Source organism: Schistocerca piceifrons, chromosome X, assembly GCF_021461385.2.
Source record: "Schistocerca piceifrons isolate TAMUIC-IGC-003096 chromosome X, iqSchPice1.1, whole genome shotgun sequence".
Classification (NCBI taxonomy): Eukaryota; Metazoa; Arthropoda; class Insecta; order Orthoptera; family Acrididae; genus Schistocerca; species Schistocerca piceifrons.
This window is the reverse complement of record NC_060149.1, coordinates 140341033-140485211: the sequence shown is the minus strand read 5'-3', so window position 1 is coordinate 140485211 and position 144179 is coordinate 140341033. Positions and strand designations below refer to the sequence as shown.

The following is a 144179-nucleotide window of genomic DNA, read 5'->3' as shown; positions in this document are numbered from 1 at the left end:
AGAGCACTATGTATTCTACAAGTGATGTTTCGCGCCGGAGAAATATTTACTCAGAATGTAACACCGAGGGTGCCAAGCATCTATTATCTGGAATCTTCAACGGAACATAATTCGTAATCGGACCTTTCTTTTGCCCTCATGATTTGATATTAACCTAAAGATGGAGTGCACTACACGTACTGGAAGTAGCATATTGCTACGTTCGATATTTATAGACTTTTTGGCCCCGAATTTTTGTACGGAAGACGCTAAACGCGTATGTTTTGCAACATTCAACTGCCCACGTCTCGTAATTGGTCCATTAACGTGGGTTCATGTCTCATTATCATACTTAAAAAGGAGTGTACTATACACACTTCAAGTGGCATATAGCGACAGTCAAAATTTATTTAATAATTAACTCTCTTACGTAGGAACAATGAAGCTTACGAGGATTTTCTGCCATATTCTTCTGCTCTTATCTCGTAATCAGCCCTTATATTTAGCTTATTTATTGTTCTTGAACTAAAGATTGAGTATACTATGCACACTGCGAAAGTCGATATTTATTTAGTTATAGAATTTCGAACTTAGAACACAGCGTGCCAAGCGCTTATTTTCCACCATATTGAACTGCGTGTATGTCGTAATCGAAAATTAAAAAAAAAAAGAAAAAAGTTCAAATGGTTCTGAGCACTATGGGACATAACATCTGAGATCATCAGTCCCCTACAATTTAGAACTACTTAAAACTAAGGACATCACACACGCCGGCCTTGGTGGCCGAGCGGTTCTAGGCGCTACACTCTGGAACCGCGCGACCGCTACGGTCGCAGGTTCGAATCCTGCCTCGGGCATGGATGTGTGTGATGTCCTTAGGTTAGTTAGGTTTAAGTAGTTCTAAGTTCTAGGGGACTGATGATCTCAGAAGTGAAGTCCCATAGTGCTCAGAGCCATTTGAACCATTTGAACACCACACACATCCATGCCCGAGGCGATTCGAACCTGCGAAAATTTCATTTGGCTTCTTGTTTTGTTATGAAACGAAAGAAGGTGTGTGCTATGCGTATCGAAAATCGCATATTGCGACGGCCCGTATCTATCGAGTGTTGGGCCTCCCACTTTAGCACCGCGGATGGGAAGCACGTATTTTCTGCCATATACAGTTGTCCGTATCTCGTAATGGGACTGTTCACTTTTCTCGATGTTTTGGCATTAAACTAAAGAAGGGGTGTACTACGTAAACTGCATGTGACAAACTCCGAATGATTTATTTAGTTATTGAACTCCGTAGTTAGCATCGAAGGTGTATTTTCTGCCACATTCAATTGCCCTTATCTCGAAAACATACCTTTCACTTGGCATCATGTTTTGTTATTAAACTAAAGGAGAAGCGCGGCTTTGTGCCATATTCAACTGTCCATCTCTTGTAATCGGACAACTAACACGGCGCAAAGCGCGTTTTTCTTGCCACATTACCGAGCGAGGTGGCGCAGTGGTTAGCACACTGGACTCGCATTCGGGAGGACGACGGTTCAATCCCGTCTCCGGCCATCCTGATTTAGGTTTTCCGTGATTTCCCTAAATCACTTCAGGCAAATGCCGAGATGGTTCCTTTGAAAGGGCACGGCCGATTTCCTTCCCCATCCTTCCCTTACCCGAGCTTGCGCTCCGTTTCTAATGACCTCGTTGTCGACGGGACGTTAAACACTAATCTCCTCCTCCTCCTCTTGCCACATTCAGTTGCCAACGTCTGGTAATCCAGCGATACATTTGGCTTAAGGTTTGGTATCAAACTAAAGACGGACTATATTGTGTAAGATGCAAGTGGCATATTGTGAATGCTGATTTTATTTGTTGAGTTCCGACGGTAGCACACAGCGTACAAAAAGAGAATTTTGTGCCATATTCAACTGCTCGTATCTCGTAATCGGTCCTTTCATTTGCCTACATGTTTTTATATTAAACTAAAAAAGCAGTGCACTATGCACACTACTAGTGGTGCTTTGCGCCGGCCAATATGCAATGAATTTTTGGCCTCCGAATGTAGCAACGAGGCCTGCCAAGCGTGTATTTTCTGCCAGTTGCAACAGTTTCATAATCGGACATTTATTTTGACTTCATTCTCTGTTATTAAGCTAGAGAATGAGTATGTTGTGCATACTCCAAATTACAAATTTTGACGGCCAATATTTACTCAGTGATTGGCCACTGCCCATATCTCCTAAAAGGATCTTTCATATGGCTTCATGTTTAATTATTAAACTGAAGATGGGTTTTACTACGCATATTCCAATTGACATTTTGATATTCATTTAATTTTTAAGTTGGGAAATTCTTACCGTGGGTGCAAAGTGCGTACTTTGTGCGACTCTCAACTGCCCATACCTTGTAATTGGACCGCTAATCCAGCTTCTTGTCATGTTATTAAAATGAAGAAAGAGGATACCATAAGTGACATATTGCAGAGGTGTGTATCATGTATTTTGAAAGTGGCATTTTTCCACGGTGAATATTTATTTAGATATTGACTTCTAAATTTAGCACCGATGTCTACAAGCACTTACTTTAAACCACATTGAACTGCTCATATCTAGTAATCCGATCTTCCATCAGCCTTCACGTTTTGTTATTAAAATAAATACAAGTGGCATATTGCTAATGCCGATATTTGCTGGCTTATTAACCTCCGAAGGTAGCACACGGTGTACCTAGAGCGTATTTCCAGTCATATTCAACTGGTCATATCTCGTAATCGGATCCTTCGTTTGCCTTCATGTTATTTTATGAAACTAAAAAAGGAGAGCACTGTGCTTTCTGCAAGTGGTGTTTCGCGCCGAGAAATATTTACACAAAATGTTACACCGAGGGTGCCAAGCATGTATTATCTGGCATCTTCAGCCGAACATAACTCGTAATCGGACCTTTCTTTTGCCCTCATGATCTGTTATTAACCCAAATAACAGATGCGCTGGACGTACTGCAAGTAGCAAATTGCTACGCTATATATATATATATATATATATATATATAGACTTTTTGGCACCGAATTTAGTACCGAAGATGCCAGGCGCGTAGATGTGCAACATTTAACTGCTTACGTGTCGTAACTGGTCCGTTTATGTGGTTTCATGTCTCGTTATTATGCTAAACAACGAGTATACTATGCACGCTTCAAGTGGCATATATCGACAGTAGTAGTTTATTTGATTATTGACTCTCGAATGTAGGAACGATGAAGCAAGCCAGGATTTTCTGCCATATTTCACTGCTCTTATATCGTAATCCCCATTATATTTAGCTTCATTTTTGTTCTTAAACTAAAGAATAAGTGTTCTGTGCACACTGAGAGAGTCGATGTTTACGTAGTTATAGATCTTTGAAGGTAGAACAGTGTGCCAAGCGCGTATTTTCCACCATATTGAACTGCGCGTATGTCGTAATCGAAACTTTCATTTAGCTTTTTGTTTTGTTATTAAACGAAAGAAGGTGTGTGCTATGCGTACCGAAAATGGCATATTGCAACGGCCCGTAACTATCGAGTGTTGGGCCTCCCACTTCATCACCCTGGATGGGAAGCACGTATTTTCTGCCATATACAACTGTCTGTATCTTGCAATAGGACCGTTCACTTTCCTTGATGTTTTGGTATTAAACTAAAGAAGGGGCGTACTACGCAAACTGCATGTGAAAAACTCCGAATGATGGTATTTACTTAGTTATTGAACTCCTAAATTAGCATCGAAGGTGGGAAGTGCGTATTTTCTGTCACATTCAACTGCCCATATCTCGTAAACATACCTTTCACTTGACATCACGTTTTGTTATTAAACTCAAGGAGAAGTGTACCTTGCATACAGATAATGGCATATTGCGACGGCCAATATTCATTTGGGACTGGATTCCGAATTTAGGCCTGAGGGTGCCAAGCACGCATATTCTGATGTTTTCAACTGCCCATATCTACTAACTGGATCTTTCATATAGCTTCATATTTTGTTAGTAATCTGAAGGAGTCATATATTCATATTGCAAGTAACATTTTGCGATAGCTGATTATCATTTTAATTTTCAACTTCCGATATTCCTACTGGGGGTACAAAGCGCGGCATTTGTGCCATATTCAAATGCCCATCTCATGTAATCGGACGGCTAATCCGGATTCATGTCATGTTATAAAACTAAATAAGTAGGATACTACGGACACAGCAAGTGGCATATTGCAAGCGCGAATATTTACTGAGATACAGATGTGTGAAGTTAGCTACCGACGGCGCAAAGAGCGTTTTTCCTGCCACATTCAGCGGTCCACGTCTCGTAGTCCGATGTTACATTTGACTTAATGTTTGGTATCAAACTAAAGACGGACTGTATTGTGCAAGATGCAGGTGGCATATTGTGAGTGCGGATTTTTATTTGTTGACTTCCTAAGGCAGCACACACCGTACAGAGAGCGAATTTTCTGCCATATTCTACTGCTCGTATCTCGTAATCGGTCCTTTCATTTGCCTACATGTTTTGTTATTAAACTGAAAAAGGAGTGCACTACGCATACTGCTAGTGATGCTTTGCGCCGGCCAATATGCATTGAATTATTGACCTCCGAATATAGCACCGAAGCTTCCCAGCATGTATTTTCTGCCATATTCAACTGTCCATATTTCGTAATCGTTTATTTATTTTGACTTCACTTTCTGTTATTAAGCTGGAGAAGGAGTGTACGGTTCATATTCCAAATTTCAAATTTGGACGACCAATATTTATTCAGTGACTGTTCTCTGCATGTGGGACCTATGGTGCCAAGCTCGAATTTTCTGCCATATAGAACTGCCCATATCTCCTAAAAGGATGTTTCGTATGGCTTCATGTTTAATTATTAAATGATGGAGTGTACTTTACATAAGAAGCATGATACTATGGATACTATAAGTGCCATATTGCGAACACCAATATTTACTGACATACTGAACTTTGCAATCAGCAAGCGACGGCACGAAGCACGTACTTTCTACCACAATCATCTGTCCACATTTAGTAAACCTCCGTTTGATATCCGTTATGATTTATTATTAATCTAAAGATTGAGTATAATCCGCAAGATGCTAGTGGGATATTGAGAATGCCGATATTTATTTAGTTACTAACTTTCGAAAGTAGCTCCCAGTGTGCCAAGAGTCTATTTCCAGCCTTACGCAACTGCCCATATCGCGTAATCGGCTGCTTGTTTTGCTATTAAACTAATGATGGAGCGCACTATTTACACTGCATGTTGCATATTTCGATATCGGATATTTATTTAAGTTTTTACTTCAGAAGCCAGTACCGAGGTTGCCACCGCGTATTTTTTGCCGTATTCAATTGTCGTTATCTTCTAATTTTACCGTTAATATTGCTTCATTTTTCGTTACTGAACGAAAAACGGATTATATTATGGAAGTGGCATATCGCGATGACCGATATTTATTTTCTTATGGACCTTAGAATTTAGATGCGTAAGAAGGAGCGTAGTATCCATGCTATAAGTAATATATAGCAAAGGCGGCAATATGTTCAGTTAATGACACCAAAATGTAGCACCGAGGCTGCCAACCACTTATCTTCTACCATACTAGACTGCTCATACTTCGTACTCGGACCTATCATTCGGCTTTATGTTTTGTTAGATCAGGAAAGAAGGACCGTACTATGCATACTGCAGGAGAAATTTTGCGGCGACCGAAATTTATTTAATTACTGACAGTCGAAATTAACACCGAGGGTACCATGAGCGTACTTTTTTCTATATCTAACTGTCCGTATCTCGTAAGTGGACCTTAAATTTGCATTCATGTTTGCGTATTCAACTAAAGAAGATTTTTACCATGTATTCTGCATGTGGTATATTTCGATAACCAATATTTATTTAGTTTCTGAACTCGGAAGTGAGCACCGAGATTTTCTGCCATTTTCTTCCATATCCAACGGCCCGTATCTCGCAATCGGACCTTTCTTTTGATTCCATGTTTTGTTGTTAAACTAAAGAACGAGTGTACTACGCATACTGCAAGGGCATATGGCAATACACAATATTTTTCATTTGTTTTATTTTACATTTTTTTGTATTTTATTTTAGCTCGTAGGGTGCTAAGGGCGTATTTTAGTATTTTATACCATATTCAGCTGCCTATATCTCGTAATATTCCTTTTCACTCAGATACATGTTTGATTACTAAATTAACGGAGGAGTGTACCATGTATCTGGAAAGTGCTAAAGTGGGAGGCCTAACACTCGATAGATACGGGCCGTCGCAATATGCCATTTTCGGTACGCATAGTACCCACCTTCTTTCGTTTAATAACAAACCTAGAAGCGAAATTAAATCTCCGATTACGACATACGTGCAGCTCTATATGGTTGAAAATACGCGCTTGGCACACTGTGTTCTACCTACGAAGATCTATAACTAAATAAATATCTACTTTCGTAGTGTGCATAGTACACTCATTTTTAGTTTAAGAACAAAAGTGAAGCTAAATATAAAGGAGGATTACGAGATAAAAGCAGTAGAACATGGCAGAAAACTCTCGCTGGCTTCATCGTTCCTACATTCGAGAGTCAATAATCAAATAAATTTCTACTGTCGCTATATGCCACTTGAAGCGTGCACAGTACACTCTTTGTTAAGCATTATAACGAAACATGGAGCCTTATTAACAGACCAATTACGAGACGAGGGCAGTTGAATGTTGCAAAATATACGCTCTTTGCATCTTCGGTACTAAATTCTAGGCCAAAAAGTCTATAAACATCGAGCGTAGCAATACGCTACTTCCAGTACGTGGAGTGCACACGTTCTTTAGGTTAATAACAGATCATGAGGGCAAAAGAAAGGTCCGATTACGAATTATGTTTGCCTGAAGAAGACACCTAATACATGCTTGGCACCCTTGGTGTTACATTCTGAATACATATTTGTCGGCGCGAAAACCACTTGCAGAATATATAGTGCTCTCCTTTTTTAGTTTCATAAAACAACATGAAAGCAAATGAAGGATCCGATTACGAGATATGACAAGTTGAATATGGCTGGAAATACGCTCTTGGTACACAGTGTTCTACCTTCGGAGGTCAATAAGCCAGCAAATATCGGCATTAGCAATATACCACTTGTATTTAGTTTAATAACAAAACGTGAAGGCTAATGGAAGGTCGGATTTCTAGATATGAGCAGTTGAATGTGTCTGAAAATAAGTGCTTGTACACATCGATGCTAAATTTAGACGTCAATATCTAAATAAATACTCACCGTGGAAAAATTGCACTTTCAAGATGCATGGTACACTCCTCCATTAATTTAATAATAAACCGTGTATCTGAGTGAAAAGGAATATTACAACATATAGGCAGCTGAATATGGCATAAAATACGCCCTTAGCACGCTACGAGCTAAAATGGAATGCAAAAAATAAATAATTATAATAAATTATAAATATTGTTTTTTCGCCATATGCCCTTGCAGTATGCATAGTACACTCGTCCTTTAGTTTAATAACAAAATATGAAATCAAGGAAAGGACCGATTGCGAGATACGGGCGGTTGGATGTGGAAGAAAATACGTGTATATCAATGTCGGTGCTCACTTCGAAGTTCAAAAACTAAATAATTATCGGTTATCGAAATATACCACATGCAGCATGGATGGTAAAAAACTTCTTCAGTTGAATACGCAAACATGAAGGCAGATTTAAGGTCCACTTACGAGGTACGGACAGTTAGATGTAGCAAAACATACGCTCTTGGCACCCTCGTTACTAATTTCGACTGACAGTAGTTAAATAAATTTCGGACGCCGGGAAAAGTTACTTGCAATACGCATAGTACAGTCCTTCTTTACTGTAATAACAAAACATAAAACCAAATAGAAGGTCCGAGTACGAAGAATGAGCAGTCCAATATGGTAGGAGATAAGTGGTTGGCAGTCTCGGTGCTATATTTTGGCATCAATAACTAAACATATTGCCGCGTTTGCTATATGGATACTACGCTCCTTATTACGCAGCTAAATTCTAAGGTCAATAAGAAAATAAATATCGGTCGTCGCGATATGCCACATGCAGTACGCACAGTACACTCCTTTTTTCGTTCAGTAACGAAAAATTAAGCAAGATTAACGGTACAGTTATAAGACGAGGACAACTGAATACTGCTAAAAATACGCGGTGGGCAGCCTCGGTATTGGCTTCGGAAGTAAAAAATAAATAAATATCCGCCGTCGGAATATGCAACATGCAGTGTAAATAGTGCGCTCCATCATTAGTTTAATAGCGAAACAAGGAGCCGATTACGAGATATGGGCAGTTGTGTAAGGCTGGAAATAGGCTCTTGGTACACTGGGAGCTACTTTCGAAAGTCAGTAACTAAATAAATATCTGCATTAACAATACGTCACTTGCATCTTGTGCATTATACTCCATCTCAAATCACCGAAGGTTTACGAAATGTGGACAGATGAATGTGTTAGAAAGTACGTGCTTCGTGCCCTCGCTTGCTAACTTCGGAGTTCAGTATGTCAGTAATTGTTGGCGTTCGCAATATGGCACTTATAGTATCCATAGTATCATCCTTCTTTAGTTTAGTAACTTCACAAGAGGCTGTATTAGCGGCCCAATTACAAGATATGGGCAGTTGAGAGTCGCACAAATTACGCTCTTTGCACCCTCGGTACGAATTTCGCAAGTTAAAAATTAAATGAACATCAGCCGTCACAAAATGTCAGTTGGAACATGCAAAGTACACTCCATCAATTTAATAATTAAACATGAAGGCATATGAAATATCCGTTTTAGGAGATATAGGCAGTTCTATATGGACGAAAATTCGAGCTTGGCATCATAGGTGACACATGCAGAGGCCAGTCAATGAATTGCTACGCTCGATGTTTATAGACTTTTTGGCCTAGAATTTAGTACCGAAGATGCCAAGTGCGTATATTTTGCAACATTCAACTGCCCTCGTCTCGTAATTGGTCCGTTAGTGTGCCTTCATGTCTTGTTATTATGCTTAACAAGGAGTTTACTGTGCACGCTACAAGTGGCATAAAGCGACAGTCGAAATTTATTTGATTATTGACTGTCGAACGTAGCAACGATGAAGCAAGCAAGGATTTTCTGCCATATTCTACTGCTCTTATCTCGTAATCCTCCCTTATATTCAGCATTTTCGTTCTTAAACTAAAGAAGGAGAGTGCTATGCACAGTGCGAAAGTCGACGTTTATGTAGTTACAGTTCATCGAAGGTAGAACATAGCGTGCCGAGCGCGTATTTTCCACGATATTGAACTAGAGAAGGAGAGTAGTACGCAAATTGCATGTGAAAATCTCCTAATGATGGTATTAATTTAGTTATTTAACTCCGAAGTTAGCATCGAAGGTGGGAAGTGCGTATTTTCTGTCACATTCAACTGCCCATATATCGTAAACATACCTTTCATTTGGCATCATGTTTTGTTATTAAACTAAAGGAGAAGTGTACTATGCATACAGTTAATTTCATATTGCGACGGCCAATATTCATATGGGACTGGATTCCGAATTTAGCCGCGAGGGTGCCAAGCACGCATATTCTGGTGTATTCAACTGCCATAACTCCTAACTGGATCTTTCATATAGCTTCATATTTGGTTAGAAAACTGGAGTGATGTACTATTCATATTGCAAGTAGCATTTTGCGAAAGCCGATTTTTAATTATTTTTTAACTTCCGAAATTGGTACTGGGGTTAGGAAGCACAGCTTTTGTGCCATATTCAACTGCCCGTCTCTTGTAATCGGACAACTAATACGGCGCAAAGCGCGATTTTCCTGCCACATTCAGCTGTCCACGTCTCGTAATCCGACGTTACATTTGGCTTAAGGTTTCGTATCAAACTAAAGACGGACTGTATTGTGCAAGATGCAAGTAGCATATTGTGAATTGCGATTTTTTTTAGTTGACTTCCGAGGGTAGCACACAGCGTACAAAGAGCGAATTTTCTGCCATATTCAACTGCTCGTACCTCGTAATCGGTCCCTTCATTTGCCTATATGTTTTGTTATTAAGCTAAAAAAAGCAGTGCACTATGCATGCTACTTGTAGTGTTTTTCGCCGGCCAATATTCATTGAATTATTGGCCTCCGACTGTAGCACCGAGGCTTCCAAGCATGTATTTTCTGCCATATTTAACTGTCCGTATTTCGTAATCGGACATGTACGTAGAATTCACTTTCTGTTATTAAGCTAGATAAGGAGTGTGCCGTGCATATTCTAAATTACAAATTTTCACGGCCAGTATTTATGAAGTGACGGGCGCATGTAGCACCTATGGTGCCAAGTAGGTATTTTCTGCCATATACAACTGCCCATGTCTCCTAAAAGGATCTTTCATATGGCTTCATGTTTAATTATTAAACTGAAGAAGGAGTGTACTATGCATATTCCAATTGACATTTTGCGACGGCTGAAATTTATTTAATTTTTAACTTCCGAAATTCGTACCGACGTTGGAAAGCGCGTACTTTGTACGACTCTCAACTGCCTATATATTGTAATTGGACCGCTAATCCAGCTTCTTGTCATGTTATTAACCTGAAGAAAGAGGGTAATGCGAACGCTAACACTTACTGACATACTGAACTCCGAAGTTAGCAAGCGAGGGCACGAAGCACGTACTTTCTACCACATTCATCTGTCCACATTTCGTAAACCTCCGTTTGATTGCGGTTATGATTTATTATTAATCTAAAGATGTAGTTTAATACGCAAGATGCAAGTGACATATTGTGAATGCCGATATTTATTTAGTTACTGACTTTCGAAAGTAGCACCCAGTGTGCCAAGAGCCTATTTTCAGCCTTATGCAACTGCCCATACTATTTTGCTATTAAACTTTAATATATGCTTGGAAAACCCGGTGCTACAGTCGGAGGCCAATAATTCAATGAATACTGGCCGGCGCAAAACACCACTAACCACTAGTAATATGCATAGTGCACTCCTTTTTTAGTTTAATAACAAAACTTGTAGGCAAATGAAGGGTCCGATTACGAGATACGAGCAGTTGAATATGGCAGAAAATTCGCTCACATAGTTATTGTTTTACTTAATTTCTTAGGACTCTGCACCATAAAAAGGTCGCTGGCTGATTTACATTTGGCTCTTTTTAGGTGATATGTTGTTGTGTATTCAGTGCAGCTTACATATCGAAATTGCTCTTAGAGTTGGAAGGAGAACCAGATCCCACTACATTACAGAAAAAATAGAAGTTAAAATATTTTAATTGAGCATGCTCCCTGATGGTACCATGTGCAAGTAGCCTGCCGTGAACAGTTCATGCTAATGGAGGCATGTTTCTCAGATTAGTGATTGCGATTTATTGTTGTACTTATTGCTAGAAGAAATTGGTGAAGAAGAAGACATTCCATACCAATAGTTACCTCATGGAAAAGCTGAAACACATCTCATATTTAGGACAAAGTTTGAGAAAGGTTTCCTTGCAACATTTATCATTTACTAAACGAATATGATTCATATTACATAACATGTTTGAGTGAACTTATAGGTCTGGGCGTAATTCAAAATATTTTTATAAATTAAATTTTATTTCACCATAGTGTCTCCATTTAAAACAATATCTGTGCTAATTCGAAATATCTTGGCATCAGCTGTGTTAGGTATAGATATACTACCTGACAATGTGCTGTCTGTACTAGCTAAAGGCATGGAAGTGTACCATCAAGAGACTCGTATATTTGTAATACTTCGGCAGTTATAGTCTTTATCAGCAGAAGAGATCATGATGTGAACTCTCATTATCATCATTGCTTACCGAGACGATTTGGAAGAAAGCCTAGATGACGAAATTGTGTAGTATGCTGAGATGCTCAAAGCAGATGTGGCTCCTGCTGTTGCAGCAAAAAGCACGAGACCGTGTAACTATAGTTTTATAAACTCCTAATGGAACATTCATTAGAATCGTGTTTCCCAAATGTAGACATAGTCTTACGCGTTTACTGGTCTTTGATGATCACCAACTACAGTGGACAATTTTTTTTTTTTATACATTAAAGGGCCTTAAAAATGACGTATAAGAGCGCCTAGATGACATCAACTTATTGCCAATAGAATGTGATGTACTTAGAGACATTTTCTTTAAAGAAACAATTTTATGTACTGTGACTATGGCTTCACTACTGTAACGTCAAATAAACATTTGAGTAATATTTTGGTCTCACTCCTTACGACAATTATGTCGGGATAAAGAAACTTAGAGACATTGGTTTCTCTAATGTTATCTCTAAATTTGACCAAATTAAACCGAAGTAGTTTTTTCTAAATTCGACAGAATTAAATCGAGAAATTTTATATTCAAAATTTTGAGTCCTAAAGCACACCGAGGGCTTGTTCTTAGCGTTAGCTATGGGTCCAGCACACGCACAGGCGCTGGGCAGTCAACTCGTGCCCAAGACGGGCCGGCTGAGAATTACGATGCAGTGTTGCGCAAGGGAGTGTGAAGGCAGTCACAGCGCCTTTCCCACGAAAATCACGCCGCTACAGCGACAGATGCAGCATCTGCAGCCCGAGATCGCAGTAGAGACGTCGATTATCACTGAAACAATCTGTTCTCGAACTGCCCCCCACGCCAATCTAACCTGACTGTTAAAATAGCTCAAAATAATCGATTTCTGAAATGACCGATTTCGGCTTTTTATTCGGATTATTTCTTGTAACAATCGTAGAAATCAAGCAAAGACTGAGCAATTCTGACTCTCTCAGTTCAAGATACACAGAATCAAAATATTAAATCAACCAGGCAAATAAAAGACACAATCAAATTACAATAAAGAAAAAAAAGTTAGTCTGCCCACCGTTCGCTACTTTCTCGAAAAGTGATAACTGGCTGGTTGAATACTATAAAAAATAACCAGTATTCTCATACTGATTCTAATAATTTTGATACTCTGTTCAAAAAGTATGTTGTAATCGGGGATCATGTCACTATTTGCGCATTACGAATAGTCAGCACTAAAGGATAAAAACTGAGTTGGAAGAATTTCTTTTCCATGTCGATTTGTCCGTTTTCAAGGGCTACAAGCAAAGGAAGGCATATTATGTACACGCAGGCAGCAGATCAGTCTCTTTCTCTTTTTATCGTATACTACAAATGAAGTGTTAAGTTTGTAATTTATAGTTGTTACCATAATTTACTTCCTCTTTTATTATTTCGTAGAAATGGCAAACAAATATTCAGTCTTCTAAAGCAAATGAAGTGTTGTACTTCATTGCTACATCACTTCGTAGAAATATTTCCAGGCATTCTGCAATACAACGGATGTCCGACAACGACAGCGAGAAACTGCCGTATAGACCAAGTGAGGGAAAGTCCTGCACACTACACGAACACGACACATGGCAACAGGGACAATATTGTCTTAGCAATGCTGTACCAGTTCTTATGCTATGTGTTTGTTGCTTGTTTTGTCGACATTGTTATTAAAATAGCATTGATCGCTTTTACAATGTTCCATAATAATGCAATATTTCAAATCAATGCAAATTTTACAGATAAAAATTTAAAAAAGAAAAATTTTTGCACTGCTACTATGGCTAACAGATATTTCATTAATTTAGTCGGTTATTAGGAAAAAAACAACACCTTTTATAACCAAGACCAAACAAATACCAAAATATACCGGTTATTCAAAACTAAAATATTGGTATTACTTTTAACCGGTTGGTTTTTCCCAACCCTAGAATGCAGGTGCTGTGTCCCATTACGTATCAGACTTGAATACTAGAAGATCCGATGTGATATAACGAAAGGAGCTGAAAACGAAATTAGCTACAACAATGGTGTTTTTTGTACATGTAAATACATAACTTTCTATATTTTTCTTACAGTTGCCTCCACTGGTCAGCCATTTATAAAAGGAACAAAGAAAATGAGAGGTTTTAGGTAATTTGGGACATATTAAACATCAGGTTGGGGAATAAAGGAGAAGGAAATCGGCAGTGCCCTTTCAAAAGAATCGTACCAGCAATCGCCTTAAGTCATTTAGGAAACCAAGGAAAACTTGAATCGTTGATTTGGGCTATCAAATGGTTCAAATAGCTCTGAGCACTATGGGACTCAACTGCTGAGGTCATTAGTCCCCTAGAACTTAGAACTAGTTAAACCTAACTAACCTAAGGACATCACAAACATCCATGCCCGAGGCAGGATTCGAACCTGCGACCGTAGCGGTCTTGCGGTTCCAGACTGCAGCGCCTTTAACCGCACGGCCACTTCGGCCGGCCGATTTGGGCTATCGTCCTTCGAATATGAGTCCAGTGTCTTATCACTGGGCTACCTCCATCTCTTGTTGTTCCTACTGTCCACGATGGTGAAGTCTTTTCAGAAGATTCGAGAGGAGGAAGATTTATAATAAACTTTTTTACTTATCTTTTCTCGCACAGTCGGCTCCAGTTCTTCATGTCTAGCGGTCTGATTCTTGAAGCTGAAATTCTCACATTTTAGGTTCTCATGGTTCAATTGAGCTAAATAATTTTGAAGAATGTCTCTGCAGAAGTTTTGCTTTCACGATAATTTATTGTATCACATTTTACTATATCACATTGTCTTTTGAATTTTCACATTAACAAAGCCGAAATTACATTGGTCGTCCAAAATACAAAAATATGTCCTATCACATCAGAGGCATACTTACTACTACTTCACTCAGCGGCAATAACTATATTCCAAAGCGTTTACAATTTTTATCGACAAATGAATTTCTATTAGTTTAGATTATTATTTTATAAATTAATCCAGAAATAAACATAATAAACAGTACTAGATTGCGCAATTAATAGTAGAAATTTTAAGTGTGCCAAATATTTTGTAATTTCAAATGATTCTAAAAAAAGAAACTTTTTAACCGTACATTCAGAGCTAGTACATATCGACTGTAACAACGAAAACAAAATAATCCCATTTCATAAATTTTAGCTTAAAATATAACATATTGTGTATAAAATTGTATGAATTTTTTCAGAAAAACAGCTGAGATAGTACTGATCTGTCCAAAATTCGAAAAATATTTCTATCATCGACTACTACTGTTAAGGAAAATTAATGCTAGAGGAGGATGTCCCTTTACACAGCGCCACACTATTTTTTACAGCCTCATTGTAGACGCCTGCTACCTGTCGTAATAACCAGGTGGTGACTTTGTTACATTTCTATTATCGACTACTACTGTTACGGAAAATTAATGCTAGAGGAGGATGTCCCTTTACACAGCGCCACACTATTTTTTACAGCCTCATTGTAGACGCCTGCTACCTGTCGTAATAACCAGGTGGTGACTTTGTTACAATTTTCATCGTCGTGAAAACACAAATTTTGTAATTGGAAGTTGATCGTCTGATGATTTTACTAGACGGTATATTACAGCGTCATCTGCAAACAGTCTAAGGGGGCTGCTCAGATTATCGCCTAGATCATTTATGTAAATCAGGAACAGCAGAGGGCCTATGACACTACCTTGCGGACGCCAGATATCATTCTGTTCTACTCGATGATTTACCGTCAACCACTACGAACTGTGACCTCTCTGAGAGGAAATCACGAATCCAGTCACACAACTGAGACGATACTCCATGTGTACGCAATTTGATTAATAGTCGCTTGTGGGGAACGGTATCAAAAGCCTTCTGGAAATCTAGGAATATGGAATCGATCTGAGATTCCTTGTCGACACCACTCATTACTTCATGAGAATAAGAGCACAAGAACGATATTTTCTGAATCCGTGATGGTTCCGTATCAATCAGTCAAACGGTATCGACTGTTTTTTGCCACTGGTGTACGACCGGAATCTCTTTGGGTTGTCTACCATATTTTGAGACAATGTTTCATTGTGGAAACTATTAAAAGCATCTCGCATTGACGTCCGCACTAAATTTCGAGCTTCCGTGAAACTTAGTCAGTCTTGGGGATTTTGCGTTCTTCGTTGTACACGACTTTAAGAACCGAAATGAATTTGGGTACCCTCCTACACGCAGGTCAACAACTAAAATAAATATTGGCAGTCGTAATATGACACTTGCAGTATGTATAGTACGATACTTCTTTAGTTTAACAACAAATCATAAAGCCAAATTAAAAGTTCGGTTAGGACAAACAGGCAGTCGTATATGGCAGAAAATTCGCGCTTGGCACCATAGGTGCTACTAGCGAAGGCCAATCACTGAATAAATATTGGCCGTCAAAATGTATAATTTGGAGTATGCACAGGACACTCCTTCTCTAGCTTAATAACAGAAATTGAAGTGAATAAATGTCCCGAACGAAATATGGACAGTTGAATACGGTAGTAAATACATGCTTGGAAGCCTCGGTGCTACAGTCGAAGGCCAAAAATTCAATGAATATTGGCCGGTGCAAAGCACCACTAGTAGTATGCATAGTTCACTCCTATTTGAGTTTAATAACGAAACATGAAGACAAATGAAGGGTCCGATTACGAGATACGAGCAGTTGAATATGGCAGAAAATTAGCCCTTTGTACGCTGTGTGCTACCTTCGGAAGTCAACAAATAAAAATCGGCATTCACAATATGCCACATATACAGGGCGTTTCAAAAAAAAAGAGCAGATTTCAAACATTTATTTCTCAAAAACTACAAATGATAGAAACACAATTCAAACGTTTCTTGTCAGAGAAAGGTTCAAAGTTTTTCAATGGTCCGCGCAGAAGTTCCATGCAAATCCGCAGTGGCGCTGGCGTTTGTTTGTAGGAAAATGGCGACGACACCACAGGAACGATCATTTTGTGTGCTGCAATTTGCAAAGTTAGAGTCCATTGTTGGTGTGCAACGTGCATTCCGCCGTCAATTCAACAAACAGCCGCCTCGTCATAAGCAAATTTATGAGTGGCATCACAGATTCGTAGAAGATGGTTGCATCTGCAAGCGAAAAAGCACGGGTCGTCCACGCACATCGGATGAAAATGTCGAGCGTGTCCGTGCAGCTTACGAAAGGAGCCCTAGAAAATCCACGACACGGGCAAGTCACGAACTAAACATGTCTAAAACAACGGTATGGCGCGTTCTGAGTAAGCGTCTGCACATGAAGCCGTACAAACTGCAGTTATTGCAAGCATTGCGTCCTGACGACCACAACAAAAGGTTCGAATTTTCAACTGCAATTCTACAGGACATGGAAGAGGACAATTTTGCCGAACGATTAATTTTTTCAGATGAATCAACGTTTCACATTTCTGGTAAAGTTAATCGGCATAACGTACGAATTTGGGCGAGTGAAACTCCGAGGGACGTTATTCAACATGAAAGAGACTCACCAAAGGTTAACGTCTTTTGTGCAATTTCGGTAAACAAAGTTTATGGACCTTTCTTTTTCATGGAGAAAACTATCACAGGAACCATTTACCTGGACATGTTAGAAAACTGGCTATTTCCTCAACTTCAGGAAGATTCAAATCACTTCATCTTCATGCAAGATGGCGCCCCACCACACTTCTCTGAACCTGTACGACGGTACCTAAATAACACCATTCCAGGACGGTGGATTGGAAGAGCAGGAGCACAAGATCAATGTCATCGTCTGTGGCCTCCCAGGTCACCAGACCTTACTCCCTGCGATTTTTATTTGTGGGGGTACATAAAGGACTGTGTTTATGTCCCACCTATGCCCGCTACTCTTCAAGAGGTACGACATCGAATTGTTGCGGCCGTGAATTCGGTAACTAAAGACCAGTTGCGTCGTGTGTGGCAAGAAATGAGATACCGGTTTGATATTTGTCGTGTAACAAATGGTGCTCATATTGAGGTACAGTTTTGATATTTGTTGTGTAACATTTGGTACTCATATTGAGTGAAGGACCGTTGGAATTGTGTTTCTATCATTTGTAGTTTTTGAGAAATAAATGTTTGAAATCTGCTCTTTCTTTTTGAAACGCCCTGTATCTTGCTCAGTACAGTCCGTCTTTAGTTTCATATCAAACCTTAAGCCAAATGTAACGACAGATTACGAGACATGGACAGCTGAATGTGGCCGGAAAAACGCGCTTTGCGCCGTCGGTAGCTAACATCAGACATCAGTATCTCAGTAAATATTCTCGTTTGCAATTTGCCACTTGCTGTATCCACAGAATACTCCTTATTTAGTTTTATAACATGACATGAAGTCGGATTAGCGGTCCGATTACATGAGATGCGCAGTTGAATATGGCACAAAAGACGCACTTTGTACCCTCAGTACCAATTTCAGAAGTTAAAAATTAGATAAAAATCGGCTGTCGCAAAATGTTACTTGCAATATGAATAGTAGATGACTCCTTCAGTTTACTAAACAAATATGAAGCTATATGAAAGATCCAGGTAGGAGATATGCGTGCTTGACACCCTCGGGGCTTAATTCGGAATCCAGTCCCAAATGAATATAGGCTGTCGCAATATGCCATTAACTGTATGCAAGGTACACTTCTACTTTCGTTTCATAACAAAACGTGATGCCAAGTGAAAGGTATGCTTACGATATATGGGCAGTTGAATGTGACAGAAATTACGCACTTCCCAACTTCGATGCTAACTTCGGAGTTCAATAACTAAATTAATATCATCATTCGCAGTTTGTCACATACACTTTGAGTAGTACGCTCCTTCTTCTGTTTAATACCAAAACATCAAGAAAAGTGAACGGTCCCATTACGAGATACGGACAGCTGTATATGGCAGAAAATACGTGCTTCTCACCCGTGGTGCTAAAATTGGAGGCCCAACACTCGATATATACAGGCCATCGCAATATGGCATTTTCGGTACGCATAGCACATACCTTCCTTCGTTTAATAACAAAACAAGAAGCCAAATGAAAGTTTCGATTACGACGTACGCGCAGTTCAATATGGTGGAAAATACGCGCGCGAAGATCTATAACTAAATACACATTGATTTTCGCAGTGTGCATAGTACACTCCTTCTTTAGTTGAAGAACGAAAATGAAGCTAAACATAAGGGAGTATTACGAGATAAGAACAGTAGAATACGGCAGAAAATCCTCGTTTGCTTCATCGTTGCTACGTTCGAGAGTCAATAATCAAATTAATTTCGACTGTCGCTATATGCCACAGTAAACTCCTTGTTAAGCATGATAACAAGACATGAAGGCACACTAACGGACCAATTACGAGACGAGGGCAGTTGAATGTTGCAAAATATACGCGCTTGGCATTTTCGGTAATAAATTCTGGGCGAAAAAGCCTATAAATATCGCGCGTAGCAATATGCTACTTCCAGTACCTGCAGTGCACTCGTTCTTTAGGGTAATAACAGATCATGAGGGAAAAAGAAAAGTCCGATTGCGAATTATGGTCGGCTGAAGATGCCAGATAATACATACTTGGCAACCTCGGTGTTACATTCTGACTACATATTGGTCGGCCGGAAACACCACTTGTAGAATACATAGTGCTCTTCTTATTTCGTTTCATAAAATAACATGAAGGCAAATGAAGGATCCTATTACGAGATATGACAAGTTGAATATGGCTGTAAATACGCTCTAGGTACACCGTGTGCTACATACAGAGGTCAATAAGCCAACAAATATTGGCATTAGCAATATGCCACATGCATTTAGTTTAATAACAAAACGTGAATGCTAATGGAAGGTCGGATATCTAGATATGAGCAGTTGAATGTGGCTGAAAGTAAGTGATTGTACACATCGATGCTAAATTTAGAAGTCAATATCAAAAGCAAGATTCACCTTGGAAAAATTCCACTTTCAAGATGCATGGTACACTCCTCCGTTTATTTAATAATAAACCATGTATCAGAGTGAAAAGGAATATTACAAGATATAGACAGCTGAATATGGCATAAAATACACTCTTAGCACCATACTAGCTAAATTCGAACGCAAAAAAATAAAAAATAAAATAAATTAAAATATTGGTTAACGCCATATGCCGTTGCTTTATGCATAGTACATTCATTCTTTAGTTTAGTAAAAAAACATGAAATCAAAAGAAAGGTCCACTTACGAGATACGGACAGTTACATATAGCAGAAAATACGCTCTTGGCACCCTCGATGCTAATTTCGACTGTCAGTAATTAAATAAATTTCGGACGCCGCGAAATGTAACTTGCAGTGCGCATAGTATGGTCCTTCTTTACTGTAATAACAAAACATGAAGCCAAATGAAAGGTCCGAGATCGCAGTATGAGCAGTTCAATATGGTAGGATATAAGTGGTAGGCAGTCTCGGTGCTACATTTTGGCATCAATAACTAAACATATTGCCGCGTTTGCTATATGGATACTACGCTCCTTATTACGCAGCTACATTCTAAGGTGAATATGAAAATAAATATCGGTCGTCGCGATATGCCACACGCAAAATGCACAGTACGCTCCTTTTTTCATTCGGCAACGAAAAGTGAAACAAGATTAACGGTAGAATTAAAAGCTGAGGGCGACTGAATAGGGCAGAAAATATGCGGTGGCCAACCTCGGTGCTGACTTCCGAAGTAAAAACTGAAATAAATATGCGCCATCGAAATATGCCACATGAAGTATACATAGTACGCTCCATCATTAGTGTAGTAGAAAAACAAGGAGCCGATTACGAGACATGGACAATTCCATAAGGCTGGAAATAGGCTCTTGGCACACTGGGCGATACTTTCGAAAATCAGTAACTAAATAAATATCTGCATAGACAATATCTCACTTGCATCTTGCGCATTACACTCCATCTTTAGATTAATAATAAATCATAACCGAAATCAAACGGATGTTTACGAAATATGGACAGATGAATGTGGTAGAAAGTACGTGCTTCGTGCCGTCGCTTGCTAACTGCGGAGTTCAGTATGTCAGCAAATGTTAACGTTCGCAAAATGCCACTTGTAGTATCCATTGTATCCTCTTTCTTTAGTTTAATAACATGACAAGAAGCTGGATTAGCGGTCCAATTACAAGATATGGGTAGTTGAAGTCATGCAAAGTACGTGCTTTACAGCCACGGTATTAATTTCAGAAGTTAAAAATTAAATGAGCATTAGCCGTTTCTAAATGTCAGTTGTAATATGCATAGTACACTCCTTCAGTTTAATAATTATACATGAAGCCATATGAAATATCCGTTTAGGTGATATGGGCAGTTGTATATGGCAGAAAACTCGTTCAATTCGTGCTGTGCACCATAGGTGCTACATGCGCCAGTCGCTGAATAAAGATTGGCCGTCAAAATTTGTAATTTGGAGTATGCACAGCACACCCCTTCTCTAGCTTAGCAACAGAAAGTGAAGTCATAATAAATGTCCGATTACGAAATATGGACAGTTGAATATGGCAGAAAATACATGCTTGGGAACTTCGGTGCTACAGTCGGAGGCCAATAATTCAATGAATATTGACCGGCACAAAACACCACAAGTAGCATGCATAGTGCACTGCTTTTTTAGTTTAATATCAAAACATGTAGGCAAATGAAAGGACCGATTACGAAATACGAGCAGTTGAATATGGCAGAAAAAACGCTCTTTTTACGCTGTGTGCTACCTTCGGAAGTCAACAAATAAATATCGACATTCGCAATATGCCACTTGCGTCTTGCACAATACATTCCGTCTTTAGTTTGATACCATACACTAAGCCAAATGTAACGTCGGATTACGAGACGTGGGAAGCTGAATTTGGCAGGAAAAACGCGATTTGCACCGTCGGTTGCTAACTTCGGAGATCAGTATCTCAGTAAATATTCACGTTTGCAATATGCCACTTGCTGTATCCATAGTATACTCCTTATTTAGTTTTACAACATGTCATGAAGTCGGATTAGCGGTCCGATTACATGAGATGGGCAGTTGAATATGGCACAAAAGGCGCACTTTGTAACGTCAATACCAATTTCAGAAGTTAAAAATTAAATAAAAATCGGCTATCGCAAAATGTTACTTGCAATATGAATAGTACTTGACTCCTTCAGTTTACTAACCAATTAGCCGACCGGAGTGGGCGTGCGGTTCTAGGCGCTACAGTCTGGAACCGAGCGACCGCTACGGTCGCAGGTTCGAATCCTGCCTCGGGCATGGATATGTGTGATGTCCTTAGGTTAGTTAGGTTTAATTAGTTCTAAGTTCTACTCGACTGATGACCTCAGATGTTAAGTCCCATAGTGCTCAAAGCCATTTTACTAACCAAATATGAAGCTATATGAAAGATCCAGGTGGGAGATATGTGCAGTTGAATACATCAGAATATGCGTGCTTGACACCCTCGGGGCTAAACTCGGAATCCAGTCCGAAATGAATATTGGCTGTCGCAATATGCCATTATCTGTATGCAAGGTACACTACTCCTTTAGTTTAATAACAAACCGTGATGCCAATGAAAGGTATGTTTACGATATATGGGCAGTTGAATGTGACAAAAAATACGCACTTCTCACCTTCGATGCTAACTTCGGAGTTCAATAACTAAATTAATATCATCATTCGGAGTTTGTCACATGCACTTTGCGTAGTACGCTCCTTCTTCTGTTTAATACCAAAACATCAAGAAAAGTGAACGGTCTCATTACGAGATACGGACAGCTGTATATGGCAGAAAATACGTGCTTCTCATCCGCGGTGCTAAAATGGGAGGCCCAACACTCATAGAAACAGGCCATCGTAATATGGCATTTTCGGTACGCATAGCACACAACTTCTTTCGTTTAATAACAAAACAAGAAGCCAAATGAAATTTTCGATTACGCCATACGCGCAGTTCAATATGGTGGAAAATACGCGCTCGGCACGATGTGTTCTACCTTCGAGGATCTATAACTAAATAAACATCGACTTTCGCACTGTGCATAGCAAACTCCTTCTTTAGTTGAAGAACGAAAAAGAAGCTAAATATAAGGGAGGATTACGAGATAAGTGCAGTAGAATATGGCAGAAAATCCTCGTTTGCTTCATCGTTGCTACGTTCGAGACTCAATAATCAAATTAATTTCGACTGTCGCTATATGCCACAGTAAACTCCTTGTTAAGCATGATAACAAGACATGAAGGCGCACTAACGGACCAATTACGAGACGAGGGAATTTGAATGTTGTAAAATATACGCGCTTGGCATCTTCGGTAATAAATGGCTCTGAGCACCGTGGGACTCAACTGCTGTGGTCATCAGTCCCCTAGAACTTAGAACTACTTAAACCTAACTAACCTAAGGACATTACAAACACCCATGCCCGAGGCAGGATTCGAACCTGCAACCGTAGCAGCAGCGCGGCTCCGGACTGGAGCGCCTAGAACCGCACGGCCACCGCGGCCGGCTCTTCGGTAATAAATTCGGGGCCAGAAAGTGTATATGTCGCGCGTAGCAATTTGCTACTTTCAGTACGCGTAGTGCACTCGTTCTTTAGGGTAATAACAGATCATGAGAGAAAAAGAAAGGTCCGCCTACGAATTATGTTCCGCTGAAGATGCCAGATAATACATACTTGGCACCCTCGGTGTTACATTCTGACTAAATATTGGTCGATGCGAAACACCACTTGTACAATACATAGTGCCCTCCTTTTTTAGTTTCATAAAATAATATGAAGGCAAATGAAGGATCAAATTACGAGATATGACCAGTTCACTATGCTTGGAAATACGCTCTAGGTACACCCGTGTGCTACATTCGGAGGTCAATAAGCCAGCAAATATCGACATTAGCAATAAGCCACATGCATTTAGTTTAATAACTAAACGTGAAGGCTAATGGAAGGTCGGATAACTAGATATGAGTAGTTGAATGTGGCTGAAAGTAAGTGATTGTACAAATTGATGCTAAATTTAGAAGTCAATATCTAAATCAAGATTCACCGTGGAAAAATTCCACCTTCAAGATGCATGGTACACTCCTCCGTTAATTTAATAGTAAACCATGTATCTGAGTGAAAAGGAATATTACAAGATATAGGCAGCTGAATATGGCATAAAATACGCCTTTACCACCCTAAGAGCTAAATTCTATTGCAAAAAAAATAAAAATAAAATAAAAAATAAAAATTAAAATAAAATAAATTAAAATATCATTTATCGCCATATGCCCTTGCAGTATGCATATTACATTCGTTCGTTAGTTTTGTAAGAAAACATGAAATCAAAAGAGGTCTACTTACGAGATACGGACAGTTGGATATAGCAGAAAATACGCTCTAGGCACCCTCGATGCTAATTTCGACTGTAAGTAATTAAACAAATTTCGGACGCAGTGAAATGTTACTTGCAGTATGCATAACACGGTCCTTCTTTACTGTAATACAAAACAAAGCCAAATGAAAGATCCGGTACGACGTATGAGTACTCCAATATGGTAGGAGAAAAGTGATTGGCAGTCTCGGAGCTACATTTTGTCATCAATAACTAAACAAATTGCCGCGTTTGCTATATGGATACTACGCTCCTTATTCGCGCCGTCGGTAGCTAACTTCACACATCAGTATCTTAGTAAATATTCTCGTATGCAATATGGCACTTTCTGTATCCATAGTATACTCCTTATTTAGTTTTATAACGTGAGATGAAGTCGGATTAGCGGTCCGATTACATGAGATGGGCAGTTGAATATGGCACAAAAGACGCACTTTGTACAATCAGTATCAATTTCGGAAGTTAAAAATTAAATAAAAATCGGCTGTCGCAAAATGTTACTTGCAATATGTATAGTACATGACTCCTTCAGGTTACTAATCAAATATGAAGCTATATGAAACATCCAGTTAGGAGATATGGGCAATAGAATAAATCAGAATATGCGTGCTTGGTACCCTCGGGGCTAAATTCGGAATCCAGTCCCAAATGAATATTGGCTGTCGCAATATGCCATTAACTGTATGCAAGGTACACTTCTCCTTTAGTTTAATAACAAAACGTGATGCCAAGTGAAAGGTATGTTTACGAGGTATGGGCAGTAGAATGTGACAGAAAGTACGCAGTTGCCACCTACGATGCTAGCTTCGGAGTTCAATAACTAAATAAATACGATCATTCGGAGTTTGTCACATGATGTTTGCGTAGTACGCTGCTTCTTCAGTTTTATACCAAAACATCAAGAAAAGTGAACGGTCTCATTACGAGATATACGGCAGAAAATGCGTGCTTCCCATCCGCGGTGCTAAAGTGGGAGGCCGAACACTCGATAAATACGCGCCGTCGCAGTATGCCATTTTCGGTACGCATAGCACACACCTTCTTTCGTTTAATAACAAAACAAGAAGCCAAATGAAAGTTTCTATTACGACATACGCGCAGTTCAATATGGTAGAAAATACGCGCTCGGCGCGCTGTGTCTACCTTTGAAGATCTATAACTAAATAAACATCGACTTTCGCACTGTGCATAGGACACTCCTCCTTTAGTTTAACGACGAAAATGAAACTAAATATAAGGGAGGAATACGAGATAAGAGCAGTAGAATATGGCAAATATGGCAGAAAATCCTCGATTGCTTCATCGTTCCTACATTAGAGAATCAATAGTCAAATAAGTTTCGACTGTCGCTATATGCCACTCTAATAGTGCACAGTAAACTCCTTGTTAAGCATGCTAATAAGACATGAAAGCACACAAACGGACCAATTACGAGACGAGGGCATTTGAATGTTGCAAAATAAACGAGCTTGGCATCTTCGGTACTAAATTCGGGGCCAAAAACTCTACATATACATCGCTCTTAGCAATTTGCTACTTCCAGTACGTGTAGTGCACTCGTTCTTTAGGTTAATGACAGATCATGATGGAAAAAGAAAGGTTCGATTACGAGTCATGTTCGGCTTAAAATGCCAGATAATACATACTTGGCACCCTAGGTGTTACATTCTGAGTAAATATTGGTCGGCGCGAAACACCACTTGTAGAATACATAGTGCTCTCCTTTTTTAGTTTCATAAAATAACATGAAGGCAAATGAAGGATCCGATTACGAGATATGACCAGTTGCATATGGTTGGAAATACGCTCTAGGTACACCGTGTGCTACATTCGGAGGTCAATAAGCCACCCAATATCGGCATTAGCAATATGCCACATGCATTTAGTTTAATAACAAAACGTGAAAGCTAATTGAAGGTCGGATAACTAGATATGAGTAGTTGAATGTGACTGAAAGTAAGTGCTTGTACATACCGATGCTAAATTTAGAAGTCAATCTCTAAATAAATATTCACCGTGGAAAAATATCACTTTCAAGATGCATGGTACACTCCGCCGTTAATTTAATAATAAACCATGTATCTGAGCGAGAAGGAATATTACAAGATATAGGCAGCTGAATACGGCATAAAATACGCCCTTAGCATCCTACGAGCTAAATTCGAATGCAAAAAAAAGAAAAAAGAATAAAATAAATTAAAATATTGTTTTTTCGCCATATGCCCTTGCAGTATGCATTGTATATTCGTTCTTTAGTTTAATAAAAAAGACATGAAATCAAAAGAAATGTCCGACTGCGAGATACGAGCGGTTGGATATGGAAGAAAATCCGTGTTGTATGTCAATCTCGGTGCTCACTTCGAAGTTCAGAAACTAAAAAAATATTGGTTATCGAAATATGCCACTCACAGCATGCAAGCATGGTAAAAATCTTCTTTAGTTGAATACGCAAACATGAAGGCAGATTTAAGGTCCACTTACGAGATACGGACAGTTAGATATAGCAGAAAATACGCTCTTGGCACCCTCGATGCTAATTTCGACTGTCAGTAATTAAATAAATTTCGGACGTCGCGAAATGTTACTTGCAGTATGCATAGTACGGTCCTTCTTTACTGTAATAACAAAACATAAAGCCAAATGAAAGATCCGAGTACGAAGTATGAGTACTCCAATATGGTAGGAGAAAAGTGGTTCGCAGTTTCGGTGCTACATTTTGGCATCAATAACTAAACATTTTGCCGCGTTTGCTATATGGATACTACGCTCCTTCCTACGCAGCTAAATTCTAATGTCAATAAGAAAATAAATATCGGTCGTCGCGATATGCCACATGCAATATGCACTGTACACTCCTTTTTTCGTTCAGTAACGAAAAATGAAGCAAGATTAACGGTACAATTAGAAGCTGAGGGCAACTGAATAGGGCAGAAAATATGCGGTGGCCAACCTCGGTGCTGACTTCGGAAGTAAAAACTGAAATAAATATCCGCCGTCGAAATATGCCGCATGAGGTATACATAGTACGCTCCATCATTAGTTTAATAGAGAAAACAAGGAGCAGATTACGAGATATGGACAGTTCCATAAGGCTGGAAATAGGTTCTTAGCACACTGGGAGCTACTTTCGAATATCAGTATCTGGATAAATATCGGCATTCTCAATATGTCGCTTGCATCTTGCGCATTACACTCCATCTTTAGATTAATAATATATCACAACCGAAATCACACGAAGGTTTACGAAATGTGGACAGATGAATGTGGTAGAAAGTACGTGCTTCGTGCCCTCGCTTGCTAACTTCGGAGTTCAGTATGTCAGTAAATGTTAGCGTTTGTAATATGCCACATGTAGTATCCATAGTATCCTCCTTCTTTAGTTTAATAACATGACAAGAAGCTGGATTAGCGTTCCAATTTAAAGATATGGGTAGTTGAGAGTCATACAAAGTACGTGCTTTACAGCCACGGTATTAATTTTGGAAGTTAAAAATTAAATGAGCATCAGCCGTCGCAAAATGTCAATTGGAATATGTAAAGTACACTCCTTCTTCAGTTTAATAATTGGACATGAAGCCATATGAAAGATCCTTTTAGGCGATATGGGCAGTTGAATATGGCAGAAAAATCGTGCAATTCGTGCTTGGCACCATAGGTGCTACATGCGCCAGTCACTGAATAAAGATTGGCCGTCAAAATTTGTAATTTGAAGTATGCACAGCACACTACTTCTCTAGCTTAATAACAGAAAGTGAAGTCAAAATAAAAGTCCGATTACGATATATGTACAGTTGAATATGGCAGAAAATACATGCTTGGAAACTTCGGTGCTACAGGCGGAGGCCAATAATTCAATGAATATTGACCGGCACAAAAAGCCTCAAGTAGCATGCATAGTGCACTGCTTTTTTAGTTTAATATCAAAACATGTAGGCAAATGAAGGGACCGATTACGAAATACGAGCACTTGAATATGGCAGAAAAAGCGCTCTTTGTAGGCTGTGTGCTACCTTTGGAAGTCAACAAATAAAAATCGGCATTCGCAATATGTCACTGGCATCTTGCACAATACAATCCGTCTTCAGTTTGATACCAAACCTTAAACCGAAAAAAACCGAAAAAAAACCGCGATTTGCACCGTCGGTTACTAACTTCGGAGATCAGTATCTCAGTAAATATTCTCGTTTGCAATATGCCACTTGCTGTATCCATAGTATCCTCAGTATTTAGTTTTATAACACGACAAGAAGCCGGATTAGCGGTCCGATTACATGAGATGGGCAGTTGAATATGGCACAAAAGACGCGCTTTGCATCCCCATTACAAATTTCGGAAGTTAAAAATGAAATAAAATTCGGCTGTCGCAAAATGTTACTTGCAATATGTATAGTACATGACTCCTTCAGTTTACTTATCAAAAATGAAGCTATATGAAAGATGCAGGTAGGAGATATGGGCAGTTGAATACACCAGAATATGCGTGATGCCATCCTAGGGGCTAAATTCGGAAAGCAGTCCCAAATGAATATTGGCCGTCGCAATATGCCATTAACTGTATGCATAGTGCACTTCCCCTTTAGTTTAATAACAAAACGTGATGCCACGTGAAAGGCATGTTTACGAGATATGTGCAGTTGAACGTGGCAGGAAATTGGCACTTCCCACCTCCGATGCTAAATTCGGGGTTCAATTACTAAATTAATATCATCATTCGGAGTTTGTCACATGCAGTTTTGTTAGTACGCTCCTTCTTCAGTTTAATACCAAAACATCAAGAAAAGTGAACGGTCCCATTACGAGATACGGATAGCTGTATATGGCAGAAAATACGTGCTTCCCATCCGCGGTGATAAACTGGGAGGCCCAACACTCGATTAATACGGGCTGTCGCAATACGTTATTTTCGGTACGCGTAGCGCACACATTCTTTCGTTTAATATCAAAACAAGAAGCCAAATGAAAATTTCGATTACGACATACCCGCAGTTCAATATGGTGGAAAATACGCGCTCGGCACGCTGTGTTCTACCTTCGAAGATCTGTAACTACGTAAAGGATCCGATTACGAGATAGGACCAGTTGCATATGGCTGGAAATACGCTCTAGGTACACCGTGTGCTACATTCGGAGGTCAATAAGCACCAAATATCGGCATTTGCAATATGTCACATGCATTTAGTTTAATAACAAAACGTGAATGCTAATGGAAGGTCGGAATATTAGATGTGAGCAGTTGAATGTGGCAGAAAGTAAGTGCTTGTAGACATCGGTGCTAAATTTAGAAGTCAATATCTAAATAAGCATTCAACGTGGAAAAATGCCACTGTCAAGATGCATGGCACACTCCTCCGTTAATTTAATAATAAACCATGTATCTGAATGAAAAGGAATATTACAAGATATGGGCAGCTGAGTATGGCATAAAATACTCCCTTAGCACCCTATAGGCTAAATTTAAAAAAAAAGGAAAGGATAAATGTTCGTTGCCATATGCCCTTGCAGAATGCATAGTACACTCGTTCTTTAGTTTAATAAAAAAACGTGAAATCAAGAGAAAGGTCCAATTGCGAGATACGGGCGGTTGGATGTGAAAGAAAATACGTGCATGTCAATCTCGGTGGTCACTTCGAAGTTCAAAAACTAAATAAATATCGGTTATCGAAATATGCCACATGCAGCACGCATGGTAAAAATCTTCTTTAGTTGTATACGCAAACATGAAGGCAAATTTAAGGTCCACTTACGAGATACGTACAGTTAGATATAGCAGAATATACGCTCTTGGCACTATCGATGCTAATTTAGACTGTCAGTAATTAAATAAATAAAAGATCCGAGTACGAAGTATGAGTACTCCAATATGGTAGAAGAAATGTGGTTGGCAGTCTCGGTGCTACATTTTGGCAACAATAACTAAACATATTGCCGCGTTTGCTATATGGATACTGCGCTCCTCCTTTCGCAGCTAAATTCTAAGGTCAATAAGAAAATGAATATCGGTCGACGCGGTATGTCACATGCAGTATGCATAGTACACTCCTTTATTCGTGCAGTAATGGAAAATGAAGCAAAGTTAACGCTACAATTAGAAGAAGTGGCCAATTGAATATGGCAGAAAGTACGTGGTGGGCAACCTCGGTGCTGACTTCGCAAGTAAAAAATTAAATATATATCCGCCGTCGAAATAGGCCACATGAAGTATACATAGTACGCTCCATCAATCGTTAGCTAATAACGAGGATCGTAACGGATACAGATATTAGTGAACTGAGGGTTATCGTAGCGACATTGAATATTGTAACCCTCAAATCCTCCAAAGTAACCGAATAATATACCTATTCAAAAAAAAAATAAAAATTCACTTGACGTCTTCCTGCGAGACAATCTCCACTCCTTCCAAATTAACAGTGCACTGGTAAGTGTAAACTAGATGTGGGTTGAATTGATAGAAATAGTATCGACAGAAACTGAGAGATTTATACCAAATAAATTAACAAACGACGGAGCTGATTCCCCTTGGTACATAAAACGGGTCAGAACACTGTTGGAGGAACAACGAAAAAAGCATGCCAAATTTAAACGAACGCAAAATCTCCAAGATTGGCGATCTTTTACAGAAGCACGAAATTTAGCGTGGATTTCAATGTAAGATACTTATTATAGCTTCCGCAACGAAACTTTTTCTCGAAATCTCGTAGAAAATCCAAAGAGAATCTGGTCGTATGTGAAGTAAGCTAGCGGCAAGACACAATCAATGCCTTCTCTGCGTGGCAGCATTTGTGATACTATCGCTGACAGCGCTGCCAGAGCACAGTTACTAAACACAGCCTTCAGAAATGCCTTCACAAAAGTAGACGAAGTAAATATTCCAGAATTCGAATGAAGAACAGCTGCTAACATGAGTAACGTAGAAGTAGATATTGTCTGACTAGTGAAGCAACTTAAATCACTTAATAGAAGCAAGTCTTCTGGTCCAGACTGTTTCCTTTCAAAGTATGCTGATGCAATAGATCCATACTTAACAATCATATACAACCATTCGCTCTACGAAAGACCCATACCCAAAGACTGAGAAGTTGCACAGGTCACACCAATATCCAAGAAAGGCAGTAGGATTAATTCAGTAAATCACAGGTCATATCATGAACATAGATATGCAGCATGATTTTGGAACATATATTACGTTCGAAGATTATGAATTACGTGGAAGAGAACGGTCTATTGACACACAGTCAACACGGATTTAGAAAACATCGTTCTTGTGAAACACAACTAGTTCTTTACACGCATGAAGTGCTGAGTGCAGTTGACAAGGGATTTCAAAGTGATTCCGTATTTAGGGATTTCTGGAAGGCTTTTGACAATGTACCACACAAGCGGCTTGTAGTGAAATTGGGTGCTTATGGAATGTCGTCTGAATTATATGACTGGATTCGTGATTTCCTGTCAGAGAGGTCACAGTTCGTAGTAAGTGACGGAAAGTTTTCGAGTAAACAGAAGTGATTTCTCTCGTTCCCCAAGGTAGTGTTATAGGCCCTTTGCTGTTTCTTATCTAACTAAACGATTTGGGAGACAATCTGAGCCGCCGTCGTAGGTTGTTTGCAGATGACGCTGTCACTTATCGACTAGTAAAGTCATCAGAAGACCAAAACAAATTGCAAAATGATTTAGAAAAGATATCTGTATGGTGCGAAAACTGGCGAATGATCCTAAATAACGAAAAGTGTGAGGTCGTCCACAGCCACACTACGCTTGTCCGTCCTCTTTTAGAATACTGCTGCGCCCGTATGCGATCCTTTCCAGCTAGGATTGACTTAGTACATCGAAAAAGTTCAAAGAAGGGCAGCGCGTTTTTTATTATTGAGAGCAGGGGAGAGAGTGTCGCTGAAATGATTCAGGAATTGGGATGGACATCATTAAAAGAAAGGCGTTTTTCGTTGCGGAGCAATCTTCTCACGAAATTCCAATCATCAGCTTTCTCCGCCGATTGCGAATATATTTTGTTGACGCCGACCTAGATAGGGAGAAACGATCACCATAATAAAATAAGGGAAATCAGAGCTTGTACGGAAAGATACAGGGGTTCTTTCTTTCCGCGCGCTGTACGATATTGGAATAATAGAGGTTTTTGAACGTGGCTCGATAAATGCTCTGCCAAACACTTAAATGTGATTTGCAGAGTATCCATGTAGATGTAGAAATGATAGGAATTATATACAGCAGTGAAGAAAACGCACAAATGCAAAACAAGTCGTTTTCAATTTTTTTAAAGGAAAAGGAGAACCTCTATCGCAAACCAACTAAGTGGTTGATAGCGTTTTGCTTCATTTACATGAAGTATTTTTTGCAGTTTAATGAGTTTTTATTGTTAACAGCAGGGAAATCGGAAAACTAATTTTTCTCGTGTGTAGCTGCTACCAGCCGCTTCATGGGAACTACTTGTTACTTTCCTATGTGGTCTTCTCTCTTATTATTGCTCGTTGTATATTTCTAACTATAATAGTACATCAGTCAACTGGTTACGTGCAGGTAAACCTAACAGGTAACATACATAATTAATAAAGTAAATAAAACGTATCTGCTCACCTTTGGCTTGAGACATTGTTCTTTACTCGGTTTCAATATGGCAGACTTCGCGCATGCCCACTAAATTTTTGGCGCATGGATTTCAGGCGCGTTTCCATTCTGAATGTCCTATAGTCTTTGACCTTGTTGCGATGGTGGCAGATGCCTCACCCAAACACTCATCGTTCTTGTATTCACTGACAGGTCTCCGTAGGCATTCTGCAAGCGCTTATGAATATCTGAAACTCAAAGACAGCTTTCTGCTTGAAATACACTTCCTTTAAGGCCCGTTTACATTGAGCTCAGAACATGTTTTTGTTCGGAACATTGTGTGCAACTTGTTCCCTCAACATGTTGGCAACATTGTTCGTTGTTCGCATTCCCGTTTACACCAGCGACTAACATTTCTACTTATTCGCATAGTCTGCTGCGGTGAACTGATAGGTTACTTTGTGTATTCACATCAAGAGATACGCTATGTCAAGTGAAGAGGAAGAGTTAATGACATTTGGTGCTGCATTAATAATACTTAACGAAATATACAGACGAAGAAAACGATTTAGTCGTCGTCGGTGGACCAAAACATACTAGAAGACGTGGCGGGAATGACATGCTTTGCCGGCCGGAGTGGCCGTGCGGTTCTGGGCGCTACAGTCTGGAACCGAGCGACCGCTACGGTCGCAGGTTCGAATCCTGCCTCGGGCATGGATGTGTGTGATGTCCTTAGGTTAGTAAGGTTTAATTAGTTCTAAGTTGTAGGCGACTGGTGACCTCAGAAGTTAAGTCGCATAGTGCTCAGAGCCATTTTGACATGCTTTGTGAGCTGAAAATGGAAGACAGTTCTGGCTTTCGCAACTTCAATAGGATGTCGCCGTCAGATTTTGGAATGTTGTTGAATATTATAGGACCAGTTGTTTCAAAGAAAGTTACAAATTTCAGAAAAGCAATCCCTGTGAACCAAAGACTTGCTGTTACTCTTCGTTTTCTGGCATCAGGAGACTCCTACCAAAGCCAGCCATATCTCAAATAGTTCCATATCATCCAGGAAACGTAGATATCAGTACCACATCCACATTTTCCTCTATTTTTCGTTTCTCTCGTCGGTACTGAGACAAGAGAGATTTAATTTTTTTGTCCACATCACTGCTGCTGGTGCCAAGCGCCGCAGCAACCTTTTGTATTGAATCATGTTTGATTTTAGTATTTTTGTAACCTGCGCAACGTACATTCCACAGGCACTCCTCTGCATCATAGAGCGACATCAGATGGAAAATTTTGTCTCGTGACCACTCCATTTCAAATAAAAATGAAGGGACATAAAATAAACGCACCACTACACTCCAGCAAAACAAACACCAAAACACTCACTCAGAGCAAATAGAGAGCCTGTATAGGGAGAGAGTGGCCAACCGGACGATACGGCGGCCATTTTTCTGCCAAACTACGGGCGAGACATTTGAATGGCCAGTAGTGGAGTAGTGGAGTACACACTCACCGAATCAAAAGCACAAGATAATATGGCGAAATCATTCGTTAAATGCCTTTCTTTACAGCTACTCATAGTAGCCTACTACGTACAGCAGAGGAAAATTTGATACAGTGGCTGTAAAAATTATTCGTTACTTGCATTTATCTCCTTTAAAGTTCGTTTACTAGACATAGTGCAATGAAAGTAGCGTAAATAAAAAAAATATAGTGTATAGCATTTGTTTTGTATCGGAAGTGCATAACGCTGAAGATTTAACGTACCTGTATTACGTCAGATGACTGAAAGTCGTAAGCAGTTGCTTACTTGTGACATGCAAAAAGTGTGAGACGTATTAATACTTCTTGTCACGTCTTCAAACTTTTTGCATGTCACAAGTAAACAACTGTTTACGACTTGAATACCTCTCGTAAATAACAAACGAAAAAGTTTACAAAAATCAGGTAATGTTAAAAGTAGGCTACTGTAATAACGACCAAACATAAAAAGAAAACTACCGTATCCCTTCTACCCCACAGTAAGTAGGCCTATTAAAAACTGTCTTCAAGAGTACCTACAATTATTTACTACGAATAATGTTTCAGCAACCACGACAACTGCGGAAAACGTGCTTACAACTTGCCTGAGTCAGCAGTCAGGCAATAACACTGAAACCAAAATAATGCCTAGTGTTCTGATTCGGAACGAAATGAAGTTTGACGGTATGAAATCGAATGAGCATGACACAACAGTTACAGGAACTTTCCGTTTCCAGCAAGGACTGTCAGATATTGGCTCCAGAAAAGCTTGTGATGCTACCAGTATGCACGAATTGTTAAACAAATAAGAGCTTAAAAATGCAGTAAATTGTAATAGGCCTACCTGTTTTGCGTGACTAAAAATATTTTAAAAAACTGACACCTTAAAATCAGAGTTCTCTGAGCAAAGTGAAGAACCAAACATTTTTATAGGCGTAACTAAATAAATATTTCGGATAATATATACCATTAAGAAAGGCTCCTGTTTGATTTATGTCAGCCCTGTTGACTGCGACTGCCCGGTGCTTTCGTCTTTCTTCATTGCGTGGAAATGCTAACATGCGAAATCCACCTTGGACTCTATTGGAACAACCAAATGCAGCACAACGTGGCATCGTTTACGAACGTCTGCAGAACGAATTACAGATGTCAAAAACAATACTGTACAATTACTAACGTGTTTACTTCAAACATGTAGGCCTACCGACTTCACCACAAAACGCTTCATTATTTCAACTCGATCGCAAACGCTAATTACGTACTAAAAACGATATACAACTAAATCTAACATGCATGCACAACGCATAAGTCTCTCAGTAATTCAAATACTTTTCAATCATTTCCAAAAGTCCTCTGAACTTCAATTCAACTCAAAAGCACGAGGAACATAGGAAGCGCGAGAGACGTTTGGCATAAAAATGGCACCAAAGCTAATCAACCAATCACGGGCAACTTCACCTATGGCCACTCTGTCTGTATACAGGCTCGCTAAGAGCAAACGAACACTAATACTGCTAGCGGAATTTAGTGGTAGCAGGCCACGAACAATGTTTCTTTGATCTCTACCGACACAGCCGTGGAACACTGATTTTGTGTTGACAACACGTTGCGAACATCGGTAGTCCATTACTAGCCACGAACAATGTTGCGAACAATGTTATGAACAATGTCGCGAACTCAGTGTAAACGCGCCTTTACACACGCCATTTTGAAGGCTTCGTGTAACGGCATCACCTATCGGAATTTCATGAAACTATAGGGGCTGAATTGGGAATATTCTAGAATGTCCCACAACAAATTCTATATTTTTTTCAACCGAAATTGGCCGAGAAAAAATGGGTTGCATTAATTATTGAACGCCCCGCGTACTTGATCGGTTATTACAACTAGCTCGGACAACGTTTGGAAATTCCCTTGTGACTTTTGCGGTGTAGCCAACTTACGACACATGATGTACGGTGTGTCTAAGGCTCACTTTCAGATATAAGTTGAATTCGTTATTACTCATTGCAGATTTGGACGCCACCGTCTTTCCGCTGGGCGGCAGGAAATACCATTCGTATCTAACTTGAAATATTTGTTGAAGCCCAAGCGCGTTGCCGGGGGCCCCTGATGCGCAGGGCCCGTGGCATTTGCCAACTCCTGTTAAGTGACCTATCCGGCACTGAAGGTGACCTCAGAGTCGAGTGCACGTCGGCGAGGGAGTCTGCAGGAGCTTCTCGACGGTTCTGCCAACGAGCGTTGATAGCGCCAGATTGAAGCATTATCCAATCGCCAGCTGGAGGGTGCAGACGGGAAGTGCAATTGGGTGTCGTTATTCAATTGAAGGGCAGCGGGGACGGAGTAGGTACATATGGAGCGCAGCGGCCGGCGCCGCCATTTCGCTGCGATCCGTGGGCCGAGCTGCAACCATGATGCTGCTGCTCCTGCTGCTGCAGCTCTCCGCTGTCCTCGCTCACAGTAAGTCCCGCGCTCTATTCGCAGCTTACTTTTTAGGATGAAATTTCTGAATGGCGCGCGTTGCTGCGTTAAGCGATATGACATTAGTGATTCGCCTGATACGCGTTACCTAAACACGAACCATCAACGGAAAAATTTTAAATGTATAATTCTTACTCTGTCTAGCTCACTTGTACATAATTTGTAATAGTTGTTCGTACCAGTTACCTTTGCAGAAGTTTGACACTACTGTCGTAGAAAGGTATCACCCCAAAAACCTTCAAAGGTACTGGCATCAATAATTATTTGTAAGCAAAACTGTGCAATGTAAGAAGGTAAGTAGTTACCTCATTATTACTCAGTTTTAGATTTGCTTTCAACTAAAACTTCGGTTCGGTCGTTTTGGTACAGTATATAAACGGCGTGGTAAATGATACGATTACCGTACTACTGGTGGCATTGGTAGGGAAAGAAACATAAATGAATATGTGAGAGAGACGCTGGGAGCCGACGACTTCTCTTTGCTTTCTGTTTCTTTGCAAATAATCGTTCAGTTTTAGTCTATTGTATATTTTATATCCTTACGAAATATAAATTGTATTTTATAAGTAATAAAAACTGGTTAATCGCATAACTTCTTAGCTTTTATGTAACCAAACCAATTACTTCTGATGCAAGTACAGTTTAAACGCACAAACATGAAAGCACCTATATTATTATTGTTGTTTTTTGTACTCAGTAGAACGTTCTTTATCGTGATCAAAGGCAAGTTTTCTGTTCTTGTTGACAAGTACGAAGATTGTTTACGAAAAACAGGAACACGTATTACATAAGCTCGACGAAATGTTGACGCCATGTCTGATATTTTTTATTTTGTTGTTGATTTTTTAATGCTGTCTTTTTTGAGAAACTTTTGTTTTCTAGCTCATTGTGATAAATTGTATTGTTCCCTATTTTTACTAGAATCTCCACCTGTTGCACGTTACAGATCAATAATTTTCGAATAAAATCCGAATGAAATGTTGACAATTTCAATTTTGCTATTAAATACTGTTTATTTTTAAGTAACAGACAGGAGGATAACTATGAAGAAGTGGGTTATGCGGCCCTTACTGTCTCCCCGCTCAGTTTCTAGATGGTCCACCACTTTTGCCTTCTAGAGGAACCTAGTAAGATACTGATCACATACACAAACAAAGTGATCGTAATCATGTAACGCCCAATAGGTATGTAACACACCTAACGTACAGGTTATACGGTTACAATCGTTACTGACGAATGGTACTAGAACTACTGTAGTGTACGCTTACTTGTGATAGTCTACGGTAATTTTACAACTCTCATAATTTTTATTTTAATTGTGGCAGTTTTGACGTAAAATGCGATATTTCTCCTTACGTGCAATAACCCTTCCTTCACAATAATTCATTGCTTACTTTTGATTACTTTAGCTACGGCTAAACTATCACAACTAACTTACACTCTAGGCGAATTTACAACACATGTTTCAGCTATTATACCTCTGCCAAACTTATTCATAAACATACTATCGTCTTTGACTATGACAGTCACTTATCTGACAATGGCGTTGTTCACTTGATGATGTTTCGGGAGTGCAGGTGGTCGTCATTTTTTACCACGCACGACATTTCATCTAGAGACTTGCCAAACATCTTCGTGTGACTGTCATGTCGATCTTTGACGGCTCACCTGAAGTTGCTTGGCAAATTCCCAGATAAAACTTCGTGTGTGACAAGAAACGATTACCAATTGCACTCGCGAACATCTCCTGGAAAATTCCAAGATTCACAATAAAGTTATTGATCGAAGTCTGGGAAAAAAACATAGGACTTTCGTGGCATGTGTTTTCATTTATAAATGTGAAATATGTTCGATTAAAATGAATTTACCTTGGTTTCTTTACCTGTTATGTGGAGAACTGAAGCAAGTGGCTGAACCATCTTATAACATATGAAAATAGACCTTTATATTACATGTGTCACATTCTTTGTATTCCGCTGAGCTGAGAGAGGTCCCTGACAAGCGAAAAGAAGTCATGGATGTACATTTAATTTAAATGTAATGCAATAAATAACTTTGAGAACGATTATCGTACTATAATGTTAATTTTAATTGTATTACAACCTGAAACACTAGGTTTTAAGAGATTCTGTGAAGATATTCTTCAGTGGAGTGGAAGTATTTCTGGGAAACTCTACGAACAGCCCGAGGTTACTTACACTTCAAAAGAGAATCATAAGAAACATGTGTTTAGTCCAAAAAAGAACACCGTGTCGCCCATTATTTAAAAAATTGGAAATACTAACTATTCCTTCTCTGTACATTAACTTTCATTTCAATCACAATTACAGTACTCGTCACAGACACAGTTTCAAACTTCCCTCTCATAATTTAAAACCTTACGCTCAAACACCATTGTACACGGTGTTAAAAATTTACACTAAATTAAATAACATAAATCTGTTAAATATCGAGTTTGACCCACTGAAGAGATTGTTATTTGATACACTAGTGGAAAAATGTTATTATCCAATTGAAGAATTCATTCAGGACAGTTTAGCAATTTGAAAAGAAAAGAAACAATAAAGATTATATATTGCATAATAAATCGTTAATATTTGTATAAGTTGTATTGCAAGCTGCAAAATGACAATAAGTGTTATATACGTTCTGGTTAAAAGTTCATGTCTAAAAATTCAGAAATGCCTGCTTAAATATGGTAATTATTATAACCTTATTTTTTAAAGTAATTTGACGTGCCCCTAGTACAAAAATCTTTGATTTGTAACTGTTTTATGAGACGAATAAACTTCATTCTACTTTCTACAACAGGTAGTTCACTACTTCGGTGTTGAACTCAACCGCATTTCTCGAAAGATATTTCATGCAATTTGTCAGGCAGTATCCAAACATCTGACTCCGTTCTATAAAAATGTCAAACCTTTGAAGACTTTTAAAAAACAGTTTTTGCTCCTGGTATTATATTCACGCTTTGTACTATGTTTTTAAGAAAGGAGAAATATTGATAACAACAAAAAATATTAATGATTATCATATTGCGAAACAGTCGTCAAAATACCAAGTTTACTGAAGAAGTCTCTGCAGTATGTTGCAGAACTAATATCAGTTACAATTTTTATAGTAGCCTTCTATACTCTGCTAATATTATTCTTCTAAGTTTAGTTTGGGTGTGGTGGTATATTATTTTCTCTTTGCTATTCAAATCATGGCTGCAAAAACGAGTTAGCTGCTGCTCCACAGCAGAATAATAAATACACTTCGATGGTCGGAAGATTCTGGGTAAGATTAATACCGTACGGTATTTACATTAACAGACTTTCATGTATTATCAACCAGCTGCTTGTGTGCTGCCTCTCGACTCTGTGGTAGTCATTTCAGAAACTAATGGACGAAGAAACTGGGTAGAGTTGCTGATCACAAGGGTAGATTTCCAAAATTCTGCTCAGTGTTTCATGGAGACACTACACTGTTGATGCTAATCCGAAGGGACGTTGATGTCGGCAACCGTGAAGGAGATAATTTAAGTTGGAGTACTATATGCAGACATCCTTTCTCAGCAAATTAAGCACGACACTTTAGTTTATGGTCAGCTAACACAGTACCCTTTCCAAAAACAGTTACACTTACAGACACCTGCCACGCAAGTCGTGAACTAGAAAGGCTTGTAGCGGACCAGAGTTGACGGAAGTAAAAATATGATATTGGCCTGCTCAGATGTATCTGCTCGCTTAGTAGAGTTGCCAATAACGAAAGGATCGCGGGTTCGTAACTTTCATTTTAAAAGTCTGTAAGTCCTTCGATTTTGTAGTGCCCTGTGGTTTCTCATGATGATCATATTGTATGATACAAATCATATTCATACATATCTTATGCCCGCCCGACTGCTAACGCTGGCTGCCTTGTACAGAAAATCCTTGGATACTTGAAGAATAATAGGTGAAGATTAAGTAAAGTACATAAAGTGTTGACCTGCAAAATATATGAAACTAGGAGAGATTAGGAACCACAATTCTTTGTTTGCTCGACTACGAAATCGATTACTTGTCTACTGTGTTTTTTGGTTCAACAAAAGTAAATGAGAAATTCGTCATGACGTTAATCATCTATTGGGCAGAATAAAAATAGCTAAATCACTACGAAAATTATCCTAAACCTATTAAATGCTGGCAACAATGTGAACTATGGATGTAATAGAGCCCAGTACGTTTTACTGACCTTCGAATGTTCAACAGAAACGAAAGGAAGATCGCATGTGTCCAAAGGCAGCGAAATAGGACCGTTAATAGTCTCAGTATATATAAATGTTTTATCTGGTAGGATATACAGAACAAGTATCGTGGTTGGATGATCATAATAAATGAAAAAAAAAAATGGCTCTGAGCACTATGGGACTTAACATCTGTGGTCATCAGTCCCCTAGAACTTAGAACTACTTAAACCTAACTAACCTAAGGACATCACACACATCCATGCCCGAGGCAGGATTCAAACCTGCGACCGTAGCGGACACGCGGTTCCAGACTGAAGGGCCTGGAACCGCACGGCCACACCGGCCGGCTAATAAATGAAGATTAGTTTTAAATGTCCCGTCGATGTGAAAATCATTAGAGACGGAGAACATAGTCGGAATATTTCGAGGATGGGGGAGAAATTCAGCCATGTCCTTTCCAAGGAACTACTGGCATTTGCCTGGAGCAATTTAGGAAAATCACAGAAAACCTAAATCTGGATGGCCAGACGCGGATTTGAATCGTTGTCCTTCCGAATGCGAGCCCAGCGTGCAACCCATTGCACCACCTCGCTCGGTGATGATCAGCCGGCCGAAGTGGCCGTGCGGTTAAAGGCGCTGCAGTCTGGAACCGCAAGACCGCTACGGTCGCAGGTTCGAATCCTGCCTCGGGCATGGATGTTTGTGATGTCCTTAGGTTAGTTAAGTTTAACTAGTTCTAAGTTCTAGGGGACTAATGACCTCAGCAGTTGAGTCCCATAGTGCTCAGAGCCATTTTTTTTTCGGTGATGATCATAAGGAAACGTAGAAAAGCTTGCATAAATTTCCACAATGTGTAATGAATGGCTGCTCTCCACAAATAGGGGTAAATGTATGAGTACCTTCTTTTGCTTCTTCTTCTTCTTTTTCTTGTGCCTTTGAAACACATTGGCGCAGGGTCTGCATGGCTGCTAACGGATTTGGCATTGTTAGTTTAAGGCGTGGCCGGATGACAGCTGTCTGCGAGTAGTGTTATTCGTGTGACAGTGAGCGAAAGTTTTCGAAATGTTAGCGAATGGTGTAACTGCGGCTGGTCTCGGGTACCAGCCGGGTATTCACGTAGTGGAATGTGGAAAACCGCCTAAAAACCACACCCAGGTTGGCCGGCACGCCGAACCTCGTCGTTAATCGGCCGGGCGGATCCGATCCGACGCTGGCGCTTTTACACGGATGGCTACTATGGCGGGTGGTTAAATGTAAGAGTACGTCCATAATAACCCAATAATGCCCGATTACTAGATTAGTGGTAAACATCTTGGACAAGTCACAGCGTTTAAATATACAGGGATTATACTAAGAAGCAATATCAAGTCGGAGAAACATGTAAAATATAAGTAGAGGAGATGAATAGAAGATTTTGATATCTGGAAGGGTTTTGGAAATGTGGTGTGCACTTATAGAGGAACTCGTATACGATCGTAAGTACGACTAATTCCAGAGAATTGTAGCTCTTACATTTTACGTGTGGCACAAGACATCGAAAGAATTGAGAGTCGTGCTGCAAGGATCGTAGCAGGTCGATATAGCACATATGAAAGTACTTGAATGGGAATCTCAGGAGGAAATGCGATGTTGCTCTGGTGAAACTTAGCTAAATTTAGAGGATCTTTATTAGATGAGGGCTGATCGACAATTTAATGTCATCATCGTAATTCTCACGCAAGGATCACCCTCTATGGACAGAGTTATGAAGCAATTAAGACAAAACGTTCTAAATGCTATATTTGTGTTACTTGAGGTTCACAATAAACCTATACCGATAAAAATACAGTAAATCTAGTTTATATGCTATATTTCGTAGCGTCACATATTTGTTACGTTAGGCATCTTACAGCCGGCAGGTAAATTATATTTTGGCGTGTGAATAATGACATATATACTTTTCTGACATATGGAAATATTTAACAATTTGAAACTTTTGACCCCCATAGCTTTTATTGTTTATGAAAGTACAGAGAACAGTTCGCTTTTACCTCTGTACACAAATAAACATTGCACGTCTGGAAGATAATTGATGGAATCCTTTGCAGTTTTGGCATCTTGCACCTACCTCTATTGGCAGACATAACTGGCCAATGTCCAATATTGTCCTGAAGAACAACCTTTTGCGGAACTGGGTTTGATGCATGCCCTACCCTATAGTATTTTGTATATTCAGTATCTACACTTCTCCCACTTACACCCTTGTTCATTTTGCACAGGGCATCAGCTACTTCGGCTTTGAACTGGCGAAGTGGCCTCTGCTTATTTTTAGGTATACCAAGAGAGTCACAGTCTCTCCTATGCAGTAGCCGTGGATTTACTGCCATCATATAAATTCTGTATAATACAATTAGTGAATCTAAAAGATCCACACCTCCCGTAAACTCATTGTAGGGAAGAATAATTGATGGACAGTCAAATTCAGGACTTTCTTTGGTCTTATTATCCCGTCGGTTCACATTACTTAGTGGTACTGCTAGAGGAAAGACTCATGCAACAGTCATCTCTCTCTCCGCCAGCCTCACGAGCGATAACACTTCTCTACTTTTCATAAAATACTGCAGGATATACTACCTAAAAAATACTATATTACCTAAGTTGACAAATTTGTAACGTTTAAAAATACGCTCATAAATTCTAGGAATAATGTCCCACAATAATTTTTTTACCTATTTATACCTCGAAATTACCTCCGTCACGTAATATTTATTTAAAGTTGATAACCTATGTTTTTCAAGATCAGTAATAACAAATATCAACACGTGAAATACACGCGTCCAAGTTACACATAACTCCCAAGATGCAACTGTTCAAGTAGTTGAAGAAATTCACACAGTGCAGCGTAACTTCTCATACTTTCAGTCTGAAGCATTACGAATCTGCCACGCACGGCGACTCCGGGAAAATGCTTCTCCCTATCCAAATTGAACAATCTATGATAAGCGTTACAAATTTGTCGAGCTCGTGCATAGAGGGATAATATAAGCAAGATTAAGGCACGTAAAAAGGAGGCGTTTAGACAGTCGGCTTTCCTTCGCTCAATACGGTAAGGCAATGGGACAGAAAATCGCCTTTTTACGAAGTAATTTCCATCATGCACTGTATAGTGAATTGCGGAATATAGAAGGTATTTCAAAGTCCTTGCATCAAACGTCCAGGGGTGATAGATCACATCACAGGGAACAACTTTTGCTGGAGACAAAATGTTTGCTGAAGGCTCTGTGAGAGGCGCCAGGGCTTAGGCGCTATGTGGCGTGCGTTTGCAATGCGTGTTGCCTATAATCAAGTCTTCTGCACCTCGTGAAAGGGCGTAGGCCGAGCAAAGTTAAAAGTTAAACACACAAAAGGATTACAGACATTGGCTGAAGCGTGCACTGGCTGAAATCGATGGACAAAGTTGAAAATTTGTTCAAATGGTTCAAATGGCTCTAAGCACTATGGGACTTAACATCTAAGGTCATCAGACCCCTAGACTTTGAGCTGCTTAAACCTAACCAACCCAAGGACATCATAAACATCCATGCCCGAGGCAGGATTCGAACCTGCGACCGTAGCAGCAGCGCGGTTCCGGACTGAAGCCCCTAGAACCACTCGGCCACAGTGGCCGGCTGAAAATTTGTGCTCGACCGGGTTTGGAACCCGGGTCTCCTACTTACTAGACAGATGCTCTTACCACTAAGCCATCTGGACACATGTGTCATCACAACTGCGCGGACCGCCCTAGCACGCTTCACGTCAGACCCAAATTTTCAATACATCCACACACAACTAATGTAGTGCCCCTTGCCCATTAACCTCATTACTCGCGACATTTCGCCGACTGCCGTAAGAGTTCGAGTCTGGCGTGCATCTCCAGTGAAGAGATCACTGGCCGTCCCACCTTAATATACATATATAAAATTAAAATTATGTACACATATAAAATTAATGTTACTGATTCTCTTCTAAAATATCGGTCTCTACTTGCTCTCATTCTTAAGGTTTTCTTGTTGAAAATCATTCTACCAATTTGTTGGGGTAGGTAATATGCAGATAAAGCACAGTTGGTATGCAGACACCGCTAGTTCGGTGACCTCTTGCAGTCCTAGGGCAGGTGACTTCAATAAAAATACACCTAGCGTCACCGTGAAGCGTCAGCAAACATTTTGTTACTAACAGAATAGTTCCTTATGAGGTGTTCTGTCACTCCTAGACGTTTGATTCAAAGGCTTTGAAACAACCTGTATACGTTGATCTGCACTCTCGTCTGATTAGCTGCTAAACAGACTTTTGCGTCCTGCGTTAGAAACGTTAATCACCGGTTTGCGTACTATGTTACGCTAACACAAAATATTAAATCCATTATTATTCTGTTTCTAAGAAAAGATCACCATCTTACCCTTGCCAAACACGAATTGTGTCTGATATTTACCCATCTTTCCAAACTTTAATAAGGCATTATTTGCTCAAAGGCTGGTGAATATCCACATTGGCATACTTCAATTGAAGACAGTATCCTCTTGCCATCCGACGATTTATGATTAAAGTAACTCTTCTAATTACATGGGAAACTAGATTTTGGTTCTGGTCGAGACATTTCAGCGTAAATCCCTCCTTATCAGTATCACTCCAAGCCCCCCCTCCCACCTGGAGGATATTATGAGCTGAAGGTATTGACTTAAATATCTGCAATCAATAAGGAAAGGTGAAACTTCCTGGCAGATTAAAACTGTGTGCAGGACCGAGACTCGAACTCGCAGGAGAGCTTCTGTGAAGTTTGGAAGGTAGGAGACGAGGTACTGGCGGAAATAAAGCTGTGAGAAGGGGGCATGAGTCGTGCTTGGGTAGCTTAGATGGTGCCGGCACGGTAACTCAGCGTGTTCGGTCAGAGAGCTGGTTGCTCTCTGCAATAAAAAAAAAAAAAAAACTGAGTGAAGAGATAAACAACGAACTTCGACGGATGTCATGTGACGTCCACTACGACAAAAAAAAAAAAATAAATAATAAATAAATAAAATAAAATAAAAAAAATAAAAAAAATTGGTAGATTGGTAGAGCACTTACCCGTGAAAGGGAAAGGTCTCGAGTTCGAGTTTCGGTCCGGCACACCGTTTTAATTTGTTGCCAGGAAGTTTCATATCAGCGCACACCCCGCTGCAGAGTGAAAATTTCGTTCTGAATAAGGAAAGGTCTTTATTTTGCCGTTAATACCCAGTAATTATTGTTACTGTTATGATGTCCAGTCCAAAGACTGGTTTGTTACGGCTCTTCATGGTCGACCGTTATGTACAAGTCTCATCATCTCTATGTAACTACTGAAATCTACGTCCATTTGAACCAGCTTGCTATATTCATCTCTAAGTCTCCCTCTCCAATTTTAACCCCCGCCCCCTCAAACCCCTCTCCCTTGTCAAATTAACCCCTACCCCCCTCAAACTTCTCTCCATTATCAGATTGACTGTTCTTTGGTGCATCAAACTGAGTCCTATCAAACTTTCCCTTCATTGGCCACTACCTGCAAAATGGTATTTGCCAAGTTTCTGCTGCATTCTTGCCCAAATAAGATTCTGCTCCTAATCTAATGTCCTCGATAACAACAAGCCTTTAAGTTATAAACTTCCTTCATCATTTTATTTAGCACACTTTCTTGGAAGGTTCCAGATGATTGGAAAAGAGCACAGGTAGTCCCAGTCTTCAAGAAGGGTCGTCGAGCAGATGCGGAAAACTATAGACCTATATCTCTGACGTAGATCTGTTGTAGAATTTTAGAACATGTTTTTTGCTCGCGTATCATGTCGTTTCTGGAAACCCAGAATCTACTCTGTAGGAATCAACTTGGATTCCTGAAACAGCGATCGTGTGAGGCCCAACTCGCTTTATTTGTTCATGAGACCCAGAAAATATTAGATACAGGCTCCCAGGTAGATGCTATTTTCCTTGACTTCCGGAAGGCGTTCGATACAGTTCTGCACTGTCGCCTGATAAACAAAGTAAGAGCCTACGGAATATCAGACCAGCTGTGTGGCTGGATTGAAGAGTTTTTAGCAAACAGAACACAGCATGTTGTTCTCAATGGAGAGACGTCTACTGACGTTAAAGTAACCTCTGACGTGCCACAGGGGAGTGTTATGGGACCATTGCTTTTCACAATATATATAAATGACCTAGTAGATAGTGTCGGAAGTTCCATACGGCTTTTCGCGGATGATGCTGAAGTATACAGAGAAGTTGCAGCATTAGAAAATTGTAGCGAAATGCAGGAATATCTGCAGCGGATAGGCACTTGGTGCAGGGAGTGGCAACTGACCCTTAACATAGACAAATGTAATGTATTGCGAATACATAGAAAGAAGGATCCTTTATTGTATGATAGCGGAACACACACTGGTAGAATTTGCTTCCGTAAAATATCTGTGAGTATGCGTGCGGAACGATTTGAGGTGGAATGATCATATAAAATTAATTGTTGGTAAGGCGGGTACCAGGTTGAGATTCATTGGGAGAGTCCTTAGAAAATGTAGTCCATAAACAAAGGAGGTGGATTACAAAACACTCGTTCGACCTATACTCGAGTATTGCTCATCAGTGTGCGATCCGTGTCAGATAGGGTTGACGGAGGAGATAGAGAAGATCCAAAGAAGAGCGGCGCGTTTCGCCACAGGGTTATTTGGTAAGCGTGATAGCGTTACGGAGATGTTTAGTAAACTCAAGTGGCAGACTCTGCAAGGCCGGCCGCAGTGGTCTAGCGGTTCTAGGCGCTCAGTCCGTAACCGCGCGACTGCTACGGTCGCAGGTTCGAATCATGCCTAGGGCATGCATGTGTGTGTTGTCTTTAGGTTAGTTAGGTTTAAGTAGTTCTAAGTTCTAGGGGACTGATGCCCACAGATGTTAAGTCCCATAGTGCTCAGAGCCATTTGAACCATTTTAGACTCTGCAAGAGAGGCGCTCTACATCGCGGTGTAGCTTGCTGTCCAGGTTTCGAGAGGGTGCGTTTCTGGATGAGGTATCGAATATATTGCTTCCCACTACTTACACCTCCCGAGGAGATAACGAATGTAAAATTAGAGAGATTCGAGAGCGCACGGAGGCTTTCCGGCAATCGTTCTTTCCGCGAACCATACGCGACTGGAACAGGAAAGGGAGGTAATGACAGTGGCACGTTAAGTGCCCTCCGCCACACACCGTTGGGTGGCTTGCGGGGTATAAATGTAGATGTAGGTGTAGAACTCTTAAACAAATTTCAGCGTGTTCATTCTCCCCTCGCGCAGCATTTTATGTTGATATGACAATTCGAATGAAAGTCTGAATGTTTTTCGATCTTTTCAGGCGGTTCTGAGCACTCTAACGTGGCCCTGACCGTATCATCGCTGAAGACACCGCTTGATGGGGAGGGTCCGAATGTAATTCAGCGCCAGCTGGAGATGGTCTGGGAGCCTATGCCGGACGCTGAATGGCTGGGACTCTTCACCGTCTCTCCGCCGCAGAAGGCCAGCGAAGGTATCACTCCACCACTACTAGCTCACACTGACACACAAACACACACACACACACACACACACACACACACACACACACACACACACACAGCGTCAGCAGCAACACGTGTCGGGAGTTACCTCGAGTTTCCCTTTTCGTTGTCATATCGTAATGAATGTTTCTAACAAGGGAACCTCCCCATCGCACCCCCCTCAGATTTAGTTATAAGTTGGCACAGTGGATAGGCCTTGAAAAACTGAACACAGATCAATCGAGAAAACAGGAAGAAGTTGTGTGGAACTATGAAAAAAATAAGCAAAATATACAAACTGAGTAGTCCATACAGGCAACATCAAGGTGAGTCTCCCTTCAGGAGCGCCGTGGTCCCGTGGCTAGCGTGAGCTGCTGCGGAATCCGAGGTGCTTGGTTCAAGTCTTCCCTCGAGTGAAAAGTTTACTTTCCTTATTTTCGCAAAGTTATGATCTGTCCGTTCGTTCATTGACGCCTCTGTTAACTGTAATAAGTTTAGTGTCTGGTTTTTGCGACCGCACCGCAAAACCGTGCTATTAGTAGACGAAAGAACGTGCCTCTCCAATGGGAACCGAAAACATTTGATCGCAAGGTCATAGGTCAACCGATTCCTCGACAGGAAAACACGTCTGATATAGTTTATACGACACTGGTGACGGCATGTGCGTCACATGACAGGAGCATATTGTCGACCCACTTAACTTGTACACTTGGCGAATGGGTAAAAAGATTCTTCTACCTTGCCCGATTTAGGTTTTCTTGTGGATGTGATACTCACTCCCAAAAAAGTGGTCGCATCGGACGGACGGGTGGACAGATAATAATTGTCTGAAAATAAAAAATTAGCCTTTTTCACTCGAGGGAAGACTTGGACCAAGGACCTTTCGTTCCCAGCTGCTCACGCTAAACACGAGAACACGGCGCTCCTGATCTCACACTCTCCTTGATGTTGCCTATCTTGCACATGGACTACTCAGTTTGTATATTTTGCTTATTTTTTTCATAGTTCCACACAACTTCTTCCTGTTTTCTCGATTGATCTGTGTCCAGTTTTTCAAGGCCTATCCACTGTGCCAACTTATAACTAAATCTGAGGGGGGTGCGATGGGGAGGTTCACTTGTAAGTACCTGTTCCTTGACATTATCCATACTCTCGTAGACGAACAGCGTGAGAAAATGATATTGCTTGCATATCACAAATCGCCAAATTTCCTCCTCTTGACATTACAGTATCACAACGAAAGTACGTACTTGACAGGAAAAGATTTATCTGAGTCCTGGTTGACGACTTTGTCTCGACGTGGTGCTATTTTTCTATAAAAAATTAGTATTTTAGAGACATAAACTTTCTGCGAACGCCCTGCAATGAGTCTTGCATTGAAAGTGTCACGGTACCTGTATGTAACTACCCGAGCTGCCTTTGTGATGATTACTGGAAACTTAATTTACCTAAACCATCGTTGCTTCAAACTACGCATCGTATTCGTCAAATACATTTTTTCAACCTTCGCCATCATTGTTCAAGCAGTTCGAAGTCAAAAAGAATACTTCAAGGAAAATTTTAAGCGGTAAGGCAGATGCCAGATTTGTTAAAAGCTGTTTCTCAAAACGTAAGGAAACTCTTTGTACTACATTTAGCTATCACATTTTTGTTAGTGACAATCTTACATCCTTTTAATGAAAATCTCGGTGTACAACGTTTACACTCTATTATCTCCTTTGTGACTAGTCTCTTGTTTGAACAAAGGAGTATGTAAAAAACAAAAGTATCCTGAACTAACCCCTAACAGAGACATGATGATGATGATGATGATGATGTTAAAGCGTAAACTATTTCATCTCTTACGCGGAAATAGTGAGAAACTAAATTTTTTCGTATTAACGCAAATTTAGGAAAACCAAGATTTGTTGAACCATCTTGAGCGACTAGAGGTATGTACGAGACGAAGATACGAACACGCAGCTATTCCCGTCGGAAACAGCTACCTAGCGTCCGAATCATTCTATCACTCATTACGGAGCGACCCGAAGCTTGAATCTACCTGTATTTCTCAGCTGTTTTTCGAATTTCCGCAGAGACTACATTGCGCATCTGGGAGAATGGAAGGACTGACAGTTTGAAAATCGACGTAGGTCCGTGGGACGCACATGGATGGCTCAAAAGGTAGACCGTAGACCTCGACTGACGAAAATTCATATCTCGATCCGTTCCACCACGCAGTTTTCATCCACACCACACTACAGAATCAAACATACGCATTACAACAGAAATATGTTAATAAGCATTGGGTGCCTATCATTTACATCAAACTAGAAGAAAGTTAATATAAACATATATCTGGAACGATTTGCTCTTTGAGTTGTCAGCGAAGGGACATTTTGCAATGTTCTCAAGTGAGTAACTCACAATAAATGCTCAAAACATCCATTTGCCGCTGCGCACTCAAGCTGAAGCACCCACCGGATCAGGGACAGCCTCGTTCTTTCAAACAACCCCAGATAGTATTGAACTGTTTTGCAGACTCCCGTCATAAACTGATGAAGCGTCTGAACATTAGGTACAACTGTTACATAAACCAGTTTTACGTGGCTTCATAGATAATATTGCCAAGGACTGCTGTTGGGAAGGACTGCAGTTGGGTGAACGTGCAGGTCATGGAAACGCTCTTATCCATCCGTCGTGGTAGATATCGTCCAGAGAATCTCGAACTATGTGACTGAAATATGCTGGAGTCCCAACATGCATAAACGACATGCTTCTACATGTTTCCAGGAGCACATCCTGTGCCAGGTCTGTAAGAGAGTCTATGGGCCTATCAGACAATCATCTGCATTTCCAGTGCACAGGTTAATCTTGAAATTGCTACTGATGTTTTACTTAAACCGTGCCGCGAAGATTTTCACCTGACGCTAAATACTATGTGAATGCGCTCGCATGTGAAAGCAAGTAGAGGACATTTTACGTTGTTGGGAATTTCTGGTTTGAGAATGTTGTGAAATATGCTTTCACTGATAATTCGAAATTGAGGAATTTTCAAATGTACAGGGGTATTACAAATGATTGAAGCGATTTCACAGCTCTACAATAACTTTATTATTTGAGATATTTTCACAATGCTTTGCACTCACATACAAAAACTCAAAAAGTTTTTTTAGGCATTCACAAATGTTCGATATGTGCCCCTTTAGTGATTCGGCAGACATCAAGCCGATAATCAAGTTCCTCCCACACTTGGCGCAGCATGTCCCCATCAATGAGTTCGAAAGCATCGTTGATGCGAGCTCGCAGTTCTGGCATGTTTCTTGGTAGAGGAGGTGTAAACACTGAATCTTTCACATAACCCCACAGAAAGAAATCGCATGGGGTTAAGTCGGGAGAGCGTGGAGGCCATGACATGAATTGCTGACCATGATCTCCACCACGACCGATCCATCGGTTTTCCAATCTCCTGTTTAAGAAATGCTTCTGCTTTAGCCTTTTCCGTAAGATTTTCCAAACCGTCGGCTGTGGTACGTTTAGCTCCCTGCTTGCTTTATTCGTCGACTTCCACGGCTACGCGTGAAACTTGCCCGCACGCGTTCAACCGTTCTTCGCTCACTGCAGGCCGACCCGTTGATTTCCCCTTACAGAGGCATCCAGAACCTTTAAACTGCGCATGCCATCGCCGAATGGAGTTAGCAGTTGGTGGATCTTTGTTGAACTTCGTCCTGAAGTGTCGTTGCACTGTTATGACTGACTGATGTGAGTGCATTTCAAGCACGACATACGCTTTCTCGGCTCCTGTCGCCATTTTGTCTCACTGCGCTCTCGAGCGCTCTGGCGGCAGAAACCTGAAGTGCGGCTTCAGCCGAACAAGACTTTATGAGTTTTTCTACGTATCTGTAGTGTGTCGTGACCATATGTCAATGAATGGAGCTACAGTGAATTTACGAAATCGCTTCAATCATTTGTAATAGGCCTGTATATCTTTATTCGCTTTTTTCTTGCTTTGGTGTGAATAATTTGGCCCCACAGATTATAGAGGTGGTTCTTATACATTCTGTACGTTCTGGGAGTCATACGCTATGCCAGAAGTGCAGTTGTCGTTGCAGTCGAGCGTATGATTTACAATTCCAGCGTTAAAGAAGTAGTTTACTTTTTATCGATGGCGCTACAGCTGCTAGCACAATGCAGTGTAGTCACAGAAAACGTCTCCCATCTGACATTTGTTGATTAAAAGTATTGTCTCGACAAGCAAAATTATTTAGGCAAAATTTTAATGAAAAGAGTGCTGTTGGAAACTAATGCAAGTAAGTTCGTAAATTTTTACTTGCATTGGTAACAATATTTCTCAATTTCATTACGACAGGCCTGCAATTAAAATCATTTCCATAGATAATATTTTGCAGTATGCCTTTGGAACACACGAAACGGAGCAATAAAGGAAGTGAAAACCTTCTATCATTATAATAATTGTGTCGAATAAGTGATAAATAATGGAAAAGGTGAACTGCTCACTGGTCTTGTAGTCGAATCATTTAACAATGCAGATTTACTTTGTGATTATTAGGTCATTTACTTTTCCTTCGAATTTTATATGTACACATTTGAGTATGGGTTCATCCGTTAAACTCTTAATTGTGGACGAATTGGGTGAAGAAGGTTGGTCATCGTATATGACGAAGTTGGACAAGTAACTATATATAAGAATTAAGAAAAAATAAAAAGAATAAATCGTGTAGAGCATATTTAGAGTATTGAATGTATTGTAGCTAAGACTTATTTTAGACACATAAAATGGCTTGTTTTCAGAAAGCAGTAAATAATGAAGCTCCAGATGGTTGGGTAATTTATTTTGTTCTGTGGCTGTTACACCATACGTGAATGCCAAGGACATTTTTACAACTGAAGAAGTAAAAATGTAGCGTCACAGAAACGAATGCGTCCATCTTATTTCAGAAATGAGTTGTGCGAATATTACTCTTATTTACATGTTAAGAACTCTTACCGTCTTGCCCTATTGACTATTACTGTCAGTAAAAACCACAAATAAATCTCAGTATCATGCTTTTACTCTTCTTAGTAACAAATAAAATGTAATATCATGGAATAATACACTCCTGGAAATTGAAATAAGAACACCGTGAATTCATTGTCCCAGGAAGGGGAAACTTTATTGACACATTCCTGGGGTCAGATACATCACATGATCACACTGACAGAACCACAGGCACATAGACACAGGCAACAGAGCATGCACAATGTCGGCACTAGTACAGTGTATATCCACCTTTCGCAGCAATGCAGGCTGCTATTCTCCCATGGAGACGATCGTAGAGATGCTGGATGTAGTCCTGTGGAACGGCTTGCCATGCCACTTCCACCTGGCGCCTCAGTTGGACCAGCGTTCGTGCTGGACGTGCAGACCGCGTGAGACGACGCTTCATCCAGTCCCAAACATGCTCAATGGGGGACAGATACGGAGATCTTGCTGGCCAGGGTAGTTGACTTACACCTTCTAGAGCACGTTGGGTGGCACGGGATACATGCGGACGTGCATTGTCCTGTTGGAACAGCAAGTTCCCTTGCCGGTCTAGGAATGCTAGAACGATGGGTTCGATGACGGTTTGGATGTACCGTGCACTATTCAGTGTCCCCTCGACGATCACCAGTGGTGTACGGCCAGTGTAGGAGATCGCTCCCCACACCATGATGCCGGGTGTTGGCCCTGTGTGCCTCGGTCGTATGCAGTCCTGATTGTGGCGCTCACCTGCACGGCGCCAAACACGCATACGACCATCATTGGCACCAAGGCAGAAGCGACTCTCATCGCTGAAGACGACACGTCTCCATTCGTCCCTCCATTCACGCCTGTCGCGACACCACTGGAGGCGGGCTGCACGATGTTGGGGCGTGAGCGGAAGACGGCCTAACGGTGTGCGGGACCGTAGCCCAGCTTCATGGAGACGGTTGCGAATGGTCCTCGCCGATACCCCAGGAGCAACAGTGTCCCTAATTTGCTGGGAAGTGGCGGTGCGGTCCCCTACGGCACTGCGTAGGATCCTACGGTCTTGGCGTGCATCCGTGCGTCGCTGCGGTCCGGTCCCAGGTCGACGGGCACGTGCACCTTCCGCCGTCCACTGGCGACAACATCGATGTACTGTGGAGACCTCACGCCCCACGTGTTGAGCAATTCGGCGGTACGTCCACCCGGCCTCCCGCATGCCCACTATACGCCCTCGCTCAAAGTCCGTCAACTGCACATACGGTTCACGTCCACGCTGTCGCGGGATGCTACCAGTGTTAAAGACTGCGATGGAGCTCCGTATGCCACGGCAAACTGGCTGACACTGACGGCGGCGGTGCACAAATGCTGCGCAGCTAGCGCCATTCGACGGCCAACACCGCGGTTCCTGGTGTGTCCGCTGTGCCGTGCGTGTGATCATTGCTTGTACAGCCCTCTCGCAGTGTCCGGAGCAAGTATGGTGGGTCTGACACACCGGTGTCAATGTGTTCTTTTTTCCATTTCCAGGAGTGTATCATGCTTCAAGCTCGCATTACAAGTAAGCTGCTTTCGAATGTTCAATGTCGCCATAGAAGTGAAGGGAGTCCAGAAGAAAACAAACATACACAATGAATTTTTGTTTCAAAGCCTCATAACAAGCGAAATATGAAACAGAATGTGACTAAATTTCACTTTTGTCAATTATGCAATTTCAGGACCAGCACCACTCGTTCGCATTAATCCTTCAGACTACCCAGGCGGCTACTACCGCACGAACGTCAGTCTACCTCGCGACCAGTATCCTAACGGCTGGACAAAGGGGTCCAAAGAGAAGCCTGTTCCAGGAGATGCTTGCATGCCCTTCTGGATTGCCGCCTACAACAAAAATGATGAATTACTGTACGATAACTGCATTAAAATCCGGCCTACTTGGATGGGCGATCACAGGTAATGTACATAACTTCTCTGTGTGCGTGCATGAGTGACTATCTTTCCCTGTAGTGATGTTTCGAAGCCACTGCGGCTACTTTGAGCGATGCTGTACGGTTTCATGTAATTCTATCCTTGTGTCAACGACAAAGAGATATAATTAAATGATTAATCTCAGAATACAATAAGATGAAGTATGTTAACTATTAGTCAGAAATTATTTTGCTTTATGTTAAGCAATAAATCGTTCAGTAGTGTTAGCTTAACTGCAACGTGTACGGAAGTTAAATATTATTGTGCATCTTATTTGATACAGTAAACCTTCCCGGTACACTGACCATGGAGTATGTGCTACGTTTCGACAAGCACATTCCAACGAAGAGTCAGTGCATCACAATTCGTTTCCTAGTCATAAGTCGAGGCGAGCACTTAATTCAGTAACGGTCCATGGGACCCATGTGCGTCGGTGGTCCGTTGACCTCTGATGTGTAATGTTACGCCACTTCCAATCAGAGTTGCCATGTTGTGCTGAGGACAAATCCTGTTACAAAAGGTTGTTTGACTACCTGAGTCCTGCCTTTGTTCTGTCACAGTGGATGCGGTAGGATAACCGGCTTGATTTTCACACAGTCTGCTTTCTTCATAGATTTCTTGGTCATTACTATCCTCGGTATCTCTCCTTAGGTACCAAATACCTATCAACATAGCATGTCTGCAATAAAAGGTCTAATCATTCAGCATTTTGGCTGAAGCTATTCGCATAACACTAAATCTATCCCCATCTCCTCTATTTCAGCCGTACGAGTGTGTAACAAACTAGCTAGTAACCTCCATCGCATCCAGATCTACTGTGCATTAAAGAGGAGATTAAAACTTTCTTCTCCGTGTATTCCAGTTGCCTCCATTACGTACAAAAGGGAATCAGTACCTGTCATATTGTCACTACAACCCATGCTCTCATCATCCATATCTATTGCTGTTTCCTTTTTTTCTCGATCTGCTAAACTTTCCCTATTATTTCTCGCTCTTCTTGTGACCGATAAACATCGTCTCCAGAGTCCGCAGCTCGTGGCCTTGCGGTAGCGTTCTCGCTTCAGGCGCACGGGGTCCTGGATTCGATTCCCGGCGGGGTCAGGGATTTTGTCTGCCTCGTGATGACTGAGTGTTGTGTGTTCTTCATCATCATTTCATCATCATTGACTCGCAAGTCGCCGAAGTGGCGTCAACGAAAAAGGACTTGCAATACGGCGGCCGAACTTCCCCGCATGGGGCCTCCCGGCCAACAATGCCATACGATCATTTCATTTCATTTCATTGTCTCCAGATTCGATTCCTTCTGTACTGCTGATATACATTTCTAAAATATCAACTATTCATTACTATCCTACTACCATTACTAATAAGTATTGACCGTTCACTACGCGTCCGCAGCTCGTCGTCTAGTGCCTAGAACTGCTGTCTCTGGTTGACGGGGTCCCGGGTTCGAGTCCCGGCCGGGGTGAGGGTTTTTCTCTGCACGGGGACTGGTTGTTTGTGTTGTCCTCATCATTTCATCATCATCATCATTCGTGACAGTGGCTGGGTTGGACTGTGTAAAAACTGAGACTTTCTACGGGCGCTGATGAACGTGCAGTTGAGCGCCCCATACATCAAACATCAACATCTTTCACTACACGTGTTGCAGTTTTAACCTTCTAAAACTGTGTGATAAGATGCAACAGAGTGTCTGAAAATCGTAATTTTGCAAGGCGAAATAAATGGCTCTGAGCACTATGGGACTTAACTACTGAGGTCATCAGTCCCCTAGAACTTAGAACTACTTAAACCTAACTAACCTAAGGACATCACACACATCCATGCCCGAGGCAGGATTCGAACCTGCGACAGTAGCGGTCACGCGGTTCCAAACTGACGCGCTTAGAACCGCACGCCCACACCGGCCGGCGGCGAAATAAATCCTTAAAAAGAAAAGTAATTAGTACTGCTTGATATTAATCGTTTCGGGGCATACAGTATAGTTTAAATGACATGAAGTGAAATGATCGTATGGCATTGCTGGCCGGGGTTGTTCGGCCGCCGTACTGCAAGTCCTTTTTAGCTGACGCCACTTCGGCGACTTGGGAATCAATGATGATGAAATGCACACAACACCCAGTCATCTCGAGGCAGAGAAAATCCCAGACCCCGCCGGGAATCGAACCTGGGACCCTGTGCGCAGGAAGCAGAACGCTACCGCAAGACCACGAGCTGCGGACTAGAGTTTAAATAATTGCTCCTGATTATTTACATGCAGTGTAAAGTATGTGGTTATCCACTGATCTTTCGCTCTAACTAGTGTGGATTTTTTCTTGTAAATACATCAAAAGGAGTGTCAACATTTCTAGCAATGTGTTCAAAAATACGCCCAGGCGAAAGGAAATATTTGTTCCTTATTTCAATGATACTACGACTCAATCGGCCAACAGATACTTTTGTACAAGACTTTTTTATTACGGGAAAGTTCTTGATGAGAACAAAAAAGAAATTTCCATCTAGAAGTGATACAAAGCCACGGACATTTGGCAAGCCAGATACGTTTGAAATGAAAATCGTTTCATTCACTAGATTCCATAATTTTTTCCACTAATGCAGTTTCACTGTCATAGTTTCTATAATAGACCGCTACTGTCGGCCGCTATATCGAATAACTTATGTAAAGAAGCTGACAACTTTAACAACCTAATTCGTCTCCCTTTAAATATGGAAAAACAGTTTATCAGATAATTCGGCTCAATGCAGGAATTGTAATATCAATCACATTAAAATCTGATCATATTCGAGCTGACGGGTCTGAGAACATCAATGAATAAAATGAAATATCAATTCGTAAAAAAACGGTATTTTTTCAAATGTCTTCGTTTAATTCTTCGTGTTGAGCACCATCTACGTTGTGGCCATGCAGTATGTTGAAGTGTGCAGCGTCCTATATTGAACGGAATTGTTTCAATAATTTGTTAAATTACAACTGGCACCTACATTCCATCGAAATACAGATAAAATTAAAAGATTTTCATGTGGAATACTTAAAAGTAATTTTGTTTTTGAACGTATTTGATAGTTTTCGAAGGAGCTTATTCTAAAATCATCACAGACTACATCACTGTAGCCAGCCGGAGTGGCCGTGCAGTTCTAGGCGCTACAGTCCGGAGCCGGGCGACCGCTACGGTCGCCGGTTCGAATCCTGCCTCGGGCATGGATGTTTGTGATGTCCTAAGGTTAGTTAGGTTTAATTAGTTCTACGTTCTAGGCGACTGATGACCTCAGAAGTTAAGTCGCATAGTGCTCAGAGCCATTTGAACCATTTTTTTACATCACTGTACTTCAGAAATTGCATGCAATGTATGTGAAGGAGTGCACAAGTTTTACGTCTGCATTTATATTCTGAAAATCAGTACAAAGTGAATGAAGAAAGGAACTTTCCAGTGCAACATTATACGGTGTAAATATTCAGGAATTTTCGGCAACATAGATGATTACCAGGTTTCTTGGTATGCAGCCGAATCAATGTTGTTTTCTTCCACTCGCAAAATTGTCGAAATATCATGGAAGAAAATAATAACGCTAGCGCGGCTGACTGCAAACCTAAATAGTTCGAAGTCATATATTATGGCTCCACCAACAAAAAAGAAAGGATTTTTTGTGTAACTGTGAGAGCTATTATTAGTCTAAATTTATCTTCATAGCTGTCTCTTTGGCAGCGCTACGTCGGTAGCTGAACAGGTTTCGCAGATTACGCCGTGAAAACCGATTCTCGGATGTTAAGCGTCTTCCTTAAAGTCTCTACAATTAGACAATATTTTATATTACTGTTACACTCACATATTGCAAACAAGCCTATGACCGTTTGCTACATATTTCTTCCTACGAAATAGATGCTCCTGTTACCCCAGTCCGAGACCCTTCATCAGTACTTAAGCATAGGCTGTATAAACGTACATATTTTTGTACATAAAAAGTAGTTTCCCAGCATCATACCAATAAAATGAAGCATACCATCTACTTCATCTGCTACTGAGAGCATACCATCGCATGATTTCATATTCTCGTATGTCGTTAAAGCGCGCGTCATTTACGACGGCGGCCGAGTTTAGGCTCGTTCTGCGCATCTGACGTCACAAAACACAGTCAGCCAATGAACAGAGAACGACGTTGCCAGAGCTCGACTGCAGTGCAGAGCATGGACGAGTGCCTTCAGTTTTAGAAACGTTCAGTCATAAATAAAGTAATGGAACAAAAGCAATGTCTTGATAGCAGACTTTCTTTTATAGAAAGTTTGGAAAAAATTCTTTATACCAATTGCTTCATCTTCTATTAATTAATTAAACCAAACAAAGCAATAAGCCTCCTAATTCAGGCGATAGCAAGGAAAGGTGTTTGCATCATTCTCACTAACCGCTTTTTGCAGTAAAGAACAGCGGTAATTGTTTATTTCCTATTGTACTTGACGAAGTGTGAGTAATTCATAGTCATACCAATGGTGTTTGTCGGTATTTTGCGTGATGTGTTAAAGTCCTCCGGAAGATCTCTTGACGGACAAGCTGTGTTAGTGTAATGGTTAATGTGTTTGGCTGCCACGTGAAAGGTTCTGATTTCAAACCTTGTTCGGTGCTTAATATTTTCTTTATTTAAAAACAATATCGAAGTGTCTTAATTCATGAATTTTATTCGTTTGAATGTAATTTTTTGAAATTTCTAGTGGCAACTAAAATAGACCATACGGAATGTATACGCTATGGACTTTTACCTCTGCAAACTCTTAAAAATTTCGTGCAATGGTTTACTACATCTAATGCTGCACAATAACTACGTTGAACATCGAAACAAAATTAAGTCATTTATGGGAGGAAAGTATCAGTCAAGAAGATGTGCAAAAATCAAATTTTTGGGCTAAATAGTTTTTGTGAAATCGAATGATAAAGTGTGTCAAAGCAGTCGAAACACCATGTGTCTGCACAGGCGAGCAGTGCAGTGATGACAAAATCGCGCACAGCGCGGAATGCGGGGAACACGTCTCTGTAGCACCGAAAGGGTTAATGCGGCCGTGGTGCCTTTACTTCATAAACTGCGCGCTCCCCCCTAAACGTAAGTTTGCGAACTATACTATGGCGCTGCTTCACTTGGCGCGTGCAACTGGCAACGCAGCAATCTCCCGCGTCTGGGCGTGCATGCGCGAATCGACAAGATAAAAGAATTGAACTATAGTTACGCATTTAGATGATTGACTCCAGTTGAGACTAATTAATGCTATAGTCAAAGGCTACCAGCTCCATACGTCTCGTGGAGGGCACATATTAGCATTTCTCTGTATTGAGAGCCAGTACACTCAGCCCTTGTGAAGCCAGTTGAGGAAATACTTGATTGGGAAGTAGCGGCTCCGGTCACGAAAACTGACAACGTCGGGGAGAGCAGTGAGCTGACCACATGCCCCTCCGTATCCCCATCCCATGACGCCTAAGGGCTGAGGATGACACGGCAGCCAGTCCGTATAGTTGGGCCTTCAAGGCTTGTTTCGATGGTGTTTGTTTGTGTTCTAGTATCCAGTATTTCCACCAGGGAAATATTTCGTCAAGATCTCACTTGATAGGATCAGATTTTTTTCGGGTAACGCTTCTTCGCAGAAAGCCACTTCGTTCGCCAAAATTCTGAGCGCTATGCAAGTATATATTACTAAATTACACTGTCTCATTTTTCTCTTTGTATCTGAAGGTTAATCTCAGGAAATGCTGTAGGATTCTGGTACGTTTTTCAGTAGCAGACAGACTGATTCACGAAGAGAGTCTGTGTATGTAATCTACACTGAAGAGTCAAAGAAACTGGTACACCAGCCCAATACCGTGTAGGACCCCGCGAACACGCAGAAGTCCCGCAACACGACGTGGGATTGACTCGATTAATGTCTGAAGTAGTGCTGGAGGGAACTGACACCATGAATCCTGCAGGGCTGTCCATAAATCCGTAAGAGTACGAGGGAGTGGAGATGTCTTCTGAACAGCACGTTGCAAGGCATCCCAGATATGCTCAATAATGTTCATGTCTAGGGAGTTTGGTGGCTAGCGGAAGTGATTAAACTCAGAAGAGTGCTCCTGGAACCACTCTGTAGCAATTCTGGATGTGTGAGGTGTCGCATTGTCCTGCTGGAATTGCCCGAGTCCGTCGGAATGTACAATGGAGGTGAAAAATGGTTCAAATGGCTCTGAGCACTATCGGACTTAACATCTGAGGTCATCAGTCCCCTAGAACTTAGAACTACTTAAACCTAACTAACCGAAGGACATCACACACATCCATGCCCGAGGCAGGATTCGAGCCTGTGACCGTAGCGGTCTCGCGGTTCCAGACTGAAGCGCCTAGAACCGCTCGGCCACACCGACCGGCACAATGGAGGTTCAAATAATGTGTGTGAAATCTTATGGGACTTAACTGCTAGGGTCATCAGTCCCTAAGCTTACACACTACTTAACCTAAATTATCCTAAGGAATGGTTCAAATGGCTCTGAGCACTATGGGACTTAACTGCTGAGGTCATCAGTCCCCTAGAACTTAGAACTACTTAAACCTAACTAACCTAAGGACATCACACACATCCATGCCCTAGGCAGGATTCGAACCTGCGACCGCAGCGGTCGCGCGGTTCCATACTGTAGCGCCTAGAACCGCTCGACCACTCCGGCCGGCTATCCTAAGAACAAACACACACACCCATGCCCGAGGGAGGACTCGAACCTCCGCCGGGACCAGCCGCACAGTCCATGACTGCAGCGCCCTAGACCGCTCGGCTAATCCCGCGCGGCCACAATGGAGGAGAATGGATGCAGGTGATGAGGCAGGATGTTTACGTAAGTGCCACCTGGAAAATTTGAAAAATGGTTCAAGTGGCTCTGAGCACTATGCGACTTAACTTCTGAGGTCATCAGTCGCCTAGAACTTAGAACTAATTAAACCTAACTAACCTAAGGACGTCACACACATCCATGCCCGAGGCAGGATTCGAACCTGCGACCGTAGCGGTCACGCGGTTCCAGACTGAAGCGCCTTTAACCGCACGGCCACACCGGCCGGCGGAAAATTTGAAATTTGTTGTAAGGTCTTATGGGACCAAACTGCTAAGGTCATCGGTCCCTGATCCTATACACTACTTAATCTAACGTAAACTAACTTACACTATGTACAGCACAAACACCCATCCCTGAGGGAGGACTCGAACCTCCGACGTGGGGAGCCCGTGCCACCTGTCAGAGTCGTATCTAGACATATCAGGGGTTCCATATCACTCTAACTGCGCACGCCCCACATCATTACAGAGCCTCCACCAGCTTAAACAGTCCCCCGTTGACATGCAGGTCCATGGATTCATGAGGTTGTCTCCATATAGCCGTATACATCCATCCGCTAGACTAGTCAGACCAGGCAACATGTTTCCAGTCATCAATAGTCCAGTGTTGGTGTTGACAGGCACAGGCAAGGCGTAAAGCTTTATGTCGTGCAATTATGAAGGGTACACGAGTGGGCCTTCGGCTCCGAGAAGTGAAAACCGCACCGATTTGTGGAAAGGTTGCACTTCTGTCACGTCGAACGATTCTCTTCAGTCGTCGTTGGTCCCGTTCTTGCAGGATCTTTTTCCGGAGCAGCGATGTCGGACATTTGATGTTTTATCGGATTCCTGATATTCACGGTATACTCGTGAAATGATCGTACGGGAAAATGCCCACTTCATCGCTATCTTGGAGATGCTGTGTAACATCGCTCGTGCGCCAGCTATAACACCGCGTTAAAATTTTTTTTCGAAATTTGTAGTAAGTTCCTATGGAACCTGTTGAGGTCATCGGTCCCTAGGCTTACACACTACTTAATCTAGCTTAAAGTAACTTACACTAGGGACAACACACACACCCATGCTCGAGGGAGGACTCGAACCTCCGACGGGGGGAGCCGCGCGAACCGTGGCAAGGGGCCTAGACCGCAAGGCTACCCCGCGCGGCGACCACGTTTAAACTCACTTAAATCCTGATAAACTACCATTTTAGCAGCAGTAACCGATCTAACAACTGTGCCAGACAATTGTTGTTTTATATAGATGTTGCCGACCACAGCGCCATATTCTGCCTGTTTACATATCTCTGTATTTGAATACGCATGCCTATACCAATTTCTTTGGCGCTTCAGTGTATTATTCCTACGCCAGACAAGGCTTCCGACTGTAGATACCTAGTACACCCATGCGGAGCCGGTATGGGTCGCTGGTTGTAAATAAAACCATCCGCTAATTCGCTCATAAAAGGTACTGGTGCTGTCACACATCCCTGGGGACATCCAAAACTACACATGTGAAACCGTAGGAAGATGAGGGGTTAGCGTACCGTCGATAACGACCTCATCGGAGACCCGTAGAACCGACGGGAGACAAACACTGACCTTTAGCTGGACAGGTCTCGTCTTGGGAGGGACGCGTAAAATTACCACTAATCATTATAATTAGGGGCAATTCGTGGCGTGGCAATATACACTCTCTCCGTCATAAAAGAACAACACTCTGTGTCCACACCACGTAATTCACTATGGAATGTTCATCAGCGTGTGATCATTCCTCTGTCCATTCTATAAGTTCATGGATCTAGTCTGCAAACTATGCGTTTTAGCAATATGAAATAATTTCGATAACTATTTCTGAGGATCTGTTACTGTACAACTACTGACCTGCTGTCCTTTTTGCCTAATCAGTCCAGAAGTAATCATTTTCACTGCGATTCTGCGGTTCTTGACTTCTCCACCAACATCTCTTCTTGGAATGTCGAAGAAATTTCCGGCCGACACTAGTTTAGACAGTTAAGCATTTTCATCAACATTCTACGAAGTACTGTAGGACGCCGTAACAATGCGTGCTATCGTTACTGTACGTATGCAATACGTCAGAACATTACGTCCCACACTGCGCTGTGTACATGAAAGCGTAATTCGGAGTGCGCTATAAAAATGGAAGCTCCATGTCCTTAGTGATAACATGTTCATTTGTTTTCCGAAATAATATGAGGTCGATAAATGATAAGATTTTCTTCGAGATGTATGTAATTCCGGTTTCATTTAAACAATCTTCTCAAAACATCGATGGGTCACTGATACAGAACTGAGGAACTCAGCTGTAGTTTAAATTTAAGCTAGCCAGCGGGACAAAACCTCCTTCATACTGTTAAGATTTTCAAGGACATCTCTAAAGAAATGCTTGCAATTATTTTAATGGAAAATTTAGCGAATAAGTTCAGGAGATATGAATTGAGACAGCTTTCTTTCTTACAACTTACGTTTCCTACATAATTACAATCTGCTACACACATTAGCAACCGATGACTCGTAACCTTCGTGTCACATCCGTGTAAATCTAAATCAGCAGAGGCTAGCGCTTTCGTAGTGCTGAATGACAGTCGTTTGGAAAATATTGCCATGAGATTGATTATTCACAGGTCTTTCTTCGGGTCCTGGATAACAATTTATTTTCCATACCCATTTTGGTAAGTATAATTAACGTGAGAAATCGTTCGTCAGGATGGTGATAAAACACAGTGCCAGTCGTTATTTCAACAATCTCGTTTATCCGCCCTTCCTCTCTGTGCCCCTTCAATTTCCTCTCGATAAAAATCAAAAAGAAATAGAAAAATGGAACATCCCACAGATATAAAGATACGTAATAAAATGAAATTCCAATTGTAATCTCCCCCATCCTTCCTTCTTCCATCTATTGTCCACATTAAACAGTGCTCAGTCCAAGTAATTAATAAGCAAAGTCTGCCGGCCGGAATGGCCGTGCGTTTCTAGGCGCTACAGTCTGGAAGCGGGCGACCGCTACGGTCGCAGGTTCGAATCCTGCCTCGGGCATGGATGTGTGTGGTGTCCTTAGGTTAGTTACGTTTAATTAGTTCTCAGTTCTAGGCGACTGATGACCTCAGAAGTTAAGTCGCATAGCGCTCAGAGCCATTCGAACCATTTGAACCAAGCAAAGTCTGTTATGAAGATTTGAGAGGAGCGAAGATTACAATAAACTTTCAAGTTTACTTAGCTTGTCATGTTGAGATGGCTCCAGTACTTGTCTAGGGGTCGGATTCTTGAAGCTGAAAATTTAACATCGGGTCCTCACGGTTGGTTTGAACTAAATAAACTGGAAGATTGTTGTTGCAGAATTTTTTACGTAAATATATTTTCCACTGATTTTCTCACATTATAATACAGCAATACAGTATTTCGATTTTCCACATTAACAAAGCCGAAATTACATTGTTCTCACCTATTATACAAACATACGTCCGATCACATCAGAAGCAAGCTTACGACTCTCACACTCCGCGGAAGTAACAACATTCCAAAGGGTCTACAATTTTTCTTAACAAATGAATTCCTACTAGTTTTCGTCGCATTATTAATTTCGGTTATTATTTGATAAATGAATCCAGAAATCTACATAGTAAACAGTACAGGATTGCGTAATTAATAATAGAAATTTTAAGTGTGCGAATATTTCATAATTTCAAATGTTTCTAAAATAAAATTAACTGTACATTCACAACTAGTACTTATTGATTATAACATCGAAACTAAAATATTTTATAAAGTAATTCTTTTTCATAAATTTTAGCTTGAAATATAAGATACTGCGTATAAAATTGTATGAAAGTTTTTAGAAAAGCAACTGAGATAATGTCGACCTGTCCAAAATTCGAAAAATACTAGTGTTTTCGACAACTACTGTTGAGTAAAAGTAATGCTAGAGGAAGATGTCCCGTTACACGATGCTTACAGCTACAGAGAACTAATAAGCATGGGACAAAAACTATGTCGGTGTAAATACTTGCCATGCTCTGTGACCACACTTAAGGTGCAAAATTTCATGGATCATATTGTCAGTTGACACAGTCTAGCTAAAAGTCAGTAATAGCCTGTAGACTGCTCTCACCACCATCATCTAGCCACACTGTACCAACTCGCGCCCAACAGAGATCATTTCATACCCCGCTCACTGTACCAAGGTGCCAAGTTGCTTGTACCAAAAATGTGCTTTCCTTTTCCTATGTTATAGTCAGTAGTTTCTGTGCTTAACTTATGAATTTCCCCTCGAAAGCTCGGACCGACCTTTGAAACAGTGTTCTGTCAATTCAATCACTAAGATGTTTCAATCACAAACATTTCCTATCCGATGTCCTGTTCCAGACACAAGCATAATCAAGTAGTCAGAACAAAATGTCGAAAGGGGCAGAGATCAAATCACATCGTGTACCAAAATAAGATATGAACCAAAGACAATTTTGAGAAAGATAACAGAACGGGAAGATTCTTCCACAGAAATGAAAGACGTAATAAAAGATATAGTTGCTGCTAGCTCCTACAAGCGCTCGGTGGCGACATTGCGTACTCTTCTTGAGGTGGCTGAAGACTCCATTTGCAATCGACTGCACTCCAAGGAATTTTTTTCGCCATCCTGTCATTCAACAACTAAAATACACTGCTGGCCATTAAAATTGCTACACTAAGAAGAAACGCAGATGACAAACGGGTATTCATTGGACAAATATATTATATTAGAACTGACATGTGATTACATTTTCACGCAATTTGGGTGCATAGATCCCGAGAAATCAGTACCCACAACAACCATATCTGGTCGTAATAACGGCCTTGATACGCCTGGGCATTGAGTCAAACAGAGCTTGGATGGCGTGTACAGGTACAGCTGCCCATGAAGCTTCAACACGATAACACAGTTCATCAAGAGTAGTGACAGGCGTATTGTGACGAGCCAGTTGCTCGGCCACCATTGACCAGACATTTTCAATTGGTGAGAGATCTGAGAATGTGCTGGCCAGGGCAGCAGTCGAACATTTTCTGTATCCAGAAAGGTCCGTACAGGACCTGCAACATGCGGTGGTGCATTATCCTGCTGAAATGTAGGGGATCGCAGGGATCGAATGAAGGATAGAGCCACGGGTCGTAATACGTCTGAAATGTAACTTCCACTGTTCAAATGCCGTCAATGCGAACAAGAGGTGACCGAGACGTGTAACCAATGGCACCCCATACCATCACGCCTGGTGATGCGCCAGTATGGCGATGACGAATACACGCTTCCAATGTGCGTTCACCGCGATGTCGCCAAACACGGATGCGACCATCATGATGATGTAAACAGAACCTGGATTCATCCGAAAAAATGACGTTTTGCCATTCGTGCACCCAGGTTCGTCGTTGAGTACACCATCGCAGGCGCTCCTGTCTGTGATGCAGCATCAAGGGTAACTGCAGCCATGGTCTCCGAGCTGATAGTCCATGCTGGTGCAAACTTCGTCGAACTGTTCGTCCAGATGGTTGTTGTTTTGCAAAGGCCCCCACTTGTTGACCCAGGGATCGAGACGTGGCTGCACGATCCGTTACAGCCATGCTGATAAGATGCCTGTCATCTCGACTGCTAGTGATACGAGGCCGTCGGGGTCCAGCACGGCGTTCCGTATTACCCTCCTGAACCCACCGATTCCATATTCAGCTAACAGTCATTGGATCTCGACCAACGCGAGCAGCAATGTCGCGATACTATAAACCACAATCGCGATAGGCTAAAATCCGATCTTTATCAAAGTCGGAAACGTGATGGTACGCATTTCTCCTCCTTACACGAGGCATCACAACAACGTTTCACCAGGCAACGCCGGTCAACTGCTGTTTGTGTATGAGAAATCGGTTGGAAACTTTCCTCATGTCAGTACGTTGTAGGTGTCGCCAACGGCGCCAACCTTGTGTGAATGCTCTGAAAAGCTAATCATTTGCATACCACAACGTCTTCTTCTTGTCGGTTAAATTTCGCGTCTGTAGCACGTCATCTTCGTGTTGTAGTAGTTTTAATGGCCAGTAGTGTAAACACCCGACTGACTTTCTTGTCGGACAGTCGGACACCTCTATTACAGTCTGTCCTAAAGAAAGTTTTGTTCCTATAACTGAGTACATTCCCACTATAGAGGTGGGAAGCTTAGTTACCTGCAAGTTTCGGCGTATCTGCATCTACATCTATACTCCGCAGCTCACCTGATGGTGTATGGTGGAGGGTACTTGGTGTCCTACTGTCACTTCCCATTTCCTGCTCCAGTCGCAGATGGTGCGAGAAGCATGATTACTGGTAAGCCTGTGTGTGAGTTCGAATCTCTCTAATTTCCTGTCATAGTCTTTCCGCAAGATAAACGTAGTGGAAAGCAATACATTGGTTGACTCTTCTAGGGACGTGCGCATCCGGAATATAAGTACTAAATCACATTGTGATGCACAAAGTCTCTCTTGTAGTGTCTGCCACTGGAGCTGAATTAGCACCTCCGTCAAGCTTTCGCGCTTAATAAACGAACGTTTGACGAAAGGCGCAGCCCTTCTTTGAATCTTCTCATTTTTCTCTATCAATATTTTCTGGTATGTGTCTCAGACTGACGAGCAATATTCAAGTATCGGTCGAATGAGGGTTTTGTAAGCTACCTCCATAGCGGGTAGTCTACAAGTGACCTGGGGATTCTTCAGATGAATGTTAGTCTGGTATCTGCCGTTCCTGAGATTAGTTGTAAGTGGCCATTCCACTTTAAATCTCACTCTACACATACTTCCAGTTATTTAATGGATGTGACTGCTTCCAGTGACTGTTCTGCAGTCAAGTAATAATACTGTTTCCGCTTATTCTTGTACATGTACATGATCACTCTGCAATTCACAATTAAGTGTTTGGCAGAGAGTTCATCGAACCACTTTTAAGCTAAATCTACATCTACATACACACTCCGCAATCCGCCATACGGTGCGTGGCGAAGGGTACCTCGTACCACAACTAGCATCTTCTCTGCCTGTTCCACTACCAAACAGAACGAGGGAAAAATGACTGCCTATATGCCTCTGTACGAGCCCTAATCTCTCTTATCTTATCTTTCTGGTCTTTCCGCGAAATGTGAGTTGGCAGCAGTAAAATTGCACTGCAGTCAGCCTCAAATGCTGGTTCTCTAAATTTCCTCAGTAGCGATTCACGAAAAGAACGCCTCCTTTCCTCTAGAGACTCTCACCCGAGTTCCTGAAGCATTTCCGTAACACTCGCGTGATGATCAAACCTACCAGTAACAAATCTAGCAGCTCGCTTCTGAATTGCTTCTATGTCCTCCCTCAATCCGACCTGATAGGGATCCCAAACGCTCGAGCAGTACTCAAGAATAGGTCGTATTAGTGTTTTATAAGCGGTCTCCTTTACAGATGAACCACATGTTCCCAAAATTCTACCAATGAACGGAAGACGACTATCCGCCTTCCCCACAACTGCCATTATATGCTTGTCCCACTTCATATCGCTCTGCAATGTTACGCCCAAATATTTAATCGACGTGACTGTGTCAAGCGCTACACTACTAATGGAGTATTCAAACATTATGGGATTCTTTTTCCTATTCATCTGCACTAATTTACTTTTATCTATATTTAGAGTTAGCTGCCATTCTTTACACCAATCACAAATCCTGTCCAAGTCATCGTGTATCCTCCTACAGTTATTCAACGACGACATCTTCCCGTACACCACAGCATCATCAGCAAACAGCCGCATATTGCTATCCACCCTATCCAAAAGATCATTTATGTAGATAGAAAACAACAGCGGACCTACCACACTTCCCTGGGGCACTCCAGATGATACCCTCACCTCCGATGAACACTCACCATCGAGGTCAACGTACTGGGTTCTATTACTTAAGAAGTCTTCTCTACCGTTCCACTCTCGAATAGTGCGCGGGAAAAATGAACACTTAAATCTTTCCGTACCAGCCCTGATGTCTCTTATTTTATTGCGCTGAACTTGTCTCCCTCGGTAGGTGGGCGCCAACAAACTATTTTCACACTCTGAGGAATAAGTTGGTGATTGAAATTTCTTGAGAAGGTCTTGCCATAGCGAAAAAAGGCCTTTGTTTTAATGACTGCCACACCAGTTCGTTTATCATATCCGTGGCATTCGCTCCCTTGTTTCGCGATCGTACAAAACGAGCTATCCCTCTTTGAACGTCTTCGATGTCCTCCGTCAGTCCTATCTGATGCGGATCCCACAACGCACAGCAATACTCCAGAAGAAGGAGGAGAAGACTTATTTATGCACAATACGTTAAATTTGTGTGTATTGACGGTCAACGCAAATCCTGCAACAAGCGCCGATCGTCTGCAGGAAGCCATCTGCAGATCGTCCTGCAGTTCGCCACAATATTTTAGCGTTGCGATTCCCCAATATCCTATAATAGATCACCAGTCAGCAGACACTTGAAGTTACCGACATTGTTCGCTAGGTCATATATATACACTGCAAGGTCACTGGTTAATCTAAGTGCGAGACAAACCATTGCAAATGTGAAATGCTGGTACATGAATAACGGGTATAACCGTCAGAATGTTGAATGCCAGCAAGCAAATGTGCACGCCCATGCCTGTTGCACTTGGTCAATACGGATACGGTTAATGCTGGTTGTGGATGACGCTAGAGTTGTAGTCTCAATGGAGAGACGTCTACAGACGTTAAAGTAACCTCTGGCGTACCGCAGGGGAGTGTTATGAGACCATTGCATTTCACAATATACACTCCTGGAAATTGAAATAAGAACACCGTGAATTCATTGTCCCAGGAAGGGGAAACTTTATTGACACATTCCTGGGGTCAGATACATCACATGATCACACTGACAGAACCACAGGCACATAGACACAGGCAACAGAGCATGCACAATGTCGGCACTAGTACAGTGTATATCCACCTTTCGCAGCAATGCAGGCTGCTATTCTCCCATGGAGACGATCGTAGAGATGCTGGATGTAGTCCTGTGGAACGGCTTGCCATGCCATTTCCACCTGGCGCCTCAGTTGGACCAGCGTTCGTGCTGGACGTGCAGACCGCGTGAGACGACGCTTCATCCAGTCCCAAACATGCTCAATGGGGGACAGATCCGGAGATCTTGCTGGCCAGGGTAGTTGACTTACACCTTCTAGAGCACGTTGGGTGGCACGGGATACATGCGGACGTGCATTGTCCTGTTGGAACAGCAAGTTCCCTTGCCGGTCTAGGAATGGTAGAACGATGGGTTCGATGACGGTTTGGATGTACCGTGCACTATTCAGTGTCCCCTCGACGATCACCAGTGGTGTACGGCCAGTGTAGGAGATCGCTCCCCACACCATGATGCCGGGTGTTGGCCCTGTGTGCCTCGGTCGTATGCAGTCCTGATTGTGGCGCTCACCTGCACGGCGCCAAACACGCATACGACCATCATTGGCACCAAGGCAGAAGCGACTCTCATCGCTGAAGACGACACGTCTCCATTCGTCCCTCCATTCACGCCTGTCGCGACACCACTGGAGGCGGGCTGCACGATGTTGGGGCGTGAGCGGAAGACGGCCTAACGGTGTGCGGGACCGTAGCCCAGCTTCATGGAGACAGTTGCGAATGGTCCTCGCCGATACCCCAGGAGCAACAGTGTCCCTAATTTGCTGGGAAGTGGCGGTGCGGTCCCCTACGGCACTGCGTAGGATCCTACGGTCTTGGCGTGCATCCGTGCGTCGCTGCGGTCCGGTCCCAGGTCGACGGGCACGTGCACCTTCCGCCGACCACTGGCGACAACATCGATGTACTGTGGAGACCTCACGCCCCACGTGTTGAGCAGTTCGGCGGTACGTCCACCCGGCCTCCCGCATGCCCACTATACGCCCTCGCTCAAAGTCCGTCAACTGCACATACGGTTCACGTCCACGCTGTCGCGGCATGCTACCAGTGTTAAAGACTGCGATGGAGCTCCGTATGCCACGGCAAACTGGCTGACACTGACGGCGGCGGTGCACAAATGCTGCGCAGCTAGCGCCATTCGACGGCCAACACGGCGGTTCCTGGTGTGTCCGCTGTGCCGTGCGTGTGATCATTGCTTGTACAGCCCTCTCGCAGTGTCCGGAGCAAGTATGGTGGGTCTGACACACCGGTGTCAATGTGTTCTTTTTTCCATTTCCAGGAGTGTATATATAAATGACCTAGTAGATAGTGTCGGAAGTTCCATGCGGCTTTTCGCGGATGATGCTGTAGTATACAGAGAAGTTGCAGCATTAGAAAACTGCAGCGAAATGCAGGAAGATCTGCAGCGGATAGGCACTTGGTGCAGGGAGTGGCAACTGACCCTTAACATAGACAAATGTAATGTATTGCGAATACATAGAAAGAAGGATCCTTTATTGTATGATTATATGATAGGGGAACAAACACTGGTAGCAGTAACTTCTGTAAAATATCTGGGAGTATGCGTACGGAACGATTTGAAGTGGAATGATCATATAAAATTAATTGTTGGTAAGGCGGGTACCAGGTTGAGATTCATTGGGAGAGTCCTTAGAAAATGGAGTCCATCAACAAAAGAGGTGGCTTACAAAACACTCGTTCGGCCTATACTTGAGTATTGCTCATCAGTGTTGGATCCGTACCAGTTCGGGTTGACAGAGGAGATAGAGAAGATCCAAAGAAGAGCGGCGCGTTTCGTCACAGGGTTATTTGGTAAGCGTGATAGCGTTACGGAGATGTATAGCAAGGTCAACTGGCAGACTGCAAGAGAGGCGCTCTGCATCGCGGTGTAGCTTGCTGTCCAGGTTTCGAGAGGGTGCGTTTTTGGATGAGGTATCGAATATATTGCTTCCCCCTGCTTATACCTCCCGAGGTGATCACCAATGTAAAATTAGAGAGATTCGAGCGCGCACGGAGGCTTTCCGGCAGTCGTTCTTCCTGCGAGCTATACGCGAGTGGAACAGGAAAGGGAGGTAATGAAGTGGCACGTAAAGTGCCCTCCGCCACACACCGTTGGGTGGCTTGCGGAGTATAAATGTAGATGTAGATGTCTCATACATGCTCGACTGGAAACAGATCTCGCGATCGAGCAAGCCAAGGCAACATGTCGATACACTGTAGAGTATATTGGATTACCAAAGCGGTATGTGTGAGAGTGGTATCCTGTTGTAAAACACTCCCTCGAATGCTTTTCATGATTGGCAGCACAACAGATCGAAGCACCACACTGACATACAGTTTTGCAGTTGGGGTGCGTGGGATAGGCATGAGAGTACTTCTGCTGACATACGAAATCGCATCCCAGACCATAACTCTAGGTTTAGGTACAGTGTGTCCAACACATAGACAGATTGGTTGCAGGCCATTAACTGGCCTCCTTATAACCACCGCACGGCCATCACTGGCACCGAGGCAGAACCAATTTTCATCGGAAATCGCACCAGACTTCCACCCTTCCCTCCAATGGGCTCTCGCTTGACACCACTGAAGTCGCAAATGGCGGTGGTTTGGGATCAGCAGAATGCACGCTACAGGGCGCCTGGCTCGGAGCTGTCCTTGAAATGGCAGGTTTGTAACAGTTCGTTGTGTCACTGAGGTGCTAATTGATGCTCAAATTGTTGCTGCAGATGTAGTACGCTGCGCCAGAGCCATATGCCAAACGCAATGGTCTTCCCTCTCTCTAGTGCCACGTGGCCGTCCGGAACCCGGTCTTCAGACTACCGTTGGCGGCAATCATGTACAGTGGCTACATTCCCACCAAGTGTTTCTGCATATCGCAGGTGGAACATCCAGCTCCTTGTAGCATTATTACATGACCTCGTTCAAACTCGACGAGGTGCTGATAACGGCGTCTTTGTCACCTTAAAGGCATTCTCGAGGAACAACTCCCCACATCCATTCTCAGAGGTAACTAATGCTCACGACCGTTAAGGAGTGTATTTAAATAATCTGATTAGCGTCCTCATAGTGGCGCTATTAGCGCTACTCTTATGCGACTGGCGCGAAACTGGAAGGCGACATCATCTTTCAGATGTAGAAACACGCCTACCAACATTCGTTTGTGTCGCACAACTCCTTCTTGATGACGCGATTTTTTTCCATGGGTGTAGGGGAATCATACCGAAGAGCGCGCAGTTAAGGAATAACCGTAAATATCTGGGTTATTACCAATAGGAAAACAAAATAATTTTCGGTTTATATTGATTAACACGAAATCTACATCTTCAGAAAGCTACAGCAGCCGAGAGGTAATACGTTTATCGAACTTTTCAAAATTCAAAAAACTGAAAATGCGCACTGTTTCGTTCACCTGCGCTTAAGAGTATCAAAACATGTCCAAAGAGTACGCATTTAGCAAATGCCACAAATGAACGCAATATCACCCACAAATGACGAGCACTGTTCGTGCCACAATCTCCCACTCTTTAATACACTGCATCCAGTCCTCTGGAAACGCCAAAATCTATGTTCTCTACTCACAGCTTTTGGTCTTTTCCCTAAAGCAGACTCCTTCGTACCAAGAGCAACGGCAACCTTTGTTTGCTTTCGCCATTTTCAATTCATTGTGTGGCCTCACTGAACAGCTCTTCAGTTTAGATGAGCTTCCTGCCCGATTTTCGTACTTATTTTGAAATCATTCAGAAACAAAACCTATCTTTCGGACTCCACAATGCCCTCAAGAGGTACAAATATGCAATTGTGCCCTAAAGAGAGACCGAGCGACGTGGCGAAGTGGTTAGAATACTGGACTCGCATTCGGGAGGACGACGGTTCAAACCCGCGTCCGGCCATCCTGATTTAGCTTTTCCGTGATTTCCCTAAATGGCTTCAGGCAAATGCCGGGATGGTTCCTTTGAAAGGGCATGGCCAACTTCTTTCCCCATCCTTCCCTAATCCGACTGCACCGACGACCTCGCCGTTTGGTCCCCTCCCCCAAATCAGCAAACCAAACAATCAACCCTAAAGAGAACGCACCCACTCTTTGGGGACGTTATACGCGCTCTCTTTCGTACAGAAACAATGATTTCAAGCGAAGTCAACAGATGACAGGACACGTCACACTTGCAAGACATCTGGATGCAGTATGGCAGATTGAAAGCCAGCCTTTCAAAATGCAATCAAGACTTAAAGACTACTGCTCGTATATTCAGTGTATAACTTGCACAACGGAGTACATTAAGAAAGCTGAAAAGTTATTCTCACCTGTTTCACTTCGGAAGCACAGGATTTATTCACAGAACTTCTACGAGGTGTTTCTGATACCACTCTGAACACAGCTACATAAGTGGCGGGCTGATCAGTTTAGTCAACTGTCAGGAACACAAGCTGCGCTCTCTTTGAGACTGCGCACTCTATGGTACATTTACCCTATATTGTGAAAAGTGATTATCCTCTGTCACTCTCTTGGGGTACGACCAAAGTTATTTTTACGTCTTAAGATTTATCTCCTTTAAGAATGACATGCTGTGTTCTGTTTGCTAGCAACTCATCAAGCCACACAAAAAACTGATATTCCATACGCTCGTATAATTTTTTCATTGGGCGAAATTCTGAAACTGTATCGAACGCCTTCTGGGGGTCAAGGAACGCGCCATTAACCTGGGTGCCGGCATCTACTGCTTTCTCAGCCCCGTTGAGGAGTGAGCTGGGTTTGACATGATCGTTGTTTGCGCAACTCATTTTGATTCCTACAGAGGAACTATTCCGATTCCAGAAACGTCGTAATACATGAGAGTATAACGTGTTCCAAAATTCTGCAACAGAGCGACGTCAGTGATATTGGTTATAATTGTCTGATTCTGTTCGATGCCCCTTCTGGAAAACGGGAATTACTTGCGCTATTTTAAGATCAGTAGGAATGCTTCGCCCCAACAGCGACCTGCAGTACACTCCTATTAGAAGAAGAGTACATAGTCTATGTAGAGTATTCCATTAGGCCCAATCGTCTTTCCTCTGCGATTCTAGTTAATTTTATATCCCACGGTCACCTACTTTGATATCTTCTATTTTGACGTTCGTGCTATGATTGAAAGAAGTAGTTTCAGCACGATCACCCCCAGTACAACAATTCTTCTTCAAGAAATTTAGTATATCGATATTAAGGTAGGAGACGAGATACTGGCAGAAGTAAAGCTGTGTGTAGTGGCCGTGAGTCGTGCTTCGGTAGCTCAGTTGGTAGAGCACTTGCCCGCGAAAGGCAAAGGTCTCGAGTTCGAGTCTCGGTCGGGCACACAGTTTTAATCTGCCAGGAAGTTTCATATCAGCGCACACTCCGCTGCAGAGTGAAAATCTCATTCTGGAAACATCCCCCAGGCTGTGGCTAAGCCATGTCTCCGCTATATCCTTTCTTTCAGGAGTGCTAGTTCTGCTTGGTTCGCAGGAGAGCTTCTGTAAAGTTTGGAAGGTAGGAGACGAGATACTGGCAGAAGTAAAGCTGTGAGTACTGGCCGTGAGTCGTGCTTCGGTAGCTCAGTTGGTAGAGCACTTGCCCGCGAAAGGCAAAGGTCTCGAGTTCGAGTCTCGGTCGGGCACACAGTTTTAATCTGCCAGGAAGTTTCATATCAGCGCACACTCCGCTGCAGAGTGAAAATCTCATTCTGGAAACATCCCCCAGGCTGTGGCTAAGCCATGTCTCCGCTATATCCTTTCTTTCAGGAGTGCTAGTTCTGCTTGGTTCGCAGGAGAGCTTCTGTAAAGTTTGGAAGGTAGGAGACGAGATACTGGCAGAAGTAAAGCTGTGAGTACTGGCCGTGAGTCGTGCTTCGGTAGCTCAGTTGGTAGAGCACTTGCCCGCGAAAGGCAAAGGTCCCGAGTTCGAGTCTCGGTCGGGCACACAGTTTTAATCTGCCAGGAAGTTTCATATCAGCGCACACTCCGCTGCAGAGTGAAAATCTCATTCTGGAAACATCCCCCAGGCTGTGGCTAAGCCATGTCTCCGCTATATCCTTTCTTTCAGGAGTGCTAGTTCTGCTTGGTTCGCAGGAGAGCTTCTGTAAAGTTTGGAAGGTAGGAGACGAGATACTGGCAGAAGTAAAGCTGTGAGTACTGGCCGTGAGTCGTGCTTCGGTAGCTCAGTTGGTAGAGCACTTGCCCGCGAAAGGCAAAGGTCCCGAGTTCGAGTCTCGGTCGGGCACACAGTTTTAATCTGCCAGGAAGTTTCATATCAGCGCACACTCCGCTGCAGAGTGAAAATCTCATTCTGGAAACATCCCCCAGGCTGTGGCTAAGCCATGTCTCCGCTATATCCTTTCTTTCAGGAGTGCTAGTTCTGCTTGGTTCGCAGGAGAGCTTCTGTAAAGTTTGGAAGGTAGGAGACGAGATACTGGCAGAAGTAAAGCTGTGAGTACTGGCCGTGAGTCGTGCTTCGGTAGCTCAGTTGGTAGAGCACTTGCCCGCGAAAGGCAAAGGTCTCGAGTTCGAGTCTCGGTCGGGCACACAGTTTTAATCTGCCAGGAAGTTTCATATCAGCGCACACTCCGCTGCAGAGTGAAAATCTCATTCTGGAAACATCCCCCAGGCTGTGGCTAAGCCATGTCTCCGCTATATCCTTTCTTTCAGGAGTGCTAGTTCTGCTTGGTTCGCAGGAGAGCTTCTGTAAAGTTTGGAAGGTAGGAGACGAGATACTGGCAGAAGTAAAGCTGTGAGTACTGGCCGTGAGTCGTGCTTCGGTAGCTCAGTTGGTAGAGCACTTGCCCGCGAAAGGCAAAGGTCCCGAGTTCGAGTCTCGGTCGGGCACACAGTTTTAATCTGCCAGGAAGTTTCATATCAGCGCACACTCCGCTGCAGAGTGAAAATCTCATTCTGGAAACATCCCCCAGGCTGTGGCTAAGCCATGTCTCCGCTATATCCTTTCTTTCAGGAGTGCTAGTTCTGCTTGGTTCGCAGGAGAGCTTCTGTAAAGTTTGGAAGGTAGGAGACGAGATACTGGCAGAAGTAAAGCTGTGAGTACTGGCCGTGAGTCGTGCTTCGGTAGCTCAGTTGGTAGAGCACTTGCCCGCGAAAGGCAAAGGTCCCGAGTTCGAGTCTCGGTCGGGCACACAGTTTTAATCTGCCAGGAAGTTTCATATCAGCGCACACTCCGCTGCAGAGTGAAAATCTCATTCTGGATATATCGATATTATTTATGTCATCCTCTGTTTCTATGCCATTATAGTCACACAGTATCTACACAGATAGACTCAGTATGTTTACTGGGTTAACTTGTGATGAAAACTTCTTAATAATTTCTGTCACATCTGAAGACAGAATTTTATTTCCCAATTCGCTAATCGCTTCTCACGTGGAGAACGAGACTCCTCTCTCTACGTGTAATAGTATTGTTACATCGAAACCACAGTCAAGTACGAATCCAAAGGCAGAGTCGCCATTGAAGTACAACACATGAGACTAAAGGCATCTTTATTACTGACACCAGCATACAGCCAGAAAAGAACTGACCTGGACGGAGAGCGCAGCCGTTTATACAAACATTGAATATTCCAGAATATGCAAACATGAAATATTTCAAGAATCTCTCAAAAATAATAAATACTGAATAAGATATAATTACTGGTGGTTGGGTTTGAAGTGTGAGCCGCAGCAAGCCAGCCAGAAATGCTAATCGCTTACACTACACTGCATGAGCTGCAGCTGGCACCATTGCTTCCTCTCTTGGAGAAACAGCGATCCGCTGTTTCAGAAGTTCCCATTGGAGCTGATTACAGCATCCTGGACTAGGTCTTGTCAGTGGTCCTCTCTATGGGGGGGGGGGGGGGGGGCTGGCGCATCTTCGTGTTGTGGTTGTATTGTTGCATCCTCTTCACTATGAAGAGCGTGCAAGCTAGCCCCTCCCGTCGAAGCTTTGCGATAGTCAGGTGGAACTTTGGTTTTCATGAACCTCCCATAGTCGATTCGCGTATCGGGACTCTAGTTGGGCTTCATGCAGAGTACAAGGATGATGTCACTCCGCTTTTGTCTTCTTGATGAAGGGTCGTAAATCTCGACTTCACACGTGATATCCAACAAGCAACGAAGGATACGATACGGTCCCAAGTAGCGCTTTACTACTGTACCACCCCTTGACGTTACTCAACAGCGACACAAAGATCTTTACCTGCCTATTGGCTGTGGGGCTTAAAGGGTGGCTTGGCAAATGATCAGAATTCATTGGGAGGTGCCAATAACATCCACACTGCCTTCTGTTGCTACTGGGACATAATCGCTCTTGCTCACACTCGACGTATGCCTAGACTTTTGGCAGCTTTTGACTTCAGCCAGGTGTTAGATTGGATCAATCACGACTACCTGGAAGGGGTTCTCCATAATATGGGATACCCTGATACTACCGTTGACGCCGTGATGTCCCCTTCATGGAGCTACGTTCCATGTACTCTACAATGGCCGTTTCACTCTTCCCATATCGATTCATCAATCGCTGCATCAAGGCTGCCCGCTCTCTGCACTGTTGTATGCTATTGCCATGGAACTATTGCTCTGTGGTCTCCGTCAATGCCTCTACATCTACGTCTACATCTACATCCATACTCCGCAAGCCACCTGACGGTGTGTGGCGGAGGGTACCTTGAGCACCTCTATCGGTTCTCCCTTCTATTCCAGTCTCGTATTGTTCTGGGATGTCTCACAGTGGCCATGTATTCAACTGCACTGTTTATGCAGATGATCTCGTCATCGTTCTTCTTAGTGGTGCTGAGGTCAGGGAGTCACTAGCATGGATTACTACCTGCGGTGAAGCTTCTGGCAGCTGCCTTAACGTCTGAAAATCGAGCACCATGGCTATAGGTGAGGGCCTTTTTACAGACAGAACTGCTTCTTTGCGTGTAGCTGATATTATCCGATGCTTAGGACTATATTTTGCAAGTGATCTGCGGCACATGATAGCCCTCAACCACCTGTGTCTACTTTCCAACTATGAGCTGGGCTCTTAGCTCACCGTTTACGAGCACTAGATCTTCCACAATGGGCGTAGTATGGAAATGTATATATGGCACAACGCATCCCCCCACATGCACAGATTCTTCCTATTCCAACACCCATGGTCCACCGTATGCTGGCAGCATTGGGTCTATATGTTTGCCATGGATTGCTGTTCAAAGATAAGGTACGAGACCCTCACCCTCTGACAGTGCAGTGCCGGCCTAGGTCTGTATCATGTGTCTGACAGAGTGATAGCCCTTTTCATCAGCTCTCACATGGCACTGTGGTGTCCTTGTCTTACGTGCCTTACCAGCCTATTGCTGGAGGCACTTGCACCATACTCTCAGCACCTATCCTACTTTCAGAGGTTCCGCCGCCCTTCTTTTATTTCCGCCACTTTTTCCTTGAACCAAGCTATTTTCGTACTGAGATAATGCCAGTGCACCGGACATCCACACAGGCGATCTATGACTTTCCTCAGAAGCACAGGCCACCGAATGTGATTGACAGGAAGCATCCTCACGTCGACTGGCGTTCCGTTTGGCGATCAGAGACGCTCCTTATCTTGACACTGACATCCGGTCTGCATGGTACCTTACTGTCAATGGGAAGCAAATATGCTGGTCACACGATCGCAGGATTCACCTTGCAGATACCATGTTGCTCGTCGCCTGTGATGTTTTGGACACAGACGAGCGTCACCTGGTGTGCGGATCGGAAAGAGCTGCCTGGTAATAGGTATGACAGATGTTGTCTCTAATTACCAGTACGACTCCTCATCAGATACCCACTCAATTGCTCCTCTTTCCAGAATTAGGATACTTCCTAGAAGAGAAGACGAACTCTGTGAAGTGGATTTGTGGACACGCAGTTCACTACTTGTTTGCTGAATAATATCCTTGATTTTGGGCACTTTCTTAATAACCGCCATTGTGCAGTTGTCTGCAATTCCAAATACAGATATTTTTTCTCCAGTGTCCTTTGTAGTGTCTTCTTTAACCCATCCCACAGCTGGGGTGTTCCTGCCATGAGGAATTGATCCCTGCCTCTTCCACACTTAGAACCGACATATTATCTGGTCATCAGAATGTTCTTCTCCAAAAAACTATGCGTTGATAATCTCAAGGAGTCCGACGCCTTGCCGCACCCTCCTCCTAGCAACGTAGATTTCCTGCTGTTCTCAGTGGTATTAATTTTATTTTTAAAAAAGTAAAATAAATAAATAAACCATTGATGTTCACTGTACCTCTATTCCAGGTTTCCTTGGTTCCTGGCGGATGGGAACAGGACATGATGGCCAGGGTTACGACCCCTGCCCACTTTGCCCCCATCCCTCCCTTTGGGCACCAGGAAGGTTCCTTTGGAGCAAAAAAAAAAAACGTGGTCAGAGCACGTGTTTAGTAAGCAGGAGACCCAGGTTCGAATCCCAGTCTGGCACAAATTTTTGATTTTCCCCATTGATTTAATCCAATGTTCACTCACAGGCAACATCGGTAATTCCTTTGTGTCTGTAATGATTTATATTTTCCGTGGTTACATCATGGAGTGTTACTCAAACCAGTCTGTTCTGGCGCAGTCAGGCATGGATCCAAGGCGTGGATCATAGGATTATTGACTCTCAGCTCCACAAAAAAAAACGTTACTAGAAGTATTTATACAATAATGTGACCGTCTGTCAAAAGCCTGAATACCTGAATAACCACCTTTTGCAGTGTAGACCGCCGCAAGATGTGCAGGAAGAGAGTCAAGGTACCAACATCAATGTGGAGCCATGCCAACCCCAGGGTCATGGCCAGCTGCAGTAGGTTTCTCCATTGAGAAACCTTATCTAGGTGGTCCCACAGATTCTTGATTAGGTTCGAATCCGGGGAATTTATTGGCCAGGGGAGTATCATAAACTCGTTGTGGTGCTCTTTGAACCCCACACACACACACACACACACACACACACACACACACACTGCAAGCTGTGTGTCACATTATATTGTTCTGCTGATAGATGCCAATGTGCTGAGGAGAAACAAAGATAATGTACTGGTGGACATGATCCACAAGGATATATGCATGTTTGTGTTGATTCATTATGTTCTCCAGAATGACGAGATCACCAGGAATGCCCTACAACTTGGACGCTTCTGATGATTGTGCCATAGTGTCTGCATTCAGACATTTCATGCCATACATGCCAATGACCATCTGTCTGATGGAGCATAAAACGTGATTTATCTGAAAAGACCCCCTACCACCACTTAGTAGACGTCCAACTGCGGTATCGGCATGCAAATTCCAGCCATCATCAATGACAAACAGCAGCCAGCATGGATGCATGAACTTGACGTCTGCTACATAGATTGATACGCAGGAGTGTTTGCTGACGGTTATTGAGGAGAGACTGTTAATAGCCCCTTGATTCATCTGAGTGGTCAGCTGCTCAACAGTTGCACATATGTTTGTCCTTACACATCTCCACAGCTGTCATTCACCTCTGTTATCTATGGCCTGTGGTGAATCACAGCTGCCTCAGTGCCAGTTTTGCATAGCACCATTTTGCCACCCAAGGTATACTTTAAACACGGCAGCACACAAACAGTTTATATGGTTAGCTGTTTCAGAAATGCTTCCACCCTGGGCCCAAAAGCCAATGATCATAGCCTTTTGGATGTCAGATAAATTGCTCCGTATCCCCATTATGGTGACAACAGCATCGTTTTCCACTTTATATAGATGTTTAATGATTCCTCCACTGCTAGTGTTGCTACGTGCCATCTGTGAGTGGTTATTGAATGTTGACGTCAAACATAGGCAGTGATCACATAAACGTGACTAGACTGAATATTTTTGCATGTGGTACATAAATTTCCAAATTTCATAGCTAAGTTTAGAAGAACAAAGTAGCATTAAAAATAAGAGTCTAGAAAATGGCACGGAATTGTAGAACTTATGAATTCCTGGTACATTCAACACAGAATACTTTGCAGTTTGAAGGCCTGCTGACGTGGCTAGATTTGCGGCCTCACCGGTAACATTCCAGCCAGGTAAAGATGCAAAAGCACAAGCTGACACAATTACTATTAACAATAAATCTCACAGTTTAGCAATTCACAGGTAGATCAGCATACTACAGGAAGCTGAGTAAGGGCAGATAGGCAGACAGAGCAGAAGACTCTTTACTATGAATAAATAAATAAGAACAGACAAAAAGACTTTCTGAATGTATGGGAAATGCATGAAAGGAATAGCATTCCCCTCATTTACACATTTGTGTAGTTATGGCTTGCAGGCCAGTGTTACAAACGCAGTGCATAGTGAAATACTGATAACTATATGTGCACACATCGACTATATATTATGTAAATTATGACTTCAGAGTTGTGAGAGCTTGTTGCTATTACAGTTCTTAAATTAATTATGTGATACAAGTACCCCTCAAATTTCCTGATTTACCGGTATGATTTTGAAAGGCTAAATTTTTCTGAAATGCACTTGCTTGGACATTACTGGAATGATGAAACAATGAAATATTCACTGATGTAAACAAACTGTTATTATTGCAGCTCTGGAATAGAAGTTGGTAACATTCTCTGCTATTTCCTCTCTTATTTCACGTTAATTGGCTTTGGGATTTTTCAATACCAATTTAAACAACATACATCAGTTGACAAAGAGAGAAAATATCTGATCTCCAAACCCTAATGAACAACGTACTGTAAACAAATGACCTGTATCAGGAAGTGGTAGTCTACCAGGGATGCATGACTATTGAACATCAGACCTACCTATTGGATCTGCGTCTTTGAAGTCCAACCACACATTCTCAACCTCTTAACCTTGTCTGATGTTACCTGCAGTGCAGCTGCTAGTATGTTGCACTCCCACATTTGAATTCTGATAATGAATGGTTCTAAGACAACAACACTTTGGGAGAGGTTGGTACACATTTAAATGAATACCAGACAAAGCTGCCAAAACATTAATATATTGCTGAGGCCTGGTGTTCTTCAACTTCATAGGCATACACTAGTTACATCAGTTGGACCAAATTACTAATTCTTTTTATCGGGATTCTCGGAACTTGTGCAACTATAACTCCTTTCTGTCAAGACGACACTACCAACAAAAAAGAAAAAGTTACTCACACCTGAAGTTAAAGTCCTAAGCTGCCACAGCTCTGTTATACTGTGTGACATATAATTTGTACACTTTGCTACATGTGACTTCAAACTATAATGACAGGATAGTTTAGGGAATGAGATTTTCACTCTACAGCGGAGTGTGCGCTGAGACAAGGTACTGGCGGAATTAATACTGTGAGGATGGGGCGTGAGTCGTGCTTGGGTAGCTCAGTTGGTAGAGCACTTGCCCGCAAAAGGCTAAGGTCCCGAGTTCGAGTCTCGGTCCAGCACACAGTTTTAATCTGCCAGGAAGTTTTAGGATAGTTTAGGTTATGCTGGTAATTAATAACCCAATTCCCTACAAGACACAAAAATAAATTAACATCACTGTTGCAACCACATGGTCGTCAGTGACGATAAAATCACAAAATTGAAACAGTGAGCACTGGAACAGTCAAAGCATTCTACTTACCAACATGACTTTAGGGTGAGGATGTCTCTCTTGACATAAACTAGCTCACTATCTGTCATCATCTAAGACTATGTATGCTGTCACAAGTCAAAATGTACTTTGGCAACACTAAAAAAAATTAACTTCCTTCACTACTTTAGCTGATAAGGTGTTGTGTGATATCACACAACCCATTTTAAGAATTAGTAATGCTTCTAATCTTATACTAGTTTAAATCCATGACTCCATTTGAGACAGTCTCAGAATGATACTTGCCAAAATTTCTCCCATCTACGTCAATCCATAATTTCATCATGTACTACCTTTCCACTTCCTTTCTTTGCTCACTTACTCTTCCACAAGACTGCAGCAAAGGGGTGTCCATCCTTGCAAGCTACGCAGTATTTTCTTTTAAGTCACTGTTAGTATTCCCCCACCAGCAGTCAAAACTTCTCAATGCAATAGTCTGAATTCATGTCAGGGTGACTTGTGTTTTTATGGGCACCAGCACCTCCTCTCCTCAACAGTGGAAATCCACATTTGCATCTGGCTCACATGAATTTGTGTCATCAAGCTAAGTCAAAATTCAGTGTCTTATCATTCTTCACTCAGATCACAATGCAGTTTTTACCAAACTCAACTTAATAAAATTTTACTTACATCTATATGTGATTCCACCTGATTACTTCTATATTTCATTATTTTACTGAAACAATTTATTAACACTGAGATGAGCATGCTCAATGGAATGACATGCCGCTGCCACATCTCACCCTACCCCATTGGTTTAAAATTTTTTATGAATTTTGAAGAAGAATCTCATAAACTACACTTTCTGATATTACTTCATCATGTAGATATATTTTACTTTTACTCACATTCTCCTAACAAAAATATTTTGCTGTAGTTTACAGACTTTGACTCTGGTGGTTCCATTTGCTCTGCAGTGATTACTGATCTGATAAGTTAGTGCAGTACTTGATACTAGTTATTGTGAGAAAAAAATAAACCAAGACTTACAAGGAGACCACAGTGTTGGATTTTCATATTTTTTTAGATTTATAGTACATGAAGTGCAGAACTCAGATATCAGTTACCCGAATGACTTTGCTGAAACTCTCAAAAATTCTTGAGGAAATTGACTTTAGTGAATTAAAATTCCCTGAAAATTTTTAACCTTTACAACAGACCATGTGGCTCATGTGGTAATACTGGAGGCTGGTAATTAGGTAGTTACCCTATTTTTAGTGAATGAAAATTCCTTAGAAATCTTCAAAGTATTTTCTCAAGAATTTTTGAGACTTGCATCAAACTGCTGAGGGACCATAAATAGAAAACGTTAAAAAATCTGACTGTTGGTTGATCTCATCATTAGAAATACCAATTTTCTTGCTTATACAATATATCTAATTTAAACTTTATTGTAATACCTCAGATTACAATGGCCAGCTCTTTATGTGATGTAAGTACCTTTTTCACAGTTATTCTGTCATACTACCTAAACTTCTGACCCTACTTCACCATACAGTTTCACATGTTTTGTTGGACTGGTAACCAAAAAGACAGCAGGGAGGGGCTCTCTGATTCACAGACATGGGGCAAAGGAGCATCTGCAAAAATGTTTCCTCCTTCCTTGTGAATACCACCATTCACTCCAGTCCTTACTCCCCAACTCCCTTTCGCATCTGTGGGCTAGTTTCATAAATCTCAGAATCTTGGCCTCATAATGGAGACTGAAAGCCACTAATTGCCTAACTGTGTAAAAAAAGTTTCTAACATAGACTCAGGATTCTTAATTATATTGCTCTTTTCCAAATAGTTTTGAAATGCTCTTACTCATGATTGTGAAAACATTGGAAGCTAACCATTATTACTCATAACAGTTTACTCTGACCAGAGACTACCACTCACGACTCAGTCTACTTTCGTCAGTTAGTTACCAGTACTGTACTCTTCTAGTTTGATCAGCTGCATTCTTACATTCTTGATGCATATGCTACATTTACTTAATCACTAGACCTTTATACATGTACACAACTTATTCTACCCTTTTTCTGGTGCTAGTGGCTTTTCAGACTTTATTTCATCTTTACAATGTTAGAACTAAGCATATTAAAGAACTTAACAATATTCTGGTGCTTGATGCATTTCAGTCCATAGTTTAACAAAAACATGATATATGATGGCTTCTTTGAGTAAATATGTATTATTCTGGCACCATATGTTGCTTTGTTTCTGTTTCTCTAGCCTACTGCATCATCTTAACTGATTGATCAATTGCTTGTAACACAAAGCACTCAACTTTTTGACACAAGAACCTCATCCATGTACACATTCTACATTTCATACTGTTACCTTAGTTTCAAGCTGCGTTTCCTTTAGACTTAGCCATTTACATTTCTCATGCAACCTTCACAACTTTCTGTACTTATCTTTTATTTGCTTGACATATTCTCTTGTGATTTTAGTACTTTCTTGGTATTTACTTCATGAAAATTTCTCTGATACTGTAAAAGACACAAGAAAAAGCAGAGATGTTCTATACAGCTCAGGTGCATACAGTTGCCCAGCTGTGAAGCCAGGAAACCCCTACACTTTTCAGTTAGGATAACGCTTCTCCGCTATGATAACACTGCCTCCACCATCATCCATTCACCTACCTTCAACTGATTTTTCTGGTTTCTTTTCTGCAGGATAGTTCCTACTTTCTTTTTCAGCTTCCCTTTTAGCTCTAAAACAACATAAACTTGTATTTATTACTTCTTTCTTGTTATTGCTTTTGGCCCTATGCTGAAGTTCAGAGGTTCCCATAACTGGCTCCTTTTGCTGCAAAAACAGTATTACAACTGCCTTTCCTTCAACATACATTTTTATACAGCAGAATTCAAAATTTACATTACAGCAATACAGATTCAGGAAATTTAAACCTATAATCATGTTCGCACTGAGTTTTGGAATAATTAAAAATATGTGCTCTATAACTACATCCTTAAATTACATAGCTAGTGTTAATTTATGATGGATTGCTTTGGAGAACTTCCCTCTAGCACCAAAGAATTTAATATTGGAGACCGGCTGTACCATCATGTCCATTTTGCTTGGCAATGCTGTCAGATATTCTTGTGAAATTGCCGATATCCCTGAACTGCTGTCAACTATTAACTCACTCTTCAAACCACTTACTGCTGTTGTTACAATAGCATTTACATAATCTGGAATGTGTTCATTCTTCATGTAAAAAATCTTTAATTATGGATTTTCTGTCAGACTTGGGTACAGCTATCACATTTTCCATCTTTACACTTCCTACAGGCAAACATTTTAAATGTCTAAGTATAACATCATGAAGCAACAATTCACAAAGTTGCTGGGATTCATCACACTTGGACTGGGAGTCTAAAAGCATTGCATGATCGCTTTCCAATCTTAAGGGCAGTTCATTTTCAGGATGTCCATCAGATACAAATAGATACTGTTGCTTCCCTTCAAAGGCCCTCTAGTGGTCTTTACTGTGCTTGCTTGTTCACGTTCTCTCAGAGTTTTTAAAACACTGTTCTGGAGCCCAAAGCTCCTCCACTTGCTGGCTCAATGAATCGTTATTCCTTATTGTTACTGTTCCAGTGTGTTCCTGTTTGTCCAACTGTCACACAATTCCAGACATATCAGCAGTTTGAAATTCCTCAAGAATATCATGATGGTTTCAAAAATGGTTCAAATGGCTCTGAGAACTCTGGGACTCAACTGCTGTGGTCATAAGTCCCCTAGAACTTAGAACTACTTAAACCTAACTAACCTAAGGACATCACACACATCCATGCCTGAAGCAGGATTCGAACCTGCGACCGTAGCGGTCGCGCGGTTCCAGACTGTAGTGCCTAGAACCGCTCAGCCACTCCGGCCGGCTCATGATGATTTGAAGGACTGCTGTGAAGGTGATGCTGTTCTGCACACATACTTGGTGCTGCAAGCTTGACTGTCCCCCACTCCTCAAGGCTACCAGTCATGCTCTTGATAAGTTGCTAGAACACCCAGGCAACTGCTGAGCCAAGCTGGTCAGTGGACCTACTTCACCACTGACTGTTCCTCCTTACCACCAAGTTCAGTTGTAATGTCTTATATCTGCACCTCGTTTATACTTATTACTTGATGTTTGTCAGCCAGTTTTCTACTTAAAATTGGTAATTGGATCTCATTGTATGGCTGATCCTGTTCCGAGACACTGTCCAGTATAAGGAGCCTTGTGGAATATGATCATTGTCATATTCCACATTATCATCGCAATGGTTACTGCTCTGCCACCTGTTGCGTGCATTTGGCACGTGACCCCTACCTCACATAAGATGCACCAGCCTTCCACCATTCTGTGTCCCCACTACATGATCTTCTTCCTGCGATATTGGTCATTTAAACATTCTATTCATCTGAGTTACCATGCATAATTCTCGTAATTATTGAGGAGCACTGCAATCAACTTCCAACCAATACAGAACAGTGAAATATGTCCTATAACTATCACAAACAGTTCTATAACCATGCCCACCTCCAGATACTCAATTTATTTCCACCAGTATTCACAGAACACTTTCATTGTGCTGCTGTGTGCCTGAGACTTGTTGCTGCTGCAGAAATCTGTGAGTAACTCTTGTCAAATTTTCGAAGACCAGTGGTCTTTTCTTTGAACTCATTTCAATCCTTACAACCTTTAGCCACATCATTTGCCCACCTAATGGCGTTGCCTCTGCAGTGTCCTGCTTCAAAAGAAATTCCTTCTTCTGCTGACCAGGGTACTCATAAAACATCGATAAATTCCTGTATGGGTAGTTTCAGATGTACATTTACAAGTGACTTGTAATAATTAAATTAAAAACACTGAATAAATGCAACTTCAGCTGAAGTTAACAGATGGATTCTGTAAAACATTTCTTGAGAACATTGAAATCTCCTTGTCAGTTTTTACCAGTTACTCATCAACTATTCTACTATGTGCCACCTGCTCTGTTTGTATTGACTCATGTGCTGTTCACTTAGTGTCCAGCATGCAACTCGTCTTGAGGGCATGTTTCTTAAAACTAGTGCTCTGATCAGATGTTATCTTATCACTGATATTACTTCATTCTTTGACCATTGCTTTCTCATATTCTGAATACTTTAGCCTGGTGTACTCAGTGAAAGTGTGGTAGACAGCTTCACCAGCAACCAACTTTTTCACAGTCTTTTCTTCTGTTTCATTAGCTCATTCATGGCAATTTTTGTGTACTGTGCTAAGATCTGAATCTACTTTTGAAACTATGTTTTTCAACTTTGTGTCAGCCTGCTGCTCTAATCATAAGTGATGTAGGGTGAACTGTTGTTAAGTGCCATGCTTTACATAATGATTTTAATTTCAGTTGACATATGATCATTGACCTCATCAGTCTCTGTTTCTAAATTGGATTGACATTTGACCTTGGCTCTTCATTACTCTGGCTGATTTCATTTGACAATTCCTTCTTGAGGTTACCTAAGGTGTCAGTTAGCCCCAACAGGAAGACATTTTTCCCTCTGACTTTACCTCTGGAGCCAACTGTTCTGCTGCTTCATGTGTCATTTCTTGAGTGTCATCTATACTTGCAGATGCTGAATCTCTTAGATTGATTTCCACTGGTTCAGGTTTCACTGGTTCTAATGGTACAGTTCTTGGAGATGCTAACGCCATTTACTTTTCCCACACTACTCTGGTCGAGTGCACATAAAGACTGAAAATGTCTGTATTACTTAGCTTAGTCTTAATTCTGTCCATGTCAATTGCACCCTATGTTTCATCTGGTGAAGTGGAATCTGCTGGGATTTTTCATTGTTAGCCATTCTGTTCTGTAATGTCACTAGCATGCCAAACAGCACTAAAGAATAAGAGAGCTTAACTTCTGAAGTGTTTTGTGTCATGTCATCTGTCACTGTGCCAGCTGTCTCCCCACTGAGCTGAATGGCTATATCGCTACTTTGTGCCACACGTTCTTGCCACTGCCATGTCCACCTTCTATCACCTGGGACTACCTGTGGCCATGACTTGGCAATGTTATCAACATCAGCTAAAGTGCCCCGCCCCTTACCTCACTCTTTCTTCCTGCCACTAGGAGGATGCTTTTTGACCTCCAGCTCATACTGCTCAGTATTGTGTTTACAGACTCAAAACTTACTCTTGAAGAGTGTGTTATATGCTACGTACTTGGCTGTTAATTTTACATCATTGCATGCTATTATCTGACACCACAGTGTACCATTCTGAAATATTTTCTATTACTTCCTGTCATATTATGAGTTCTGAGAGCCAATTTAAACAAAACACATTGGTTGACAACAAGCGAAAATAACTGATTTCCAAAACCTAACCAGAAATGTGCCATAAACGAACAGCCTGTATCAGGAAGTGGTAGTCTAATATGGGCGCATGACTACTGAACAGTAGACCTAGCTGTAATCTCTTTGTGTTCAAAGGCTGACCACACACCCTTGACCTCTTAACCTTAAATGATCTTGCCTGCAGTGCAGATACTAGTACATTGCATTCCCACATTTGAACTCTGATAATGAATGAGTCTAAGACAACAACACTTTGGCAGAAGTTGGTACATCTGTAAATGAATAACAGACAAAGACATTAAAATCTTAATATATTGTTGAGGCCCAGTGTCCTTCAATTGATTTTATCAGAATTCTTGGCACTCACACAAGCACAACTCGTTTGTCTTCACATGAAACTACCGGTACAAATGAAAAAGTTACTCGCACATGAAGTTAAAATTCTAAGGTGCTGTAACTCTGTTTTATTCTGTGATATGTGATTTATGCACTTTACCATGCAAGACTTCAAAATAAAACACCAGGATGATTTAGGATATGCTGGAAAATAATAACCAGATATCTTCCAGTACAGCCGGCCAGGGTGGCCGAGCGGTTCTAGGTGCTACAGTCTGGAACCGCGCGACCGCTACGGTCACAGGTTCGAATCCTGCCTCGGACATGGGTGTGTGTGATGTCATTAGGTTGGTTAGGTTTAAGTAGTTCTAAGTTCTAGGGGACTGATGACCACAGAAGTTAAGTCCCATAGTGCTCAGAGCCATTTGAACCATTTTTTCTTCCAGTACACAAAAATAAAGTAACACCCTATTACAACCAGTTGATCATCAGTGATGATAAAATCACAACTCTGAAACAGTGAACACTGGAGTAGTTAAAGCATCCTACTTACCAACATGTGTTGGGGTGGCTGTAAAGCACCAACTGTAGTGTTTGTCACCTCTTTCGTAGCACATATGCCTGTAGACTTGAAGCTGAAAGTGGTATTCAGTATTTGACAGTGTTTCCTCAAAGAAAGTATACTCAACATCATAATTTAGGTTGTACCTTTCCATACATTTGATTCACCTCACAGTTATACCAGCTTTTCCTACTTCATGAAAATATTAGCGCTTACAGTCTGCTTGGTACTGACAAATAACAAAACGTTCAGTGGCAGAATTACACATATGAATAACAAAGTTATTAAAACATGCCCAAGTGAACCATTGTCTCCCAATCAGTGGTGGCTCTAACAAGTCATTAAATGGAGTACCATAACTAAGCAAGGCACAAACGCTGTCCATATTCACATGAAATATCACAGTTCACATTCAGTATTGTCCTGTAATATTCCATTAGAAACGAGTACCCTACATTAGCTCACTTAGGATAGTCATTAACTAAAGTCACTAGCTCATTCTAGTGACAATGACAGTCTAAGCTTACTACAAGTCACAAAACAGTTCAGTCACAATATTGATTACTTATAGCTTGAGTGACAAAAATCACTTGAAAGTTATTCGACATCAATATTGCTTATTTCCTGTGGATGTAAGTACAGATATTTCTTGAACAAACTGCACAAAGCTATAATGTGAGCCAATATTTGGAGCATGCGATTACACACTTATTAGCTTGACTGAGACTGGGCACTGTCTCTCTTACTTTGAGTGATGTCTGACTATTTGAAAGGTGGCTTATGAACAAACTGTTGCTTCAGAAATGATACAATCATTTAAGAACTGAATAGGTGAAATATTTCTATTTGGAATTGACTATAAGCATTAACAAACTTTTGCTTTGCAAATAATGTGGTAATCTAGGAATTTAGAAAAGTTTATGCAATCACTTTATGCATCTGTGATAGAATTCCTGGCTCACGAGTACAGGTACCATACAAAAATAAATATTTTGCATAATAGTTAATTATTCAAAATCTTATTTAGTGGTTTTATTAATCAGTAAAGGTGTCATCTGATTCAATAAAAATAATAAACGTATTTAAATATTTTGTATATATTATTGCCATTATTATTAAAAATCATAGACTCCTATGGCATGCTAAAATGGGATTGATGGCATGTTATATTGGAGGGGGGAGTTGGGGGTGGATTCTGAAATTAAAAACTTGTGACTACCCCTTCTCCTGAAACAGCTACATCAAAGTCAATACTTTGTAAGCTACCTGATGGTGAATGGCAGAAGGTACTTTTGGTATCACCAACTGATCCAGCCTTTCTGTATTAGCTCTAATTTCTTGAATTTTCTCATTGTGGTCATTTCATGAGATATATGTGGGATAAAGCAATATGTTGCCCGACTCCTCCTGGAAATTGCTCTCTCCAAATATCAACAGTAAACTACTCCATGATGCACAACAACTCACTTGTAGCACTTGCCACTGGAGTTTGTTGAGCACCTTTGTAACACTCTCTTGCCAAATAAATGTTCCTCTGATGAAATGCACCATTCTTTGTTGGGTCTTGTCTATCTCTACCATTAGTCCTGACCAACAAGGCTCTCAGATTGATGAACAGTAGTCAAGTGCCTTGTAAGCCATTTCTTTCACTGATGGGTTGCATTTCTTTAAGATTCTTCCTGTGAATCTCAGTGGGGTGTCTGCTTCTCCTACTGTTTGTTTTATGTGGTCATTCCATGTAAGGTTGTTCTGGATAATTACTCCTAGATATTTCATGGTATGTAGGCTACTGTTTCCAGCAAGTTGTCATCAGTAGTGCAGTTGTACAATAGTGGACTTCTTTTCCTATGTATTCACAATATGTTACATTTATTCATGTTCAGCGTCAACTGCTAGAGATTGCACCATTCACCAATCTTCTGTAGGTTTATTTGCAAATTGACGCTGCCTTCTAGGGTTGCCGCTTTCTTATAGACAACCGAATCTTCTGACTTTCTACTAGATTATTTATATATAGTGTAAACAGTAACAGCCCTATCACACTTCCTTGTGGACAGAATATTGTAGGTATAGGTTTCATGTGGGGTACTGTAACAGAACATCAGAGGCAAATAATTGGTCAATTGGAAACAATGAATAGGTGAATGATTTGTTCATTGTGGAATATTTATCCTATATTATGCCCTGAGACAGTTGACAGCAACTCTTGTCATTAGTATGTTTGCAATGGCAGTTGACCATTGTGATGGTAATTTTACAAGAATCCACATACTTCATGTACTTACAGTATACTTTGATGCAGTGGCATGTGAAAAGCTCTGTGCCTGAACAACCTCAAAATGGAGTGTCCCACACATCAGGCTCACAGCATATGGCCACAGCCAAATATGGCAGTACTGTGTTTCTTGCCCATTCTGTGTTCAACTGTTTCATTGACAACCAATACAATGTCTCAGTTATGTGATACACTGAACTGTTTCATTCATTGTGGTGACAGGAGCACTGCCTCTCTAATACAGCAGCTACTTCTGATTCATTTAATTTAAGATAATGATTGGGCATTCATACTACATGAACTGCCACTGATATCATATGGCGATAGGCTTGTCCCACCTCTCAGGGACCGCCAAGAGTAGCAGCTAGCCATTGGCTCCACTTTTTACCTCCTTTCTAATGTGCCCCCTTTGAAGGACACCACTGAGATGGATTGATATGTGGAAAATCAATGACCTGTCAGGTTTGTATATGAGGGGCATTTGAAAAGTCCATGCAAAAATAAAAACTACTTACGTGTTTGGGTTAAACCTTTTTTTATTTTTTGACATAGTCTCCTTTTAGACTTATACACTTTGTCCAATGCTGTTCTAATTTGTTGATCCCTTCCAAATAATAGGAATTGTCCAAGTCTACAAAATAGTTATTAGTGGCTGCAATCACCTCCTCATTTGAATAAAACATTTGTCCCACCAGCCATTTCTTCAAATTGGGGAACAAATAGTAATTTGAGGGATCCAAGTCTGGAGAATAGGGAGGATGTGAAATGAGTTGGAATCCTATTTTCATTACTGTTTATTTCATGTGGTCATTCCATGTAAGGTTGTTCTGGATAATTACTCCTAGATATTTCATGGTATATAGGCACACAACTGCTGAGGTGTGTGCTGGTGCCCTGTCATGTTGGGAAAGGGCTTTTTTGCGGTACCATCGCTGGCGTTTTTCTTGCAGCTCAGTTTTCAAACAGTCCAATAATGATGAATAATATGCACCTGTAATAGTTTTACCCTTTTCCAGATAGTCAATGAGGATTATCCCTTGCGATCCCAAAAGACAGTTGCCATGACCTTTCTGACCGAAGGACTGGTCTTCGCCTTTTTTGGTGCAGCTTCTCCTTTGTAACCCATTGTTTAGGCTTTTGTTTGGTCACAGGAGTATAGTAATTTATCCATGTTTTATCCACAGTGACGAAACGATGCTTAAAGTCCTGTGCATTCTTCCTGAACAGCTGCAAACCATCCTTGCAACACTTCATACAATTCTGTTTTTGGTCAAGCGTGAGCAATCACAGAAACTGTCTTGTGGATAGCTTTCTCATGTCCAAAAGTTCATGCAAAATATTAAGTACTCATTCATTTGAGATGCCAGCAGCACTAGCAATCTCACGCACCTTAACTCTTCTGTCATCCATCACCATGACGTGGATTTTATCAATGATTTCTGAAGTCGTAACCTCCACAGGGCGTCCAGAACGTTCAGCATCACTTGTGCCCATATGGCCACTCCGAAAATTTTGAAACCACTTATAAACTGTTCTAATCAAAGGTGCAGAGTCACTGTAATGTTTGTCAAGCTTCTCTTTTGTCTCCTGAGGCAATTTGCCTTTCATAAAGTAATGTTTAATCACCACATGAAATTCTTCTTCGTCCATTTTTTGACAATCACTCGACTTCCTTGATTCTCATGAATGCCAGACACAAAGAAGTAGACCAATGTGGCTGAAACTTGGTGTGCGTTCTTTCCAAACATGCTACTAACTGAACATGACCTCAATATGTGCCAGTGGTGCCATCTCTCAGACTTTCCATGGACTTTTCAAACGCCCCTCGTATGTCAGAAAACTATAACCATTCATGTTACAAGTCTTAATGAAAGACCATAAATAAAGGTAAACATTTCTAGTTATTGTGTGAAGCTGTCCTCATTCATAGACACAGTAATTTCTCTGTCTCCCCTTTACGCCTTTTCATTTTCTTAGCCTCAGTTACTGCCCAGTTTTTGTCAAAAATTAAAATTCAGTCATGCACATATCATCTCTCCATCATGCTTCTTCTAGCATTCTGTTAATAATACGTTTATTTATGTTCATAAATGTAGTCTGGTATCTGATGCTGGCCACACATTGCACTGACATCAGTTTGTTTGGTGTAAACCAGTAGATTCACTGATTCAGTGATTTCATTCAAACACATGTATCATTTACAAACTAAATGGCGACTAATTGCTACATAGTTCTTTATATTTTCAACACTGTATTCCAGCTGGGACTATGCCTTTGTTCTCACCAGTGTATATACCCCAATGAAATCAGACATTTGCATTCTTCTTGTTGCCTGTTGGAAATGTTTGGAAAAATTTTTACAGCTCATCAGAAGATGATGAAGCGTGGTGTCAAATACAACCTCTGACAGTGGTCATTTACACCTTTCAGTGTAACAACTGTTTTCCTTGAGGTAATTTTACAGTATCATACCTCTCCTCTCCATCTTAACAGACCTTGGAAGGCCCAATGGTACTGACACACTGCCGTGTCATCCTTAGTATGTAGGCATCACTGGTTGAGGATATGGAAGGGCACTGCTCTCCTGACCATTATGAGTTTTCATGACCAAAGCCGCTACTTCTCAATCAAGAAGCTCCTCAATTTGCCTCACAAAGGCTAAGAGCATTCCACTTGCCAACAGCGCTCACCCATCTATGTGCTGGCCAAGCCCTACAGCACTTAATGTCCGTGATCTGACAGAATCATGGTGACAACGCCATTGGCCACACAGTATGAAATCATATAGGTAAAATATTACAGAGGCAAAATAATATTCCAATCAGATCTCTTTATGGGACTATTCAGGAAAATGTTGTCATCGGGAAAAACTAAACTGGGAGTCTATGGCCCAAATGTGGAATGTCAGATCCCTTAATCAGGTAGGTAGAGTAGAGAGATTATAAACAGCAATAGGTATGCTGATGTTAGATATAATGGGAACCAGTAAAGTGCAGTGGCAGGAAGATCAGCAGTTCTGGCCAGATGAGTGCTTGATTATCAACACCCAATCAAATAGGGGTAATACAGGAGTAGGTCTAATGATGAACATGAAAATAAGAATGCAGGTAACATAGTATAAACAACACAGTGAACGCACTATCATAGCCAAGATGGGTTTGTATGTGACTCTCACCACAGTAGTACAAGTCTATGGGCCTACTAGCTCCACAAATGGTGAAGGGATTCAAAGAATTTATGATGAGATAAAGGAAATCATTTGTATAGTTAAGGGAGATGAAAATTTAATTGCAATGGATGGCTGGATTCCAGTAGTAGGAAAATGAAGAAAAAAAGGGAATATTAGGGCTTAACATCCCATCAACAACAATGTCATTAGACATGGAAAGGAAGAGAAGTAAAAATGGGAGACAAACATGGAAGATAAGAAATTATGGAGATGGGACTTGGATAAATTGAAAGAACCAGAGGTTGTTGAAAGTTTTAAGGGAGTATTAAGAAAAGGCTGTCTGAAACAGGGGAAAGGGGTGCAATGGAAGACCAGTGGGCAGCTTTGAGAGATGTAACAGTGATTACAGCAGAGGATGAAATAAGCTAAATGGAAAGGTCCAGTAGAAATCCTTGGATATCACATGATGTATTAAATGTAGTAGACAAAATGAGAAAATATAAAAATACAGCAACTAAATCAAGGAAATGGAGTAAAAACATCTAAAAATATGGAATTGTCAGCAAGTGTAAAATGGCATAGTAGTAAAAGCTACAGGAGAAATATAAACTGTAGAAGCATCCATGACTATGGGAAAGACAGATTCACCCTATAGGAAAATGAAAGAGAACTTTGGAGAAAAAAGAAGCTTCTGTATAAACATTTAAGGATCACATGATCAGTAGTAAACAAAAAATGGAAGGGTGAAATGTGGGTGGAATATATACAAAGAAGTTAATGATCATAAATGGGAGATATGGTATTGCAAGAAAAATTAGACAGAGTACCAAAACAACTAAGACAAAACAAGGCACTTGGACTAGACATTTCCTCAAAATTATAGAGATTCTTGGGAGAACATATCATGATGAAACTGTTCCACATGGCATGCAAGATATGAGACAGGTGAAATACTCTCCAACTTCAAGAAGAATGTAATAATTCCAAAAAAAAAAAAAAAAAAAAAAAAGAAAAGAAAGAAAAAAGAGCAGGTGCTGGCAGTTGTGAATACTATTGAACCATCAGTTTAATGAATCATGGTTGCAAAAAACACTGTCATGAATTATCTACAGAAGCAAGAGAAAACTCATTGAAGTCAACATGAAGGAAGATCTGTTTGGGTTTCAGAGAAATTTAGAAACATACAAAGTGATACTGACCCATCAAATTGTCTTAGAATATAAGTTCAGGGAAGATGCTCCTATGTTTATAGTATTTGTAAATTTAATGTAGCTTTAGGTGATACTGACTGTAGTACTTTCTTTGAAATTGTAAAGGCAGCAGAGATAAAATATGGGCAACAAAAGGTTCTCTACAACATGTACAGAAATCAGACTACAGTTATAAGAGTCAAAGGACATGACAGGGTAGAAGTAGAGAGAAAGGAGTGAGAAAGTAATTCACTCAGAATTGGCAAAGGCTTTGGAAGAACAATTGAGTGGAATGGGTTGTGTCTTGAAAAGAAGTTATAAGATGAACAGTCATAAAAGTAAAAGAATGGTAATGAAGTGTCACTGAATTAAGTCAGCTGATGCTTAGGTAATTCAGTTCGTAAATGAGAGACTAAAGTAGTAGATGGGTTTTGTTATGTGAGCAGGAAGTTAACTCATGATGGTCAAAGTAGAGAGGATTTAAAATGAAGATTGGTATGGTAACAGCAAGAAAAACATTTTGTGAAAAAGAAAAAAATTGTTAATATCAAACACTAATTTAAATGTTAGGAGGTTTTTTAAGATATTTGACTATAATGTACCCTTTTCCATAAGTGAAATGTGGGCAATAAGCAGCTCAGACAAGAAAAGAATAGAACCTTTGAAAATATGGTGCCACAGAAGAATACTGAAAATTGAATGGGTAGGTTGGATAACTAATGAGGAGACACTGAGTAGAACAAGAAAAAAAGAAATTTTGCAGCAAAACTTGAGTAACAGAACAGATCAGTTGATGGAACACATTCTAAGGCATCAAGGGATCATCAGTTTGCTAATAGGAGAAGTGTGGGGATACAAATTATAGAGAGAGGCAAAGGCTGGAGTACAGTAAGCAGGTTCAAGTGGATGATTGGTTGCATTGCATTTGTTGTGTTGCATTGTATTCATCTCATAACACACAATTTATAGATGATCTGATTGTATTGTATGAAAACATGTCAATTTATGTCTTCTGATAAACACAGTTGCTTAATTCTCTAAAAGTGTTTTTGCAATCACAGTTTTGTGTTGCATACAGTAATATTATTAAAGTGTTTTTCTTATAGTGTGCCAGTACTTATTGTCCACATTTCCCAGACATTATATCATCTGCAATACAATGATATTAAATAGTCACACTATTCAAATGATCATCTCATCATTCATAAATTCCTCCATTGGGTAGTAACATTTTTCCACTGGGAGATCACGTAGTTTTCTCTTCAGTGGACCCATTTCCATACTCACTACATCTCTACCCTTGTGTTTAGATTAGATTTTTGTTTCTATGTACTGGGGTGTCTATTGGTAAAGTTTTAAACAATGTTTTTGAAGCATTAAATTTTCTTTGTGTCTAATTTTGTACATATGTTTGAAATGGTTTCCTTCAGTTAGCTCAGAATTACTGTGTAACATGACGATAACCTGAAATACATATAATGCAGGGAGAGGTAATATTTTTAGTTCTTGAATAATGGGTAACAGGATGTCCTTGGAGGGGTACAACATATATTTCTAGTAATTCTTTTTTGAAGCAGCAGGATTGGTGACGTGGCTTTGAGTAGTTACACAGAGGTAACATTAACACACAAAGGACTTGAGTGAAATGCTAAATCAAACTAATTGTCAGACTTCAACTACAACATTCTATCATTTTATATGTTACTGGTATGGATGATGTATGTAAATAATGATTTTGAGTTAGTGATCTCCTATTTAACTGATTTGAAGAAACACCTTCATTTAATAACTTTTTGTTTAGTTTGGTTAGTCATGCTCCTGTTTCCAAAAATTTTAAATTACAAAATTCATGATGCCATAATCATCTTCTGCTCTGGAGATAGTAATATTTGCTATGGATTCGCCAACTTCCTACTGTGTTACATGAGCCCGGAATAAGCTGCAGTTTGGTTTATTGCTTTCAGCTATCAGAAATGTCTTTACTTTTTTCACTTCTTCCAGAAGACAGGAACCTGTGTAGGAACCTGAACATGAATAGAACAGAATATAATTTTTACTCACCTTTGAACATGTTTACATGCAATCAATACATTTATAGTTACAACATTACAGTGAAGTTACATGGATCCTTACCTAATAATGTTACAAGGAGACTTTTATATAAGTAACTACTTTGGGAAAGTACATTATTATACAAACTGATTACTTTCTCCAAACCTTATACAGTATAACACAATGAATCAGCATATCATGTTAATATTTTTGTACCTATATGATCTGTAAATAAGTACAGTAATCATAAACGTTATCTTTGTATTGCCTTATACAATATGTCACATTAAATTTATATGTCACTCTGGTAGTTTCATGAAATATTACAATTTATAATCCTGTATAACCCCATCTCAACTCTAAGTCATCTATGGTACATTCTTCAAATTTCTTCAATGTGTAGAAGACTACTTTTTACCCACTTTGTTGTTATACTTTTAAATATATTCAGGGGCAGTGAGTGGGCATTTTTAGATAGTTTGTTAAAATATATGAGTCTAGCGTGTGGCTTGTCAATTGCATGTCTGCTTAGTATTATGATGGTGTATTGACATCCTAAGGTCAAAATTATTTAGGTTTTGTTTGATGTGTACTAGCCAACTATAAATATATAAACTAGGTACTGTCATAATATTCATTTCCTTAAAGTAGTGTCTGCAAGATTCTTGTGGTTTGAGTCCTGCAATGCATCTGATGGCCATTTTTGTCATTTAAATACAGTCTTAGATCCAGGTGAGTTTCCCCCTAGCAAGATTCCATATATCATATGGGAACTGAGAAAAGCACAGTGTGCATACAGCAACAGTTTCACTGATACAGCCTCTCAGCTTGTACAGCAGATAAACCACAAATGTTAGTCTGGAGTGTAACTTATCTGTATTCTAGAGCTTAGACTTTGATCACATTTCACTGATTTGCTTTCATTCTTGGGGATGTTCAAATTAAGTACAATGTTTTCCGTTTTGCTGCTATTTCTGTGTAATGCATTAGCCTCAAACTAGGAGGTACATCTGTCTATTGCTATTGTAACATTCAGCTGTAACTTATCCATGTTGTTATTCTGAGCAATTATGTACTGTTGTCTGCATACAGTACAGTATCAAGGGCAATCTGGAAGGCAGATCATTTATGCATATAATGAACAGAAAGGGCCCAAGAATGGCGCCCTGTGGCACTCCTTTTTTTTAACAGTTTTATTTATGTTGATATGTGTGACTCATGCACTGAAATCTTTATCTCTACCATTTATTTTTGATAACGTCCAAGGAAAATTTACACTAATTCCTTAACTATTCATCTGTCATATGCTTTTCAGTTCACTGTTTTGATTGTTTGTTTTATACTCTTTTACTATTGAAAACTCAAATAAAATTTTTATTCTCTTTGCAATGGTGTGATCTGTAAAACTTGCTCTGCTTGTAGAAATTGTTTCAAGCTTTTAAGACAGTGTGTTTCCTACTTTTTAGTTAGTATATGCAAGAATTCTTTGGTTGACTGATTAGTGTCTACATTGTGCAAGAATACTGCCTTCCTGTTTGTTAACACACTGATTTTCTTACCTGATATAGTTTTGTTTCATTAATCAATCTAATAACTGTTAGTGGTCAGAGCCACCCCTTATAACATACACTTACAATCAGAAAAAACTATTTGAATTGGAACAAATCAAGTTTTCTTACAATAACTGAAAATTGTTTAATATTATCCAAGCATGTTTCTTGCCTGGTTTGTTGTTTGTTCAGTAGCAACTGAGTATTGTAATGTACTTTGAAAAATGTTGCCATTTTGTTCTTAAATGTTATTATTATATAGGTATCTCCAAATATTGACAGTCCACGGATTTTATAATTAAGGAGCCAGAGCTTTTTAGTGGCCAGAGATATCCTAGATAACTTACACTTACAATTGGAAGTAACTACTTGAGCTGGAATAAATCAAGTTTTGCTTACTATAACTGAAAATTGTGTAATATTATCCAAATATATGTCTTGCCTGGTTTGTTGTTTGTGCATTAACAACTGAGTATTGTGACGTACTTTGAAAAATTTTGCAATTTTGTTCTTAAGTATTACTACCACACAGATAACTCCAAATATTAACATTCTGCAGTTTTCATATTTAAGGAGCAATAGTTGGCCTACAAGTTCACAAAATGACTGAGTGGTTGAAATATCAAAATGGATATAAATTCTTTTCTTTGCACCATAACAGCTGCAGCCTCCAACAACAATTTTTTCTGAGGATAGTTTGCTGCCATCAATAATTTCACAACCCATTTTTGAAACTTTTACTCACACAGAAATAAACACCTTCATGTTCCAAATGTGTCCTGCAGCAAATGATTTCCAATCTGCTGTGGTACACCACATTTAATTGTAATTCATCCCGGTGGGGCCAATGTTAATTTGTCGTAAACATTCACAAATTAAAATATTCTAGTCATAAATTAATTTCATCATCTTTTTTAGTAACATTGCATTAACCTGTGATGTTTCAGAGGGCTGTCTTATCAGTATAATGTATTTTAATACATTTCAAATTTTGTGGATGGATGATGCTGCCACTACTAAAATCCACATTTAATATCCAATTGTTGTTATATAAATGTACAAGATTAACAGTTTCACCAAATAAAAAAAATAGTATCCTCTTCATAATTTCCTGTTATCTGATACTGAAATTCTAATTTCTGAATACTTTGCTTTAAACAGAACAAAGCTGGAAATCTTGACTCTTGCTGATTTGTTCATCCCTGGAACACACAGTGCAGCCACTTACAATAGAGAATCTACAGTTGGACCTATTGGACACTATGTTCTCACACAAGATACTGATATCTGGGGCCAGCTAGTACATGGAATTCGATACTTAGACCTTAACATTCGCCACTGCTATGGTGGCAATGCAACTGCCTATACTCCTATTGCACAAGATGTTGACAGGTATGTATAGTAGTATAAAGAAACTGATTAAATAGCTCAATTAATTATCTACAATATTAGATCACTGTGCAAAAGACTTTGAACAAATATATATCATGAAGTAAGTCCTGTTTATGTACTAAATTTTACATTTTTTGTGAATTACGATTTATTCATGTCGTGACATACAGATGATAACCATTTGTTTGATGTAAAGGAAACATATTAAAATTTAAAGTATCTTCGCAGTAATAAGTAGTAATATAACACAAAAATGATATTCTGTGAATAAATATCTGGGTGTATATATACTTAGTTGGATAATTAATAAATTTTATCCAGTTTAAATTACCAGTTCATCATTTATGAATTCATTCACTAAGTAATAAAATTCCTGTGTCAGTGCCTTGTGTAGCTTTATTTTCAGTGGGTCAAACATCATTTGCATTAACATATTCCTTTCTAATTTATTATAAATCATCCTTTACATACATTGAGGAGTATGGACATACAAAGTCACTTAGTCTATGAATGCATGTAGTTTTCTTTGTTTCTTGATTTTATGTACGAACAAAATGATTTTTCTTTGATAATTCATATCTAGTTGAAATGAGGTCTTCTATATTATGCTGGTCTTGGGATAGAAAGAAACATTAACTGGTAAAAGCATTGTGGTATTCAGGTGACTTCCAATCATTATTCAATCAAATAAAGTTTCTGAACTTTGAAAAAAAACTATAGTCCCTAAAATTTGCATGCACTGAACAGTTAATGAAAAATACTTTCGCCCTTACCAGTATTACTAAAACACTTTACAGTCACTCTTCTGTCAGGACTGTCCATTTCATGTCACATTCCCACTAACATTGTGTAAAACTAAGAAGAGTACAGATATAATATAAAATCAGAGTTTATGATGATTTCCATATTAATCAGTGGTATATATTTTAAATAATGCACACTGTGAATATTTAAGTATGAAACAACTAATATTTATTAAAGTGTGTGTATCTGAAGTTATTTATATCCAGCTGTAGATATTGATACTCACTGGTATCATACATTTCTTGTTGTCTTATTGACTTGGTTACATTGCACAACCCCACCACCCACATTTCACACACAATCATATATGGGAGGAATTCTGTAACACAACAAGTAAAATATCAAAGAAAATGAAGTTTTTGTACAAAATAAATTATAAAATTTTCCAAATCTGCATATTAAAAATTTTTTACAATGTATAGTGTCTTATATTCCGCTCTTTCTTGTGATTTCCATTCTTTATTACAGCACAATGTCCTTCTGCTGCAGTTCAGTGTTTGTAGTCTCTTACTTGAGCCAGTCATCATCTTTTTGCGTTACAACATCTTTCTGGCATCACTACACAGAACCAGATTCTCTAACACAAGACACAACAATTTACTTTCTAACCTAGTAACTGAACTGAAAGTACTTGAGTTAATGGACAAATATGTCAAAATTTGTGTGAGGTGAAATTTCTCAACAATGTTATACAAAGCTTATGGCAAACTTGACATGGTCATTCAGCAATGACACTAAATGTATCTCATGTATGCAGTTCAACAGTTTAAATGTATTCAAATAGTACTCAAATAGCAGCGAGTGTACTCTAACTTAAATGTAAACATACACACTTATTTATTTTCCAGCGATTATGATACTCTAAAACCTTAATATGTATTTTCCATGATATTTTAATATGGATGTAATATATTAGATGAATCAAATTTCAAACATGAGTTTGAATGCATTGTCACGGTAGAAATGACACAAATGAAATAGCAGAATCACGTATCCCATAATTTATAGTATTAGTAATGAGAGAAAACTCAAAGGTTCTATGTAACCATCAAAAATAGTATTAAATGTCAATTATGCAGCTAATTACAATGATAGATTACATAAAAACATATTACATATTGAAATTTTAAGTGAATGTTTTTTTAAGAAAAATGCATATCTTAACTCTTCACTTGAGTGATAAATGTTCAGTTCCTGTTTGTTCATTGGCATAAGTTCCTCAAACCATCTATAAATTTATAGTAGCATATGTTTCTGACCTTGCAGAGTAATGTCAAAACAAAATAAATATTTAGTGCTACAACCCCATTACATAGCATGTTTTATTCAGTTGTCTCACTTTTTCACATGGTATAAAAGTATATTCAGTTGTTCATTATCATCATATGTTCTCAAATGTTGTTAATAGTGTCAACATTCTTCATTACCTTCATGATCTAAAACAGTAAATGTCACTTAGAAACACATGTGTCATGCAATTTATGAATGAAAAGTCCACAATTAAGTTTTTTTATGTGAGAATTTAAATCTGTTCATCTATAACTAACACATAAAAAAATACCACCAGTGAAAAGTTTACCTTTCAATCAACAACCACCTCAATTTATCTAATTAACCACTCAGCGAACTTTCTGGATATAAGATTTCAGTTCTGTAATGTTCCTTAGTACCAATTTCATGTTACAAAATCTGCAAAACATATCATCATAGACAAAATTGAAATCAAAATAATAATTTTGCAGTCGGTGTACAGCACAGACCACAATTCTAAAATCAAATAAGCATTAAGCATTTATTGTGCATCATAGATTCTGCCTTAGTATAACATAGTAAAGTCAAAAGTTCATTCACTAAAATCTCCTTAACAAATGTTTTGAATTCTGTGCAAGAGAAGTTTATGTTCATCACTATTGTTTTTTTTTTCTAATGCACACAACCTCTCTGAGGGTTTTTAAGTCTTGTAATTAGTACATCCTGTGGTACCTTTTTCATTTCAATGTCAAATTCACACATTTCCACCATTAAATTTTCTAGACAGTCCCTCAACTAATCTAACAATCAAACAAAGTTTATGTAATTGCTTAATCGGGATCAGCATAACTTTATATCCACATACTTTAGTAATCTTTTCCTTCAGTACTACTGCAAAGTTCTGATCAGCTATCTTTTCAATTCTGTTAAGCATTTCAAATGATTTAACATAATTTACTATACCCGCATCAAGTTCTTTCTAACTGAGTTTAAACTGGTTGCTAAAAAACATCCAGATACTTTGCCCACTTGTCAAGCTTCAGTATTTCACAAAATTATGATAATTTTTTCCAAACAAATTTGTTGTACAAATTTGGATTTTACATAACTTCCTGTATTTAATGTTGAAAATTCACTTGCTGAATGACTCAAGTAACTGATTTTTACCTTTCACAGATACAAAATTGTCTTTTAAAGTAAGAAAATCAATTATCTTTCCATCAAAATTGTCAGCTGCAACTACATCACCATGTAAGCTAACTAAATTTTCCTTTGTACGAATTACATTGGAATTTTCAGCATTATCTACAGTGTCACTTTAGCTTTCAATTCAGTTACTTTTAGATCACCCTGAACATTATATTACATGTTTATGATTTTTCCTTTGAGATTTGAATTTACAGTTGAGAACCAACCTTTCAGTTCATCTTGAAAAGCACTTACCTGGCAACTCAGCTCTTCTCTGTACACCAAAAGTTATTACTATACAAAAATTTTATATCATTAAAGCTTTAAAACATTTGTTTCCCTAACTCACTTTTTACATCATTTAAAGCTTTCAGAAATATGGTTTCTCAAATCATTTACTAAACTGTCATAGCTTCCAGGAATTAGATTGTTTGTTTCAGTAACTTCTGTACCTAAATTACCAAAACTTTCAGAAATATTATTGTATTTTTCAGAAATTTGATTGTTTGTTTCAGTCATTTGTTTGACTAAAGTGTAACTATTTTACCTAAAACACTTATAACTGTTGTCATTTTTCTCATAAAGTGTCCTGACAATGGTTTGATTTTCTGAATGTACAGAATTTTCTAAATTCTTATTTAGAAGTTCTAGTCGTGCATTATGTTCATCAAAAATGTCATGAACCTGAGTTCTCTTCTCTTTCTTAAGTGCCATTTTGAAAATTGTACCGATAATATGTGTTAGCAAAATTACTTCACACAAAATAAATAAATAAACAAATATCACAAGTAATGTTTTCTGTCATTATTTTTTGCTCTAAGGATACAATTAAAGAAGTAAGCCATACATATATACTTAAATTCTGGTGCTGTGTGTCTATTATATCCTCTATATTATCCAATCTTTAAGTTCACAAGTCTTTTCATTTTGTTTCCATTTTGCTAGCTTTTGCATCCCTCATAAATTTTAATTTTAATCTGAAAAATAAGTCTGATTAATATTTTGTGATGTAATGTTATGCAGAATAACACAGCCTAGTGCAATGAGATTCTTCAGTGCTCAATGTTCAATGATTTGTCTACAAACAGACTTTGATCATTTATTTCAAGTGAGTTGCATCAAATCTCTTATCCACAACTAAAGTTATAAAATATTACTTATCTCTTATTTCGTTCATGGCCTTGTTGTCTTCTGTGCGATATGATGCTGATCTCAGATCCTATATCTGATATTAAAAACATTAATGATGAAAGGATTGTGTTGTTTAGATGGCTTCCAATCATTATTCAATGAAATAAAGTCTCTAAATTTTGAAAACAACTATATTCAGTAATATCTGCACACACTGAATTATTAACAAAAGATATTTCTGTCTTTAGCAGTATTACAAAAATAAATTATTTCTATTTACAATCACTCTTCTGTCAAGATGATCAATTTCACCTCATGTGCCAAGATTATGCGCAATGAAAAACAGAGATATAATATAAAATCAAAAAGTTCACAATCTGTAAGCTGCCAATCCATACTGTTCATCAATTTGCACTTGAAATTACTTGCTGTAGTCTCTCTGGTTGGAAAATTAGGCATTGGACGTTTACAAGTATCCAGTTTTGAACTGCAAATTTGCTCCCAAGGAACATGCACAGGTAATTAAAGTTCTGACTGTGAGCCTACGATGCCTGGACTATTTTCTCACACTGTTCTATAATTCATTTCCTTCCAATAGATCTAATAATAATGGAGAGGTTGCAATATGTAAACAGTTTTGTATAACACACTTTAAATTCAGTTAATACATTCCTATTGGTTCTGATCACATTCACACTAAAATTACAGTTTCTCAACTATCACAAATTCATATGAATTTACTGTTACCACTTTCCCACTTTATAATAGCCTTTTAGTTGCATAACAATTCCACTGATACAAAATTAATCCTGAGCTTAAAAATTATTATTTGACCATAAACACTTCTTTCGCACATATATGCATCATACTTGCATGCTCCCTATTTATGGATTAGCAGACATTGGTAGAAGTCATTTGGCTTTGGGCCACAAGTATTTTGTTTCTGGCTACTGCCAACCTCAGTGCTCCAATACAGAATGCTGCATACAGTATGTAGATAATGCACAGTGATTGTTGTATAAGTTTCATTGCATCACAAATAAATACCATTCGTGATGAGTGATGAACTGCTTCCTGGCCCATCCACTCCTTGGAGGATAAGTGGTAGCACAAGATGGAGTGGGGCCAGAAAAATTATTAACAGTGTCGGTGAATGCTGTGAGCAAATGAACCAAAATAAAGAGTTGCTCCAGTCCATGTCACAACTAATGTAAGAAGCTGTGACCTACACAGGGGTAAGCTATAGCATATTCATAGTATTCAAAAATTTTGCAAAGATAATCCTGGGAAATTACCAGGTACTCCCAGAAAAAGAGGTATATACCAATTCAATTCAGTTCTGATTACAGTTTGACAGTGCTCTGAAACTAGCTTCCACTTTAAATTAGTTTAAAAGGTTGATTAAGTTCATGTGTGTAAAGAATGAGGAAATACTGGTACTGATACTGTTTCCATAACAAATACAGGTCCCCAGCAGAGGGACCGACTTTTTTGAACTTCTGTATATATGCAGTTGTGCAGGTTATGTCTCTGGGTATTGTATTACACCTTATAATCATTACATCAATAACCTCTAATTTGCAAGTAACAAAAACAAACCTGTGATCCACTGGCAGACTACAGCTGCAATAACAAGTGTAACTTCAAAGATCTCACCATAGCTTAGTTTAAGACTAATATTCTAAGACTGGTGGATACGAATCCTGCTGCAAGCAATTTCTGTTATAGACTCTCATTATTTTTATTCAGTTAATTTTAGCAGCTTGATGTGACACACAACCATACATATTGTTTCAAAAAATTTATCCCAGCCCAGGGGATCATCCTAATTAATTGCATCTATACATTCTGAACAGAATGCAGTCCTAGTTACTGACATAATTTTTTCATTTTTGTGTCATTTAGGCTAAAATTGATTGGAAAAATCCAGAGGAATGATTTTGAAAGGTGTGTCACAATAAAAATGACAGTGCAAAAAAATTTTCCCAGTCTGTGGAGACTTTGGCTACTACATGATGAAAATATCAGCTGGACTTGGGGCATTACATATCTAAGGAACATTTTGTTGTCGATGGGATTTACTTGAAAAAACATGTAAAATAAAAGGATGTTATTGTTAGAGTGTAGAGACATTATAGACTGGTGGTCACATTTCATTGTAGAAATGAAACATATTATGGAAGCAGGAGTGAAATATTTTATCTGGATGATGCATGGATTGACTATACTAATAATAATAATGTCATGTGACTAGGGCCTCCCACCGGGGAGACCGTTCGCCGGGTGCAAGTCTTTCGATTTGATGCCACTTCGGCAACTTGGATGAAATGATGATGATTAGGACAACACAACACCCAGTCCCTGAGCGGAGAAAATCTCTGACCCAGCCAGGAATCGAACCCGGGCCCTTATGATTTACATTCTGTCGTGCTGACCACTCAGCTACCAGGGGCAGAGATGGCAGTTGGGAAACATTGGCAAAAGGATAATGTTACCAGCATTGTGGAATGAGGATCCCCTGCTAAAAGACTTATAGTTGTAAATGTTGGTTCTAAGCAGGAGTTTGTCAAAAAAGCAAACTAAAATTCTAGACAAAGTCATCCACAGGTGACTACCATGGTCAGATAAACACATAAAACTTGGAGAGATGGTTTATGAATATACTTCTCACAAATCTTCCACTGGATTCAGTAGCTGTTATAGATCATGCTCCATACCACAACAAACAGGTAGACAAACCACCCATGTGGTACAACACAAAAGCAAGGATGTTGTAATCATTGCAGAAAAGGGAATGTTGAGTGTAATGACAGCATGAGAGAGCAGGCCTGTTCTCTTTAATTCAAGAAAACAAACCTGTGAAGAAGTCATATGTCATCAACAAAATGACAAAAGAAAAGGCCACATGGTTGACCACTTGCCTCCATATAATTGTGACTTACATGCAATGGAGCTAGTATGGGCAAAAGTTAACAGACTGCTTAGGGAGCAAAATATTTCTGATGATATGACAAACAAAAATTTGTGTAAGGTTGCCAGTGAATCCCTTCTGACAGTAACTGCTGAAGACTTGCAAGCATACTGCATGAATGTCCAGCAACTGGAAAAAGATTATTAGAGGTGTGACAATGTTGTAGAGCTCATGACAGACCAATTCAGTACGGATTCTGCCAAATTGGATGGTAGCAATCTTAACAGCAACTCTTGCACAGATAAAGAATACAATAAGACAGATTTGAGTGTTTTTATAGTTACTATATGCTTTATAATTATTTTATATATTATAATTATATGTGGCATATGTTAATAAATGTTCAAAATTTTCATCACTTTTTGTTATTGCTTGAATGTAACTTGTATTTCTGGCTCTCTTAATTTCGAATTATCTATGAGAGACATGGAATTGTAGCAACAAGCACCTTTTTTTCACATGATATTATCATTTACATTATCACAAATCTTGTAGGCATTTGTTATGCCCCTGTCTGATTCTCTGTTTTTATTTTTGTGGGTGGTACAGCCATGGTAATACATAGTAGTTACTATGGCAGCCAACAGATGGCCCTATCAGTGCCTCTTGTAACATAAATTTATTTGTGATAGCAAGTACATTGCCAGCACTGTGTTACATAGTCTTGGCTTGTTCTCCTTGCATGTCCCATGCCCCACAACAGCCTATGTACTGAGATTTGGTGGATGGAGCTTGCTTCATCTGCTCCCCACATTCCCTGCAGAATCCATTCTCCTTGTTGTGAGCAGTAATATGTACATGGTACAGTGACTAATTTGGCATGATGCTTGAGACACAGTTGCAGCAGCCTGCCCTGTAATCTTTGTTCAGCTCTCTGATTACACTGGTAAGACATTTTGGATCTGAAGAGCTATGGTACTCCTTTTTTTTCAGAATCACTGATCACTCTCTCCGTAGAAGAATTTAGCTCTTTGAATGAATGGGAAAACGAAGCAGAAATTTTCCCTAAGAAGTTTTAAATTTGCAGCTGTTGGTCTGTGACATGTCATTTCTGATCCTACAGTTTCAGGTTTTGACAGCAGTAAATTACCATAATCGAATTTTGGTTTGAGAAGTTGTCTTATGTACATTAAGTGTTGTATGAGAAACGACTGTATTTTTGGACATTAGCTTAGCTGTCATTCACTTTAGAGTAGACAAAAAGTGAACATTTTGTGCTGGATGTAATCAGTCCCTGTGACTGTTGGGATGCTCAGCCTTCTAGGTATATCACTTAGCAGTGTTTGACTTTTTTCAAGCTTTTCAAGGTACACTGAATTCTGATCTTGAAACCAATGGATGGGGATAAATGTCATAATGTTTCCCATTTTCTTTGAAAATAATATCAGAAATATAACACAAAATGTCTGTCCAAAGTGCTGCACATTGCAGAGAAGTTCTATGAGTGGTAGAAGTTCAGAAACTGTGAGACTTCTCCTTGACTGAGGCTAAAGAAAAATCAGTTCATAATCACACTTTGGATCAGCTAATGGATGTAAATATTAAACATTGTCAAGAGGTGATATCAGGTCAGTTGTGTACACTCCTCAGAAACAGAGATCATTTTCTAATGTTCTTAAAAATACAGAATGGTGATGATATTGTTTGATGTTTATCAGATACTAGAGGTCAACAAATGTTGTTACCCACAGTGTTCAACAGAGTCATATATTATCTGCAGAATATTATGCTGAAAATACAATTATGTCTTGTTTCATGACTTGGAGCTCTATTAGCATTTCAGATTTCCATACATGACTGTAGTGATCTAATACAGATAAATGTGGCTTTTCAGTTGCAAACTTGTGATAGATTGTGAAGCTGATAGCCTGGACTTATTCAAAGAAACCCACTTGGCAATGTTTGTTAAAATAAATCACATTGTTGCCCCAGAGACTGAACTATTTGATTGCACATATCTGTTTTATTCTCATGCTTCTGAATTAATAATGCAATGTTTTCCTGATATTTTACATTTATTGCAGTGAATCAGTTTGGACACTGAAGTGGTGACTATTGAGGTTATATTCCTTCCAGTCTAGTGGTCAGTGCAGGAGTCTATGTAAAACCAATAAGATTGCTTAAGTGTTCTCAGCAGCAATGTATTTAACTTTGGCTAATGGGTCTAAACTAGATTGGTTGCTACTAAAATTTATTTCACAAGTGTTGAGGACAAGAAGTTGGTCAAGATCAATTTTTTTAAATGCCAGAGGCAGAGTTATGCCATGTACCTAAACCACACATATTGCACATCACCTGCATCTTGTGAATGATGGTGCACCACATTGAGGAAAGGGGAATTTCCTCCTGTTTTGTACTGTCACTCATGATGAATGGCATACTATTCAACATGTATGTTTCCTTACATAGATTTGTTAGGCTGTCATTTTGTAATTTTGTAGTGATTTGCTGTTAACTATCATTGAATCATCCAACATTCACTTACAGTTTAATATAATTCTTTGAGTTAAAGGGAATATATGTATGCTTACTATCTGCGAAGCTGAATTGTTTATTTCATTATAACTCATATTGATACCCACAAATATTTATGGACTATTTCATCGGTTCTTGGAAGAAGATAGACATTGTGGAGCATTAATACTGTGCATTCAAGTTTTTATGTGATAACCACAAAGATTACTTTCCTGCTCAAATTTATGAAACCAATTTTAAGTAAATAAAAATGTCTGAAGCTGAAGTATTTCATTTATAGCTAGTTTTCACTCAAGAAACAGCATTCTTAACAAAGTTATAAAATGAAGTTGCAGATTAACGTGAGTCTAGGACCAAAGTATTTGCCAGCAGTCAAGTACCAATAAATTCTTTCACTTTCTGTCACATTTGTATGACAACAAGCAGATCACTACTCTCCTCATTTCAGCTGTGAGTATAGGCTTATTGCAGCGTTTCTTCCCAACAAAGACATTGGAACTATACATAATGAAGTTACACAAAATTGGATAGCAGATATTTCATTTTCCTATATTCTGACCACCACTGTAAATGAGATTACTCTATCTGCTGAGGACATGTTTGAAACCATGAAAAAATGCTTACTAATGTATGTAGAAAATAACTATCCCAGCTGACAAATATTGCTGTAGAGATAGGTATTTTACAAATCTTGTTCTGAGTGTAAAACTTCTGTTTGTTTTTCAGGTTCAGAAAACTAGTTAATGTTGATGGTGTGACACACATATTAGAAGAAATTAAAGATTATATGAAGAGGATAAGTTGTGAGATAGTCATCCTTGATATACAAGAATTTCCCCCTGGCTTTGACGAGCATGCTAGCAATCATCACCAGTTTGTTTCATTGGTACATTCAGTACTTGGTGAATTTGTATTACCATTCAGCAATATAAGCTACAATTCTACTCTAGCTGAAGTTTGGGAAACTGGCCGGAACCTAATTGTTGCATACAACCATCCTGAGACTGTAAAAGGTAAGAGAACATTATTAATACCTCTCGGTGGAATTTATTCCACAGTTGAATCCTAGGCTAACAATGTAGCATGATACATTTACATAAAATATATTAGCAATAAAGAACACAGAAGTTTTTTGACTCATCAGTAGTAAGAGGATGCTATACTCATATCTTTGTCTATAAATACCTTTACCAAATTACTCACATGCTTATCAAGAAAACCCTATGGGCAAAACCCTATGGACAACCAGTGGTGTTAATCTTCATGATGGAAGCCACATAAGTAATTTTATATAGGATAGCCTTTGCCTGCTTTACAGCATGTAATTTTCAGGGTGTGCTTTTTATTGATTTATCATTTCATGGAACCATTTTTTACTGCCAACAACAAGGATATTGTTTCCATCACTCTCAGCTACACTACACATTCATTCTTCTCACCAGGTGTTAGCAGGGCAACATCAAAAACTTTTCAGTATCAGGTACTGACACTAGCCTCTGTATGTGAGCCACAATGGAAGTTCTCTCAAATAGTTCATAAGAATATCTTAGGATTGGTTTGAACATATAACCCTCAGAGTGCAATGATTTCTCTCAGAAAAATCCAAAAAATTCCAGAACAATGAGTGTATTAAGGGTGTCCTGATTTTTTTCACTCCTCAGTACTTTTCTTTACAAGGGAGCTGGGCAAATGTAAATCACACAAAATCTCTCTTACAAAATGTGTGAACACGTGAGTTCCAATAATCATGAACTGTTCAGAATCACTCAGTTTTTTTCCTTGATTCATTCTGATAGACAACATCTATGATGCTGATGAATTCCGCATGCATTTCCACCAACCATTATCACAAGCCTGGTATTAAGCAGGGAATATTCAGTGAGATATGAAAACATTTGGCAATACCATGTCTGTGAATTCATTTATAACTAGTTAGTGCACATCACATATTGTTCTGTTATCAACAACACCACACATTGCGGGTTTTATCATCATATGCAGCCTATCTTGTTACCAAACAACACACAAACATACTGCATACAGCACCTAATCAACAGAGCCAGTGATAAACCATTGGATAAATATGCAAAGCATCATGAACTCAACATTATCAAACAAATATCTGCAGTAAATGGCTATGATGACAGATGTATTGACAACTTCATACAGAAAAGAAAGGAATAATAAATGAACTGCTACCCAGAAAATGAAAATGAAACTTACTGTTTATATACCATTCACAAACAAAGTCTCCTTTAGAATAGCAAATATTTTCAGACTGCGCAGAGTTAACATCACTTTCAAAACACACAAAAAAACTGCAACATGCTATGACACAACATGACCACATAGACAGATAAACAGATACTATTTGGCATTTACTATACAGTATGAAGTACATGCAAAGGCCAAACTGGGAGACCATTAAAAAAAGAAAAACAAGATCAATGAACACATAAATGCCAGCAAACAAACAATTAGCAAAAGCCACCCAAATCAAGGGCACTCACTATCCATTCCAGGACAATGTCAATAATCTTTATGTAGTAAATAAAATGGACAAGAGATATGAAACGGACTTGCATTAAGAACTAGGAATTTTCATTCATGGTGCAGTACACAGTAATGGGCTGCTAAATAACAACCTAGAAACTAAAATTATAAATTTCTTCAAAAATTTCTCCAATTTTGAATGCTAGTTTTGTTAATATAAACAGTTACCAGTAACTGAAAAAAATACATTGTCTTGATATTATTATACGACCAAGAAATGCCATATAATCATACCCCTCAATATGCACCATTAGATAAATATCCTTATATAAAAAAGAGTGTAGTTTCATTGTTCGTGGTAACTTATCATTTGAAATAATGTATATCTTAGCAGTTAAGAGTCTTTGGACTGCAAAAATCTGAATGTGAAAGAGCTAAGTGATAATGATGTATTTCTTACTGTGCTCTGTCTGCCACACAAATCTCCTGCAAAAATGTCAGTAAATAAGTTAATGAAATGATTTAATCACACACTTCATTTATGGTATACACTTAAATAAATCAAAATTTTAAAGGTTATGCTAATTCAAACCCTCTGTCTTAATAAATAAAACATATCAGAACCATTTAAAACACCTGTATACAATAGAAAATATGAACACCAATTTGCCTGTGTCCTAGTGTCAAGCAGGTAAAGCTTGCGCTAAGGAACATATCCAATGAGAGTGGGGACTAGTGTTATGCGCAAGAATCTTGCGCAAAATTAAAGGCTAGGATACATACTGACAAAAATGAACAAAATGTTGTAGAAAATCAAAACCATACGTCATCATAAATAAAAAACATAACAGAATAATTTAAACCACACATACACATTGAAAACTGCAAACAACAATCATCAAAAATACATAAAATCCCAACAAGACAGGAAAGGAGTATCTCACCAGCATCAACAGACAAGAAAACTAGCTTCTAATCAGCCAAACTATATTAAGTTAGAGCAAGGAGGAGTTTGAAACTATCCAAAAAATTTTGTTTCTAAGCTGCACCTGTTCGTTAAGAATAAATCCATCTTTTTGATGTTTAAAAATTTCTAATTCCTCAACCTGTTAGAGTCTGAAACTCAGTGTGTCATCTTTACAATGAGTAGCAATCTGTCCTTTTCCTAAGTTACACATTCCTTAACACTAATCTTAAAAATAGCTTTTGTACAGAAAAGAAACTACATATAAACTATGAACCTAATACACAGAACAGACAAAACTCAAACAATATGATTAGTCAAGAATATATAAAATTAAATGCAAGGACTGTGACATGTATATCAGACATACTGGACAAATATTTAACACAAAATACAGAAAACAAAAATAGAACTAAGCAGTAATCTTTAAGTTTTTCAGAGAGTGAAAAAAAGGTGAACTATATTAACATTATGAAGGAGAGAAAGATTTACACACATTAGATGGAAAATCTAGGTACAGTTTAAATGAAAAAAACCAAACTTCAAAATATAAGAAATATATGTCTAACTTTGACAAAGTTCTTCTCACTACATAGGTAATTCAGAACAAAATATTACATAAAAATTGCCTTTCATAAAAGATAATCACAGACTATATCTCTGAAACAAAAATAGATCAATAATGTGGCAGTTGCACAGTAATATCATAAACATGACATAGGAAAGTGGTTTCATAGTTCATAAATAATATGATGAGACAGAACTGTAGGCCAATACTTACCTTTAGATGAAATATGTAGTGCTGCTGGCAGACACATATGAAAGTAAAAGTGATGACATTTTCCTAGCTTTCAGAACTCTTAGTTCATTCCTCAGTCAGAGGAGAGGGATAGAAAGGAGTTCACTTGGATCCCAGGGTGAGAGGTGCCAACTTCTTAATCCTCTGTATAGGTGGGTGCCTTTCTTACTGAGGACTAATTTAGCTGCTTTCTAAACCCATTTCTTCAAGGATGAAGGAATTAGTAGTTCTGAAAGCTAGTAAAAGTCATCATTTTCATTTTTGTGTGGGTCTATTGGCAGCACTAAGCATTTTGCCTTCTGAAGGTAAGTGATGGCTCACATTTCTATCTCTTAATTTACTAGTTCTCTCTGTTACTTTCCTTTGATACTATTTATGTGTACACTGATGAGCCAAAACATCATGACCACTACACAGTGTGAGATTGTAGGTATGAATTGAATTGAATTGAATTGAATTGAATTTTATTTGATCCTGTAAGATTACATTGTGTACAGTAAATGTACATGTAATATAGGACATGTCAAAGTAGTAACATTCATTATTTTTCTACCCTTTTAGCTTACATTTTTACATCATTGATAATGAATAACAATATATACAAATTTTATGGCATAAGTATTCTGCAGCACTGTAAAACTCTTTTTCAGTGAGATAGTCTTTAAGTTTCTTTGGAAAGTGATTGTCAAGTACACTATTTGCAGGTTTTTAGGCAGACTTCGTAGTAGTCTGATAACACAGTACTGGGGTCCCTTTTCTAGCATTGCCAGTCAGTGAGGTATGCTTCGTACTTCATTCTTCCTTCTTGTATTGTGTGTGTGTGTGTACACTAGCATTTGTAATCCAGTCCTCACTACCTTTTGTGATATACATTATTGTTTTGTATGTACACAATGATGAAAAAGTCAAGATACCTAACTTCCTGAAACAGTTTCTGCATGTTTCAGAGGTCTTTCTTATTAAAATGGTCCTAATTGGTTATATATATATATATATATATATATATATATATATATATATATATATATATATATATATATATATATATATATATAGAGGGAAACATTCCACATGGGAAAAATTACATATAAAAATAAAGATGAGGTGACTTACCGAACGAAAGCGCTGGCAGGTCGATAGACACACAAACAAACACAAACATACACACAAAATTCTAGCTTTCGCAACCAACGGTTGCCTCATCAGGAAAGAGGGAAGGAGAGGGAAAGATGAAAGGATGTGGGTTTTAAGGGAGAGGGTAAGGAGTCATTCCAATCCCGGGAGCGGAAAGACTTACCTTAGGGGGAAAAAAGGACAGGTATACACTCGCACACACACACATATCCATCAACACATACAGACACCAGAGGCTAGTTCACGTGACTAGGCAACACATTTACGTCAACTGGGAGTCCAATCTCCTCGACCATGTGCCCACTATACTCTTAACTGATGATGTCTGATGGTGTCTGTATGTGTGGATGGATGTGTGTGTGTGTGCAAGTGTATACCTGTCCTTTTTTCCCCCTAAGGTAAGTCTTTCCGCTCCCGGGATTGGAATGACTCCTTACCCTCTCCCTTAAAACCCACATCCTTTCATCTTTCCCTCTCCTTCCCTCTTTCCTGATGAGGCAACCGTTGGTTGCGAAAGCTAGAATTTTGTGTGTATGTTTGTGTTTGTTTGTGTGTCTATCGACCTGCCAGTGCTTTCGTTCGGTAAGTCACCTCATCTTTATTTTATATATATATATGAACACTCATTTTGTCTCTCGTTTGTTTGAATTTCCCCACACAGTCAGTCCATACTGTAAGTATGGTTTGAAAAGTCCATGATACACTGTACACAGAAGGTTCTTGTCTGAATATTGTGATAGCTGCATCATTAAGAATATGACAGAGCTCAGTTTCTTACAGACATTACTAATACGTTTTTTCCATTTCAGTTCATTATCCACAAGAATACCTAAGAATCTAGCAGATCCTACTTCTTCTAGCCTTGTACCATCAACCTCTAAATCCATGTGGCATGGTAAGGAAAGCACATAAGTGGAGCAGAGACAAAAGGGGAATCATGACACCGGATGCAAATGGGGAAATCCACAGGTAACTTTGAGATAGGGCAGACCGTTGTGGTCCAGTGTCTGCAAATGAGAATCTGGAAACAGTGAAACTGGTTGGCTGCTTGTACACTACTACTGTTAGGATCTATGCAAACTGGTTGAAGGACAGTGAGGTAGAGAGTAACTGACAAAGTGTTGGTCATTGGTTCCTTGTCACTGAACTCAGAGCTTGGAGGCTCTGTGACTCTGTAAAGGTTGGACGGGTAACAGTCAGTGGCACATGTGATCAGAGAATACAGTGCAAGTGCAGGCACGAACATTTTGGAGCACACTATTCAGCGCATGTTGTCGAATGTGGGATTCCATAGCCGGCAATTGCTACTTGTTTCCACATTGAACTAATGACATCATCAGTTAAGAGTATAGTGGGCACATGGTTGAGGAGATTGGACTCCCAGTTGACGTAAATGTGTTGCCTAGTCACATGAACTAGCCTCTGGCTACATTGCTGTCTAGACAAACTGCTGCTCCAAACATACGTAGACTGCACCACGGACATGGGCTGGCTAGGGCAGTGTTACATCAGAGGGGGGGGGGGGGGGGGGGGGCTGGTGGACATTCACCTGGACTTCTGTGGCACATGTAGTAGTAATAAAAGGCACTGTGGCAGCTGTGGGCTATGGAAATATTATTATGGACCATCTGCATCTTTTTTTACTCAACAAGTTTCTTGGTGGTGATGGCATCTTTTGACAGGATAACTGTCCTGCCACAGTACCAGAATCATGGTACAATGGTTTGAAGAGCAAGGGAAAAAAACTCATGTTTGTCTTGGCCACCAAATTTGCCTGATCTTAGCATCACCAGACACCAGCAGGCGCCTTAATCTATTGGAATAACGTGGCCTCTGCATAGATCTCTGGTGTCATGTTGTTGTTGTTGTGGTCTTCAGTCCTGAGGCTGGTTTCATGAAGCTCTCCATGCTACTATATCCTGTGCAAGATTCTTCATCTCCCAGTACCTACTGCAGCCTACATCCTTCTGAATCTTAGTGTATTCACCTCTTGGTCTCCCTCTATGATTTTTACCCTCCATGCTGCCCTCCAGTACCAAATTGGTGATCCCTTGATGCCTCAGAACATGTCCTACCAACCGATCCCTTCTTCTAGTCAAGTTGTGCCACAAACTCCTCTTCTCCCCAATTCTATTCAATACCTCCTCATTAGTTATGTGATCTACCCATCTAATCTTCAGCATTCTTCTGTAGCACCACATTGCAAAAGCTTCCATTCTCTTCTTGTCTAAACTATTGATCATCCATGTTTCACTTCCATACATGGCTACACTCCATACAAATACTTTCAGAAACAACTTCCTGTCACTTAAATCATATGCCTCTGGAAACCCACCAAAACTTACAGAATCCATGTCATGCAGAACTGCTGCTGTTCTGCATTCAAAAGGTGAACTGACATGCTGTTTAATAGATGGTCAAAAAGTTTTGCCTCATCAGTGCATGTGTATTTATGTTAGCTTGATTTTATACAGGTACTGCTCAAAAATAAGCCATGCTCAGAATGAGTAGTGGAAAATTAAAATAACACAAAAAATTCTGTCAAAATTCACATTGTATCAAATTTACATTTCATATAATTTATTGAAATTGTGCAACACTACAGATAAAAAAAAATTTCCACTTTGTTTCCCTAAAGAACTTCAGAACGTAGACACAATTGTTCCTCAAATAGTCATAAAATTAATTCGAAGCCCAAAACTTTATCCAGCTAAGCAAGTAATCCATTTCTAATGACAGAAGCTATAATGAGACAATAAAATCTAGCTTGTTCTCTCTTTTTCTGTGTTGGTGTAGTTCTCTACTTTATAATTTACACCACACCTATCTTTTTTGTTCAATCCTGTTTTTCTTTTTATTTGAATTGCAATACATGTGTAATGACTAAACTGAGTTTTACTTTTACTCTAAACCTTTATTCAGTGCTTAAATTTCAAAAGTTTAACCACTTGACACCATTTGTCTTCCTCATTTCACCTTTCTTCCAAAGATATTCTCTGTAGAAGTCAATATTATTATCAAAGAATGTCACTTTTAGCATTTTATTTCTTATGATGAGTCCTTCTAATCCTAGCTGCAGATCACTTATGTTTGTTCAGGCAACTTAGGGAAATGCAGCCGCATGATGTCTTTGACAACAATCAATACTGCGACAGGCAAACAACCAATTCTTTTCATGGCACAAATACAGTGAGATAGTTTTATATCAGGAAATTAAATTCCTTGGACAATGCACTCTTCTTCCATTTGTACCTTGAAAATGTCAGGAAGCTTCAAGGCACAATATGAAAAAGAGAAAACTACAAGAAATTATAAATTTCTCATACAGCGAATTCTTATCGCATTGGTACCATAAAAATGATGGTTGTGCACCTGTCACAATATCAACAGTTGTCAGGCATGTCACCTGGCTGATTCCCACATATTGTTTGAACATTTTCTACACCAGAACAAATTAAAGTTTCATACTTCCACTCTTCTTCGCCATGTCTTCACTCTTTTTTTCTTTTTTCTTATAACTTACTTGATAGTTCCAAAAGAAGCAATTCATAGTTATTATATATTGAGATTCAGAATCTAAATGTATCTTCAGCTGTATCACAGCCTTTGATTCTTTTTGGTAAGTATGGAGTTTCTGCTTCCTGCTTTTATAATGCAAAGTGAAATTTTGGAGGAATAATCATCTAAGTATACAACAACTACACTTTCTTTTTACAGAATTTGACTGGTTATGGCCACCTATTACTCACAAGTGGTTGGAAAGTAATTCACCTCAAGATGTAAAGGAATTCTTGCAAGAATGCATTGACAATGCAAGGATATCAAATGAAACCACCTTTTGGGTTGCTTCAGCTTTTCTCAAACCTAGTCCCATAGACTTTATGTTTGGTGGTGCAAAAAGCCTACGTGAGCTTGCAGACAAGTTAAATCAAAACCTTACAAGGTGGTTTATGGATGAGTGGTGGGAATTTGCTAATATTGTTAGCACTGATTTTTTTCTGGGCAATACAATAATTGATACTGCTGTAAAATCTTGCCTTGACAAAGCAAATAATTTAACTCAGTCTCGCTTAGATATTAGAAATAAATGAAACCTCAAATGATTATCTGCTTCATTGTCAATATATGAAGACATGCTAGACAAGAAGTCAAGAAGACAAGTGCTGTTAATAGAATATTTGTTGTAGTTGAAGTGATGTAAAAATATGCATACTTGGTGTGAGATGTACACAATGGTGGACAGCAGGAGATGTCTGTGGTTTATTGTGATTTTTTCTGTAACCAATTGTAAATAGCGGAATAATATTTGACTAATTAACAAAACATGTAATAAAATATTCTTGGTGCATATTGGAGTTTTATTTTTTCCAGTATAAACCTTGTATTCACATTTTCAAAATGGTCAAAAAGTGTCAAAATAATATTTTAAGAGGTCTAAATTGCTAAAACATGTACAAAAATCTAACAAATAAATTAATTATATGAACAAGAGGTGTTTCACATCAGTTTATAATGTTTCCACAACATGAGATGTGTTCAAAAAAGATACAGTGGAAAATATTTCCTAAATAAATGCTTTTATATACACAAAATTTGTGTGTTATAACACTGAAGATCTTTTGAAAAATAACTATGAAACTTTTACATGGCTGCAGTAAAGTCATAATGTTCAGTATTTGCAAATTCTGTTCACTGCTGAGATGCAGATTCTACCAGTTTTATTTTAAGTTTGTGGCTGACATTTTTTTAAATAATCTCTTTAGAAGAAACTGCAACAAATAGTTTTATTAATAATTTCATTGTCTTACAAAATATTTCTGTATCCACTTTTACTAGGACAGAATGTTTTGTGTTTTCATTTCACTCCTGACTGTAACTGGAGAAGTACATAAGGTACTATGAACTCATTATCAATAATGACTTGGTGTGTGTTAATAAATCAGGAACCAAGAAAATGTCCCAGATTCTTCAGAAATAGTAAAAAAAAAAGGTAACCCAGTATTAGAAGAGATATTGCACAGTAATGAAAAAGATACTGAATGTTCTTTTGGGAGGAACACACAAAATCCCCAACCTGTACACTGAGATTTAGATTCTCAGTATTTTCCTAAGTCACTTTAGGTAAGTGCTGGGAGGAGTGTTTCCAGCATCAGCCTTTAAGAACTATGAATGTGCTTCGTTCTGATGACCTTTATGTTCATGACTCTAAAAATTTCATCACTTTCTTAAATAAGTTGTCACAAAAATGTATGCTGTCACGAACTCTGTCACCTTTGAAACTTCCTGGCAGATTAAAACTGTGTGCCCGACCGAGACTCGAACTCGGGACCTTTGCCTTTCACGGGCAAGTGCTCTACCAACTGAGCTACCGAAGCACGACTCACACCCGGTACTTACAGCTTTACTTCTGCCAGTACCTTGTCTCCTACCTTCCCAACTTTACAGAAGCTCTCCTGTGAGGTTCGCAGGAGAGCTTCTGTAAAGTTGGGAAGGTAGGAGACGAATTACTGGCAGAAGTAAAGCTGTGAGTACCGGACGTGAGTCGTGCTTCGGTAGCTCAGTTGGTAGAGCACTTGCCCGTGAAAGGCAAAGGTCCCGAGTTCGAGTCTCGGTCAGGCACACAGTTTTAATCTGCCAGGAAGTTTCATATCAGCGCACACTCCGCTGCAGAGTGAAAATCTCATTCTGTCACCTTTATTAAATTTCTTAGTGCTGAAACACCTCACAGCAAATTGTAAAACAAAATAGGCCTCATTTTTCAACTACCTGGTAGCATCTTCTTCTGGGTTCTCAAATAGCAATTCTGCAAGCTGATCTCATTGCCACAATTATTAATTTCTCTTGAGGACATCCAGAAAACAAGTTGCATACCCATTGTCATACTCTTGTGTATCACCTGTAAAAGATGGTTGTCACAACATGTTTAATAAAGTGTATAAATTTTTGTGACTCAGTACTCTGCCATAAAGTGCCAGGCTATGGATCCAAAGTTCTCAGATTTGATTCCTAGTGAATCACAGGATATTTATGTTGCTTTTGACTTTCTTCTTGGGCAGTGTCACTAATGTGAAAAATTCAACTTGCTGTGTGGTTCAGAATTCACTTTAAATTATAGGTTTCCTTATAACTGGCTGGCCAAATCACTCCAAAACTCAGAGCTAGGCAACAGAATATCACCCTTACACCAACCACAACCTTTCTGACTCAGCATTCATTTGTCCATGATGGAAAAGGTTAATCCTCTGTTTCATTAATTCCCTATGCAGGTATGTGCAAATGTATCTTCCATTTAGAGATATATGACATCAGACCATGCAGCATTCCTTGACATTTTTTTTATTTAACCTAAATATTTTTTCATTAGTCCTTTTTCTGAATGAAGTAGCAGCTTGAGAATAATAATACTTTCCACTCCACTGTTAATAACAAATATGAAGTGTTCACCAGATTTTTGTATGCTTTTGTTTTAGTAAGCTGTACAATATCTTATAGTTTTATTTTATATCTTTACTTCTTAGCAACAACACTTATTGAACACAGTTTAGTAGTGTTGCGTGTGAGAAATCACATTAGAATGAAGTATTTTGATTTGATTTTATTGCAACATCTACACTTGACATTACTGCTGAAAATGTGATGATATGGACTGTTTGCAACAGCCAGATACTTAATGTCTGTGTTGCAGTTGGTCCTGAACACTTCAGACACATGTTGCAAATGTCCTGTCCAGTCACCTTGCATCTTCTATAGCTGTGTTCCCTTCACAGAAGATATCATATGGTCGTTGGTCCATTGATGATGCTCATATTTACATAAAAGAGGATTGCTGTGTTTTTGACAAGTAATGATTGCATAATTTTCAGGCATACCATAACATTTTTTATTAATTGCCAATATTAATTTCTCTTGAGGACATATTTCATCAGAAACACTGTGAATAACTGAAAAAGAATAAAACACACTCTTATACTATGCATATCTTTCCTCATACATCATTGCCATAAGGCTGATAACTGATTCAATAATATAATTGCAAGTATGAGCCTGTGCTATACATGTCTTTCACTGCATGCCACCAACATCACTTTGTCAGGCTGTTTTGGAGTATCTTTTCTATAAAATGTCAGAAGTCATAAACAGCAACCTCCCTTATAAGTCATCTTGTATCTATCTGAGCACCACATAACCACAGTGTTAGATTAGATACATATAAAAGGTTACACTGTAGCATCTTACTCATGCAGAACTAATATGGGAAGAGGAGGAGTTGTTACCTATATTAAGGCAGAACACAAGTTCCAAAACATTGAGACAACTAGATTTTGCAGTGATCAGTGCATAGAAATGTGTGCTTGTGAATTAATACTGAAAAATAGTTCACTTTTAATTAAGACTATATATAGATCCCCACTGGGAAAATTTGAACTGTTAACAAGGAATCTGGTTTCCTTACTGTACTATGTGTCAGATGGCATCAAGCAGCTAATAGTCTCGGGTGACTTAAATGCATATTTTCTGAAGGATTCTGATAGGCAAAATGAGCTATAAAACTTGTTTGGATTCCACAATTTGATCTCAGTAATTAACTTTCCAAACTGGGTGAATGAAGATAGTAGGACCCTAATTGATAACTTTTTTGTTGAAGCTCAAAGCAGAAATATAACTGTTTACCCAGTAACGAATGTTCTTGCTGATCATGATACCGATTCACTTAGGGTAAATAAGATAGTGGCTTACAGTATGGATAGTCCTCAGTGGAAAACAGTTGGAATGATTAATTACTCTACGACAAAAGTTTTTCAGAACAGTTTACAAGTGATGGCCTGGAACGAAATTTATAATGAACCAAGTGCTAACATAAAATTTAATATATTCCATGACAAATTTGTATTATTACTTGAAAACAGCTGTCTGCATAAACTAATCAGAAAGAACATTAAACAGCCATGTAAAAAAGCCTGGACCACTAGAAGGATTAAATTTAATTGTGAAAGAAAAATAGAAATGTATCTATTGATTGGAACAAGTAGTTTGTAGTTGCACCCTAAGACTCCTCAAATTTCTAAGAAAAGTTATTAAAAAATCAAAGAACATTACCATAATGTCAGAAAACAATAATTCTGACAACAGACTCAAGGCTATATGGAATGCAGTGAAACAAGACACAGGACAACCAGCCACAGAAAAAGATAACATGAACTGAAAGGAAGAGGTATAAATTGTGAGTCACAGGTAGTACATATCTTTAATAATTACTTCTTAAGTATGGCAGAATGTATAGCGGCAAACACTTCAAGAGAAAAATTACAGCAGGATGTTGAAACCACAACTCTCATAAAATTCAATCCTATGAATGTATCACAAACTTCTTCTGGTTTTGGTGGTGTTTTCGTTAGAGTATTACAGATTTGTTCCCATATAATTAGACCCACGGTATCTGAAATATGTAATGCATCAGAGGGGGGAAAAAAGAGGTCCCTTGTAAATGTTCAGCATGTAACCATGTTCACAAATTAATTTGTAATGTGAATGATAAGTGACTTGGTCCACACCATTACATGCAAAGTGGCCCATGGGGCATAATTAACTAAAGGCAATTTTCCAGAGAGACTAAATTGTGCCTTTGTCAAACCCCTCTCTAAGAAAGGTGAGATGGAAGTTCGGGTTGGTTACACCAAACAACACCATTTTAGCAGTAGTTCATTTATTCACCTAAACACATCAAAGGCTCACAAAGAACTGAACATGGCAGAACAGCACAAAGACAATGCTCAGAGTCCAAAGATAACCTTAGCTTAGTTCAAAGATGGATGCATCGATATTGGTGTTGATTTCATTGGCGCCACATAGCCCCCCCCCAACCGTCCCCCCCCCCCCCCTGCAGTGCGGAGTACTCTTGAGATTGAGAGGCCGGAAGGGGGGGGGGTTGTCTATGGTGTCGGCAGGAGTGGTCCGCAGGAGCTGGACCACAGTCAGCTCGACAGCGTCATCGGGGAGCTGTGTGGGTAGATGTCGTGAAGGAAGGTTCGGCCACCGAACCTGGAACTTGTTGAAGTGAGCCGGGCGTCATACTGGGCGTGCTGGTCATGCGGCGACAGGTAGGCCGAAGGTTTGTGGGTGGAACGGAGCGACGACGATGATGTCTCCAGTGGGCATGTCCAGGTCGACGTCAGGCGATAGGGATACACATTTCACCAGGTGACGGGGAATGGCGGAGGTTGTGTCATGAGCACTGGATGAAGAGAAACACTTGACGAACAGCGTATAATCATGCAGTATTATTGAGATGTCGTGGATTATGTCTGGGGGGACAGGCACAAACACCTTGAGTGAGGGCACGTTCAAGATGGGGGGGCGACGGTGGAGAGGTCGAAGGGACCGGCAAAGGGCCCGGCGGCAAGGGCGTGATCGTAGGTAAGCTCAACATGGGGAGCATGTGGTCACTCGATGGAGTGCGTAAGACCGGAGTAGAGGGCGAGGTCAGAGGAGAGCTCGACGAATGGAGCTGGAAGTCACTCGACTGAGTGTGTGAGTCTGACGTGGAGGGAGTAGGCAGAGCGTCGTGAGCCACGACAGTGAGTGGTGTGGTCATGGCCTGAAAGGGGGATCTTTGCAGCGTTGGCACACGACACAGGAGCGTCCCCATTGCTGGCAGTCCTTGTTGACATTTCTCCACACAAAAGCTCCACTATGAGGCAAGCGGACACACGAACACCAGGGTGGGCTAAGTTATGCAATGCGTTGAAGACAGCTTGATGGAGCGTGGTTGGGATGAGGGGGCGTAAGGTGCCCGTACTGTTGTCGTACTAGATCTCACCAGAAATGCCAGGGAAGGTGGTGTGGACGAAATGTAGTAAATAAGTAGAGTCTGAAATAAGATTTTGTGTTGCCTCGTTGGCGGGTTGGAGGTTAGCAAGTTCAGAGAGGTCTAACAGTGAATGAACAGCAACGGCTCATGAAAGGAAATCAGCAACTATATTGTCAGCACCCTTTATGTGTCTGACATGGGTGGTGAACTGAGATATGAAGTCCATGTATCTGAAGTGGCGAGGAGGCGGGTCAGCTGGTGGGTTTGTAATGGCCGCAGCCAGGGGTTTGTGGTCCGTTAAAACATAGAAAGGGCGTCCCTGAACATCAGTCTTAAAATGCTTAATCGCTTCGTAGACTGCAAGCAACTCCCTGTCAAACGCGGAATATTTTCATTGTGCATTAGTGGGCTTGCGCGAGAAGAACTGCAGAGGTGAAGTTTGGCCGTGGATTGTCTGGCTGAGGACAGCGCCAATGGCAGCATTGCTTGCGTCTGTGGTGATGAAGGTAGCGCGATGGTGCAGGCCTCGGCAAGAAGATTTTTGAGGGCAGTGAAAGAGTCATAGCAGGGGTCCATGGAACGGGCCGAGATCCAGAAGTGTTGGTGCCTGCCAAGGCGTCCATCAGTGGAGCCTGAATCTTGGCAGTCCGAGGTAGATGTTGGTGATAATAATTAACCATCCGCAGAAAGCGCCAGAGCTCTTTGAATGATGAAGGTCTGGGTAGGTTTAGTATTGTTTGTACTTTCTCAGGGGGCAGTGAAATGCTGTCGGTAGAGACCCGAAAACCAACAAAAGTGACAGCGCGTTGATGTAGCTGCAATTTGTCCTGCTTGGTCACAATGCCTGCTGCTGTGAGAGTCTTCATAACAGTTCGCACATGTCGAATGTTGTCCTCGATGGAGGAGCTGAACACAATAATGTCATCAAGATACGCAAAGCAGAATTTTAGGTAGAATAGCACTTCATTGATGAAGTGTTGCCAGGTCTGGGTTGCGTTTTTCAGACTGAAGGGCATGAATTGAAACTGAAATAACCTGATCGGGGTGGTGATTGCTGTCTTCTCGATGTCTTCAGGTGCCATGGGGGTCTGGTGGTAGGCCCGTTTGCAGTCAATGACAGAGAACGTGGTCGCACCTGCGAGGGAATTGGTAAAGTTGGCAATGTTGGGTATGGGGTAGGTGTCCACAATTGTTCGTGCGTTTAGTCGACAGTAGTCTCCGCACATGCGCCAGGACCTGTCTTTCTTGGGTGTCATATGTATGGCAGAGGGTTCAATGACGCCGGAGCTTAGTAGTTCAGAAATATGATTTTTAAGGTCGGAGAGGTGCTCGGGACAAAGTTGATGTGGTTTACTGGAGGTCGGGGGACCCGGTGTGAGGCATAGCTTGTGAACCGTGCCGTTTGTTATAACGGAAATGTTGCCGGCGGCATGGGAGGCGATTTGGGTACAATGTGTGGTGGGTGGGGCAGGTGAGGCGTAGTTGTGGTGTTCGGAGCCACTCGGCGGATCCGACGGGAGCCGTGGCGGCGAAGTGTCCCAGGAGTCAACGTGACAAGATCGCCGCCGGCCCGAAGCAGTGGTACCGTGGTCGGGTGAGCTCGGTAGAGCTCGTGAGCCGTTAGAGAGTCCATTGTCCGAGGGCGCAGCCTGTGGCAGCATGGTCGCGGGTGAAACGCTTGGCGCGAGTGCACTGTTTGTGTTGTCAGTGGCGGTCGCACGGCGGCGCACAGGAGCCGAAGTTGCATAGTTTGAGGTGCTGTCAGCTAGGGGTGGGGTATGAGCCGTCAGTTCGGGAAGACGTGACGCACGTCACGCATGCGCAGTTGTGTCCGGAGGAGTGTCAAATGCTGCCATGTTAGGGGGATATAGCCATGCGGAACTATCAGTAACGTTATGCCAGTCTTGATAGCACAGCTGTGAGGGGTAACAGATGGTAAACACACTGAGGCTCGATTGCTGGGATTGCAAGCAGATTCGGCGCACTTACTGACCTTGCTTTGTCCTTGCTGTAGTGTCTGTAATCCTTTTGCTGCATCGGAGAGCTGGAGCTGTGTTTCGTGGAGCCGGAGGAAGAGCTCGAAGTTTTCCTTGTGTAGGCGAGCGACGTGTTCAAGTTCGACAAGGCACTTGTGCGTGGTTTCTTGTAACGTCATCGACAGAGACGAGCATGTATGGATGAGATGAGTCCGGACCGATGTGTCATGGGGGGTTGCTTGATGGAGCACAGGGGAAGTGAGTCTTGGATTGATGATGAAACACGGTGTTTCACACTAGGTCTGATGAAAGTTTGTGGTATCACAAGAAGTCAGTGCCTAGTATAGGTTTGTCAATATCACACACTAAAATAGTACACTCGAGTTTGCAGTTTGTGGAGAGTGAGACGACGTGGCACATAGCCGTCTCCAGAGCTGGTAAGGTTTGTCGTTGCCTAGTTGCTTGACGTGGAGCACTCGTCGTATTGCTGCCTCAGTTGAGCGTGCAAGCCAACGTAGAACTGTCTTTTTGGCTAGAGTGTACCGGGTAGATGAGTCTGGGGCGTCGACCAGGTCAGCAATCAAGTCCTCGTGGTCGTGCAGGTGGGTGATGAGGCACAGAAACCTGGTTGACTCGTCGAGTTTGTAATGGTCGAACACTTTGTCCACAATTTTGAACCAGGTTATTGCTCTGTCGGGATTAAACAGTGGCAGCATCGGTAATCAATGTAGAATGTTCAGAAGAACAGGTTGAGTTGAATTCGTCGGGGCACTGCCTGAATCGAGCTGTTGTTGCTGTAGTATTCCAGGAGAGTGTGCCTCCAGGGGATGTGGCAACGACGGCTGTTCGAGTGGCAGCATGAAGGTGACGCATTGTGGTTGAGTGCGATCCGACACGTCGCAGAAGGCTGACGCGGGTGAGACACCGTAATGTGTCGATTGTGGTTGCAGAAACTCAACACGTTGTGGGTGTGTTCGAAATCACACATCGCAGAAGATTGACGCGGATGAGGCACCGAGATGTGCCGAGAATGGTAGCGGAAGCTTGAGAATGCGTGTTAGTCCGCGGAAAGCTCGACATACAATCAGAGCCGAGGCCACCTGTGTTGCAGGGAGGCTGTGGAGGTGTGGGCTGTCCAGAAGCACAGTGTGGGAAATGATGTCGAAGATGGGACGGACTGTGTGAATGTTCACTGTTCGTAGTCACTCCACTCAATGTCATGGCACAAAACACTGATGCGTAGCAGTGGGACAGAGATGGAGGTCAGGCACAGATAACAAGTTATTGTTCCTGTTGCAGGCCGAGGTATTGAAGTAGGAAGGCATGTGCTGATGTTGAACCGAGGCAGGCGCGGACGTGGTCAGATGCTAAGGAGGTTGAACTGTTAACGAAGCAGTTCTGGCCACGTGGCAGGAATCTGCGTGGTACTGCACGGATTGTGGCGTGGCAAATCATTGTCCTGGTGGTGGTAGTTTGGCCAACGAAGCATTTGCAGAAATCAGGATTGGTCCCACACTGCACGGATATCCATAAGAGGTAACTGCACCATCGATGAGGGAGGGCACATGTGGTGGGAACAGAGGCGTCTGATAGCCAGAGTCATGCACATTCCTAACCTCACTTATTGTTGCAGGCTCGAAAACGTCCGGCGAAATCGGCGTAATCGGCAGGTGAGAGGCATCGTGTTGCAGTCCTAGCGGGTGTACATTGCCCACAACATGATGCATGTTGATCACAAAATCTGGCGTTAGGCGCTGATCCGAAGTCATTGTTTGAATGATGTGTCGATGTAATACACACGAAAATAACCAACGCGGAGTTCGTGGACACAGTAAAACGGCAAAAACGGAAGACATTACAACTTGGGGTCACCAGTGAGGTGAAAGTTCAGGTTGGTTGCACCAAACAACACCATTTTAGCAGTAGTTCATTTATTCACCTAAACACATCAAAATCTCACAAAGAACTGAACATGGCAAACAGCACAAAGACAATGCTCAGAGTCCAAAGATAATCTTAGCTTAGTTCAAAGATGGATGCATCAATGTTGGTATCAATTTCATCGGCGCCACAAAGGTAATAAAAGAGATGTCCATAACTACTCAGCTGTTTCACTGCTGATATGGTTTTCCAAATTGTTTAAGAAGATGAGGTATTCTAGAGTAGTATCTCACCTGTGCAACAATATTCTCAGCATATCACAATTTGTATTTAAGAAAAGTCGCTCTTCTAAGAATGCCATTTACATGACCACTCACAAAATTTTACAAGCATTAAATAACAGAATAGTGTCAGCTGGTATTTTTTGTGGTCTGTCAAAGATATGACTGTGTGAATCACAATATTCTCCCAGATCAACTGAAGTTTTGTGGGATTGATGGTGTAGCTAACCAATTGATAATTTCTTATACAACAAAATGAATGGAGAAAGTTGTATGTGGTAATCCAAACAATGGAGTCTGAGAACATTCTTCTGACTGGGGAGAAATCATGTATGAGGTGCCCCAAAGCTCAGCCTTAGATCTGTTATTGTTCCTCACGGGAGTAAACAACCTCTGTTGAATATACAACAAACAGAATTAGTTATTTTTGCAGATGGCACTGATATTGTAAACAATCAATGCTTACATACAGCAACAGAAGAAATGGTAAACACTGTTCTTAAAAGTGTTATTGACTGGTTTTCCCTAATCAGTCTCCCTCTTAATTTTAAAAAGACACAACATATTCATTTCTGCACATCTAGGGGTACTACTCCAGTGATGATTGTAACACATGGTGAGGAAATAATAAATAGGGTGGAAACTTGAAAATTATTAGGTGTCTGTATTGATAGCAATTTAAACTGGAAAAAGTGCATTTTGGAACTCCTAAAACAATTAAGTTAAGTCCCATCTGCATTAGAATCATTGCAAATCTTCAGGATGTACTTTGCATGTGGGTTCTTTTATTCAATAATGCAATACAGAAAAAAGGTTCTAGAGTAACTCATCTGAAAGAAAGATAGTCGTCTTTACTCAGAAACAAGCTGTAAGAATAATATGTGGTGCTCACCTATGATCACCTTTTAGACATCTGTTTAAGGAGTTGGGCATTCTGACTGCTGCTTCACACTATATTTATTTCTACATGATGTTTGTTGTAAACAATTCACTGCAATTCAAAAGGAAAAAGGATCTACATATCACAATACCAGAAGGAAAAATTACATTCATCACTCCACGTCTTTAGGGGAAAAAAAGAGTACACAATGCAAAAGTATTACCCAGTGATATAAAATGTGTGACAGACAGGAAAGTAAAACTTGAAAAAAACTGAAAAAGTTTCTCCTTGACAACTTCTTCTACCAAATAGAAGAATTTTTATTATTGTAATGTGTAAAAGGTGGTGGATTGGAATTACTAACTCCCATCTGAAGTTTAAAATACTTACAAGTTAATCTGAAATTTGAATGTAAGATGACTTTTTCCACATAATTACAATTTATTGTGCAAATGATACGGAAATCGAACAAGTACATTTAAATAGTTATAGAATTGTCTCTTACCACTGCAGGAGCAACATAAGGTGAGGAGGGGTGGCAATACATGCTCAATACTCTTAGATCATAAACCATTGATGTAGTTCAGTACTGTATTGAACAACATTATGAATGCTGTGCTGTCAAATTAGAACTGGGAATTCAGTTCCTCATAATAATTGCAGTTTATAGGACACCTGTGGAAAGCATTGAAATAATTTTCTTTCAAATAGTAACAGTCATAAACAACTGGAACATTGTTCTTTACATTAAACCTACTCGTGATGGTTTCATTCCCAACAAGATTAATGGGCATAGCAAGACCTTGATTGATAATCTGTCCCTAGACCCCACAAATTAAATCATGTAAAGACACAAGCCATAATAAATTGTCTATCTGATCATGATGGTCAATTGCCAACCTTAAAACTCACCAGTAGAAAAACAGTAAATGATCACAGTCATGTTTATTTATTTATTTATTCGTTTAGTTACTTATTCATCCGTGGAACAATAAATATTGTATGGATGTCGTCAGTTTACAACATATGAGCACACATTTACATTTACAATGAAACAGGTTTCTCATATTTTGTGTAGTTTTTATAACTAGTCATACACACATTTATAATTACATAATATTTTGGTGATAATGTCATATGTTGCTAATAATCTACATCTATGTTAAATATTCTTTTAGAGTATAACAACTTTTACTTACTCAGAAGGTTTTAAGCTTTTGTCTGAAAGTGAGGGGCTCATTTATTTCTTTAATTTCCTGTGGTAATTTGTTATACAGTTTTATCCCATTATAAAATATACTTTTTTGCGTCTTTGCCTTGTTGTTTCTATCTAGATGGAGGTGGTGACAAGCTCTTGCTTCATGGTCATTTATTAGGCTGTTTGTGTTGTACATGTTGAGATTTTTCTCAATGAACATTATTTTCTGAAAGATATACTCACAAGAAACAGTTAGAATGCCTAGCTTTCTAAATAATTCTAGACTGTGGGCCCTGTTGTTGCTGTTTGTTATTATCCTTATGGCTCTTTTTTGTACTTTGAACACAGTTTGTATGTTACTGGCACTTGTTCCTCAAAACATGATCCCATAGCTGAGGACTGAATGTAGATATCCGTAATATGTTATTTTCAGACAGGTATTATTGCATACCAGTGCAAGGATTCTAAGAGCATAGCATGCTGTGGATAATTTCTTTGCCAAAATGTTGACATGGTTTATCCATTTCAATTGGCTGCCTACATTCATCCCTAAGAATTTGGTACTTGTTACACATTCTAATTCATTATTATTAACTTTTATTCTAGTGGCATTGTGTTTTTTGTTCAATTGGAAGTTAATATAGTTAGTTTTCTTTACATTTAGGGTTACTTTATTTTTTAATGACCAGTTGTGGACATCATTGAGAGCCTCGTTTGCTCTTTCTGACAGTTGTGTTGGATTCTCACCTGTTATTACTATGTTGCTGTCATCAGCAAAAAGTATTTTTTCTCCATGTCTGATACTTGGTAGGAAGTCGTTAATGTATATAAGAAACAATATTTGGCCTAATACACTTCCCTGTGGGACGCCTATTTTCACATTTTCTGGGCCAGACAGGTGTTTTACAGGGGAATTGTTTGAAACTTGTGATATCTCAACTCGTTGAACTCTGTTTTCCAAGTATGATTTGAACCACTTCTTTGTCACACCTCTTATTCCAATTTGCCCTAATTTATGAAGTAAGATTTTGTGGTCAACTGTATCAAAGGCCTTGGACAAGTCTAAAAAGATACCACTTACATTTTCACCTTTGTCCAGTGCTTCCAAAATTACTTTAATGAACTGTGCTATAGCAGATTGTGTGCCTTTTCTGGGCCTAAAACCAAATTGGTCATTGGAAAGAAGGTTATATTTATTCAGGTAATTTAGCAGTCTCTTTTTTACTAGTATTTCTATTATTTTAGAAATGATAGACAGTATAGAAAACGGCCTGTAGTTCTCTACATTTTCCACATCACCGTTTTTAAGGATAGGTATAACTTTTGCTTGTTTTAGGTACTCTGGAAAGTATCCAGATTAGAAAGATTCATTAATTATGTCTGTTAATGGGCCCTTTATGGAGTCTATACATTCTTTAATTATGCAGACTGGGATTTCATCAAGTCCTACTGAAGTTTTATTTTTTAGTTGGTGTACTACTAGTGCCACTTCCCTTTCTGTAGTTGGCAAGATCACAATTGAGTTTGTTGGCTGTTTCTGAGTAGGTAAATCATACGTATCTGGAAATTTATGCCGTAATTTGTTTGCAACACTACTGAAATATGAGTTTACAAAATCAGCTAATTTTTTAGGGTTACCTACTGGTACATCTTTGTTTTTAATATGTGAATTGAGGTCCTTTTTAACAGAGTTAGATGTTTCCTGTTTGATGATGTTCCATGCTGCTTTGCTCTTGTTTTCAGCTTCAAGTAATATTTTGTTGTTTGAAAGTTTCTTTGCTGCTAGCAACACCTTTCTATATATTTTCCTGTACTTTTTGTAGAATTGTAGAACTTCTGGGCTAGATTGATTATTTTTTATGGAGTTGAGATATCTAAGAGTTTCTGAGGATTTTTTGATACCTGTAGTGACTCTTTGATTTCTCTTTGTAGTTTTAATTTGATAAAGAGTTTTGGGAAACATCTCTTCAAATCTGAGTTTAAAAATTGACATGAACTTGATAAATTTCTGATTTGCATTGGTTTCTGCATAGACTTCCCTCCAATCTTCATATTCTAGCTGGGATTTAAACTCATACAGGGCTGATTTACTGGTTTACTACTCTCTTTGCAGAATACAAGGTCTGAAGATGACCGAAGTACAAAAGATCAAAACCCTTCACCAGTTCAAATAAAATATTTATGCAATCAAATTTTATTGACATACCAGAAAATGATATTTTCTTAGAACAATGTCCCAGAAAATATTTGTCATAATTAAGTTTCACAGCCCATAGTAATATTTTTAAAAGAAGAAACATATTATTTACAGAATTTCAATTCACTCATTCGGCAACTATGCTCTGGAACAATTATTGACTAACACATTCATTGTAACTGTCTGGTACACTTCCTCCCATTGTTCATGGTGTAAACTGTTTTGAAACAAGTTAGTAGATTCTGTACTTATTATTCTAACATGTCATATTGTTGTCCATAACCTGGGCCTATCAGACCACATCTGCCAGATCTGAACTTTTTAGGCATGTCTTGACTTCCACGTATTTTCTTTTTAATGGAGAATACTACGAACAAACGGAGGGAGTCGCCATGGGTAGCCCACTCCACCGGTGGTAGCGAATTTGTACATGTAGAACTTCGAGGAGGAAGCCCTGTCGTCGTCATCCGAATGGAAACCTACTTGCTTTTTCCGTTACGTGGACGACACGTTCGTCATCTGGCCACATGGTATGGATAAACTCCTTGACTTCCTTACACATCTAAACTCCATATACCCCAACATCAGATTCAGTATGGAGACTGAAACGGAGGGTAAATTACCTCTCCTTGACGTCTTGGTCAAGAGAAGGGCTGACGGCACCCTAGGTCATGGGGTGTATCGGAAGGTCCGCAGCTCGTGGTCGTGCGGTAGCGTTCTCGCTTCCCACGCCCGGGTTCCCGGGTTCGATTCCCGGCGGGGTCAGGGATTTTCTCTGCCTTGTGATGACTGGGTGTTGTGTGATGTCCTTAGGTTCGTTAGGTTTAAGTAGTTCTAAGTTCTAGGGGACTGATGACCATAGGTGTTAAGTCCCATAGTGCTCAGAGCCATTTGAACCTTTTTTTTTTTTTTGTATCGGAAGACATTACACACTGATCTGTATTTGCAGGCAGACAGCTGCCACCACCATTCACAGAGAAATGGGGTACTTAAAACTCTAGTACATAGGGCGCGCACTATCTCTGACGCAGAGAGTCTACCCCAGGAATTGGAACATCTGAGAACTGTATTTCGAAAAAGTGGGTACTCAGAGTGGCAGATTCAACGAGATCTCCGCCCAACCTCTACAGCACAACCTGTGGAGATGGATGAAATCACGAGGGAAGAGGTAGGCACTGCGTTTATTCCATATACAGGCGCACTCTCGGGGAAAATCGCCCGCATTTTGAAGAAACACCGGGTCGGAACTGTGTTTTGTCCTCCGAATAAAACTCGTGCACTGGTGGGGAGCGCCAAAGATGACCTCGGTTTGAGGAAGGCCGGCGTATACCAGATTCCGTGTCAATGTGACAAGTCGTATATTGGTCAGACGATGCGTATCGTCGAGGATCGATGCCGTGAACATCAGAGGCACACTCGACTGATGTATCCGAGCAAGTCGGCTGTCGCTGAACATTGTTTGTCGGAAAATCACGCTATGGTGTATGAACGCACGAGGATTCTGGTACAGACGTTTAGATACTGGGACAGCGTTGTTAGAGAAGCCATCGAAATTCGCACCAATGACGACCTCATAAACCGTGACTGTGGCTATAATCTTAGCAAGGCTTGGGAACCAGCGATTGGGTTAATCAAGAGTAAATCGAGCAAACGTATAGTTGTGACGGTCACGGCGGACCAAGCCATCACACCGACGTCATCTCAGACGCCGTCGCAATCTGTTTCACCGCGCGACCATGGCGGGGGACGTGGACGGCGGAGGGAGCGCGCCGCGGGCGGAGGGTATTTAAATCGGCCGCCGCTGCGACCGAACCCAGTTCCCTCTGAGCAGCCATAGCGTACGGATCTCCGTGCCGGCACGTTCACAGGAGCTCAGTCCGTCAGTTCACCTAATGATGGCAACATCTATGATCGCCGAAATATTGTGCCCGTTGGACACTGTCGACCGGCATACACCCGTGGATATTTTGGTTATCAAATACGCCAGGAGAAACTCAAGGATCACAAAATATGATCAGTTCTTACACTGTCTCCATGGTTACTGGATGGCATTCTTTGCACCAGCCAGCATTCACAACATCTTTGGTCTATAGAGGAATCAATGTAAAATGTCATTTCCATAGTTACCAAACTGGTGGCCTGCCATCTACCTGTCTGTTGCCTGTAGAGGGCAGCCAACTCTCAAACAACCATTATCATGGTTGACGAAGCTTTTATCTGCATTTCAACTGTTAAATATGAAGTTTTCGTATAAAATGAACACCTGTTCTCATTTTTTACTTTCATGGACAAGATCATTGTATTTTAGGAGTAGCTTTTACTACTTATACTGACGATTCATAGCCATTGGTCAATAATGACACCATACTGGGGGCAGGGCTATCACTATTTAACCATGGGTAGCTGAACCACAGCCAGCAGTCAATTACATCTTTGTAGAGCAGCTGGCTGAGCCAGCCCACCTCCTCTCACCATCATGGGTATACTATTCATAGCAATTATATTTTATAATTGTTTCATTTTATTATAATTTTTGTTACCTCTTAGCTGGTTTACTGCTTTCTTTGCAGAATACAAAGTCTGGAGATGATCTAAGCACAAAAGATCAAAACCAGTCATCAGTTTAAATAAAATATTTATGCAATCAAGATAGTATTGATCAAAATCTAATTATGACAAAATTCTGGAAACCAGAAAGGATGGGAATGGAACCCAATACAAACAAGTCCTTTTCAATAGCAGCAGCATTGTCAATCTGACTATGGAAGAAGCAGATTCTAATACTGATACTTCAGAAACTGTGGTTGCTAATTTAAGTGATTTTTTCAAGGAGACTAATGTACAACCACAGCTTTGTGTGGAAGTTATACCAACCAGGCGACCTCTTACATCGCTTGTGATTTAGTTGAAAAATTGCCTGAACTAATGACTTCTCATGACACCAAATTAAAGAGTGAATTAGCAAATAAAAATGACGAAAGAATAACTGCAAGGATAGCTTTTCATGGTGCCAGAGTAATCAATAAAATTTACTGTAGGCTAAAGAAACAGTCTACTAAAATGAATGAAAATGTTTCTTGCATTTCAAATGAACAATCCACTAGGACGGAAAACAGTAATTAAAGATATAAATTATCAAATTAGCACCATTTCATATTCAGTAAAAAGTGAAATACTAGATCTTACAAAAACATACTGTGAAATACTGGGTGTAGGAAGAAAATTGCATGGGGACATTAAAAATTTAAAAGTATTTGACCTATAAAGGAAACTAATATGTCAAAATTGAAGCAAAATGTTAATAATTTGTCAATTGAACAAAAACAGGGAATAAACCAAACCATGGCTGCTCAAGGGGAACAGTTTAACAAATTGTTTAATCAATGGATTTTAGAGAAAAATACTGACATTTTTGAGAAAGCCAAAAAGGAAACATCTCTGCTGTGGTGCAGTCTGTTGGCACAGAAGTCCTATCTTAACCAAGGACCTCAGGTGAGCTCAGTCGGATAAGACAGATAATAACCAGTGACTTACCTGATTGGCATGAAAACATTAATACAAAGATCTCTGACTTAAAACAAGCACTCGAGATGATAAACTCACTTAAAGTTCCTAAAGCGTGCTGATTTAAGCCTGGATTAAAATGTATTTTGTGATTACTGAGTATAAAAAGTTATATAATACTAACAATTATATTTATTGACAGAGTGTGTATGATTATTATGTATTGTGTCCTAAACATTTTTGTAGTGGAGACGTGTTTGGAGACAACCCGGTCAGGCTGAACGCCTTAGACACATTGTCCAGCGAGTGCAACAAGGTGGAGGTTCCCTGCTGTTTTGGGGTGGCATTATGCGGCGCCAACGTACGCCTGTGGTGCCCATGGAAGGCGCCGTAACGGCTGTGCGATGCGTGAATACCATCCTCTGACCGATAGTGCAATCGTATCGGCAGCATATTGGTGAGGCATTCGTCTTCATGGACGACAATTCGCGCCCCCATCGACTTCCTTCAGGGTAACGACATCACTCGACTAGAATCGCCGGCATGTTCTCCTGACATGAACCCTATCGAACATGGCTGGGATAGATTGAAAAGAGCTGTTTATGGACGACGTGATCCACCAACCACTCTGAGGGATCTACGCCAAATTGCCCTTGAGGAGTGGGACAATCTGGACCAACAGTGCGTTGATGAACTTGTGGATAGTATGCCACGACGAATACAGGCATGCATCAATGCAAGAGGTCATGCTGCTCTCTGAAGGTCTCGCTGTATGGTGGTACAACATGCAATGTGTGGTTTTCATGAGCAATGGAAATGGAGGAAATGATGTTTATGATGATCTCGATTCCACTTTTCTCTACAGGTTTCCGAACTCTCGGAACCGAGATGATGCAAAACTTTTTTTATGTGTGTATTTCGACGTGCATTAATAAGAAGGACTGTGATTTCGACTCAAATTAACTCACTTCTCGCTCTCCTAGCATTTGTACCCGTTGTGTTATATATGTTTATGTGGAGCATATCTGACCGAGCGGTTCTAGGCGCTTCAGTCCGGAGCCGCGCTGCTGTTACGGTCGCAGGTTCGAATCCTACCTCGGGCATGGATGTGTCTGATGTCCTTAGGTTAGTTAGGTTTAAGTAGTTCTACGTCTAGGGGACTGATGACCTCAGATATTAAGTCTCATAGTGCTTAGAGCCATTTGAACCATTTTTTTATTTTATTTTTTTTATTTTTTGGAGCATATCCTCTAGCAGAGTAACAGTGCCTCTTAGTGACTATAGGCACGCTTGAACCGTACATTCTACACCCTTCCTGTATAGAATCGCCGTTCCAGATTCTTCACCAATATTAGTATCACATCAAATCCTAATACATCACCAGCCGGAGTGGCCGAGCGGTTCTAGGCGCTACAGTCTGGAACCGCGCGACCGCTGTGGTCGCAGGTTCGAATCCTGCCTCAGGCATGGGTGTTTCTGATGTCCTTAGGTTAGTTGGGTTTAAGTAGTTCTAAGTTCTAGGGGACTAATGACCACAGCAGTTAAGTCCCATAGTGCTCCGAGCCATTTGACCCATTTGAACCTAATACGTCGGAAATCTTTGGCTGACGACATCTTGGATAAGAGATACCTCTACATCTGCGGTATATAAACAGCCGGCCAAGCATTTTAATTCAACATCTGACTGAATTCGGTAGAGACTGACAGTCACTATTTTACATGACTGCATGGTCACGCCAAACATTTGAAAGTTCTCTGACCAGATTAAGTTGTTTTCTACGTTTCACAGGTGTGTCACTGCCAACGGTTATTCCTGTCGCTCATCTACGTTCATAGTAACACCCTAGCTTCTCCACTGCAAACTTATTTTTCAGTTTTGATTTTGCTTCTTATTCTTCAATATTCTGACCTCTGTCGTTTTCAGTACGTTCGCTTTCTATTACTACCTTCTCGTCATCTTTGTTTTTCCTTTAGACACCTTTCTTAACATTTCTACGCTCCACATGTAAGCAGGCTGTATAGGTTTTTTTTATTGGTAACGCCACGTAGCGCTCTGTATGAAAATCACTGGCTGTGCTGTGTGCAATCTGTGGCTAGTTTGCATTGTTGTCTGCCATTGTAGTGTTGGGCAGTTGGCTGTTAACAGCGCGTAGCGTTGCGCAGTTGGAGGTGAGCCGCCAGCAGTGGTGGATGTGGGGAGAGAGATGGCGGAATCTTGAGAGCGGACGATCTGGACGTGTGTCCATCAGATACAGTAAATTTGTAAGACTGGATATCATGGACTGATATATATATTATGACTTTTGAACACTATTAAGGTAAATACATTGTTTGTTCTCTATCAAAATCTTTCATTTGCTAACTGTGCCTATCAGTAGTTAGTGCCTTCAGTAGTTTGAATCTTTTATTTAGCTGGCAGTAGTGGCCCTCGATGTATTGCAGTAGTTCGAGTAAGTGATTTGTAAGTGATTTGTGAAACGTATAGGTTAATTTAGTCAGGGCCATTCTCTTGTAGGGATTATTGAAAGTCAGATTGCGTTGCGCTAAAAAAATATTGTGTGTCAGTTTAAGCACAGTCATGTATAATTCTACTAAGGGGACGTTTCACACATTTCGATTGGGGTTGACTTTCTCGCATAGTACCTCCGCAACACCTTGAGGTTTTGTAGCCTTAAGGTTGTTGCTCCTTTCCTCTGCTCCCCTTACAGAGCGTTTCTTTAATTTATTCTGTGATAATGGGTTCAAATGGCTCTGAGCACTATGGGACTTAACATCTGAGGTCATCAATCCCCTAGAACTTAGAACTACTCAAACCTAACTAACCTAAGGACATCATACCTATCCATGCGCGAGGCGGGATTAGTACCTGCAACCGTAGCGGACGCGCCGTTCCAGACTGAAGCGCCTAGAACTGCCTGGCCACTCCTCTATGATAATAATGAAATTTGGTTCAGCACGACCCTTCACTTTACCTCCCTTTTTACATATTTCAGCTGCTATGGTTTCACTCAGCCGTTCCTGTACTGTTGCCTGCCGTGTTCCTTCATGAACAGGTTGATGTTTACTGTCCTGCTGTGTAAGACTCAGCCCGCTATGTCCGGTTGTTGGGATTGGGGAACAGTTGTTTCCGCATGAGTTATCGTTTCCATCTCGGATCCACCCTGTATCGCTGTAACGTTACCCGAATTCTGTTTCCTACGTGTCTGTGACGATCTCTTTTCGGGGTCCTCTTTTGAGCTCATCCTACCCTTTTCTCGTGCCCGTTCTTTTTCTTTTTCCTCATGTAATTAATTTTTTGCTGGTTCCTTATTCAAGGGTGGGAATTCCTCTGCATCTAAAATAAGGGTTTGGTCAGTGCATTCCATGGGAGTACTCTCGGTGTTGTCCGAAGCCTTATTCGTGTGGATCAATTCCTATGTCTCATATGTTGTCCCCTGTTACAGGCTATTTCATAAAATAAACACCCACCATGGACAGTTTTTTCAAGGATATCCCGGTTCATTTTCATTGCGTTCCTAACATTTAAGATTTTGCCTAACATATACATTGAAGCGCCAAAGAAGCTGGTATAAGCATGCGTACTCAAATACAGAGATATTTAAACAGGCAGATGGTTCAAATGGCTCT

At 40.3% G+C, this 144179-nt stretch overlaps 1 protein-coding gene and 1 non-coding gene across 2 annotated transcripts; one reads left to right on the top strand and one right to left on the bottom strand.

The window, feature by feature from the left end:
- The first annotated feature begins 36569 nt into the window (after nt 1-36569).
- LOC124721575 (PI-PLC X domain-containing protein 1-like) lies at nt 36570-123175 on the top strand. Its single transcript, XM_047246617.1, has 6 exons — nt 36570-36724; nt 48300-48470; nt 55180-55411; nt 103387-103617; nt 114164-114450; nt 122545-123175. The coding sequence occupies exons 1-6, from the start codon at nt 36676-36678 to the stop codon at nt 122916-122918; spliced, it is 1344 nt and encodes a 447-aa protein (XP_047102573.1). The 5' UTR covers nt 36570-36675; the 3' UTR covers nt 122919-123175.
- Nucleotides 123176-124128: 953 nt separating this feature from the next.
- Nucleotides 124129-124203, bottom strand: Trnas-uga. Its single transcript has one exon. It is a non-coding gene; the product is annotated as a tRNA-Ser (tRNA).
- Between the last annotated feature and the right edge of the window lie 19976 nt (nt 124204-144179).

What these genes read in the sequence shown, in the direction of transcription:
- LOC124721575 (XM_047246617.1), top strand. Translation starts at nt 36,676, where the DNA reads ATGATGCTGCTGCTCCTGCTGCTGCAGCTCTCCGCTGTCCTCGCTCAC. An exon ending in GCCGCAGAAGGCCAGCGAAG is followed by an intron (nt 48,471 to 55,179) that starts GTATCACTCCAC and finishes ATGCAATTTCAG; the next exon opens with GACCAGCACCACTCGTTCGC. An exon ending in CCATCCTGAGACTGTAAAAG is followed by an intron (nt 114,451 to 122,544) that starts GTAAGAGAACAT and finishes TTCTTTTTACAG; the next exon opens with AATTTGACTGGTTATGGCCA.